Consider the following 106444-nt stretch of genomic DNA (forward strand, 5'->3'; position numbering starts at 1 on the left):
GTTTTCCTGTCTGCAAAACAATCCAAATAATATATTTGGAGTTGAATAAGCGAATGTGAAAAAACAGAAGTGATGTCGACTCAAGCGCCACTATTGTTAAGCCTCAATGCAATCTGCGTCTTACAGGAATTAATGATTAGTGCAGTAGAAGAAGAAAATAATTTAGAAATTCTAATAGAGAGAATTTCAATTAACTCTTCTTTTTATCCTAGAGGAAACACTGTTACTGAAATGGTAAAAAGAGGATTTTAGTCGAAGCCGCTAGATTAATAATTCATTAAGGATTATTACTTAAATCATAAGGTGGAGCTGTTATAACTGCTACGTCAATTCTATATCCAAAAGGATCTATTGGTACCAGAAAGGCAAAATTTGATTTAAACATTTAAGATAAAACAGCGGAATAGTAATAATGATGCATTATCTAAATTGTTTACATTATTGAACTCCTGTACTACGTTTTAACTATCGAGCGTTTCAGAAACAAGCATATTTCGAAATCATTTTCATAACATATTTTAAAAATGCCGTGTTAGCACAAATAGTGACAAATTTTATATCTTGGCTCAGTGGCGTAGCAAAGGTAAATTAAATTGACTTTTCGGCCCCTCTTCCCCCCCCTCGTCGAAGCAAAGTTGAAAGAAGAAATTGCAAATGCTTCAAGAACATGGATTTTTTTTTTGGTACTTACGTATTAACGCCACCGCAGGTAAAAATTAATGATCATTGACCGTACATGCCCTTATCAGGGCTATTAAGGAAAGTCGTGATCATTAACCCTTTGATAACCCTTTGACTACCTAACCGGACCGGACAGAATCGACGAAGGCGTGCCTACAGCAGGTAATGGATACCTAATTAAAATTAATCAGTTTTATATAATAATTAGTAATGTAATATTTTTATGCATGTTTTCTTTTTCAATTTTTTTTTTATTCTTAATAATCATATTCCCTTACAGAGTCCAATAGATATCCAGGCAATCAATATTCATGTTTAAATCATAATTACTAGTATTAAATTATTAAAATTATTATAAGGTTTCGGAGATTAAGGACCTACGAGTCCAGGTGCTCCGTCGAAATACCCATCACGTCGTCGTCGTCCGCAGCTACAGATTTGGTGGTTTTTGCGCGACGACGACGGCGACGTGATGAGTGTTTCGGCGGAGCACCTGGACTCGATGGTCCTTTATCTCCAAAACCTTATAACTTTTTTTTTTAAAATTTGACCTGGGATTTATGATCTGAGCCTAAATATTTAACTGCCTGGATAACTATTGATCTGTAAAGGAATTTGTTCTTTAGAAGAAAAAAAAGATGGATAATATTCATAATAATATTAAATACAATATAAAAATAATTAATTATAATTATGCCAATGAGTCGATAAAGAGCAATGTTTTGATTTTAAATAAAGTGTTTTATTTTATGATTTGGCGCAAAAATTTTAGGTGTAGATTAGCGGCATTTAAAAACCGCCAAATCTGTAGCTGCGGTGGCGTTAATACGTAAGTACCTAAGTTTATTACAGCAAAGAAATACAGAATAACTTTAACATATTATATAAAAATAGGCTGTTCTAAAAAATATATATTGACTTTCAGAATATTGAGTATTTAAATTCAAATTTTGGATCCATTGTTTTGAATTGTCTTGAAAATTCTATCAGGCTTTCTTTAAATAATCAACGTGATACATTCCCCCCCCCCATAGATCGTACTTTGTTAGGATAAAAACATATCTTCCAAAGTCGCCCTTAAATGCCGTTGTAAGTTTTCTCTCGGGATATCTCTTCAGTACTTAAAACACATCCTGCACAGCGTTTTATAAGTACTTTTAAAGCCTTTGCAAAGATAGGCTGATTTTTTTTTAAAGTACTCTATATATGTACTCCGTATGTGATACTACAATTGATTTGTGCAAGATTAATTATTTTTCTCACCTCTTAAATATATACACTCTCGATTCTCAATCACGCTGGGTATTCACATTTTACAAGCTTCTGAAAATCTCATAGTTAATTTCATTTATCTGAAAAAAAGATTTCCGTTAGAATAGAAACTCCTTCTGATTTAAGAAGAGTTTTGATCCTATGCTTATTATTCTTCCAAATTAGAATTTTCATCGATGAAGTTTACAGCCGGCCATATGCATTTTTGTATTCTAACATCATCCTGAGAACATAGTGCTTCGTCATGATTTCTTAGTTTAATTTCAAAAGAGTCAGCAAAATGAAAATTTCGGCTTAAACATTAAGAAAAATTTTTAAAAAATTATTTAATTGACAACTTTTATTGTTATTTATGTTGCACGGTTTGATCATGAAATGGGTTAACGATATATGCTCAGGAGATCTTTGTGTAGTGTGGATCACAGAGAAGGAACTCTTTCTCTGCTCTCTACGCTGATAGATATTACGCTGAATCATAGACGCTTAGTGCTCCATCTACAAGTTGTTTCTGTAACTTCGAGTGGTGATATGTTGTTGCCTCTCCTAATAAGTTTTATATTTAATGTACGGATCATTTGATCAATTTCAGTCTACTTCATCTGCAAATACTCTGATAAGCTTTTATCATCATTATGTGAATAGCCTCGTGAAATTCTTTGTCTTGTGTTGTCCAAAAATAAGTATACGATATGCTGTTAACGATGTTCAAAGTGATTTAAGTTTGTGCGGGTTGAGGTTCGAACTCGCAACATTCGGGTTCATAGCCGAGTAACATAACCACTAGACAAAAGTGTACACTCTTCTCCGGAAGTTGTTAACTGGCTTATATAATGTTACCACCACAAGTTTAAGAAAATATGATCACTTTTAATTTCTTCAGTTAAGAATTTATTAAGAATCATTTTATGTAATTATTTTAAGTTCGCATATAAATTTAGATGCTCTGCTTACAAAAACGAAAAAAAAAAAAGTCTTATAACTGAGCATTTAATGCGTATAGCTTATCGCCATCCATTGGCGCCAACTTCCGTCACCAAATTTTTCTTCACTTTATTCGCCGAAGCCGTAAATGAAGTTCTTTTTCTTCAGAGCATCCATATTTATATGTGAACTTAAAAAAATTATATAAAATGATTCTAAATAAATTCTTAATTTCTTTTTATACTGAAGAAATTAAAGTAATTATACTTTTTTAAACTTAAATCACTTTGAACATTGTAAACAGCATATCGTATACTTATAAGCAGTAATTCAAATCATTCATACCTCTAAATTCAGTGCAGAATGCAAATTCTGTCCTGTCACGGTCGCTTGTTTTGGCACGGAACTCTACTTTTGTTTTGGAATCAGTTTATTTTTGCACAACAAAAGACAGAGAATTTCATGAGGTTATTTACATAATGATGATAGAAACTTATCAAAGTATTTACAGATGCTACAGCTCATGGGTATGAGTGCAATACCCATGCGCAATGTACCCATGGGTACATTGTGCAAATGTGAAAAAAAAAAAAAAATGTGATTTAACCAAAAACTAACATTTTTATTATATATGTTGGACGGTATGACCATGAAATGGGTTAACAATATATGGTCAGGAGATTTTTTGTGTGGATATTATGATGAATCATAGGCGTTTAGTGCAGGCATCCACAGGTCGTTTCTGTAAATTCGAGTACTATATGTATTGATCGAGTGTCGCTAAATTATCTGCTTTTCTACACTCTGCGAAGAAATTTTTGACTGTATATTGTTTCTCGATATTATAACATTTATAATTTGTCATATGTCTGTATATCAAATGTTTCTTACTTTATGGAAAAAAATTTATAATTTGCCGATAATTTTCTGCAAATTATTTTTGAAAATAAACATATAAATGACTGTCTCAATGTCTTGCAAACGGTTCTCAGTAACTGTCAAGAAAAAAAAATATTATTTGATTATCCTATTTCATAGAATGAAGAAAATGGTTTCGTCTCTTGTTTAGTTTCTATTCAATAATGGACTAGTCAATTCGCCACGAATACATAATAATACTAAATTTTATTTAAATCACATAGACTTCAAGTTCACGATACCGCTAAATTATCAAACATCATTTAAATTTTCTTACATACACAGTGTTTATTATGTACGTTAACCTTTCTACTGTAAAGCAGTCTCATGACCTCATAGCATTATTAAAAATGTAAATGTATAACTGATTTAAATTTCACGGTACTGTACATTCATTTTTTAAATCCTCTCATGAACTACAGAGATATTAAACAAAATCCTACCTTTTTTTCACTTCACGTAAAGCGCATCATCAGATAGCTGATGAAACAATGGAAACGGTTTGCATTTCAAGGCAACAACGTAATCTACTGTTGGAAATTAGGCACTAATTAAAAAACAGGAAATTGCCAAAATTGAATAAAAATTCGCATTGATTCTTTTTAACGATACGAAATCAATAACTGGCAACATTAAACAATTTTTTTTTTTTAAATTTAGAAATGGAGCAAAATTTATTTTTGGACAATAATATTTTTGAAAGTTAGAGTGGGAAAAGCCAAAAAGCAATTTAATTTTTAAATAATTAAAGTTTTAATCAGAATTTCCAAAGTAAAAAAAAATCTTTAAGTGCAGATTCTGACCATTCAAGGTGAAAATTTAATACTTACAGCCTGGTGATCTTGCCTTTGCAGCCGGAACCCACATTCACGTTTATTATTAGTAGAAATGGAGATATTTTTTGAGCAAATTTTTATTTCAAAATCAGTGGAATAGTAGATTAAGTATTTATACATACACATTTAAAAGCATAAAACATTTCAATAGTTAATAATTACTACTGTATTTAAAAAATGTAATGTTTAATATAATTATTCATTATAGTAACTCTAAAAATTTACACTTTAAGTTTAATTTTTTTCTTAATATCTTAAGAAAGCAGGATGCAAATAAATTATTTAATAATTACAATAAATAGTTTTGTGTCTGTTTTTGAAATAGAATTTCTTTTTGTCTTTAAAATAGTAACTGTTGATTAAAGTTTGAGGTTTTCATCATCACTAATGCTGCATCAGGAAGTGGAAGAAATGAAACAAACGAAAAAAATTAAGAAAGAAAATTTTTTAGAGTCGTAATAGAGATGTAAAAGAAAAGGCAAATCTAAAACAATGCTAGATCAGGGTGAGATTACAGAACATTGAGAAATTTTCAAGAAATCTCATTATTTTCATGTTTTCTAAATAATAAAAAACTTTGAATGTCACAAAACATTTATTAAAAAAATTTTTATGCATTAGTTTGCTAGTGCAAAGTTAGAAGTATTTATAATAAATATTTGTAACTAATATTAAAATTATTATCATTCATAGCGATAAATATTTTTCACCATAATATGCAGGATCATAGCACCGACGTTTTATTTTTGATTACAATTGAAAAAATATATTAAGGAATTACAGACTATCTCAAGAAATATTTGACGTCTAAACCAAGCCATTTTTTTCTCATTTTATCAAATAGTACAGAAATGCAATTAAACATTCCGAGTTCAAGAAATTTTTGCCCTCTTATTATCTATATACTTATAACAAAACTCAATGTCTGTGTGTGTGTATGTTGGCGCTCTACAGGCCAGGTCATTTGACATACAGCTATCAAATTTGGTACATGTATACCTTAGAGGTCGGGAATGTGCACCTGGGGTCCCTTTTTTGAAATTTTAATTAGAATTTTAGTTATTAATTAAAAACTAACTTTCTAGCCAAAAAAATCTTCCATTTTCCCCACCGCCAACTTTTCCGCCAAAAAAATCTTCCATTTTCCCCACCGCCAAATGAGTAAGGCTTCAGTTATTTTTTTCTCCCAACAGTAATGAAACTAGGGTTAACATTTTTCGGCTGATTATTTTAAGCGATTCTGTTTATTTTCTTAATGTTTGATGCATTTAAAATTAAACATTGTTAATGAATCCCTGTTTCAGATTCAGAATTTAATACTCGGGATCTATACCGATGGATCAAAGACCTCAGCAGGAGTTGGGGCTGCATTTTGTGTTGTGCAGGATGCAGTGGTTATACACCAGTGGTCAACCAGCCTATTGAAAGAAAATACGGTCTTCCAAGCTGAATTACTAGCACTCAATAGAGCAGTCAAATACGCAACCTCTCTTCCTACATCAGATCCCATCACAATTTACGTCGACAATAAAGCAAGTATACAAGCCTCAAGTTCACCAAAATCTAATAGCCAATTAGCAAGAGATACATTCACCCTTCTTCTTGCAAATCCTCACATTAAAATTTCATGGATCAAGGCACATGTAGGCTATGAAGGGAATGAAGCGGCGGACAAACTAGCCAAAACAGCGGCTAATGCTTATCAAGATCGGAATGTAATGAAGCTTCCAAGATGTCATCTGAAGAACATCCTCCAAACCGATATGATGACAAGATGGCAAAAGGAATGGGAAGAAGGCGAAACAGGCCGCTCCACATTCAACATAATACCGAAAGTTTCTCTCTACGCGACCAACTGGAACAGAGCGGATGTCCTTTTCTTCACTGGACACGGCCCATTCACGACATACCTACACAGATTCCACCTGGCCAACTCTCCTTATTGTAGCTGTGGGGAGATAGGATCCCCAATTCACTATGCCACCGAATGCCTACTAACTCTCTCATGGCACATGAGGAAGCCAGAAACAAGTCTCGAGGAAGAATGGTACAGGAGAGTTGCATCGAATACCCTTTCACGCGGCAAGATCCACTCCATAGTAAACCATATTCATAAATACCAAGACCTCTTCAAGACAACACAATAGCTGAGACCAAAATGCCACTTATCAAAATCAGCCGAAATTATAACTTCAAAAGTCCCTCAAAAGTGCAGTTCTGACGCACGAGGGAAATCAAAACCACAGGACTCAGAAGGACGTTACAGATTTCTGACCTTTCAGTGATAATTTATATGCTTATACATATGATATAGATGTTCTCAATGTAATTTATCAGTTTTTTCAGTTAGTAATCTCGTTTCCCTGTAAGTTGAGCCCATAGTGACCATTTGTTTAAGTATCCTTGTCCCCTCTATTCGGTTATTACGTCACCAAAAAATTAAATACAGTCGTGTAGGATTTGACACCGTTGGGATTCTCTCTGGAGAACCCTGGATGGTCTGTCGTCTCTTTCTTTCTACCAACATTTTCTTTCTTTCTTTTTTTTTTTTTTCCTTCCATCTTGTGCTCATCCAACTGGTTAGATAACTTAGTGTTATAGGTACCGGGGACACAGGATGGCGTTATGTTATGTTTCAGATTCATTCTGAAGTACTTTTGAATTAAAATAACACAGAATAAAGGAAATTAAAAATGTATAATCTGCATAGCGTTACTCCAACTGGCGTAGAAAAATTCACGCATTTGCGTTACCTAACTGGCGAAGAAAATTCACGCATGCGCATTGTGTTCTGACTGTTGACATGGCAACCAACGGATGATTTAAATTATCTTTAAGTTAGTTGCATGCTTTTGTAAGTAAATTGTATTTATGTTAGTTATATATTTTTTGTATATGCTTATAGTTTTAAGTACATCGTTTTTTAAGTAGTTTTTTTTAACCTGTTTTCAATGATTTAAATTATTTTTAGGTTAATTGCATGCTTTTGTAATTAAATTGTATTTATGTTAGTTATATACTTTTTTGTATATGCTTATAGTTTTAAGTATATCGTTTTTTAAGTAGTTTTTTTAAACCTGTTTTCGACCGATTATTTTAAACGATTCATTTTATTTTCTTAGTGTTTGATGCATTTAAAATGAAACATTGTTAATGAATCGATCTGTTCATGATGAATCTGAGAAATTTTTGTTGACAAATTCTTTAGATATTACATAAATTAAGAAAGATATTCTTTAGTGCCCATAAAGTTTAAACGCTCAGTGACACTGTTATCAGTAATCATATTATAAAAAATGCTTTGTTTCAGTAAAAAATATTATTATATTAATTGCAGATTAATCATTTACACTTTAATTTAAAGCATAATTTCTACGAGGGGTAACAGAAAATTAGAGAGATACATATCACGCTATGACTGAAGGCCTTTATAATATTATGAGTGAATTATATGACTATCAAAATTTGAAGTTTTAAAATATTTTGATGAAGAATCTATTAAATTTGGAATTGCGTAAAATATTTAATGGTACGACCGGAGTTTAACCCCCTGCTCGCGCAATTTTTAAAAACCGCCAACAACGGCCTTGCGAAATGTTCAAAAGCAAAGGAGCAGATGTTCAATTATAGTGCATAATAAAGATTGCCAGCTTTGGCGCGTTATCGCAACTTGGCGAAAAAGGGGGTTAAACTCCGGTTCAACCTATTTAATTATTAAAATTTAAACGAACATTAAGATTGGCGAGCCGGCTGGTTGCCAAAGGCGACTAGTTTAAGATAAAAGGAAGAATACTGTATACTTTTCAAAATTTAAAAGATAATTAAAACTAAATTAATTGGAAATTAATCAAATTTTTTTTTTCTTTTTCTACTTGTTGGAACTTCATAGCTAATTATCCTACAAGAAATGTTTATGCTATCTTAAAATTCAAAATCTTATGTTTTCAAACTTTTTCATTTTAATTTCCTTGCTATCTTTCCTTCATTTTGAATAAATTTGCAAAACTTGATTATATATTGAATAATTGCAGACGATATTGAGATGAAGATATTAAAAGAAATTCTGTTGTTTAACAATTGTGAGAACTGCCACAACGTCATTATTTTTTGATATTTCTGTTGAATTTATTACAGCATGTTTAACATTATTATTATTATTATTATTATTATTATTATTATTTTTGTTTCAGATGTTTATATAACAAAAATAAAATTGCAAACGGTAGAAGTATGTGGTGAATAATAACATTTTATACAAGTTTTTGAAAGCAATTTCTATTTATAAATTATTTCTTTACGGACGTGTTAAAATTTCTATGAGTGTTCACAATACAGAAACAAATGATGGTTTTAAGGAAATTTTTTGTGATAATTAATTAAATTACAAGTTTTTCAATAATGCAAAACACGAAAATTTCTTTCTTGATAACATATGGCATGTGTGTGTGCGCGCGCGCGCGTGTGAAAGACGAAAATTTTTTTATTAAAAACATATGGCGTTGTGTCTGTCTACTAAAGTTTCTTGCTATATTTTTAAAAACGGTGTCTAGGTATAATAAGTAGTCATGCACTACTGAATGAAACCAACTTGCGGCGCCATATGGTGGAAAACTGCTGAGTTAGCATTCCTATCTCAACAATAGAAAGACACACACACACACACACACACACACACACACACACACACACACACACACACACACACACACACACACACACACACACACACACACACACTCACACACACACACACACACACACACACACACGCACACACACACACACACACGCACACACACACACACACACACATATATATATATATATATATATATATATATATATATATATATATATATATATATATATATATATATATATATATATATATATATATATATATATATATATATAATCTGTTTGGAGGAAGTATATCTGTTCGGTTGTTTAAATACAAAATTGATTCAACAATTTTAAAATGCAAGGAGCTATGTAAATAAAATTTGTTACACAGTTTTAGCATCTGAAATAGGGATTCATATCAAATTTTGAATCAAATCTGTCAAGCGGTTGAGCATCTGCCGATTCGTACTTCCTCATTCATGTAAAATGGATCAATGTAATGACTTGAATCAATGAAATTGGTTATATTGTCTTATGACTACAATTGTACTTCCGTGTTAAATTTTGGTGTGAATGTATCTGCAAAAATTCGCCCAAAATAAGTATTCTCAAAATAGAAATAGTAAAAATAATAGATTTCTGCCGAAGATCTATATTTTGTAATTATAATCAGACCTGTAATTTGTAAGTACTTTGCGTGGCGTTGGTGAACGCACTGCAGGGAATTCCAGGCCTTATCCAAGGTCTACAAATTTATGCGGGGAGACAGGGGAAATTAATTGGAAGGTATGCGAGAAGGTTTAAGGAAAACCATTCCCTTTGTTTCTTATATAATGATTAAAAGATATTTGAAAACAGTAACTTAGATGAAAAGGAATCTACCTTTGCCTTCCAGCTTGCCAAGACGAATTTTTTAGTTTAAATCCTTATAAGAATTTGACAATGAATATGAAATTGGATCCTAATATTTCTTGCTGATCTAAATTTATTATCAAAATATTCTTCAACTTCAATTTTAACATTATCGGAGCACCGGTCCTAAGAGTAAAGGACTATCTCCTTCATGAAAGTGACTGATAAAAGGGCTTTTAGTATAATGACATTAGTTAGGTAGACGACGACGTGATGGGTATTTCGACGGAGCACCTGGACTCGTAGGTCCTTAATCTCCGAAACCTTATAATAATTTTAAGAATTTTGCACTAGTATTTATGATTTAAACCTGAATATTTAATTGCCTGAAAACTATTGAACTCTGTAAGGGAGTTGGTTATTAATAAAAAAAAAAGGATAACATACATAAAAATATTATATTATTAATTACGATATAGAACTGATTAATTTTAATTAGGTATCAATCACCTGCTGTTGGCTTCGTCGAATCTGTCCGGTCCGGTTAGGTAGTCAAAGGGTTATCAAAGGGTTAATGATCATGACTTTCCTTATTATCCCTGATAAGGGCATGTACGGTCAATGATCATTAATTATTACTCTTCCAGGAGGAGTGTTCTTGGTCTTCTCTTCTTCTTAGGGTTTCTTGGGTTGTAGGTAGGTATATTTGCTATTGCAGGGTTGTTATGATTATCTATTGTATGGAAGAAATTTATTGCTAATTTTTTAAAGTAATCGGCTATTGTTTGTAAATGGAGTTCCTTGTGGATTTGTAGTTAGGTAGAGGCTTCATGATGTGTGTGGATGGACTTTAGCAAAATTCTACGCGAATCAAGGATTTTGGTTGGTTAAAAAAGTGAGAGATTACGAATGGAGTATTTCTATTGGTTGTCACTGGTGTTAAGAGTGAAGTAGTATGCTGCGTAAAACAACAGTCCAGGTTAATCTTAGAAGCCAGGCTTCATTATTTCAAGAAGGAGATAGCCTCGGAATTGAGGTGGGTGTTCCTGTAATCGTCATATCTCGAGTACTTGCAATTTTCTTTCTGTGTAGGGAAAAGTTTATAATGATTTTTATAGTAATAGTGGCGATTTTTATAGTAATAGATGGATAGATTATAGTAATAGATGATTTTATAGTAATATTGACTTTTGATTATACGGGTAAAGTGAGTGGGTTAGAATGGTTAGGTGGAAGGCTTAGGAAGTATCGAGGATAATATTTTGAAACAAAGCGTATTACTTTATTGATAAATATTCATTATATCGCCTTCAAATAAATATTTTTTTGACTGCTTTGCACTTCAACCTGCATTTTTTTTAATCCTTTAAATATGCTTTATGGTCTTTATCTTGAAGTGTGGCGCTTGAGCCGTTCAGAGCTTGTAATGAATTTGCATTTTTGGACTGATTGACATCAAGTTATTTGAATTCATTTCATAAATAATTTTTTATAACACACAAAAACGTGTTTATTTATTCTCATTTCAAATGAAAAATATTTTATTGGGGGAAATTTTTCAAATAATTTATAAGTGACACATTTAATAAATATGAGACATACAGACATTATATACAATAAAAAGTTTGATTTTGATCAAAATGACTTCTGTTTTCGTGCATATTTCAGTCCCGATTGCATCTTCAGATACTCTTACTCTTTCGAAAATCTTCGTTACGATGTTAATTCTTTAGAACAGCATCTGGCATAATTTATTTCCGTCTTCCCAAGAGATTATTTCGATTTCACGAAACTTTCTGTCAACATTTATACTCAGGACCTGAAAAAAATTATTTTAAGAAATTAGTATTTCCATAACGTTATTCTCTAAACCTTAAAATAATAATTTTATAGAAAAAAATATTTTCGAAAAACTGCTGTGATTAAAGATAATTGGAGCATTATATACTTGGAAAAAGTTACTACTGGTATCAATCTGCACAGAGATACTGACTTCTTGTATATTGTATTCCTATCAGCGACAGATGGCGCTGTTCAAATGTAAATTCTCCCTTCATTGAAATCGTTATAATAAATCACAATCCAATATGCTCTCGTGCATGTATAATTCTATGGAATATATGGGAAGCTTTTGATATAGTATCAGTTGTGTTAGTGTTAACCAGATACAAAATGAAGAACGTGGTTAATAAGACGATTATCTTTTGTTTAATTTCTGTAGAGTAAAACTATTCTTTTGTTTTTCTTTTATTTGCATCAATGCATTATGGTATTTGTGTGGAAAATTTCAAGAACATCAATTTTATAGTTTGGATTTCTATATTGTAGAAAAATTGACATTTCAGGTTTGTCTGTAAAGATTTTATTTATGAAATTTTCATTTTGTTCTTTTGATTTCGAATGGTAAAACTGAAATGAAATTTCCAATTCGGGCATCAGTTTGCGGTGGGTAAATATATATGTTGTCAAGACATTTTTCTTCAAAATTTCTACAGATAAAAAAAAATACAATAAATTATAGTTTTCTGTATAATTGAATTAATTTCACTTCTTGGTTATTATCAGTTTTAAAGGGCAGATAAGATTATCATAAAATATCCATTCTCTCAACTTAATTGATCAAATAAATTTTAAAAAATCTCCTATTATTAAAAAATAGTGTTTAAGAAGTGATAAGGTTTAGTATGAGATCGGAAAAATATTCCTTTGAAAATATGCTCTTAGGTACATTCAGATATATTTTTATTATTTCAATCTCTGTTGCTAAGTTCATAACAATAATGCTAACAATTCAACTTTTAAATTGATTTCAAATTAGTATTCATTTTAATAAGTGGTTGAAATTCCGTTGAAACTTCATTTCTTGTTTCAATTTCACTACGTTGAATTTTAGATAAAACATCTTTTTTTAAATGAAAAAAAAAAATCTATAAATAAAAGGAAATACTTTGAAAGGAAGGAAATAAGATTGAAAGGAATAAAATTAAATAATTTTATGAATATGATTTAATACTACTCTTTCATTATTATCAGTTGTAATTGTCCTTTTATGTTTACTATTTGTTATAATCAAACGCAAATTGTCCTTTTCATGAAGTTGTCAAATGTGGTAACTGTATGTCTAGTTGTCTGCGCTGGAAAGTACCAACTCATCTAAACATATACATGGTAATTTACAAGCCTTCTGTTATTTGTAGAAACTATAAAGCTGAGATAGTGATGAAACCATAGAGCTGAGATATGTATTTATATATCATATAATATTTTTATATCAGCTCTATGGTAGAAACAGAATGTGTTACTTACATTTGAGGTGGTATTGAATGCATAGGATGTCTCATTTCCTTTGGAGGAAATATTACCAACGAAAACTTTTTGAGCTGCTTTTACTTTAAAGACATGAATTTTGGTTAAAGTCCATCCAAATGTTATTTCCTTTTGTGGTTTCGCTTTCGGCAGTATCAGAATAGTACACTGAAAATGGAAAAGAATGCGTTCATCAATGTACTATTACATGGTAAACTATACATCATGGTAAAATTATATTTATCATAAAATTAACCTGTATTTTTTCGTCGTCATTTTGAAAATAATTTCGAAAAAGTCAAATAAAAAAAATACTAACAATAATTAAATTTATTTATACTAGCTTACATTCATTAGTTATTACTTGAGTGGTACAGTTTGAATATTCCATATTTTCAGAATTAATTATGCGAAATGATAAATAATATGAAAATGAAAAGTGTTTTAATATTTCATTATGACCACTCAATGGCGATCATGTGTTAATATGCAACTCTTATTATAGTGTAAATGGTGCATAGTAAAAAAAAGTGCTTCTTATTTGCGATTACAGTAATGTAAAGTTATTTTAATGACATGGTACCTAACCATTTCCCCATTCTGAAATATGTGAAATGTATTTATGTTGCCGAAATCAATAAGAACTTCAGCAAGTCGGCATAGAATATTCATTCTATACTGACTTAACATTATGCATGTAATTATTGAATGTCATATTAAACATTTGTAAAAAACAATTCTTTATATTCAAAAACTGCTTTTCATTCAGTGTCTTTGATTTTCAAAAATGCAAAGTTTTGAAATTAGTTAATTTATTCTGAATTCTCTATCTATATATATTAAATGTGTCACGACTTTTCTGTTCATTCTGCAGTGACTATTGTGAATTTATTAAAATATACTTCATTTTGAATTCACTGAACTGTTCACTGTATATACCTGAATAAATCTTTAGTCACATTAATTTCAATTCAACTCAGATAAGATTAACCATTGCCGTTGATTTGGTGGGAACGAACAAAACGTTTTTGTGAACAACGGGGAAAATTTAAAGAATAAACTCAAAAATGAAGACTTAAAATTGTAGAGTAATATATTATTTATGTAGTAACAGCTATAATGTATTTGAAAATATGCTTCTCAATTCAAAATTAATATCTTTCTTATTCCAAAATATTCGTCCTAATTTACAAGCTACTGATGTTTTTTTTTTTTTTTTTTTTTTTTTACCTTTCGCTTATTGATTTTTGAAAGCTTAGTACAGTGGAATCGAGTTTACATAGAGGGCGCTGCGAAAGCGAAAGAAAGTGCAGATTCTCCATGCGGAGAAAACCGGAACTGATGATTCTTGTGCGTAGGTTAAAAGAAGAAGGAAAAATAAATAAATCATAAAAAAAGAGGTGGAACGAAAAAAAAAGTTATTAAATAAATTCATTTCTTTTATTTACTTATTCTGGAATAGTGTTTTTGAATGATTTCGAATTAGAAAAAAGTTGACAATGCACACTTTGTAATATGAAGATATTTATAGCTGGATATAGTCATATCAGCAACTACTGGTATTTCGTCTATGGACTGAAACGATATACATTAAATAACAGTATCGACTTTTTAACAAATATAACAATAGCATTTGAAGAAACTGATTCCAAATTATTGTTTTAAATTCTAATTTTTAAATTAGATATGTGAAGAGCTTATAGTCTGTGTATTTTCTGCAGGCGGTTTAAGGTCACATTTTCTATTGCTTTACTGGTACCAGACAACCAATGACGAGGAAGAAAATGTAATCTTGAACTGTTTACAGAAAATATACAGACTATAGGGACTTCTATTCAGTTTGAGATAGTTAATAGCAGAGGAAAAATAGATGTAATGTACCTGTGGTGCGTCAGTTGAGTAAAAAAAAAAGACTTTATTTGAGCTTTAGCTATAAATTGAAGTAGTTCTTTACGTGCAATTTAAATTTCGGAAGAAATCATGGAGATTCAAGTGGCAAAATCCATTTATTGTACAGTAAGGAAAGACATTTTCTATTACAGTGGTATGGTTCGGTTGATTTCGAGGTTTCAAAAATTTTGAGTTAACATTTTTTTTTTTCCTTGAAGGTTCTCTGATTAAATTATCAAGTTTTGGAATTTTAAGATCTTTATGTAGAATACCATTCAACATAAAGCAAGGAATATTTTATTTTGTAAAACTGGGATTTTGTGTCGATTGGTTTTAGCAGTTAGTCCCCAAATTTCAGCAGCGTAAGTGCGGATAGGTCTTAAAACTTGTGTAGTGACCGTAGCGCCATCTTTCATTCATGTCATTCTAAAGCGCTACCTATTTGCTTTCCCTAATACAATCTATGTTTATACTTCGCCCGGAGAAATCCCCGTTCTATGTATGCGTGCACTAAGTAGTGATGTTCCGATGGTCGTTAGTGAAATAAAGAGTTTATTTTTCTAATAGCGATGAAATGCTTTATACAACACTCTACATGAACATCACCACACTTGTCGACATAATAACTTTTTTGTTCTTTAGTGAAAGGTGGAACGTGTGCCAGAGTGGGATAATAAAGTGAATTTTAGCCTATAACTTTTTTTTTTTTTTGCTATTTTTTATATGGCGTTTTTGAAAGCTTACTACAGTGGAATCAAATGAGGAAAGAGGGCGCTTCGAAAGTGAAAGAAAAGTGAGTTTATTGTTTGGCATCACTCAGAGCTAGCTATTCAACTTCTTTTTCAGAAGTCAGATTATCTTCGAAAGTTTGGGAGTGAGGTAGCCGTTTCTTCAGCTGTCCTTTCCTGAGCATGGCAAAACTCTAATGTTGAATTAATGTGTTTACCACACCTAATATTATTTACTGCTATGGTAGGAATGGTCATATTGACTGTTTGTATTTGAAATAAGCAAGATTAAGTAAGTAATAGTACTAAGTTAAGAAAGATATTGTAATGTGTCTGTAAGCCAAACAGTGGAATTATTTCCCTAATTGCATTCCACCAATTGAAAGCAAACAAATTTTTCATAAAGTAACAACAATTAAGAATTTTATAAGGGAAAATAAAAGCAATTTAACAGCCTGGGAGTGTAAAAGGTGTCATGTTACACAGTTAATTGGAGATAAAAAAATACTCAGATTACTCAGGACGAGTTTGAGATGGGGGATCTCCCAATTGATTCCGAAAGCAAAAAGTCAGTGGAAAGTAAAATAAGTGGCAACGCTCTTATTTCTAACAAGAGAAATTTTACTTACGTTTGAATAAACAAAGTTGAATTTTTCATAATTTTCGTTCTCTATTGGTTCTAAAGAAAGAAAAAACAAATTCAATTTTTAGACATTTTTAACACACCTACAAATTTATGAGTAAGAACAATTAAATTTGAGTAGGAAACAGCTGCGAACTTTTGCTCTATTCAATAATTTTTCACTGATAGCAGAGATTATTGAAATTAATAAATCACCTGATTTATCTAAAAAATTCTAAAAATTATGAGGAAACTGATCGTTATGTCTTCAACTATCCCACTAATGTTTCTGTTTTAAAGGGGTGTATTTTTATACAATAATTTAAAAGACTTCTCAATTTTTTATTTATTTTTTACCTATTTAATGTATTTTATAATTCATTAGTATAAATGGAAACAACCTCTCAGTTCAAATTTATCGATAAATTTCTAATTAAATTCAGAAAACATGAAAATATTTTATTCTCACCAAGAATATTCAACTATACAGGAATAATAAATGTTCATTAAGAATAATTTTCGATTTTTTTTTTCACAATGTGTATATGATTGTTTCAAGATTCAAATTGACTAATACAAAGTTAAACGTTAATGTATTACAATGGTTATGAAACTCGCATAAATCTTTTTGAACTAACATTGCTCGTTTGAAATTCTAATATAAGCTCCGGTAAATGAATAAATTTTTCAGGTAATATTCATCAAATTCGAGTTCATTTAATACTTTTCATATATTAAAATAACCTAATATTTTATTGAATTCAAATATCACGTGACATTAGAATATCCACTCGATGCAGAAGCTTATGTGTTCAGTCCTCAAATTCTGCTGTTAACAAGTATGTTTCAGAGGCGCGTGGACTAACCCCAATCTTAGTAATGAATTGCTCAATGTAGACCAGCAATCCAACTGGCTGCTGGAGCCTCCTTCTAAGCGATGCAGTAATGTGGTAGAGTTCTTCCTGAAAATCGTTTGGAAGGTCAATCTACATTCTTAAACTGTAGGAATGACATTGGCTCCACTTCTATTAGTATTCCGGTGATCCATCGATCCTCAATCATCGGGTAAAGTCATATCCTCTCATCTGGGGTCATCTCATGAATTTCAGTTGATTACGACAGGCAAAGTAGGATTAGTCACGATAACAATGCAATTCACTTTGTAAGAATTCAAATTTAGTGTCCAGATTATGACATGGTTGATTTAGATAATATGACAGCTGCGTTTTTTCATTGAACTGGGATAGCTTTTGGTTAGCTTTTTTTTTTTTTAAGGCGTAGTTAGTTTTGAATTCATTTCGTTTTATTGATATCTCTTACATGTGGAGCTATTTTTGCAAATGAAATTATTCCAGAAAACTTTTTTTTTACTGTTGATTTTAATTTAACTCCTCCTCTCGCAATTTGTTAAAATTCCCAAAGTAGGAATGATAAAATTAACTCATTTTATATTAATTAGTTCTATAACTTCCATAGTTGAAAAAAGGTGTAAAAATTGATTGATCATTTACTTACTACGACTATTCAATGAATCCACATACAGATCACCTGAAGATTCGTCTTTGTAAGGGAAAACATACAAAGTTATGTTTTTCGTTTGATATCTGAAAGAAAAGATGCTATTAGCATGTTTCTTTTTTTTAATCCCTTCAAACCTCAAATAGTATCAAGAAAATTAAAATCTGATTTTGTTCATTGAAGAAATAACACGCAGGATTATTTAAATTCAGAGTATAAATGTTTTAGATTTATTCAAAAGCCATACTGATACACCTGCCCGTAAATTTAATGCTTGAAAAAGAACAAAATGAAACGAAGCACAAAATAAAAAAACAAGAATTAACAGTACAAATCTTTTTTTAAATGTAGAATAAATAGTACAAAATAAAATTACGTTAAATTAAAAACAAAAATGAAATGAAAATTCCCTATAAATTTCCGGGGAAAAAAATGAAATCCAAGGATTTAAAATAATGGAGCGATTAGCACCATAATGAGAATCGATCTCACAGAAGTAATCAATTTCACTAATATTAAGCAAAAAATATTAATAAACCAAACGGGGTAAATTTAAAATACAATGAAATAAATGTGCATAAAACCATTCATAAAAACATTTTAAAAGGGAGGCAGACTCAATAACGTTATTTATTGCAAATTTCATCGCTTTAGCGTATATGTTTAACTAATTTAGGAGATAGTTTATTTTTTAATTTACTCATTTTGATTATTTTTTCCGATCTATTTAAGCAGTGGTTTTGATATGTGAATTCATCGGCGTTCGAGGAAGCAAGAAATTCAAAAACAAGCCCAAACCATTGCAGCAAAATCAGATGGATAAACTAGATGGCACTGTGTTTTGATTTTTTTAGTGCAAGGTTTATTTAATCCGGGCGAATGCAACCGGATTGTTCAAGGCTCCACTTTTTCTTCTTATATTCCATAGATCAGAAATGGATTGAATCCATTATAATAATCACTTTCAAGGTTAATAATTTTCTATCAGATGTGGATTAAAGAGGTCAGCTTGTTCGAAGGCAATTTAGTTTAGTTTAGTTATATTAACGTCCCGTTGTAAAGCAACACTAGGGCTATTTTGGGATGGACCTCGTAATTTTGAACCGTGGTCAGATGACGAGGACGACACCTGAGCTGGCACCCCCTCTCCCCGCCACACCACACCATATGTCCTTGTCTACGAGTAAGTGTTTTGGTAATGTGCCTTTGCGCCCTCATGTTCTATTTAAAAAAAAAAAAAAACTTTTTGTAATGAAGAAAAGATTTTTTTATACTTATTTCCCATTTTGTAATCTTCTGTAGGAATGATACATCCGCCTCTAACATGAAGAGGTATGTCTTCCATAATTTCATGTTCATCAAGATAATCTTTACGAACTTTTTCTAAATGACTCTGAAAAGCAGAAAAAAAAAAAAAAAAAGCAGATTATTGCTTTGTGCTTCTAATAATTTTACCCATATTGTTTAGCTTCGAAAAGATATTTAGTAGGTACTCTTCTAGGTATTTACTTATAACTAATTTTAAATAAAAACACAAGTTGTTAACAGCAAAACACCATCTTTATTTTTGTATCTTATTTCCTGTTGCTACATCTCACATTGAAAACAAACTTTATTAAAAAAATAAAAAAAGATGGCACTTGTTTACATGATAGTTATTTTTGAAAGCCCTTCCTTCATATATATTTTAAAAATAAATTGTTATTAATTGTAAACATAAGAATAAATCAACTTTAGAATTTTAAATTTAACCCATAAACAGGTTACAGCGTCATTTTTTTATATGATTTGAAAGAGTTGAAAGTAATTTCGTTGTAAATTCTTCAGTCGTAATTCTAGCCAAAAAAGCAAATTATACGCTTGAAATTATTATTAATCTCAGAGTTCCATTATTTTTCAACTATCTTATAAGAATTTCATTTTTATTAAATGGTGTTTTTGTGGTTCGCATGCGTCTGATAATTAATAAAGATAAACTAATAATAATGTAACGAAATTTGGTCGAACTTAGCGCAAACTCAGTGGTAGAATGCTATGATTTGAAAGCGACAGTCCGCAAGTTCGTATCTGACTGTAGGCAAGTTGTGCAGGTATTGTTTTGTCATTGAATTACTTTCTGTTATTTCTCGTTTGTTCTAGAATGTCCTTTTAATTTCTGTATCTTTTTAAATCTGAAAGATTTGAGTCATTTCATCTTGTGGATAAAAACAGATGCAAGATTTAGTTCCTTGAATAAAATCTCGAGTTGAGTTAGTGAGTGTTATCTTTGACTTTAGTTAACATACGGTTTATCTACGCTACAAAAATAATAATAAACAGAAATAACTTTTCTTTTACTACAAATATTAAAGAAAAAAAGTTTTCAGAGAGGTTTTGCCTACTTAAGTAGCTAATTGTATTGCCGCATAAAACAGAATATCTAACAATCGCCTTGGCTCAATCAACAGATTAATTCTGTGGTGGTAACATTATAAGCCAGATAACAACTTCCGGAGAAGAGAGTACTCTTTTGTCTAGTGGTTATGTTACTCGGCTATGAACCCTAACGTTGCGAGTTCGAATCTCAACCCGCACATTGGTGACCCTGGTTCTGAACAACCGCATCCTTCATTCTGCTGTCGTGGCTGCATCTACCGGCAGCAACCACTCACACACACTCGCCGTCGCCAGCCATAACACTTGGCGCGATAACAACGTTCGTCGCTCGCCATAACGCTTGGCGCGATAATCACGTTCGTCGCTCGCGATAAACTCTACCGACTCACTGGTGGGGGACTATTGTGGTGGTAACATTATAAGCCAGATAACAACTTCCGGAGAAGAGAGTACTCTTTTGTCTAGTGGTCATGTTACTCGGCTATGAACCCTAACGTTGCGAGTTCGAATCTCAACCCGCCCAATTCGTTCAAGATTGGTGGTCCCTGGTTCGAATACCAGCCACTATGCTTTATCCAAAGGCTTGGATTCTTTTATATAAATTGTTATGAATTAAGAAATGGAAGATTCTATATCTGTCTAAAATATTCACATTGGATTGTTCTCGAACATTCTGTATGTGTATAAAAATAGAATCCCAACAGATGGGCAAGTTCTCTGTTTCATGCTGTTGTGAGTTGCTTCGTTCTAATAAATCTAATTATTTCTTTAAACTAACGGCTTAGTTCTTTGCATCTTCGTGACAGTATTAATAAATCCGAAATAATTATTTATTTTTATATAAATAAACTATAATTCAAAATAATTATTTGTTTATAAATAAATGCTTAAAAATTAATATTATCCTTGAGACTGGACAACTTCAAGAAATTGATACAAATGAAATATTTTATTAATTTTCTCTTAGTGTATTTTTGAAACGAGTAAACATCGTTTTCTCTTTTTTTTTTTTCTCAGAAAATCTTTTGTTTATATATTAACAAATTTGAATTTTTTTTAATTAGATCTTCTTTGAACAATCTTTTTAAAAATTATATTAAAAACTATACTATTATATTAAAAAATTGTTATATTAACAATTTTTTTTTCTATTATATTAACAAATTCGAAAATGCATCTAAATCTCAACATGCGTTTCCGATCAATTACTTCACCTCAGTTCCTTTGAAATGCCACCATTCTGTATCTGGTAAATACATCTTTACTGATTTAGCCCCCTGTTAAAGGAAACAAACAAAAAAAAAAGTATATTTTAGTGTTAAATATCATCACTGAAAATTTCATTCGATTGACAATAATTAAAAATTAGAATCAATTTTGAGACTCACTGGCGTTAAGACTGGCGAAATAAGAAGACATTTCCCCCACATGAACTGTTCTCCATTATTCCATGTGTTTTGATCTTCCGGAAATCTATATAATATGAAGATAATTTTATAAATGAAACATAAAGGACTCGTTATGCCAATAGAAAAAAAATCATATCATAAATAAGATAATCTTTTGAGCATACTGTGATGTTTTTATAATTTGCTACTTCCTTAATCCTGTCCCTCTAACGGTTTCAGTCGAATATATCATTATATGCGGATATCTTTAAGATTATTTTTTGTATATTTTAAACAATTAACATAGGCTTCGCTAATTTTATTTTTTAAACGAACTTCGACTGATCTGGTAGTCTGTTGATCTGCTATTTACCGGATTACAGAGATGTAAGAGTGTTTTGTTTTTAAATATATTCATGCAGCAGAACAAATTACATGAATATATTTTGAATAGCAATAACAAGTAATTTGTAAAATATGCTGTCAGTCTCAGAGGCAGTAAATTTGCTGAATAATCTTAATGCCATGAGAATACCCATAACGTCTATTATAACCGCAAGTTAAGAATTTCAAATACAAGAATTCCATGGCCCATCTCTCAACTAGACAGTGAAATCAAAGTTGTAAATTTTTGAGAAAAATCATTTATTTCATCATTTGCTTAAATTTCGAAATAAGAATTCAAGTGTAACTTTAATTTCAGAATTTGTGAAAGGTAACAATTCTTGAATTTGAGGAAATGGGAGGGGGGGATCTATTTCCGGAAAAATGCATGTCATAAAATTGTTTATAATTGTATTTCATGTTTAATACGACCTGCAGTGAAATCGAAATTTTACTTCAAAATAAGACATAGCGTTTGTAATTAATCTGGCACTAGTTAAAGTCGTTTGCATTAATTAAAGATTGCTCGATCGATTAAAGAAATTGCACCAAATTTGAAATTCGCAGAATAATAAATTGGGGGGGGAGGGGAAATAAACGAAAAAGTGAATAGTTTTTAGCGTCACCGATCATGGTGCTACAATCAAACTGCAAATTTATTTCAAAAACGAAAATTCAATGAAATGACGCCTTTTTCAGATAATTCAAGTTATTTTGACATACATTCAACACATTGGCTTACTATGGTATAACAAACATAGTTAGGAAGGGTTTGACAATTGAGGCTCACTGACTTTCTGCGCCCCAAACATAAAAAATGTCTTGAAGAGTAAAGGCCTGTGCATAAATGTTAATATTTAAACTAAATATAAAATTTTTTCAAAAAATAGAATATTCTACTGGATTATTTCAGGTTCCTATGTCACAGATGATAAATGGTTGGGGGCGAAAATGTCATATCCCTAGGCGCCTTTTATTCCTCGTTACGCCATTACCCACCCTTATCGTCATAATTTTTCTTCAGCCCATGGTAGATAACTTCCTATTAAGATGTGTTGAACAATTGGCTGAACGGTATTTTTTAACCTAATTTTCCCCTACCTCTAATAGTTTTGAAAGTCAAGTTCTATATTTCGCCACTAGGGGTGCTGCCGCTCTCTAAATATCTAATGTATGCTTATAATTTTTTTTATTCGTAGAGGCTATTTTTAACACTTTGATATAAAAGTTAAAAGGTTGCATGGTTTAAACACTCTACTCTCTGCGCTAAAATAAATTGAAAAGGAATTCAAATATCAATTGCATGTTTAGAATTATATCGATATTAACAAAAATAAATTATTGTTTAGGGACAAAGAATGTTTTTAACATACATGCAATGATTTTTCTGTGAACGAGTTTAGTTGTTTCCAACTATTCGGTTTCAAGAGCGTTCCATTTACAAAAATTAAAATATTTTCAGAAATCTATTGAATAACTGACTTACTGATGGAAAAGTGGTCTTACAACAGTAGAACCATCAACATGTGCGTGAAAGAACAAGGTATACAAATATGGATTCAAGATGTATCGTCGTTCAACAGCCCTTTTGGATGCTGCTACCACATCAGCACCAAGTGCAACGGGATCTTGAGCCTATGATAAAAGCGCCATGTTTAATATCTTCGAATATCATCATTTATATATTTTAATCTATACTTATATAAAGCTCAATGTGTGTGTGTTAGCGCTCTACAGGCCAAACAGTTTGACCTACAACTACCAAATTTGGTACATGTATACCTTGGAGGTCGGGATTGTGCACCTGGAGTCCCTTTTTTTAAATTTTTTTATTAGAATTTTAATTATTAATTAAAAACCAACTTTGCCGCCAAAAAAATCTTTTCATTTTCCCCACCTCCAAATAAGTAAGGCTTCAGTTTTTTTCCCCATCAGTAATGAGGCTAGGCTTAAGATTTTTCGACTGATTATTTCAAACGATTCTGTTTATTTTCTTAATGTTTGATGCATTTAAAATTAAACATTGTTAATTAATTGATCTTTCAGATTCATTCTGAAGTACTTTTGAATTAAAATAGAACAGAATAAAGGAAATTAAAAATGTCTAATCTGCATAGTGTTACCCCAACTGGCATAGAAAAACTCACGCATTTGCGTTACCGTAACTGGCGTTGAAAATTCACGCATGCGCAATGTGTTCTGATTGTTGCCATGACAACCATTATCAACGGATGATTTAAATTATTTTTAGGTGAGTTGCATGCTTTTGTAATTAAATTGTATTTATGTTAGTTGTATATTTTTTGCATATGTTTATAGTTTTAAGTACATCATTTTTTAAATAGTTTTTTTAACCTGTTTTCAACGGATTATTTTTAACGTTTCGTTTTATTTTCTTAGTGTTTGATGCATTTAAAATGAAACATTGTTAATGAATCGATCTGGTCATGATGAATCTGAGAAAATTTTGTTGACAAATTTTTGAAATGTTACATAAATTAAGAAAGATATTCTTTAGTGCCCATAAAGTTTAAACGCTCAGTGACTGTTTTCATTAATCATATTACAAAAAAATACTTTGTTTTAGTAAAAAATATTATTATATTAATTGCAGATTCATCCTTTCCACTTTAATTTAAAGTATAAATTCTACGGGAGCTAACAGAAAATTACTGAGATACGTATTACGTTTGACTGAAGGCGTTTATAATATTATGAGTGAATTTTATGACTATCAAAATGTGAAGTTTGAAAATATTTTAATGAAGAAGCTATTAAAATAGGAATTGCATAAAATATTTAATTATTGAAATTTTAACGAACATTAAGATTGGCGAACCGGCTGATCGCCAAAGGCGGCTAGTATGAAATAAATTTAATAATGCTATTTTTTAAAATAAAATTTTATTAGAAACTAATTGGTTAATCTTTTTTAAAATCATTCTCTCATTTCAAATTTTCATTTTTTTTACTATAAATGTTGTAGAATCTTCAATACAATTTATCTCAAATTCATTTTCAGAATACATAAAATCAAAACTCAACCAGTCATCTGTTAATTCTAAAAATATGAAAGTAGAATATTGTCATGAAAAGTGTCTAGATTTGCAAACTCTTGATTTACCACTAACTTCCTGAATGAGTAAAAATTCTACGAAATTCTGTCTTCACATACTGGAAACAATTACAACACAAACGAAAGCATGCGTAGAGTATTTGCAACAATGCGAAATTTAACTAAAACTGAAAAAAAAAAAAAACTTTCCGGGGTTTTTTTTTTTTTTTTTTAAATGCCAGTTATTGTTTATTCTCTATAATAGTGTTTAAAATGTTGGATATTTCAAATCAATGGCTATTTTTCAGATACTGTGTATTTATAATTATTGTAATAATAAAATGTATGGGTTATTACTTTTTCATTCATTCCGTTGTGATTTCTGAAGAACGGGTAGAATGCTCCCAACTGCATCCAACGTATACACAATTCAGGTGTAGTTTCACCATTAAAACCGCACACATCAGCCCCTATCTGAATACAAAATGAAAAGTGTAGTGTCAATATTGATATATGAAATGTTTATACAGTTTCAAATATAATTTTTAAATAAGTATTTTATTCTCACTCCTTTATAGAGAGATATGATATATTTAGGAGCGGGTGAGACATGCAGATTTTTTTTTTTTTTTTTTACAACAAAACGTTGAGTCACTAACGCAAAAGACGACCACTGCAGGGTGTTGCCCCTTAGCAAATTAAGTAAAAAGATAAGTAGCAACTAAAGTGCATGGCGGTGGGAAAATGCATACTGTGGTGGCGGGAAAATTTTCTTGTGATCGTTGGGACGACTTCATTTTCATTTCATCAGAAATTCTTTTACGTTGGGCGCCAATGTGGTGGCGAGAAAATTTTCTTGTGATCGTCGGGACGACTTCACTTTCGTTTCATAATTTCCATCAGAAATTCTTTTTCGTTGGGCGAAAATGTGGTGGCGGGAAAATTTTCTTGTAATCGTTGGGACGACGTTACTTTCGTTTCATCAGAAATTCTTTTACGTTGGGCGCCAATGTGGTGGTGAGAAACTTTTCTTGTGATGGTCGGGATGACGTCACTTTTGTTTCCTCACAAATTCTTTTCCGTCGGGCCCCACGTTGGGCGTCTCTCGTCCAATGGGAGGCTTGCATCTGTCGGCGAGGTCGTCTTGGATCGGCTGGAGGGTTTGGCTATGTCAGAGGTGCATCCTGGGAAGCTAGTGAGCGAAAACACAGATTGCCGGTAGAGTGGTTGTGAGGGGGATGGGGTGAGAATCTATTTGTGTCTGCCAATAGGAGGGGCGAGATGGAACATGGATTGTGGTTTTATTAATATTTGATAGGAATTTGAATTATGGGATTAAAGGGTTAGAAAGGGTTGAGAATGTTGTTTTAATTGTTTAGCTGTTGATCTGTTTAAAGTAGAATGAGTCTGGACGCTCCAAGCCAGGACTATTTAAGACGCTGCTCCCTGCCACCAACCTCTTTCAAGACCATTTCCCACTTCTGAGTAGACTATTATCGCAATGCTCCAAGTCATAGTCGATCGGAGATGGCGCTCCTAATTGATTCCTTGTGTCCCACGTTGTGCGCCAATGTGGTGATATGTAGATTATTATGATCCGTGCAGGAAGCAACAGGACGAATGTTTTTAGGAACATTTCTTTTAATAATCACATTTACACACTGAGCAAACACAAAGACAAGACATTCACGTGGGAGGCTTCACAGTTCAGCATCACATCTCATTCTAATTACAATCGCAATGCACTATGGGATGACCTAAACAGGCATTGCCATCTAGTATCCAAAAGAGAAGATAAGAGTAATGCAACTGCTACAATACTACTTAATATAAAGACAATGGAATTGCATGAATAAAATATTTATAAGACATTAAAATGTATTTGTTTATAAATGGAATGTTTTGCCACTTTATTTTAACACTTATGAAAGGGTAATATGTGTAAATAGGTGTTTTTGTATAGTGTATAGAATGTAGTAACCCCAAGTGTAAGGGTTTCAAGAGTTCGGCATAATATTGGTTATTTTAAATTTCCCGATGTTGTATATTTATCTTCACCTCACCACCAGGAACCCCATTGGCTGACCAACATCTCAATGTTTTTCAAGTTTCTTGCACTTAACCAGACGAGATGGTCCTTTCTTCAATCATTCCCCTCTCTACTTTCTTCCATAAAGAATGCCATTATCGACCTGCATTCCATTATTCTTATCACTATTGCCTTCTTTTTTCAACATCATGTTCCTCTTTCTTAACCCGGTCTGATGGCCAAACCTAAAGTGCTTGTTCGCTAATCTTTGTCACGGTTCCCAGTTCAGGTTCCACAGTCTCTCATTCTGAATAGAAGTTCATTGCACTGGCACCCAACAAATGATCTAAATTCAATCAGTCACAGGACAACTACTCGCCAGGCTTTGAAGCTTACCAAAATTTTGACGACAGCCTTGATACGCAAGGCGATTGCTGCGTATCAACAATCGTATTAACTATATCGTAAATTTACAAGTTGCAGACATTTGATAGATACTTTTAAGGAATACACCCAGTTACAATAACAAACATTTGAATTTAAAGTTAAGGTATAAAATCAGAGAAGTAATCTATAATTATGCATGTTTTTCATATTATTTCTATAACAATCTACTCTGCTCGAAAACGCGAAGACGAAAAGTTTCCAGGTAATTCGCGACTTCTCTCTATCTGAAATACGAAACTGTAGAACCATGAAAAGAATTAATCTGTGGAGAACTGAAAAGATACCTTTGAGCTGTGAGTTATTGTGGCTGATTGTAGCCTACTATGTTATTTCAAATTCATACCCCTTTAATACTTTGTTTATATTCCATTCAGTGGATACATTTCTTTAATGTACTTTACTGACAGAGAGCGGTTCGCCTTTGCGATCATAGGCTCTGCTATAAAAATAACTTTTTTGTGTGTGCCATACTTTAATTTTAGAAAACTGTCTTGTTAAAGTAAAGGAATCAGGCAGTGTACAGATTATTTAATACAAGTTAATTGCCAAGTTTGGCTGATCCATACTAGAAATTTCTAGTTCAGTTCTGCCAAGTAATTTCAGACCATATTTCGATTTTTATTATTATAATTCTGGAGTACGAAATACAACAAACACTCAATCATCCACGATTTTTTTTGGTCAAAATCTTGTTAACAAAACATGACATGGATAATGAAACTGAATTTTAACAAAAAAAATTACCAGTTTTTTTTCTTTTGGTTTGTAAAAAGTGAAGTCAGCAAAAAAATTTCTTTGTCATCTACAGTGTATTAAACCATAATTGTTCATGCAGGTTCTTCTCAATAAAAAAAATCATAATGATTCATATCCTTTTATGCCTGCTCATAATCCACAATTGTCACGTTATTCAGTCCCGCTGATGATTAAGAATTAATAGTACAACAGAAAAAGTACACGGTGGTTATAATTAAAGTGTCCATAACCCTCTGGAACATGTTCTGCCTATTGGATTTTGATGAAATTTAGTATACACCATGGAAAAAAGAATTCTACAGTAAAAATAATTCAAATTTTCATCGCAAAGAGGAAATAGTAGTGCCTAAAGAAGAACAAAAAATCTATCACTCATTTGTATGAGAATTTTTAAAAGTGCCATCTAGTGATGAAAATTTGAATTACTTCTTTATTGCAGAAATCTTTTCCACATGGCCCATATAAATTATATACGAAGTTTCATCAAAATTCTAGTGGTACAATGGATTCTAAAAGGGTCGGAATAGGGTTACTTTAATTATAATCAACCAATATTATAATCGGCAATGTAATCTACTGATTCTGCTCAGTTTCGAGGAATTTTTAGGTTCTGGTTATATTAACTTTGGAAACTTTGTAGTTGTATCGGTTTGCTTATCTGCTTGTCCGTGAATATGTGAGCCCAATAACTCAGAAATAAGATGAGGGATGAATCTTAGCATCTGTTCTGTTTAGTTCCAAACACGATAAAAAAAGATCTTCTCTGAAACTAGACGAAAAATGGAGATTACACAGCACTGTGTAGCATCGTCGACCTCCAGAAGACTGATCTTTACATAGAATGTTTTTGGAGATTTCAATTCTTAAAAGCACTTCTCCTTAATAATCCAACCGCTTTAACTAATGCAGGTGAAATAGAAAAAAAATATAATCTAAATTAAATAATCCAATGCATCAACTATTTCATATGTTAAAAATTAGAGAAACCCAAGATTTAACTAATGTTGATGAAATGGAAACAGCGATACAATATGTTTATCAACTTTAAATTAATTAAGCCAATTCATCAGATATTCAAACTGTTAAAAATTGGAGAAACTCAAACTTAAGATTTATTAAAAAAAAAAAAGATCGTGTTATCATAAGCAATTATTACGTTTTTTAAAAAAAAGCTATTACCTCTTAAGTAAGCTGAAGCAATCGACTTTTTTCAATTATTTAAAGCCATTGCATTTTTAATTTGTAAAAAATTGTTTTTAGAAGAATTGTTAATATTTTTTTATTTATCTAAAATAATATTGATTAAAATAAATAGAAAATCAGAAAAATAAAATCTTACATATGGTATGCCAAAGATGTTAAATTCCATCATTCCTGAAAGAAAAAAAAGACATAAATCAGAAAAACTAAATAATCTTGGAAAGTAACATAATAAAAAAAATACTGGTTAAAAATAATTGGTTCATATAAAAAATTTTTAAATTATATTAATACATTATAAAATATATAAATATATATAATATATTAATATGTTATAAGTTATTAATATAATAATAAGTTATAAGTTATTAATATGTTAAATTATTAAAAAATAATTAATATTGGTTAAAAATATACTATCTATTCCTTGATGAAATTATCATTTAGACAAGAAATCTGTTTATAATTCCCTTTTTACAACCTAATGATGTTAATAATCGATAAAGCATCACTTAATGAAGTAATTCTAATACATTATATACTGGATATACATAAACTAAAGTTTTTAGCATGTCATATATGATGTTATTTAGGTTTATAATATATTATCATCATTGTTGGCTTCTGTAAAAATAGAATTACAAGTAATAAATACAAATTGCCAATTCTTCTGAGTGTATGAAAAGCGCAAATTTTTATTTCTAACTGATTTACTTTGACAATTTATTATTTTCGACTTAGTTATTTATAATATATAAAATTGTTTTGGTAGTGTCTAAAGAAATATAACTTGCAGAGACGATCAGTTTCATTTTCTTGATAAGAATGGGCGCAGCTTGATCGGAGATAAAAATTATCCAACGGATCCACACACAATATGGAAATAAATTTCTGAGAAAAGTTCATCGTTGTCCAAAATCTCTGCGACTACATTTTAGATTTTTCTAAATGATTTTGATTTTATTTTAAATTAAAGCACTGAAAGCACACAAACTCGCAGTGAAACTTATGCCTATGCAAGCGCCATCTAGTTATGTATACTGTCACTAATCAGTAGCATGTAGTTAAACTAAAGATGTTAGTAATATGAAAATACAACTAAACACACTTTCCTATTTATATAGTTTATTTGTATGCACTGTTAATTTTATAAATTAAATTTTTTGAAACTCATTCTACATGAAAAACATTCTTCCAATTCAGTTATGATTTTCTGAAAAGAATTCTACAACATTTATTATTTTGACAGTGTGTTTAAATAAAAATATGGAACATGTAAAACATGCAGTAATTCACATGCCTGCTTTAGAGGGCGTTGTCGATATTATGTAATAGAATATACGCTTGTTCACATGTTCCAAGCATAATTTGTCGGCAAGATAATGTTTTTCATAATTGCGAGTAAATTATGGCAAGACTGATGGAATACAAAAGAAATCAAATAATCAGAACTTGTAGAGAAATCTCTAACACCTTAAAAAGCGCAACATCAAAGATTTTGAGTGTATGCAGGATTATTCAAGTGTCCTGGGTGACTTTACATGTTGAAAAGAAAGGCGTTTTGAGTGGCAAATGTAGAAGAATATTGGACAAAGGGAGAAAATGAGAATTCTGCGGTTGCAAAAGCAATATTGATAATTGAATCCAATCTCACAAATACTTTTACCGTCAAAACTTATGGAACTGTACAGAAAGTAGGTTGTTCGGGGAGAGTTACAATTCTGAAACTGGCCGGTGTCCTGGCATAGGGGTAGCACCTCTTCCCCGTGATCTGGGCGTCCTGGGTTCGAGTCCCGGTTCGGGCATGGTTGTTCTTCATCTGTTCTATTTGTGAGATGTGTGAATGTGCTCCCCTGTAAAAAGGGGTTGTGCAAGCGAATGTGGCGCGTGAGTAGCTAAGACGTACCCTTGGCCCTAGTTGGCGCTACTAAAAACAAGAGATGCTCCCTTGGCTTAAAATCGTTAACTTCGTCAGTGAGCTTGTCCATGGCAAGTGCCATTAGAAACAACAACAACAATACTGAAACTGCTTTTAAGAAAAAACAACGGTGAATAAGAAGCAAACAACAGCATAAAAACTAGTCTTTGGAGCATTGCAAAGAGTCATTTTTCATTTAAATTCAACTTTTCTCCGTATTTGAAATCTAAACAAATTTGTGTTTCAGAAACGACATTCTGTGATTTGAATATTTGCTCTGAAGGCTGAAATAGGGGAGATTCTGTCATGATAATTCAACTATAGTGTGATATTCTGTAAGATCCACTATTATCCTGAAACAAAACATCATTGACAAGGCTGCGTGACAATTTCAAGTCATCAGCTTCATCTTTTGAAGAAAAGTTATACTGTTATGTTCGATAAATATCATAATCTACACTTTTTAATAGATATTTAGCAGACGATTCCTTTTCAGACATTTTATAACTGCTACTATTTTTATTTTGTTCAAATATTATTAAAAAATGAAAGCAAACGATTTTTTCTTTGATAAACATATTTTGTTAATATTATTTCGTTTATTTTTTGTATAATAGCTGATAATCAATTGTAAACCTTCTGGAATCTGGCAATGTTTGTAAGATACACTGTTATGTTGAAAAATAAACAAGCCGATGGAATTCTAAATTGCTTGAAGTATTTATTATTTTAGTTGTAAGAATTTAAGATGCTCTGCAAGCTATAATTCGAAGCTTAAGAAAACAGGTAGTTTTCTAGAAAGCATGCTAAACTGTTACATAAAATATATGCTATTAAACATGACGATGAACTCCTTATTCGCACAACTAATAGAATTGTGGTGAATAGTTTATAAGCCAGTTAACAGCTGCGCTACCCGAGCAATTGCTTTTGTATCGTGGTCATGTTACTGGACTGCGAACCACAAGATGCCAGGTTCTATCCTCGCTCACAACAATCCGTCACTTTGGTGACCTCGGACGATGAACCTTCAACCTTCGTAAACCAAAGTCGTCAGACTCACTTGACGTAGCAACAGTAACCACTCACCCACACACGTTCGTCATAACGCTTGGCGCTGCTCAAATGGGTACAGGCGCATTAGAATCAACAGCTAATACATCACCACTCTGCAGCCATATCGTTCGACTCACTGGCGGGAGAGTCTGTAGTGAATAGCTTATAAGCCAGTTAACAGCTCCACTACCCGCGCACTTGCGTTTGTATTATGGTCATGTTATAGGATTGCGAACCAGAAGGTCCCAGGTTCTATCCTCGCTCACAACAATCCGTCACAGAATGCACGATTACTTTTCTGAATGCCAAGAAAGATTCTCCTAGTCTACATAATGACCTGATCATTGATTTCTTGTGGTCCTATATTGAAACAGAATCTAGACCACGTAATAATTCTATCATCATAAAAAATACTACCACTGGTTTGTCGGAAGAATACCTCTATTTAAAATTTTTCGAGCACATTATTCATATATTATTATTATATTAGAAAATATTTTATAGATCATGATGATAAACTCTCCATTCACACAATTAACAGAATCCAATTGGTTTTCAGAATATTAAGATGTTACATCTCATCTACAATGGCCTGTGTTATGACCTGATCATTGATTTCTTGTGGTCAGCGTTGAAACAAACTCTAGAACAAACAACAATTCCATCATCATTACAAATACTATCACTGTTTCGTAAGAAGTAGAGCCAAAATGTTCCGAGCAAATTGCACATATCTTCTATTTATCAAGTCTCAGAAGATTGCAAAAAAATTGAAGGTAAAAGGCGATCCTGTGGTATATAAGCTGGAGTTAAGTTTCTGAATTATAATATTCAGTACAAATAAAATTAAAATTTTCTTTTTGTTTATTTATTTTTTTATGCTATATGAGAAATGATAATCCTTTTCCTCGGCTGTAGTTGCCTGATTTGGATTCAGCAGCCCATCAGCCATACTTGTGCTGAAAGATTTAATTTCCCAAAATGCTTAGATAGAATAGGCGACCATTACTACTGACCAATAATCGATCGTCGCAGATCATCCCAGGAACTCCTGTTATCTCCTAACCAGTGACCAGCATAACGTCCGCTGGACGGATAAGTTGAACGTGTGATGACCAGCGACCGGTATCCAGTTGCTAATTCAGCAGCTCTGAAAAGAAAGTGTTTGTTGTTAAAATTTGATCTGCTTATGACTTGCAGCGTTATCTCAAAGAAATTTCGAACGGGGTTATTTTAATTTTGACTGTCTGAACAATAAACATAAACATATACAATAATATATGCGAATATATGTTTATGTTAATGAACATATACGAATTCAATAAACATATCAGCCTTTTATTTTGAAAGTGGGGCAAGTCCATTTTTGAAAAAAAAATGGAGATAATGGTAGTTCCGATACAACTTGCTATGATCTTTTTTTACGCGTAAACAATTTAAAGTAAAAATAAAATAAAATCAGATTCTAGTATTTTGGAGATGGCAGTTTTAGCTCTTAACAGTATTGAAAATATTATGTTGATTTTGAAAGTAGTGCAAGTCCATCTTAGATTGGAATTATTTTTATTACTGCAAAATTTAGCTCCGGTTGCTGTATGGTAAAGCAAATGTGGCCGTTTGATATCATGTCGGAAATCTAGGGTGTTTCTATCTATCTATCTTTGATAGTGAAAATCGGTGGTTGTACAGTGTTTCAAAAATAATAAAAAGTATATCTTAATTTTGTGTTTCAATAATAATAATATTATTATCGATAATGTTATATTTGATAATAATAATATTATAACTATATTATAGTTAAACAATTCAGGTTTCTCCATCGGTAATTTTTATTTCTTTTTAAAACCGCTTTCTCCAGTGGTTGGGTTGATAATAAATATCCGCGTTTCATTTCATGTATTAAACATTTATTATATTTTCGACAATTTCGTATCTTGGGGAATATACAATAAACTGGTTTTCCGGATTTCCAGTTCTAACATTCCAAAATCACGATTGTTCGGTAAATTGAATGTCCTGAGAACAAAAATTTATGATCAAAATAATTTATTTCATTGTCACAGGACTGAACAACAGTATTGGAAGTAAATATATTATTATCAAAACACAAAATTAAGATATACTTTTTATTATTTACTAGCCGCCTTTGGCGACCAGCCGGTTCGCCAATCTTAATGTTCGTTAAAATTTTAATAATTAAATATTTTATGCAATTTCTACTTTAATAGCTTCTTCATCAAAATATTTTAAAACTTCAAATTTTGATTATCATATAATTCATTCATAATATTATAAAGGCCTTCAGTCATAACGTAATATGTATCTCTCTCATTTTCTGTTAGCACCCGTAGAATTTATGCTTTAAATTAAAGTGGAAAGAATTTATCTTCAATTAATATAATAATATTTTTTACTGAAACAAAGCATTTTTTTATAATCTGATTACTGAAAATAGAGTCACTCAGCGTTTAAACTTTATGGGCACTAAAGAATATCTTTTTAAATTTATGTAATATCTCAAGAGTTGGTCAACAAAATTTTCTTAGATTCATTATGAGCAGATCGATTCATTAACAATGTTTAAATTTAAATGCATCAAACACTAAGAAAATAAAACGAATCGTTTAAAATAAACGGTTGAAAACAGGTTTTAAAAAAACTACTTAAAAAACGTTGTACTTAAAACTATAAGCATATACATGTTGTCATGGCAACAATCAGAACAGAATGCGCATGCGTGAATTTTCTTCGCCTGTTACGTAACGCAAATACGTGATTTTTTCTACGCCAGTTGGGGTAACGCTATGCGGATTAGAAATTTTTAATTTCCTTTATTCTGTTTTATTTTAATTCAAAAGTACTTCAGAATGAATCTGAAAGATTGATTCATTAACAATGTTTAATTTTAAATGCATCAAACATTAAGAAAATAAGCAGAACCGATTGAAATAATCCGCCGAAAAGTTTTAACCCTAGCCTCATTACTGTTGGGAGAAAAAAACAACGGAAGCCTTTCTCGTTTGGCGCTGGGGATAATGGAAGATTTTTTTGGCGGAAAAGTTGGCGGTGGGGAAAATGGAAGATTCTTTTGGCGGGAAAGTTAGTTTTTAATTAATAATTAAAATTCTAATTAAAATTTCAAAAAAAGGGACCCCAGGTGCACATTCCCGACCTCTAAGGTATACATGTACCAAATTTGATAGCTGTATGTCAAATGACCTGGCCTGTAGAGCGCCAACACACACACACACACACACACACACACATTGAGCTTTATTATAAGTATAGATAAAATATTGTACAACCACCGATTTTCATTATCAAAGATAGATAGACAGAAACATCCTAGATTTCCGACATGATATCAAACGGCCACATTTGCTTCCCCCTACAGCAACCGGAATTAAATTTTGCAGTAATGAAAATAATTCCAATCTAAGATGGACTTGCACCACTTTCAAAATTAACATATTTTCAGTACTGTTAAGAGCTAAAACTGCTATCCTCAAAATACTAGAATCTGATTTTTTTTTTACTTTAAATTGTTTACGCATAAAAAAGATCTTAACAAGCTTTATCTATACTACCATTATCTCCATTTTTTTTAAAAAATGGACTTGTCCCACTTTCAAAAATGAACAGCTCATATGCTGAATCAGATTTACAAGAGATGCACCATACAAATTGTTCTACAAAACTTCGATAGGACGAGATGCTGAATTGAAAATTATCGATTTGCCAGCACAACGAGGAAGACTAAGTGATTTCAGAAATATAAAATTATCTTTTATATATGAAAAAAAGGAGATCTATTACATCTGAAAAATGCAAGGAAAGGATGGATTTATTACCATATATAACTCCTATTCATCATGGACATTTTAAAATGTTAAATCCTGAATAAAATTCAATTTAATTATACCTACATATAAAGTGAAAATGTATAATTTCATTGAAATTCTTACTAAAACTGGATTGTTTTTTGTTATGTTATATTTTCCGCAAGAATATTCTTTGTTTTGTTTCACTTTTTATCCAATGAATAAATAATTGTAAATTTTTGAATAGTATTTTGTTTTTATTATTAAAAAAACAGACTGATGTAACTGATATATTTCCCAATTAAATGAACGTTTACAATAATTCATTCATTTTGAAAGTGAGGCAAGCCCATTTAGTAATAATAAAACTCTCATTTTTTTAGTCAGCACTGTAAACACTATTGGATTACAAACTTACATTATCTGGTGCCACAAAATACAAAAAATATATCTATTAATACTTACCAATATTTTTAAATTTATTGAAATGCAAACCTTTAAATATAACAAAAAAATAGACTTGCCCCATTTTCAAAATAAACGGCTCATATACAATATCATTTTTCTTATGCAGAACAAAGTAGAGTAATAATTAAAAAAAAAAAGGACACTTACGCCAAAGTGGGTTGTGTCTGACTCCATCCATACAAGCTGTGCACGTCATAATGCCGATAGTTGAGGGTTCCGTTGTCATGGACACTCTCCATGCATAATGTCATTTTGGACAGTCTCTCACTTCCACTTTCTTTTACTAATATAATTACGAAATTATATTTAAAAATATAAAATATATTTTTATGATAATAATTTTAAAAACTTATTTCTATAATCTACACTAGAATCTTTTAACTGAAGTTTAATCTGTGGTGAATAGCATATAATCCATTTAACAACTCTTTTACCCGAACGATCAATTTGGTATAATGGTTTAGTTATTGGACTGCTAACCACAAGGTCCCAGGTTCTATCCTCGCAATCCGCTAAAAATCTTTTTTTGTCACTTATAAGAAATATTTCCTTCTATCAAAGAGCCACAAACGGTTTTGAACACAATTAATCAGCGGCAATTTCTACCCAAGATTTCATGTATACTTAAACAAAATAGCATTATTCAAATCAATTAGGTTAATAATGAAGCTGATAGTTAGGTTAATAATGAATTGATAATTAGGATATAATTAATTATAGCTGGAATTTATTGTAAATAATGACTGAATTGAATATAACTCAGAAAGAAGCTAAATAATTATTTTTGAGGAAGTAATAATCGCGCTATGTAAATTATCTAGATCACAAATATTACATTTGTGTGTTATACCGCATCACGACCATATCCTAATCTATGTGCATACATTTAGTTCTTTAACTGTTGCATGCCAAGGAAACGATAAACATATTTAAATAATGCGAAGTTACAAGAAATAATTTCCAGAAGATTTAGATCGCTACATGCAAAAAGTGCTTATTGTTGTTGAATACACATAAATAGCTGCAGGCAGTCAATATTTCACAATAAAAGATAAACTATCTCAAGCATACTGCACGTGAAATGTCGCATAGAGTAATTAATGTGAACGCAAACAGATCTTCAATCGTTTTTCTATATTGCACATTTAGCAGACGATTCCTTTTCAGACATTTTATAACTGCCACTATTTTTATTTTGTTAAAATATTATTAAAAAGTAAAAGCAAACGATTTTTTTTCTTTGATAAACATATTTGTTTATTTTTTGTATAATAGCTGATGATCAATTGTAAACCTTCTGGAATCTGGCAATGTTTGTAAGATACGCTGTTATGTTGAAAGAATAAACAAGCCGATGGAATTCTAAATTGCTTGGAGTATTATTTTAGTTGCAAGAATTTAAGATGCTCTGCAAGCTATAGCCAGAAGCTTAAGAAAACGGTTAGTTTTCTAGAAAGCAAGCAAAATTGTGGTGACCCGGATGTGAATTTCATTTATCCAAATCATTACATTTTCGAATTATCACATTATATTCCTGATTTTATAAATCGATAGACAAGAAATCATTGGACAGAGCGGGTCCAAAATTTGATAAATATCTATAAATCTAAAGATAAAAACCACATAATTAATTTCATCTATATGGCTATTTGTGTTTATGAGTTATCTAGTTTGCATAGACATAGACAAATGAATAAACATATTCCTAGCTGTTGAATTTCGTCCGACATTTGAGAGAAATTTATAATTTCAAAGCATAAGGTCCCAGACCAAAATTGATGCTCCTAATTTGTAGAGTATTGATTTATTACGTTCACTGTGGGATTGACAGACGAATATAATCACAAAAATATATTTTTCATACTTAGAAAAATCAAATATGTGGAAATTCATCAAAATCTCGCGGTAGAATTTCTTACGATAGCAATGTTTCATTGTACAAGACAAAAAAAAAAAAAAAGAATATTAACCTAAAGAAGATGTTACAGCATTTGGCAAGAATAGAAATTTCATTTAATGGAATCTCTAAGAGTTCAAACTAATTCCTAAGCCATGTAATTATTTAAAATATTTAAACTCTGTTGTTGAAAGCTTTGGTCTTTTACGGGTTTTCTCACAATAATCTGCATTTTAATAATTTCACAAAATCATCAAATTCCCAAGCATTTATTTTATCATTAAATTTTAGCAAATTTAATCACTACTTTGAAGATTATTAATTTATGCAAATTCTTAAGTTGGCTTTCAGCTTAAGTTGCTGCGTATCGCTAAAAAAGTGTTCTATTTTTTATTATAGAATCAACAAGAAACTAGTAGAAATTTTGTTATCTAGCAAAAATAGTATAATAACAAATTTATATTTGCAAAAATCGCCGTACCATTCTGTATTTTTTATTGCTTACCTCTACTACAATTTGAAGCAAGCTTTTTTTGGCAATTTGCCAGAAGACATTCCAGCATTAACTCCTACTAAATTTTATATTTTCTGTTTGTTTCATTTTAAAGATTGTGTTGCATCTTATTCAAACTTGGAATCCGTCAATGAAGTTTTGATTTAAGTAGAATGACATGTTTATTTTAAGAAAAGGAATTTTTACAGGAAACCTCTTGCTGATGTATGAATCATTAGATCCATTTCAGCCTATTTCATTTGTAAATACTCTGATCAATTTCTATCAGCCAAATGTAAATTGCCTCATGAAAGCCTTGTGTTATGCAAAAATAAACTGATTATAAAACGAAAGTAGAGGCCCGAATCGTAACAGGGACCATGTAACAATTTTTAGAAGAAATATTGAAATATGAAAAAAAAAAAAAATGATCTTACAGGGATTGTAAGGAGGGTCATCATAAGGACTATTTGGACATTTAAGACTCCAGCAATCTCCAGTCTTTGGACAATAAAAAGGTCTGTCTTCATTTGTTCCGAAATTTGAAGGCTCGTTCATGTCCTAGTAAAATAAATGAATAAATAAAATAAAAATAAAAGATGAGTTAATTTACACAAAGGAATTAAGGCTGCAGTGATTCAAAATGAAGAGACTGCTTTTAAGTTCAGTTTATTTACAAAATTTCTTCTCAACCTCTCGACAATACAAATTTTATATATACAGTACACTCCCGATTATCCGCGGAATTGGGTGGCGCGGCCGCCGCGGATAACAAAAATCGCGGATAAACCGAAAAAAGCTAAAAACGGGTATAGCAAAGGAGAAATCAGTCATTCCAACTTTGAAAAATCATTTTATGTACAATAAAACGTAAAATAAACAGCAGGAAATGTTTAACTAACGCTTAATATTTTAGTATATCACTCAAAACGAACCTAGAATGCATTTTGTAATGAAAACAGAAAAGTGCTTTGTACTTACGAGAGGCGTCAAAGATACACAGAAAAATTAATACATATATACTGTTTTAATACTGTAATGTATTATGTAATTACGAAAGCATAACTGTAAAACGACACCTTTTTGAAGAAATCAGTCATTTGTGTTTGCTTCTTGCTTTGGAAGCATTTTCTCTTTGATTGGAAAAAAAAAAAAAACTTAGTGCGGCAGGCGCGGATAATCGGGAGTCTACTGTAAATATTTAATTTTACTTTGCGCTTTATTATGTTTTATTACTTTTATATCAATAGAAATTCAATAATCAATAACTTTTCTGAAAAGCCCTTCATCAAATCAAATCAAAATGACTCGCATTATTAAAATTTGAAGAATAATTTAATCAATCATGAATCTTGTCAGTCAATATTAAATTGCATTATAATAAAATCAGCAAAAAATTTAAATATTTAATCGACATCGGTTCAAAAATAATTAAAAACAATTAATCAAAGAACGTGTTCCAAAAATTTCACTATTGTTTTCACAATGGACGAGTTTCAAAACAAGCGAAATGAGATGAAATGTAAATAAACTAAAGCCATTTTGGAATATATTAAATAGCATAAGCGCCGAAGGGGTACCATATATGAAATGGTATAATATGATAGCAAAAAAACGATTATGTGTTATGAAGCAACTTAAAGTATTTTTCTAATATTTTTTTAATCTAAATATTTTTATTTCACATTTCCTTTAAATGCTGTTCCACATTAATTTAATTAAAATAGGTCTCAGTAATATGTTGATTGATTATATATTTTCTCGTTTTTTTCTTGAAATAGACCATGAAAGATATTTTAATACACGAAGATTTTATTCAAAATTGAATAAAAAATCTGGTTCAAAAACACCCCTTTCTTGTTGTAAGAAATAAGCAGTTCATTTTCTAAATTTTAATTTTTGTATAGTTTTGAATCTTCGGATCGTTTGTTCCTCAAACTCACTACCATATGGAGCCACTGAGACAGAACCAAAATTTAATTTTATTAAGGATTTACTCATAATTAAATGAAATGGATGTGAAAAACGATGTAATAATGCTTCCTCATTGATAAAATTCTAACTTTACAAACATTATAAAAAGTCGAATTAATATATTAGAAAGAATTTCTATTAGCAAACGTTTTCATATATATGATATTTTTAAACCTAACTTATATAGGATAATTTTAACTATTGAACAATAAATTACACACAAAACACCCTTTTCTTATTGTAAGAAATAAGCAGCTCATTTCTTTAAAACTTCAATTTTTATTTATTTTTTAATTTTTGAATTGATAGTTCTGAAACTAACTACCATGTGGAGCCACTGATACATAATCAGAATTTAATTTTATTAAAGATTGACTCATAATTAAATACTGAAAACGATATAATAATGACTCCTCCTTAATGAAATTCTAACTTTACAAACCTAAAGAAAAATTAAATCAAAGTATTAGAAGGAATTTCTACAAGCAAATATTTTCATTCATTCATTTCATTCAAACCTTGCTAATGTTGGATAATTCTAACTGTTAAGCAATAAATTACATACGATCCACAATCCTTCGAAAGGCAATTCTTTGTGATATTCCACTATATTCATAATCCACCAGGATTTTGCTGTTTCGTCGAAAAAGTTTGGAAAGGCCACATACGAGTTTGGCCAAACCTGCAACAAATAAATTGAATCTAAGCAGACATTTAATAAATAAATAAAATTGAAATCTGCTATCGCAAATTTCAAGTTACAATGTGAGAACATAACTATTTATTTATGTCACTGCTTATCTCAATTAATTTAAGTCATTAATCAGTTTAAACAGGTTTGAAACAATCATGTAATTATCAGAATACTCAAAAGTCGATATTTAGAAAAACTAATGCTTTTTTTCCCCCCATCTCAAAATCGGTTAAGCTTCAAAACTTTTTCCTAAGGCCCAGAAAGATTTTTTTTTATCGAAAATTTTGCTTAAATTGGTTTGAAATGATCACGTGGCTATTGTATTGGGCAATAGTCACTTTAAGAAAACAGCTTACAATAGGATGTTTTGTTGGCAAAAAAAGTTTTTCATCTCAAAATCAAGCTCCAAAACTTTTTTGCCAGCTAAAAAAAATTGAAAATTAAAAAAAAAAATAATTATATAACTTTTAATATCACCCCTCGATGCTTTGCTTTATCTTCTCTGTGCTTATTCAGGCGATACTTCTTAGGAGCCTACCCTTTATTAGCCAGACAGGAGAATCGAGTACATGCCGGGCATTCACACGAAGTTGTAACTTTTTGTTGACGATAAGTTGCCAAATGTGACAACCTACTTTATCCTTTTCTAATAACCCTAAAAGCGAAAAAATTGAGGTCTCAAGTGCGATACAAAAACAAAATTAATGAGGTCATGTTCAGTTAATGACTTCAAAACTAATGAAGTTATTAATGTTGCATCACAATCACAAGATGTAAATAAATGAACGTGTCTTCCAATATATGGTTAGACAGTTAAGGTTTATTTAAAACATAATATACCCTAACAATTTCATTTTGAAAGGCAGTAAAAAAGGAAATGAAGAAAAAAGCTCGAAACAATGCTTAATGAAATAATAGATATCTCCCGTAATAGCATTCATTTGTGTTGTGATTGTGAAATGACAGATTGTGTTTGACTTCACGTCCTTTCACTTTTTGCAAGATACAGATTGGATCCTAAAATAAAACACACGTTATTAACTCCATCTTTGCTGTTCTGTTTCCTGAAAATTTGTCATTTTTTTTTTTTTAACGAATTTCACTTTGCATCATGTTTTTGAAATATGATTATACTTTTGTCTTCTGAGTTAAAGAATTTTATTAAATATTATGTCTTTTTTTAAAATTTATATGCATTGGAGTAGCAAAACGACTCTATAGCTTAGGACAGAATTATTTCAACTCACCTTGCCAAAAGTGATGTTGTAGTTCCTAACTTGCTCTGGGAACATTTCTGGTTTCCATAAATGGGATCTTTTGATAAAAACGTTGCTTTTAATTCCCGATTCAAATGCGCTGTAATTCTGTGCAGCTTCAATGGCAGGATCCTGTAGCATAATTCATTTAATGCTTCATTTGAAAATAATATTCAAAAATATAGAAAAGCAAACGATATATCTTTTGACAATGCAATCATTATGAACAAAAAAGATTTAATCGAACTCTTTCAAATAAAATTGCTGACGAAATCTTTCGATTAATCATAAAAGTTCATAGTGAATTTATAACGAGTAGACAGCATGAAATGGTGATGTACTTTTTAATAGAACAGAGAATCAATATGTTCCATGTTATCATCATATTCCAGATTCATCTGAATCGCCGAGTTGAGGAATGGCTCCATTACCCATGCAGCCCAGATTTGGCTGTCAATGACATGGTGGATGCACCATAAGTGAAGGAGTATTTGTCAGGAGCAAGGACATCATTCAAGGAGTGGCTAAATGAGGAACAAGCAAGGACATGATGTGTAACATGCAGGGATGAATAAGTTGGTTCTGCCTGTCTCACTCGATACGGCAATTACATCGATATGTAATATTTTGGTATACTTCTAGATTGGTTCATAGGTTTAGTGGGTTTTTATGGTGCAGGAGCCAAAATTCTTGGCCACATTGCAAAAGGTAAGGTAAGGTGAAAAGCAAAATGTAAAAAGAAAATTTAAAAAACACAAGCAAGAAAATCGAGATAAAAATTTTCTTAAAAACAGGACGAAACAGCAATGACTGCATAAAATTTTCAAATGTTAAGAACAAATAATAAATCATTGACTTCAAGTATAAATAAAATGTGAAAAAATGATTTCAAATGATGATAGACATAAAAGAACTGGGAAAAACTTTTTTAAAACCCAATGGTTTTTAAAAAAATTTAAAATATTTGGGTAGTATCTTTCTTTTATAATATCGTTCGTGGCCGGGATAGCCTGGTTGGTAGAGCGTCGGATTCGCGTCCCTTAGGTTGCGAGTTCGAACCCTGCCGGCCGAAGGTTCCCCGCGTGCTTGGTGGCTAATGCGCGTTAAATCTGTCATGGTCACAAAGTCCTCCATGTCGAGAGTAATACCACTGGGGGTACTTGGATCAGGGGTGATCGTTCTCGGATTCAGGTCTAAATGACGATCTGTGGTTGAGTGAATGAAACGCGTAAATGAAGTCCACCCCGTAAAAACGGTTGTGACGTGTGTGTAGCTAAGTCGTACTCTTGCCCTAGATGGCGCTATTATTGAAACAAGAAGCGCTCCCCTTGAGGCTTAAATCGGCTGTCTTCGACAGCATGCTTGTCCATGGCAAGTGCCATTAGAAACAACAATAATATCTTTCAGTTCTTTCAGTTATTACGATGAATTAAAGAAGTGGAAATGATGAGGATTAAAATTAGAGCATTTGTGTTTAATTGTGAAAATATGTTTAATACTAAAATTAACTTGATACGCTGGACACGTTGATTCCTTTTGGCCAAAAATAAGCGTGTGATTCAAGGCATCCTTCTAAGATCTCATTTACATTTTCTCTGTTAGATGTTATTTAATGGTCTTTTTTACTTTTATCGTAATTTTTTTTTGTGACTAACTTATGTATTATAAAGCATATAGCCAGAAAAGGAGAAAAATGTTTAATGCGCTCGTTAAGGACATTAGTTTCTCTCATGATGTTGCCTGCTGTTTCTCCGAAGTTTGTGGGATATCTTGAGGTCCGTGCGAAATCAGAATCTCTGAATATCTCTTGTGCGCTCTTTTATTTTTAAATGCAAAACCTTAACTAGCATCGAATTTTGTAAAAGAAATCATTTTCTTTTAAGGAAAAATTACAAATAGACAAAATGGATTGAAACGGTGTCATTAATTTTCTATTGGCAGGTAAGTTGGAAATATTTAGTATGTTGTATGTAGTAGTCAATGAAAACAATACCGGTAAACCATTTGTGAACTTCTTCAAAGAACTTAGAAAGCATTCTAAACAAATCGGTGTCTCATAATAAGAGAACTGCATGAAAGAATACTGGGAGTGCCTAAGACAAACTCTTTATCAAGTGAATTTAACATGCGGATTTGGAGACAGAATTCTGTGACTCCGATTTACAGGTATTCTTACTTCTTATAGCAAATGCTTGTACAATGAAGCCATCAAATTGTGAAACGAAGCATATATAAGCAAATAATATGTAGCATACATTTATCAATAAAAATGTTGTGAATGAATGTGAACGATTCATTGTTTGTTTGCTTTTAATTTTCGAACAACCCTCGTGGACTCTCAGGTGCTTCGCCATCTCACCAAGGTCTAAAATTATAAGGTCCTTGGGGAAAAGGTCCTGTACAATTTCAAAGAAAAACGTTTAACCAACAATACAAATCAAAGTCCATTCTTACCAAAATAATTATCCATTTCAGTCCATACTCTTCTCTCGTTTTATGCATGTACTCCTGTAAACCAGCAAATTCGTTTTTATTCCAGGTGAAATCTCTGTTATTCTCCATATGGTCGATATCCAGAAACTGAACATCCTGCATATGAAAAATATGACATTTTCATTACTCTAAATAAGTGTATGGATAGTATAAAAACAATGAGCTAAAACGATATTTAAATATCAAAATAGCAGCATGTGTAGAATTCTTTCTAGTTTTCATACCTCTCTAAATTCTTTCCGAAAATGTTGCAATTTCGAATTTCTTAAAATTCGTAACACAGTACACTTTTAACGTATAACGTATACTATTGTGCAAGTTGAGATTGTTATCTGGCTTATGAAGTTACCATCAGAATACTCCCTCACCAGTGAGTCGGTGGAGTTTATCGCGCCAGTTATGGCGAGCGACGAACGTGATTATCGCGCCAGGCGTTATGGCGAGCGTGTGTGAGCGGTTGCTGCCGGTAGATGGAGCCACGACAGCTGAACGGAGAATGCGATTGTTCAGAACCAGGGTCACCAATGGGCAAGTTTGAGATCTGAACTCGCTACGTTAGGGTTCATAGCCGAGTAATAAACCCACTGGACGGAAGTGTACACTCCTTTCCGGAGGTTGTTATCTGGCTTATGAAGTTACCACCATACTATATATTCATAATAATCTTTAATGAACAATATACATATATTCGAAAAATTGTACATTGTAATACTATTTCGGTTTAATCCTCTATTATGTCGATGTGGTTGATATTCAGAAAATGAGCATCCTGTTTAAGCAGAAGTAGTGGTTACCCTAAAACTTTCTCGCGTACACTCTAATAAACTTGTCATGCTAGAAAACGTCTTCCATAAAAGTGGAGTGCAATAGTTAACCTATGGCGATGATTTAGCATTTTTACTGGATTTATCATGTTATATTTGGCAAAGTTTTTTGGCGATTAATTAATGACACGCAGTTAATAGTCTCCGAAAATCGAATTTGTTCTGTTGACACGTTTTTCGAAAAACACAAAATTTTGACGCAAAACTGCACATATAGTCATATATTCTCACACCAAATTTGAAATATTTAAGTCATTTTGTTTTTGAATTATCGCGTTTACTTACTTTTGAATCTATAGACCGACAGACGGTCAATCTCTCATTGAATTTGGTTCAAAATTTGATATGTCGAAATTTGATTGATTTGAATATCACTATAGATATGAATTGTATGTGCGAATTTTATCCATTTAGCCCTCTTCGTTTCGTATTTATGATGTTAACTTATATTCGAACAGTCATACAAACAGATCTCTAAACGGATTTCGCTCAAAATTTGATAGAAACCAACACATTTGGTGTTAAGACTATATATAAAATTTAATCCTTCTAATTCAAAGCATTTTTGAGTTATCTTTATCACAGACAAACAGACAGATAGACGAAAATGTGTTTTTTTAACTCAGGAAGATCTGAAACATTCGTTAAAATCTCTAGTTCGAATTTTTTAACTATTACTATACTTTCTCTATACTACTTATACGAGAAAGTAAGTGAAACTTTTATTGTTGGAAATAAATGAATGGAGAAACTTATCTTTGCCTTCATTTCTGTCCTTAAAACTAATCAAAAGTCGAAAACATTTTCCCATGATTGGAGCGCCTCAGACCATCCGGGGCAAAAATATATAAGGCAATAATATTCATTAGTATAATACTGTTGTGTTTCATTTGCACTATAAAATAGCACTTTGAATTTCAGAATAAAAGCGCTTGACGATAGAAAATGTTATACGTAGAATGTAAAATCAAAGAAAATTCCATTAAGATTTCACTTTACCTGAGGTATTCCAGCCTTTCTTGTTTCTTCTACTACCGATTTAACATTATTGAGTGAATTGTAACCATACCGGGATAGTTGGAATCCGAGAGACCAATATGGAGGTAACATGGGTTTTCCAATCAGCTGAAAGGTAGAAAAAAATCGTGAATCACACTTTTTAAAAATATTCTTTTATAACTACCGAAGTAGAAAACATTACTATAATTATATTGGACTATTGAAATGTGTTCTTTCATATGCATTAATAGATGGCGCCACATATTTGATTCGAGATTTAACTAAATAAGTTTACTACTGATAATTAGATTTTAAAAATATTGACTTCACTGAGAAACTTTTTAAAAAAATCAAGAATTAATTAGAATTTTTATTGTGAAATTCCATCTTTCTGCACATGAAAGAAGTCAATTTAAATAGAATTGTGTTGGCTATTCTTTTTCTATATAAAAATAATTGAAATTTGTAATAAGAAAATTTGCGAATTGTGTTGGCTATTCTTTTTATATAATATTTTATGATAATAACTAAAATTTGTAATAAGCAATTTGAATTTGGTTCGTGATTGCATAATAGTATCCATTCCATTTGCATTTCAATTTAATTCTGAAAGTTTAGCTATAAACCATTATTTAATTTGAGTCGGTTACTGCATAATATAAATTGTTAGGACTGAAATAACCTTGATAAGTTTTTCGAAATTTGTCTATTTTATGCATATTTAAACATACTACAGATAATTTTAATCGAATGGCGAGTATAGCTCGTCACTGCACAATTAATCCTTTAAAGCTCGTGACGGCCTGACTTGTCAAACTCACGGAAAGAGTAAGATGATGAAAGAGACCGTCGCATAAAGTTGTCACAATCTTCACTTGTTTATGGAAATGGAAATACTGATTACATACTGTAAAATATTTTAGAAGAAGAATTGTTTTAAGGATGTATTTTTTAATCATGTGAAATATTTTAGCCATAAGAGAAACGTAAAAGTAATTAATCTGATTACTTAACCTGATTCGTCTAGAGAGAATAAGTCAGATGTTACAAATTTTAAATAACAATTTCAATTTCTTTTCTAACGCTTTTCACGCAGAAATAAGATCTGCTAAAAACTACAACTTCAGAAAGAGATTTTGTAGACAAACAAATTTGTTGACAATTATTTAATATCTAGACAAGTCCTCGAAGGTTAATGGCTTCTGGTACTCAGTAATAAGCAATCTTCTAACAATTAGTTAGACTGCATCTGAAGTACAAGTTTGAATTAGCTTTTGTATATCGGATTTTGTTTCTTTCCCAAAGGATGTTCAGTTGAAACTGGTTCACTTTTTCATTTAAATGGGAAGATAACTTCCAGTAGCTACAGTGGTTATTTGTTATAGCGCATAACGATCTACCAGTTTTTGAATTATAATTGTTGAGAGCCTAATTATAATATAGAACTCGTCATCATTTTTGTTTTTTTCATTTGCCGTCCTTAGCCATTAGAGATGCATAATCCACGATTTTTGAATAACAAATAATATTGCTATTGTTATTTTTAAATATGCGTTCCAAATATCTGTTATTTCAATCATATTATTAATTAAAAATTATTACTTAATATTAAATATAAAATTTATTAATTGCAATTAATAATTAATTTACTAATTTAAGTAACGTGTGATTGAATTAATTTATCTGTTTCAGCTTACTTCTTAAACTTTATTTTTTTCTCAAAACTATTTATTTAATTTATTTATTAGAGTGAACCATTTTCTGGAAAAGATGAGTTAAAAATATGTCATTTCTTTAAAATGTTTACTTTAGTTCTATATTCTACCAATAGATGGCGCCAGCAGTAAGCAGAATACATGTAATCAAAGTCAATCATGTCACGAGTAATTAAAAATGATCTGTATGGAATAGTGCATCATCAAATACGAATATCGGTCACTCCCGTAAAGTGGAGCGGTGGCTTCGCACTTTCCGGTGAAATCACCGCTCCGATAAATTTCAGTGATATGCAATTCAATGATACAATACGATAATTCCAATAACGGGTCCGTTCACTTTTCAATCCAATCACAGATTTCTTTCGAGAGCTTCCATTGGACAGAGCGTATCGATTGTTATTTTCCAGTGAAGTCACCTCTCCGGCAAATTTCAGTGATATCGTATCGATTGTTACTCTCTATCGTGATCCAAAACCTGTAATCGAAATATCATCAGTAAGATCGTATCAAGAATTTGAATCACACCCCTCTTTGAAAAGTATTGATCACTTGTATTTGTGACTTTTTGATATTCGTTACGTAATAACCGCTCTGAAAATATTCGTCATCCCTATTAGCCATGCCATGCCTTCACTCCCCAGTTCTTAAATGCTAACGTGAGAACTATCTTCATTCTATAATTTTTATTCTGTTAAGGTTGACATAAATGCCATATTATAATACATATCATCATACTCTTTTTTCATTTCAAGATTTTACTAATTCCTAAAATAAATAAAGAAATACGAACTTATTAACAATTTAAAAGAAAAAGAAATCAGTTTGGAATATATGTTAAATCAATATAAAAAGATATTTACTGAAGTGTAGAGATTCACAACAGTTTCCGGTTGAGTTCCAACAAAGAAAAACATGTCAATTATTCCACCAGTTGTTCGGAAAGTAATACCAGGCTCAGGCAATAACACCACATCTGTAAATGTATTTACCGTGCATCATATGCCATAAATAATTACATACTTCACATGTGAGAAATTAAAATTGATAATAAATCGGATTACCCATAGCATTGCTGTTCAGAAAAAGAACTCCATGGCTGTTCGAACTGTTCTCCAAACATGTGTAGAAAGGATGAACGCCATACAAATTGGTGTATCCCTACAAAGAAACAGAGTTCAATTTATAATTGCATTTTCTTTTCATTCATCGTCACTCAAAATGTAAAATAAGTGCATTATTCAGTTCACATAAGTTTTAAATATATAAGAAATTCAACAGTTTGAATTTGAGTCATTTGAGCATAGCTCTTAGAATGTATTATGAATAGAGAAGTAAAGTATGGAAAATTCATTATAAAATTAATAAGAATATTAAAGCAAAAATGCTATATTTTTCTTAATACCTTGTATAATTTATATATATATATATATATATATATATATATATATATATATATATATATATATATATATATATATATATATATATATATATATATATAAAGTAACCAATCTAAAAATCATGAAAAATCATGAAATCTAAATCATGAAAAATTAATAAAGGTCTGCACTTTTATATATGACGAATATTTAAATGAAAATATCATTCCTAAAAATAACTGGCTTGAGTTATGTAATTTTAATATTACTGAAAATTACGTGTTTAATGGTATTAATTTTTATAAACAAGTCAAGGGCATTCCAATGGGGACAGCTTTCTCAAGTGCTTTAGCTAATATTTTCCTGCATTACTATGAGAAAAAAATAATTAAATATAATTTAATAAACGGGTGGAGATATATTGATGACCTACTTTTGATTAACTTCGACAATACTAATATTATTACTAATTGCTATCCAAAAGATTTAATTCTAAAAGATACAAATATAAATCAACTTGAGGCTACCTTTCTGGATTTAAAAATCGAAATTGCTAATGATAAAACAATAGTTGGTATATACGATAAAAGGGATGATTTCAACTTTAAAATAACAAAACTATGTAACTACCATTCCAATCTAAACTCTAAAATTTTCAAAAATCTAATTTTCTCACAAGTTAACAGGATCAAAAGGGTTTGCAATAATAAAAATTCTTATATTGAAGCATCAAATATCCTCCTTAAAAATTTAATTAAAAATGATTTTCCTAGAAATTACTGTAATGTCAATTTTTTAATTAAACAAGGTATGGTTTGGGATTAATCTTTTGGCTTAAATAAAAATAGAAATTTACTTGCATATTGGATCACTCAATAGATGGCGCTGGGTGCCTACCTCTGTTTACATAATTTACCGTTAACTTTCAAAAACAGGAAATCACAATCGATTGTTTAAAGTTTCATTCACTGTTGGATGGTATGTTCTGGCCTTTTCGTTTTTAATTTTAATTTTAATTTTAATGCTGTTTTTGTTTTTATTGTTATTGTTTTTATTGTATTTTTACTTTGTGGTTTTTTCTAATTTGTTATTTTGTATTTCCTTTCTGTTAAAATGGTATATCTCTTGAGCATAATTTCGGGGGATTTTCGGGTCACGAGGAATCATTATTAGACTTAATGTCTGTATGTCCTCACAGAAAAAATCCCTTTATTTGAATCCCTGCCTGAGGGTGACCCTTGAAAAAGTCTTCAGGCCGGATTCTTTTTTAATATTTTTTAATAATTTTTTTGGTTTAATTTTTATTTGATTTTTGTTTTTCCTATTAACTTGATTCTAATACTTTTGTATATATATATATATATATAAATTAATATTATATGTTATATATTTACTAAAGTATAATCAAAAGTCAAGCAATTCCTATTTGAAAAATTGCGAAAAATGTAAAAGTGAAAGTTAATGACAAAAAATGTCACTAGACAATAACACTATTTAGCTTACAAGTGATGAAAAATAAATTGTCTTCAGAATTTTCCTGCATTTTTACTTACTTTTTTTGCCATTTATTTCTTTAATGTATATTTTAAAGAATAATATAGTATTATAATTATATTATTTTTCTTGATATGAAATTCATAACTTTATTTCAACATTAGAACGTAAAAATTTTATTTAGTCATAATTTTGAAACCAGATAGCTTCAAATAATAAAATTTGATGTTGAGGAGTAACTTTTGAAATAGTAGTGAAATTGTGAGGTGAAAGTGAGCATTCCACTTAAAAAAGTTATTCTTATTTCACCACGTAAATGGACATTTTTGAAACTTTTCCTTTGAAAAATTTCAGAGGACTATACTTATTTTCAAGTTACGCATTTTATATCATTGTATAATGGCTATCCCAAAATAAAGCTCGATTTCTGCTTTATATTTCCAAGAATATTTGCTTATTTGCTGATAATCTAATGTTACTAGAAAGCCTTAATTGTCCTAGTATAGTCAAGGATCTGTCGTGGTTGAGTTGTTGTGGACCGAACTCGCAACGTTGGGGTTCCTAGCCGCGTAACATGACCACTAGACAAAAACAATCCCTATGTCCGGACGTTGTTAACTGGCTTATGAAGTTACCACCACAGATCAATTATAGATCAGGGTCCTTGTGATACAAATAAACTTTTAATCTCTATTTACTACAAAAATTATTGTGAAAACGAACAAAAACAGATTAATCGCAATTTACATTCAAAATTATACAAACTTACCTTAAGGCCGATACGATTTTATCTGACAAACAAAGTTTATTTTTGAAGAATATTTATTATACCATTTAAAATAGAATGAAATTGCTAATTTTATTTCATTTTCTACAATTTTTTCAACTATCAAAGCATCAACCATGTTTAATGACTCATTTACGTTTCAATGGACACAAGTTATACAAAAAAAAAGTTACCAATTCTTCAAAAGAAAAATCAGTAATGATTAGTAATGAATTTCGTTATAAAATTTCCAGTATTAGAGTCTAAAATAAAAAAAAACTAAATGAAATTATATTTGTCGATCTTTGCATACAAGTCTGTGGTGAATAGCATATAAGCCAGTTAACAACTACGCTACACGAGCGTACGCTTTTGTATCCTGGTTTAGTTACTGGACTGCGAACCACAAGGTCTCAGGTTCTATCCTCGCGCATCTCATACTGCTAAAAGTCGAAGTCAGAATGAACTTGATAGATTAAATGGAATATTGGTTTTTAAATGAAATTATAGATCGCAATTAGTTATTTTGGGCAAAATCCGTTTAAATTCCAACTGATATCAATAAAGCAAAAATCATTGATATCATTCCATATCAATAAAGCAAATAAAAAGCTGTGAGGCCTTATTAAGCATGACTATAAGAAATACGCACCCCTTCCGGAAATCGATCACGCGCAAACATGGGCCATGTCCTATATTCCATATCATGCCTAAGACTTGGATGGACATGTTCACCGAGGCCATAAATGTTCTTCGACGGCAGGTAACTCGATATTTGGAGGTACTTGTCGCTCAAGATCAACCCTCCAATTTTCGTATCCCAGCTATAAAAGAAATTTCAGGTTTAAAAATCTAGAGCATAAACTTTGTAAATCACAACTTATGGAGCTCAATAAATTGTGGGGGATAATATTTCTGTTTTATTTATTTTTATTGATTTATTCAATTTTTGAAATTTCATGAAAAGTACAGTTAAGTGAGAAAGCAAGTCATTTACAAAGTTCTATTCATCAACCAAAACATAATATGTGGTATTTTTTAAATGTGCTTCCTCAAAATTTTAAATCTCTGCAATGATGGCCTTTAATAGAAATCTTAATAATCCTTTCAGTCAGAATGGTTTCAAAAAAGACTTGTTTATAACCATTAAAAAAATCATGAATAAAAATTACAGTCTGCCAATTTTAAAAATTTCTACAGGGAATTATTTTTCTCTAGAAATTTACAATGCATTAATGAGAAATATAAGCGAAAAAAAACCTTTTAATACAAATTTTTATTTGTGCATTATAAAACAGTGAATAATTTTTAAAAAAACCAAAATACTCAAAATTTCAAAAGCATGATTCACAGATAGAAAATACTGTAGATAAATGAGAACTCTAACTAAATTTACTATTTATTTTAAATTTTAAAAATATTCAAAAACTAACCGCTTTTGGTGACCAGCTTGTTCGCCTAGATTGTTGATCTTTTAGGCAATGAAACGATTAATAAGGAATGTATTTATAAAAATATCAATGTGCTATTTATATGATTGACGAGACATGAATTTAATTTAATGTATCGACTATAAATTATTGGGGTAAAAGTTAAAAATTATATAATTTACGAATAAAAGTGGAATTGAAAATCCTACTTCAGAAGTCATGTCTAAAAGAGGCAATTTTTAAATCTTACTTTTAAACTGGCAAAGTGATTCGACAGTTTGAATTTCATCATATCATAATATCAGAATAAAAGCAATGTAATTTAAAAGAAAATATTAAAAACAAAAATAAAACTTGTACGGAAATCAAACTGATATCACGAGAAAAGTAATTTTTTGAATTTTAAACTGATGAAGAAACCATTTCTGTGAGATAATACTTTTGGAATATGTGAAAACCAGTACATATTTCCTCTGACTAAAGCGAATGACACGGTAGTAAACCAACAAATGAGGATTTATAATAATATTTTGCAGGTCCAACTGTTAAGCGAAGTATCGAATTAAATGCAGGTGCAAAAACGTTCAATGAAGCAATCAACAAATTGTATAATGCTTTGTTTACATTTGATTGTTGCCATTCAACAATAAGTAATAAGATCAATTTCTGTTTCACACAAATTAGAGTTTTATAAGTATATATATCTTATTTCATGGGAAATTTAGAATGCCTTCTTTCTTTATATTATTGTTAGCGTCTCAAATTTTGATGCTCTTTTGTTATGAACATTTGTTTTTTTCTTCTTTTTCTAGTATGCTGATTAAAATATGTTTATAAACTTTCATTTTCATCATTTTTGATATTTTGCTTCTTAATAATGTCTTAATTCATTTGTGGTAATACGGAATGTTAAAGGCAAACCCACTAGAAGATGGCGTGTATCTTTGGAATAAAAATTTAATTAAAATCAATGAAATAATAATTATCCTCTGAAAAATACTAAAATATTGTTTTGTCAACTGTAATACAAATCAATTCAAAATTTCAGAGGACTAGCATATCTGCAAATTAGTGAAAAACGATAGAGAAATTCCATCTCCAAAAACATGAAACAAGTCATGAAATGCCTGTAATAAGTGAGAAGTAAATATTTGTAAATACAAAAACTATATTTAATTGGATTTGTATTTGTAAATGCAAAAACTATATTTAATTGGATTTGGATTTTTAAATACAAAAATTATATTTAATTGGATTTGTATTTGTAAATGCAAAAACTATATTTAATTGGATTTGGATTTTTAAATACAAAAACTATATTTAATTGGATTTGTATTTGTAAATGCAAAAACTATATTTAATTGGATTTGGATTTTTAAATACAAAAACTATATTTAATTGGATTTGTATTTGTAAATGCAAAAACTATATTTAATTGGATTTGGATTTTTAAATACAAAAACTATATTTAATTGGATTTGTATTTGTAAATGCAAAAACTATATTTAATTGGATTTGGATTTTTAAATACAAAAACTATATTTAATTGGATTTGTATTTGTAAATGCAAAAACTATATTTAATTGGATTTGGATTTTTAAATACAAAAACTATATTTAATTGGATTTGTATTTGTAAATGCAAAAACTATATTTAATTGGATTTGGATTTTTAAATACAAAAACTATATTTAATTGGATTTGTATTTGTAAATATAAAAACTATATTTAATGGATATAAATAAAGAAAAAGAATAAGTTTACTCCAAAAAAGAATTTGAGAATTCCTTTGCAGTAAATACTTTTTGTCAATTGCAATTTTAGAAACGGTTATAGAATTACAATAATATTTTTTTCTGATAATTTTTACCGAGAAATTTTAATGAAAATTTCTCACAAGTCGGTCTGAAACCTTTGAAGATATATTTATAACAGCTGCGAAAAATCTAACGAGTTGGAACTGGAAAAAAAAATGCATTTATTTTATTATTATCTCTAACAATGAATGCTGATAATTAAGATTAAACAATTGGATTACGAATTCCAATTTAGAAAAGAAGAAAAGACGGTTAAAAAAAATCATATCTAAAAAGTCTATTTTATAAAAAAGAAAAGAAAGAGAAATCCGAAAATGGATGATAATCAATATATGTATCTTGTATAACTTAATATTATTGATTAAATAAAATGCAAGATTCTAAAATGCGCTGGAATGATCAGCAAATGTAGCTGAAAATTAGAATTATTAAGGTTGTAATACTGACTACAAGCTCGAAATATTAAATATTATGTAATGCGATTGATTAAATGTAGATGGCGCTTCAATAGTGAAAAAATTCTGTTCGCGTGACATAGAATATTAGAAAAGAGGTTGTTGGAAAAGCGAATGCCTTGTATTGAGCTTTTTCTTTTTGAAGAAAAATAGGTGAAACTCTGGATGAAGCGTATTTTTTTTAACACCAAACTTCATAGATTAAGGATATTAGTATTCAAAATTAAAGCATTAGATGGCATTGGAATAAAAGTGTCTAGAGCAAGAGTAGTTTTAACCTTGAAGAATTTGGAAACATCTGTAGACAATATCATGTCACATAGAATGCCCAATCCAGTTGTAATCCAATAGCTGACATAAATAGTTCTGCACTTCTGCGACTAAAACCGACCAAATTACAGAGCTCTGAATATCACTATTTTAGATTATTTTAAGGTATCCGACTACGTTAAAAACACTGGTTTTCGCCCACGTTGGCGAATTCTTCTTTTATTATTATTTCTTATAGTTCAGGCTTTCCTCTTTCCAAAATAGTATTTTCTAGGAAAAGGAAGGTCTGATCTATCATCCGGGATAATTTTAAACAATTTTTTAGCTAAAATATTTCTTTAATTTCAATTTTCTTAAAATTTAATTTTTATAAAAATTATTCACCGTTAACATAATATCTCAAAAACTAATAGAGGTATTTACATAAAAATTTCAGCGTGTGTTTTAAATATTGTGGGCAATGAAATAGACCAAAAGTTTTATTGTTGGTGAAATACTTTTTCATTTATAGGTGTTTTTAGAAAAATTAAGTTGTAAATTTATGGAAAAAACGTATATATACGTACATTTTTACCCATAATTTCTTTGGATCTCAAAATGTTTCTTAGATTGGTTCATTTCATTCATCATTATATTCTATAACTTGTGTACAAAGAAAAATAGGATAGCTGCATTACAATTCTGTGTAGAGTGTTAACCGTTTAGGTTAAATTTCATTAAAATTTACTACAAATTTTCCTATTTCTCAAAATATATTATATTTCCAAATAATGTTTTTGTATATATAGTGTTTATAATTGACAATACATCTAAAAACCATAAATAGTTTTTAAAAAATCCAATTTTTCAAAAATATTGCTTCGAACGTAGTCAGCTACCTTAATGGCTACCTCAAATTAGTTCCAATACACAGTGCTTCTATAAGTTGAAAAAAATTGGTGAAATGAAAGTTGAAAAGAGGGAAGTTTACATTTAGCAGATTATTCGCGAAATTAGAAGGAGTAACAAGCGCTCATCTTTCTGCGTTTCACCCTTCACTAAAGTACAATAATCGAAAAGTGCTTATCTGAAATGAATGAAACGAACAATAAATATTTAGAAATTTACCAATAAAATACACAGTGGAATGATATATTGTTATATCTGTCCTGATAATTATTAAGCAGTTCAGTTTAAGAGACACTCATTTACAGCTAATATTTTGCAACGATACTTACATGATCGCGTTATCTGCCTTACGTCTGATTAAGAAAGAAAAATTAGCGTGATCGGAGGAGGATTTTTCATACTCCACTTCGTATGCCAGTTTTTCTTTGTTTATAGGTATCTTCTCCTTTAGCAGAGGGAATTCATGCTGCACGGGAACTTCATATCGTTGATTGTTACTGTCTGAAATCTAGATGGAATTGAAAAAATTAACTAAAAAATGCATAATATTCTCATAATACATGTATATAACTCTTTTAGCGTAATATATGTATAATTAAAACAACTATACTTATTATAATGATTGTATATTTTTATATTGTTTCTTTTTACAAATTATTTTTTTATGTTGTAAAGTTAGAGAGGGTTTGGTACCTCAGTTGTAATCCTCATCCTATGATCATACAGAGTTCGATCTAAAACAGCCCTCGTGTGATTTAGAAATGAGGTATTAATATTACTATAGTGGGCTCACACCCTGCAGCTGGCTTGCACGTCATGTTATTCCTTGTTAAGAAAAAACTACACATGTTTATTGCTCGAGATATTTACAAAAGTGAGCAATGTACAGTCGACCACAAAATATCTTGAGCACCGGTACTGTTCCAGAATTTTCCATGATTGGAGAAATGGCGATACGATAATACGGATTGATTTTTTATCGATACGAAAAGATTCGTCTATCGTCATTGAATCGATTCTTCTGTTGTCATCGCTTCTATTTCCCCCAAACGATTGACGATTGCAACGAAACAATTTCAATTTTTGCCATTTCCGTGCATCTCGAAAAAAGTTTTTGCCTTTAAAAAATTTGTTACCAAGTTTGAATTTGAAAAAATGTTTCCATACATGGTATAAAAAAGGGGTATATTTAAATTTTGTCAATCTTGGAGAAATTTTAAATTTATTATAATCTTGAAGCATTTTTACATTTTTTCAAATTCAAATTTGGATAAAAAAAATTTAAAAAAAGGTTCCAAAGCAAATGGAAACAACTTTTTTCACCATGTATAGAAATGACAAAAACTATTCATTTTTCAGTTGGAAATTGTTTCGTTGCAATCGTCAATCGTTTGGAGAAAATGAAATCGATGACGACAAAAGAATCGATATAATGGTGATAGACAAATCGATTCGTATCAATAAAAAATCGATACGTTTTATCGTTATCGTCATTTCTTGAATCATGTAAACCTCTGGAACTATACCGGTGATCAAGTTATTTTGTGGCTGACTGTATAAGAAAGATTATGTGTTATATACAAATGAAAGTGAATACACGCAGCGCCACCTATTCCCAAGACGCTATAATTCGTAACAATAACAAACAAACAAAACAGAACAAAAATGAAAAACACATTTCATTATAAAAATAAGCTTACCTTTATTCTTACAATATTTTCAGTGATGTATATGACTTCAAACTTGACCAAAGGCATACTAGGTCCATAAGGAGTTGTAGCAGATTTGCTGCTCAAGAATGCGTTCTCTGAATTATTGGCAAGTACAGTATTAACTTTAATAACTTTGTAGCCAAATTTATCTTTCTTCATGAAGCATGCTGGACCGCTTTTGACATTGGCATATTCACAGCCATGAGCTTTGCAATCTGCTTCGTCTATAAATACATCCGAAAACACCATTTTCATCAGCTTTTAAACGTACTCATGGAAAAATAATAAAGAAACATTTTAATTAATATAAGTTAAATTGATGAAAATAAACTATTACAAACTATCTTCAAAGTTCTAATGCACGTTAACTTCAATAATAGGATTGATTTAGCCTAATGAACCTTATTCGAAGACAGCATCTTATCACAATTAATGGAAGAACTATTTTAAACAATATCTGCACAGAACATTCTAATAGCCATATTTGCAAAGTGATGAAATCGGTCCATTTATTGATAACGGGGATATAAGGTTTTACTTTCAGATATTTCTAGTAACTGGAGGATGATGATTACAATGTTAATTGATGAGAAAGTAACCATTTAAATGAAAAAAAATTTTCGGACTAGTAAATGACGTTGAGATGTTAATTTTTAAGTTGTACTAATTATTTTAAATGTTAAATTTTAGTTCACTTTACCTTTTATGCTGAATCAAACCTATACATTATTTTGAATATTTGTTTAGAATCACTAGAAAGGTCAGTATCTATTCACTTTTTGAAACTTGCACGATATACTGTTACGAATTTGTAATGTTACTTTTCAACGTAGTGGGTCTTCTGTTAAGGAAGACAATTTTACAGATAGCTCTAACGGACTCAGATTAATGAACCCGAAGTCGGCGATCATTTGGCGATAAATTTGAAGAGAAAACAAAGATTTCAGAATCGAGAGGAATTTTGACGACAGGTTCATTGGGATGTGATTAATGCTGGTCCTTGTAGAACTTTCTCTTTTCTGTCTCGAAAATTAAAAATAATGGGAGTTTGAGCTGCCTTCAGTCGTGTGTTGAGTAATCAGTCAATATTGAGTCAATCATAGTGTCAACAATGAGTTGTCAATCGAGTCAGCTCAAGCGAGTAATCAATGGAAAGTAGCAAACGTTCAAGAGACCTGAATATTTGAGTGAAATCTCTCTCCTAGAAGCTCTCCCTCTCCCTCAGAGCATTTTGTGCTGTTACGATTGTTTACTACTTATTTGCCCATTATATGCTGCTATTTACTGTAAATTCCAGCTCAGCTCAGGTGCCGTCCTCGTCATTTGACCATGGTTCTAGATCCCTCCCAAAATAGTCCTAGTGTTGCTTTAAAATGGGACGTTGATTTAACTGAACTAAAACCTCAAAATATGACAATCTAATTCCTCACAATAGGACTTATGGAAGGTGTGATGAGCCGAAATAACTCTACAATCAGTTGGAATAATTTATTTTTAACATATTAGAAGATTATAGTTAATTTACATAAAAGGATTCGATGATAAACTCTGAAGAATTAAGGTTAGGTGATAACAGTACACACCTGATACTTTGTATCGGTTAGGCAAAAATATCAAGTACACGAAACTGATACATATTAAGAACATGGGGTATTAAGTATCAGTTTTTGGATTCAATTGATACCAGTTGGTTATCTCTTCGACCTCGCTTGTTTTCGATCAGGCAATATTGTGTCAATCTGTTAAAAAATATGGTTTATATAGCCTAATTTACAGTTAAATCTCGGTGACGTTGTTAGCATGCGTGATGGTCTTTCTTTTTATTTGACGTATTTAAACTTCATCATTTGCAGATCTCTACCCTATATAATGGTGCACATAACATTGAAACACATCCACCTTCTCCCTATACTAACTACATCGACAAAGCTTTTCTTTCCTCTTGCCAACCATACCACTAGGGGCACCTCATAAATGAGAATGAGAAACTTCCGGTTTGTTGATTGGTTCTCGCCATCCTGATGGGTACAGAAAAGGAGGGGGGGGGGGGGTTGATTGCCTCCCATCGATGACGGGGCGCACTTCTCAAGGGAAGTGTTGTACCGTGGCCGGGGATGGCCCTTAGGACTCAACGACAGCTCCCACCAGTGTTGCTGTTGTGGCGGTCAGGTCATTCAGATTTTTCCGTGTGTCTTCTGGTTGGTCAGAGTAGCCGGTTATAAGTTCCTCTTTCCATCCACCCGTCCTTCACTGTTAAAACTATGTCCACCGGTAATCACCTCTTTCGAGGAAGCGAAATCACATTCTTATCAATATCAGCTACCAGTTTCTGTTCAAGCACAAAACCGAGTATCCGATTTCATTCCGACAAGAAAAGAATCTGTTACTTGATATTATCTGATACATTCGGGTCATCAATATCAACTTGTACCTGGTACAGCAAATCTGGATTTCAGCTCAGCTCTAAGAATTGTTATATAAATTGTTGTTCTTGTTGCTAATCTCCATGGTCTGACTTAGTCAGACCAAATCCAAAAATCTGTTGACAAGAAGAAAGTCAAAAACGAGAAAGGGAGAAGAATAAGTTTCTCCCCAAAGTAGTCCTAAGCAGTCTAGAATATGTTCAGCAGAGGCCTGATGTTGGCAGCATTTCGGGCAAAGAGGGTAAACTTTTTCACCCTGAGAAAAGAAAAGACATTTAAGGTGGCCCTCCCAAGTCCTACAGATTGCCTCATCGTGGCGGGAGGGTGTCCCTGGGCGGAATGGGTGAAGTACGTCGGGAGCTTGCTCCTGGTAGGGTCACCCAAGGCGTGAAGGCCATTCCACTATGCCCAGCTAAAATCTGCAGGCGAAGGAGCTAAGACAGTCTTCTACCTCCTGGTGCTCCAGTCTTTTGACTCACAGAAGCTGCACTTCCCTCCCCATGAATCGGTTGTTATAGAAATGAATTATGTTAGTCATATCCAGCATTTCGAGAATTAGCATGCCGGCTGTGCCGATTTGCATGTGAATTTTACTCTACTCAGAAATTCACCAGCAGGTATCGTTCATGAAAGTTCTTCTTTTTTGAGGTTTCCAGTCTAAGTACTCTGTATCCGGCTACTAGGGAGATTGTATCAAAATGTGGATAGAGATATTTCGTGAGGAATTAATTCTTTCATTAATTCAAGAAATACTTATTGGCCCCTCTTGATATGCAATAATATGGAGATACTTCAAATATGGGGATAGAGGCTGACGATTTGATAGTAGCTTTTGCTGCTTTGGTGGGTACATTAAGGATGTGGGGCTGAGTACCCCATTATCATGACAGAACCCACCCCTACGGGAGGAGTTGTACGTTTTCAAGTTTTATCGAGACATTCCTTTCCAAAATACATTATTAAGAATGATGAAGTCAGGAAATACATTTTTGATATAGAAACAGCTTAGAAATCAAATGAGTGGTGATTGAAAAAAACCATGTGAACCTACTCCGGCTACTCCGACCTGCCCAAAGACACACGGAAAAGGTATGAATAACCGGACTGCCGCAACAGCAACACTGTGGTTCAATCCTAAGGGCCATCACCGGCTACGGTACAATCCTTCCCTTAGTAAGTACGTCCGTCATCGATGGCAGGAGCCGACCGCCACCTTTTTCCAAAAACCAACCAACATGCCGGAAACTTCTCATCTTCAATGACGAGGTATCCCTCAGTGGGAGAGAAACCATCTCAAGTTGAACAAAAATCAAAATAATTGCTTTCTTTGATTGTCGTGGTATCCTGCATTATGAATTCCAACCAACTGGCCAGGCAATCAATAAAGATTATTATTTGAGTATTTTGCTCCTTCTTCCAGAAGCAATTTGTCAAAACCGAAGCGAAATATAACAAAAAATGTTTGGGGGTTTTCTCCAGGATAATGAATGCCCTTTGTAATCCTGCGATTATTGTGCGTGGACTTATAAACATGCAGCAAATATAGTTCCAAAAGCTTCAAATAAATTTTATATGGCATCATGTGACTTTTTCTTATTTCCACGGCTTAAACTGCTGCTGCTGCTTGGCCATCGTTTTGAGTCCATTAACCCGTTCGCTGCCATGAATCATGCCTGTGATTCGGATCGCTACCTAATAAGATGCTTCTTTCTTTACGATCTCTCAATTGTTAAATAGAAGAGAATATCTATTTGATAATAGGATGTGAATCACGGATGATACACATGGTGAATAACAATATAAATAAAGGAGATATTATCTAAACATTAGCGTGATGTATTCGCACCAAAATCTATGCTGAAATGATAACTTCTGCTGTCACCCGAATATGTGTGTCACGGCACTCAACATCTTAATTTGATAAAAAGATATTCGCTCCCGAATCTGAAGGGGATTTACAAAAACGATTTTAGGAATTGTTTTGATGATTGGGATAAAAAAAATGGCAGAAATGTATTGCATTCCAATTGCTTTGAGGAAGATGAGTACAATACATACACATTTCTAAACCGTTTCCATATACAAATTTAAAACTTTTGTTTTACACTACCATTTGAAGTACTTTATAATCACAATATTAATACATTTTCTATTTTTTGAGTCAGATTTATTCATTTTTCATACAAATCTATGAGAAATGAGATATGTACTATGACAAATGGGATATGGGGTATTCACTTCTTATACAAATCTATGGTAAAGGGGAAAACATCTATGATAAATCTACTGATGAGAATAGATTTTGTACGAATTCTATTCATCTACAATATTGTTTGAATTGCAATTCATTTAGCCTCTCACCTTTAAATCCCGGGCATTCTATCCTGTCCTTTGTATTCAGAACAGGTCCTACTTCAGGCGCATTCTTTTTAGCACGCACAAAGACAGCCAACAACACTATTAGAAGCAAAACAGCAAATGCAGCAAGCGAGCCAATTAAGATCAGTCGTGTCTTTCTCGATGGCGGCTCCTGTGAAGGAAATATAATTTTTCTAAAACTTGCAAAATTAGTTCTTATTTATTTATTAAGCCTAATATTATTCTAAAATTATTATGAAATTTAATTTTTCAAAATCGATTCATACATCATATTTTACTTAAGTAAAAAGTAATTGCATTTTGATTAAGGAGTCGAAATTATGCCGTTTCGAAGTAAAGTCTGAAATGACAGATTAAAGACATTTTACTTAATTTTGACAGTAAGTATTAATATTATACAAAGTGTCTTCTCTTATAGCGGCTTGATAGTTCAATTCTAAACTGTTAGAGAGAGATGTTTAGTTCAAATTAGAAAAATGCTTTAAACATCATGTTCCGTCTTAGAGATGTGTTTTCCCCTTTCCAGCTATGGTTGCCATGGAAACTAGCGCATGTGCAGTTTTTCTAAAACTTTCATTTGGTTTTTTATTATTATTATTATTATTATTATTATTATTATGTTCAATTATAGATGTAATGATAAATATTTTTGGGTTCTTGAATGTTTTCGTGTCCGTCAATAAATGTCACTCTGTGTTTAGTGATATATTTGATTCTTGAGACTTCGAATATAGATTTTAGATGTTAGATCATAGATAATTAAAACCACTGAGCCACATAATAGATTTATAATGGCGCGATTGCATTTGGAATTATTTGTTGAAAACTCTAGCGCCATAGAAATCATCTTGTCGAGAAGTATTGTCTGTGCAAATAAATATATTACTTAAAAAATAACAAAATCTGATTTTTATATTGTTCTTTGGAGCTATCAATCGCATTTTGTAACTTTTTGAAAAATATGTGTTTTGATTCAAACAACATAAAAAAATTTTCCCCCTGGTATCCGAAAAATCTGACGAAAAATAAAACAGCCCTTGATAGTAAAAATGTACTTCAGACACTGAAACATGGTGGTGGAAATGTGATGGTTTGAGGCTGTGTATGCTCATGGCGGTGTTGGAAAATTACACTTTATTGACACAAAAATGACAGCTTTAGGTTACATTGATGTGTTGCAACATAACTTATTAGACAGTGCTAGAAAATTGGGTATCGGTGGCACTTTCTTATTCTAACAAGATAACGATCCAAAACACACTGCGATACTAAACATGGTTGCTTTATAATGCGCCAAGAAGCCTTGAAACTCCACCACAATCCCCGGATATAAACCCAATTGAAAATGTGTGGATGCTATTGGATGCTCAAGTCCGAAAAAAAATATTACAAGTAAAAATAGTTTGAAAGAAGCACTCATGGAAGCTTGGGAAGAAATAGATCAAGAGACCACCAAAAAGTTAATAGAATCAATGTCAAGACGTCTTGAAGCAAATGTAAAAGTCAATGGAATGCATACAAAGTATTAAATTTCTACAAAATAATTATAATTATGCTTAAAATTTGTCCCTAAGTCAGTGTACAAATACTCTTTTTGTATAGTTTTTATAAAGTTTTATTCATTAATCAACTAAAGTTTATGTGATTGTTTTTTTTGTTGATATTTTATTATTATTTTACCTCACTAGAATATATTTCTGCAATTTTAACTTAGTTACCTTATTTTATTTTGCTATAATATTCCAAAATTGAAGTGTACAAATAAACATTTTGTCAATTGTACTATCCCACTAAAAGTTTAGAAATAAGTTACTGGGTGGCAATAAGAGTGCACATCCTGTATATCTATTAAAATAAGTAAAATCATATAAAAACTATTCTGATTGATTTGAAGTAGTGCGAGTGACAAATTACAAATCTTTTAATGATTATACAATGAATGATGGTAGAAAAAAATTGGATGGTTCCTTTTTCTTCTCCACGATTGTGCATTTAATGCAAACAATACCCCGACCTAACCAGAGGCCTTGCGGGAAACTTAATAGGGCCGCCAATGGGCAACCTCATCCAGCACGAAGGAAAAAAATGACATTTGATGACATCGGACATGTGCAAACAACAAAGAATCCTCTTGAGAAAACGCATATTGGTACAGAAAAAAAGCATAGAAAAAAATATTACATTTTACATTACTTATTAAATTTTGACACATTAAAAATGCATAAAATACATTAAATGCATGTGTACTTTTTACCTTAGGTGAGAACTAAAGTAAAGAGCTTTGACAAAATGTCCCGAATAGAAGATTTAATGGCTGGAATTTTTATGAGTTCTTCGACGTCAAGAGACATCCAATTTCATGGCCATTTGAGTCTGTGTTCTCTCCATAGTGTAAAGGCTTTGATAACGTGATTTATAGATCCTTTTTTGGTGCCACACTGACAAGTGGAACTTTTGTCAAAGAAACGACTTTGAAGCACTGAAAATATACCATGGCCAGTGTATGATTGATTAATATAAAAATCACTCTCAACTCGGTTAACAAAAACGTTTTAAAAATGTTGATAGGCTGTTCTCTCCTTGCCAATCTTAAATTATTATTTTTTTAGCTTCATTTCTGAGTTTGAGTTTGGACTCATGGAAAGGTATTTCTTGGATTTCTAAGTTTAAAGCTTCTATCGGCGTATGACTCTGCGTTTTAATGTGCAGATTGTAAACGCTCGATACATAAAATAAACATTTCTTATTTTAGGATATTACGACCAACGATTTAAAGTATTTTAAAGAAATTAAAATAAAAACACAAACTACGTCAAATCCAAGCAACGGCGAGCATCTCACTCGTTCTATTTATTTTTACAATATAATTCTCGTTGCCAGATGCAACAGCAGAAAAATAGTTTCATTTAACACAAAAATAATATATAAAATATTTTTGATGCAATTACTTCAGAAACAAACATGAACAATTATAACAATTAAACAAATACAAAACATTAATAATTATTTATAATATTTAGTTACGTGTGAACCACAATAACTTGCGATGATGAGTTGCGTTATTCACAATCTGTTCCTACATCACTCCCTTGCCAGTAACGAAGTTACGTTAATTAGAAAAAAAAATGAAAATGACATTTAAATTTAATATGAATATAATGCACTAGAACAACATTTTATGCATCGTCTGTAAAACGCGCAGGTCGTTTTATTTTCCTTCCACAACGTGTTTGTGTGGTTAAAGCAGGCAGTTTCTCGTCCTTTATTGAATCACTTAATGCATTCTTATGTTGCATCCTTTCAGTTGAGTCACTTCTTTTGGGTTCACAAGATGCAGGACTGTTAACAGTTGATGGCAATGGAGCATCAGAAGTGCCAAAATGTGTTAACTTATAGGCTGGTTTAATTCGATCAATAGAAATATTTACATGTTCACCTTTGATTAACAACGTGAAAAATTTTTGCGTTCGTTGTAATACTAAAAATGGTCCTTCATATGGCGGTTCTAAGGGTTTTTTTACGCGATCAATCCTAAGAAATACGTGAGTAGCTGTATTTAAATCTTGTGGAACAAAAATGTGTTGTTTGCATTTTTGCTTGGGTATTCTTGGTTTTACTATCTGCATCTGTTTTCGCAGATTATCAACAAAAGAATCTGTAATGGACACAGTTTTCGAATCTTCAAAAAATTCACAAGGTAATTTGATAGATTTACCAAATACCATTTCTGCTATTGTAAAACTACAATCGTCTCGAAGAGAAGCTCGTAAACCCATGAGAACCGTAGGCAACGACTCAGTCCATCGAATACAGTTGTGGCATCTAATGGTTGCTTTTAGCGTGCGATGTAGGCGTTCTATCTTTCCATTACTTTGGGGATGATAAGACGTCGTATGCCGTAATTTTACACCACAAATGATTGCTAATTTTCTGAATAATTCTGAAGTAAACTGAGTTCCTCGATCCGTAACCACGAGAGAAGGTACTCCAAATTGTGTTATCCAGCATTCGTAAAAAGCTTGTGCAACAACTTCAGCAGTGATCTGCCGTAAAGGAACCACTTCCATCCAAGATGTGTGTCTATCGATGCATGTCAAATAATAGATGTATCCATCCGATGGAGAATACGGCCCAATCAAATCAATATGAATTACACTAAAACGATCATCAGGCGGTTTAAAAGTTCCAAATTCGGATTTTGTATGCCACGAAATTTTATTTTTTTGGCAATGTAGACATGCCCGTGTCCAGTTGCGAACTTCCTGTTTCAGTGAAGACCAAATGAATCGTGATGATATTTCTTTAACTGTTGTACGAATTCCGGGATGAGCTAAACAATGGATTTGTTGAAACATCCGCATACGAAAAGGCTTTGGAATAAAAGGTCTAACCTTTGATGTAGATGTGTCGCACCATAAAGATTTTCCGGATGGAAGTTGACACTGCTTAAATTTCAAGGATTTACTGTAAAGTCGCAGTTGTTTCAGTTCGTCATCATCAATTCGGGCATCAGCAATTTGATCATAGTCTATAGATGGCAGGTTAACATTAGCAATTCTCGATAATGTATCTGCGACAATATTTTCCTGACCATTTACATGACATATATTTGGGGTAAATTGAGAAATATACTGTAAATGTCTCAACTGTCTTGGCGACGCTTTGCCGTTCTTTTGCTTAAAAGCAAAAACCAAAGGTTTATGATCAGTGAAGATTTGGAAATCTCTACCTTCCAAATAATGCTTAAAATGTTTTACGAACAAATAAATAGCCAAAAGTTCACGATCGTACGTCGAATAATTGGTTTGTGGCTCATTTAACTTTTTTGAAAAAAATGCGATAGGTTTCAACCCATCAGGTTCGTGTTGTTGCAAAACTGCTTCTATAGCCAAATCCGATGCGTCTGTGTGGAATTTGGAATTCGGAATTTGGATATGTCAACATTGGAACTTCTGCTATATCCATTTTGCATTTTTCAAATAATTTTACAATTGCCTCACTCCAAGGCACTTTTCTCTGATCTTTCTTTTTGGCACCTTTTAAAAATTCATGAAGAGGGGCTTGAGTTTCCGCAGCATTTTTTATGTATGGACGATAGAAGTTTAGAATACCCAAAAATGTACGCAATTTTTAGAGGGTATTTGGCAATGGATACTCTAATATGACCTTTACTTTTTCATGCAGGGGCCTTGATCCTTTAGCCGAAATTTTATAGCCCAAAAATTCTAGTGAATCAACTCCGAAAACTGATTTGCTGACATTTATGCGAAGCCCGTAATCGTTTAAGCGTTGAAAAACTATATTGAGATGTGAGCGATGTTCTTCTCTTCTGCACTAGAAGAGGCAATCAATACATCATCTAAATAAGGAAACACAAAGTCTAAATTTCGAAATACTTCGTGAATAAATCTTTGGAATGTTGCCGGAGCATTCCGCAAACCAAAACTCATTCTGTTAAATTCGTAAAGTCCAAATGGTGTAATAATAGCTGTTTTTTTCTTGTCCTCCTCTGCAACGGGAATATGAAAATAGGCCTTAAAAAGGTCAATTTTAGAAAATATGACTTTGTTTGGCAAAATGTGCTGAAAATCTTCGAGTCTAGGAATTGGATATCTATCTGGGAGTGTTTGGTCATTCAACCTTCTGTAGTCCCCGCATGGTCGGATAGATCCATCTTTCTTCGAGACCATATGCAGTGGACTGGCCCACTCTGATTTAGATGGACGAATAATATTATTGTCCAGCATAAACTTAAATTCCTGTTTAGCAGTTTCTAATTTCTTCGGATCTAATCGCCTTGCTTTAGAGTACACTGGTGGTCCCCTAGTTTCTATGTGGTGTTTTATAGTATGCTTTACATCAGAAACAAAAAAAATTGGGTTTTGTAATAGATGGGTACAAATACAATAAATCTGAATATTTACAGGCACTGTACATTGTATTTACACTGACGTTTAAGGCAGGTGCAACTTTACCTTGAGTAGAGAGGTTAGTTATTCCATCAATTAATGTTTTATTCTTAACGTCAACTAACAAATGGAAACGATTTAGGAAATCTGCTCCTAAAATTGGCTGTTTGATATTTGCTATGACAAAAGGCCATTGGAATTCACGACGTAATCCCAAATCAAGGGTTAATACTTTCGTTCCATATGTTTCAATTTCAGTTCCATTTGCAGCATATAATTTATAGTCACTAGTTGAAATTTTTTTTGCGGTATTGGGAATAATACTAACATCAGCTCCACTGTCCACAAGAAAACGCAAACCCGTTGTTTTGTCAAAGACAAATAGACGGTATTTACGGAAATCCTGATTTACTTCCGCAGCAGAACTCACCGTTAAGTCTGCTGCTGATGCTAGCTTTCCGAATTTGCATTTTTCCACTCGCAAGGTTTCTTGCATTTATCAGGATAACATTTTGCTCCAAATTTATAATGATAAAAACAGTACTTACCAGCAGGATTAAATCGTTTACGAGACGCGCTGCGCCCCCGATTGTTTTTATTAGCAGCTCTGCTCTTTGAACGACTGCGTTCAAGTTGTAAGCGGTTGATTTTACGCTCTAAAGAAACTATCTGCGAACGTAAACTATTTATTTCACTATCCTGCTGTATATCACCTCTAGATGTAGCATATATTTCCCGATTCGGATGCATTTCTACAATACGGTCAGCCATTTCGGCAAGTTTCCGGATATCTTCATTGCTGACGATTAGGATATTTCGGATGGAATCCGGCATTTTTTGAAGAAATAGAGTTTTCAACACATTATTCGAAATCCCATCTGTCGCCAAACTACGCATTTTTTGAAGTAGTTGAGTTGGCCGTAAATCGCCTAACTCCATTTCTGACACGAGCCGCTGAATACGTCTATTTTCGCTTTCTTTAAAGGTATTCAGCAATCTCTCCTTCGCAGCGGTATATTTATTTTCATTAGCATCAGTGACTATATCCCATAAATTTTCAACAAATTTTGGTTCCATCTGCGCAATTAAATAATGAAATTTTGTTTCCTCTGATTTAATACCACTAATGGAAAATTGCGCCTCCACTTGGTAAAACCAAATTTCTGGCTTTTCTGTCCAAAATAGAGGAATTTTTACACTAACCTTGGCTACTTCACCATTAGATGCTGTATCCGCTGCACTTAGTTTCGGTTCGTCTTTTTCGCTGGTCGCCATTGCAGTCCTGTTTCCGGGTCACCACTTTATCGGCGTATGACTCTGCGTTTTAATGTGCAGATTGTAAACGCTCGATACATAAAATAAACATTTCTTATTTTAGGATATTACGACCAACGATTTAAAGTATTTTAAAGAAATTAAAATGAAAACACAAACTACGTCAAATCCAAGCAACGGCGAGCATCTCACTCGTTCTATTTATTTTTACAATATAATTCTCGTTGCCAGATGCAACAGCAGAAAAATAGTTTCATTTAACACAAAAATAATATATAAAATATTTTTGATGCAATTATTTCAAAAACAAACATGAACAATTATAACAATTAAACAAATACAAAACATTAATAATTATTTATAATATTTAGTTACGTGTGAACCACAATAACTTGCGATGATGAGTTGCGTTACTCACAATCTGTTCCTACACTTCCTTGGCTAGTGTATCTACTTTTTCATTTCCAATATACCCCTGATGAGCTCTGATCCAAATCATTTCACACCCAATTTCAGCAGCTTTTTCTTTTGGTTAACCAATATTATTATTTATTTTTTTGTTTCACTAAAGGAATCAAGGTCCATTAAAGCCGATCTGGAGTCATAAATTATCTTCACCCCTTTTATATTGCGTTGAGCGACAAACTCTAGAGCATTTCTGATTGCTACCACTTCTGCCGTAAAAACAATTGCATTGTCATTCAATCTAAATTTTCTAGATTCTTTTTCTTGTTCATTTTTGTACCATACAAAAGCCTCCCGCCCCCAAAATTTTAACCATCTGTATAGATACTATTACCTTTAGCCATAACAATCCACATAGCAGCTCCATGTAATTCTTTTGATTTCCCATGGTAGGATAGATGCTTCAAAATCAAAGTTGCACTTATTATCTGTATATTCTGCATTCTTTGCTTTCCTAATTAACTTAGTCGCCTCGTTTTGTCTTTTAATAATTTTATCGATTGGGGGACAATCACTGAGAATTCGAATTGTGTCTGTGGATGTCGTGCTATGGGCTTTAGTTATATCCAGTGTGGCCCGGGATAGGCTGGTTTGTAGAGCGTTGGATTCGCGTCCCTTGGTTAAGAGTTCGAACCCCGCCGACCAAAGACTCTCCGTATGTGGTGGTTGGTGCACGTATAAATCTATTGTGGTCACAAAGTCCTCCATGTCGGGAGTAATACCACTGGGGATACTGGATCAGGGGTGATCGTTCTCTGATTCAGGTCTAAATTACGATCTGTGGATGAGTGAGTGAAGTTCGCCCCGTAAAAAAGGCTGTGACGTGTGTGTAGCTAAGCCGTTCTCTTGGCCCTAGATGGCGCTACTATAAAAATAAGAGACGCTCCCCCACCGGCTTAAAATCGGTGTCTGCGTAACAGCGGTCTTGTCCATGGCAAGTACCATAAGAAACAACAGTTATATCAAATAACGGAATATTTTGAAGCTGTTGAAGTTTATTTATTTGCCTGACTTTTCTCTAAAAAATGAAAATATTCCGTCAACAATATCAAAGACTGACCTTAGACCATGATGAAAATTAAATATAACATAGGGGCTGCAATAATTTACACTTGAATTCCAGTGCAAGAGCCAAAAAACGAAACTATTAAATATTCGTAGTAAGTTCTTCCCCAAGAATGGAAAGTTTTGAAGCATTGTCTTCCGTTTATTGCATTTTTTAGGGACTTTCTTGATGTTAGGAATTTTTGTAAGAATTTTCTTAATTTCCTTCATGATATTGAAGAAATATGGCAGTTTAGCTTTACTGTATAATTTCAGAGGGTAGATTGACTGTTGGAGCTGGTTTCGGACAAAGTTTCGGATAATGATAATATTCATTCATTATTCGAAATCATTTGGGATTATCATAAGGATAATATTTATTGGCTGCCATACTATTTGTAAATTGCGAAATTTCTCATCAAAAATGGTTCTTATACTCTGCTATTTTTGGACAAACAACTACCAAATTTGTCAACTAATTTGTTTTTAGATGAAAGATGGTCACTTGGAAAATTTTTTTCAAAATTTCAATGATACTTTTTATTAAAAATTAATCAAAATTTTCACCTTTTCTCATATAAGTTTTGAACATGTTTAGAATTTAAAAAGAATAACATAATTTAAAATTTTAACATACTTTTGCGTTATTTTTGCGTAATATTTTTCACTAATTTAAAAAAAGGTTTGCATTTTTTAAGCGTATTTTGCAGCAATACTTTTTACTGTTTTAATTATTGAATTTGCCGGCGTCCTAGTCTAGGGGTATCGCGTCTTCCCCGTGATCTAGGCGTCCCGGGTTCCAGTCCTGGTTCGGGCATGGTTGTTCTCTAATCAGTGAGGTGCGTGAATGCCCCCCCCCCCTGTGAAAAGGGGTTGTGAAAACGAGTGTGTGCGTGTTTCTTCTTCATATGAGCTGGAAGTCAGACTTCTGACCTCGGACGCTCAGGGGTCTTTACCCTCAGAAGCTCCCGTGCAAAAACTTGGCTTAAAATAGTCACGCGAAAAAAAAATACTGGATTTATATCATTACACAAAGGGATGATATTAAATCGATTCTTTGTGTGTCTGTGTGCTTCATTGCTCCTACATAAATACAAACATATATGCATACGTACTACGAATTTTAAAAATGAAATAAAAAGAGAGAAATTAAATCTAAAGCACGGTCACGTAACGATGTTATGGACTAAAAATTCAAATCTCTTCATTTTATTTACTTATTAATTCCCAGGGTTTAGCTGATGGAATATCGTGACCAAATCTCGGATTTCCGTCTCTAAATGAGATTTGTATGGACTTCACCCAGGGGGAAAAATTCTTATTTATACCTGCAAAAATTCGAATAACGATAAATTCTTATCAAATCACGGAATTCCAGGTAACCTCAAATATTATTTTTTATTGTAAGATCTGAAATTATGAAAGCAAATCTTCTTTCTTTCAAACACTACAGACTGCGACAATTCCCCCGAAAGATAAAATTTAAGATAATCTCAAAATGAGAGGCGTTGATCTAACAACAAATCGCACTTAACCCAATACTGATAAGGCTTGTTCATCGGCAAATTACCCCAAATGGGACAATATCGAATGAAAAAAATATATAAATAACTGAAAGAGAAATACTACATTTTTCATTATGATAAGATAATAATATTTCGGAAATGGAAAAATCTCGTCATAAAATGCAATTTTAAAGTTATAATTTTATTATGTTTTATTTCAGCTCTCTATGAAATAATTATTTCGTATTCTGTACCAGCGGTAGTGTTTTTCTATGGGATTTCCAGTATACGCGAACAATGAACTATGCTTTATATTTATTTTGTCGAATAATGCACAGAACTGAAAAAGAATTCGAATGTTTGTCCGGTGATGAATTATATCCTAAATTTGTTATTCAAAACTGTAGTTGTTGTGTTGTGATTTAAGGCACTTTACAAGCCCGCTGACAGTTATTCAAATAATGGCCAAATAACTTATTTCTAAAGCTTTGTAGACATATATTTCGAATAGGAAAATGCTTTAAATAACGTAAATGAATATAATCTTTGTTGTTTGAATCAATAAATGTCTACTTGATAATACTGGTGTCATATAGTTACAAAAACATTTTAGAAGCTGTAATATTTTAAACAAAAAAGAAAGCTACACTCTTCTTCTACTCAAACTGAATGATTTAAAAAGCTTCGAAAATCATTATTTTTGACGATTTTAGACCATTTCAATCAAGGCTGAAAGATTCGCGAATCCGATGTTAATTATTCTGTGAGGTGATCATTGATTGGTTTAAGGGAAACTGATAACTGAACTGATTGGTAATTAAAGCCGAACTCGCCCTATCCATTTCCCCATGCCTTTCCTTTTTGATGGATTATATTCACATGCAAATGAGCTAAAAGCGTAATTTTGGGATATTTTTTAAGAAAAGATATAAACATGGAGATTTGTCAAAATCTGGAGGTTTCTTATTTGACTATCGTAGCATTTTCTTGTGGAGAGTTCGTTATGGTCCCACCAAAACTTTATTGCACACTCTCTAATACATTTGTCCTGCCAGAGAACGCCTTAGATGACAATGGTATACAATAGCTACGAAATTTGAACTTTTGGTGTAAATTTAGCATTTTTACACTCTATTAAACAAATTTTTTGGTGTAAATTTAGCACTTTTACACTCTATTAAACAAATTTTTGGTGTACATTTAGCACTTTTACACTCTATTAAACAAATTTTTGGTGTACATTTAGCACTTTTACACTCAATTAAACAAATTTTTGGTGTACATTTAGCACTTTTACACTCTATTAAACAAATTTTTGGTGTACATTTAGCACTTTTACACTCTATTAAACAAATTTTTGGTGTACATTTAGCACTTTTACACTCTATTAAACAAATTTTTGGTGTACATTTAGCACTTTTACACTCTATTAAACAAATTTTTGGTGTACATTTAGCACTTTTACACTCTATTAAACAAATTTTTGGTGTACATTTAGCACTTTTACACTCTATTAAACAAATTTTTGGTGTAAATTTAGCACTTTTACACTCTATTAAACAAATTTTTGGTGTAAATTTGGCACTTTTACACTCTATTAAACAAATTTTTGGTGTAAATTTAGCACTTTTACACTCTATTAAACAAATTTTTGGTGTAAATTTAGCACTTTTACACTCTATTAAACAAATTTTTGGTGTCATTCTTAATCCCTGGCATGAGTTAATAGTATCCAAAAATCGGATTTGTGTTTAGACACATTTTTCCTCAATCGACGGAAGCAAAAATTTGACTCAAAACTACTCTTGTAGTCACAAAATTCCATACCTAATTTGATATATTTATGTCATTGCGTTTTTCAATTATCACATGCACAGGGTAATTATAATTAAACTTCCCGTATAAACAGCATCCTGCAACGCAAACGTGAACGGATTGCAACGACATTTGGTATATAGACTATACACGAGATGGGCTCACGGAATTTCGAAAAGAAAAAAAAATTAGTTCCAAATGTCCACCAGAGGACGTCTTTTCCAGAAAAAAATTAATTTTAACACAATAAACAACCAAAACGAAATATCAAATTTTACATAAAATTTGATAGAAATCTGCAAGTTTGATGTAAAGATAATATACCAAACTTCAACCGTCTAGCTCAAGCCGTTTTTGAGTTATCTTTGTCACAAACAGACGGATGGACATTTTCCAAAAATGTGATTTTATATTTCAGGGAGGTCTAAAACTTGAAGATTTAGACGTGGGTTTCGAGTTTGAATTTTTCGACAATTATTGTACTTGCCCTATACTACGCATGCAAGAAAGTTAAAAAAAAACACAGAGTTCAGCAGCACGATTAACATTTATATTAAAGATATGCAAAATACAAATATGATTCAAAATTTTAGCAAATAAATAGAAAAAAACTCCAACTCCCACCCGTCCCTCCTTTTTTAACCTGATAAATGGTAAGGCATGTTCCTTCTCATTATTTACGCGTTCTTTTATTCTTGCAATAGCAATAAATTTCTCTCTCCCGTCTTTCCTGATACTCAAGGACAAAATCCTGATACTATGGGCAAATTCAATATGTATAGTGAGTACAGTAAAATACTATAAGGATTGTGGTAAAACACATGCATTAGATCGTATACATAGATATATATTCACAATTACCCGATTAACAAATTTTGGTTAATGGACGATGATTAAATTTTCTTTATACTTATATATGACTTTGATTGGTCTTTTCCATTTATAGATATACATGATTTTGATATTCTTTGGATGTTAGTGAAAATATTTTCTTGACACACGAAATAAAAATCATCTGTAAAATTTCATTTTACATGTCATTATTGATTTTGAAGCATAATAAAATATTCTCAGAGAAAATTTATAACAGAAGATTATATATATATATATATATATATATATATATATATATATATATATATATATATATATATATATATATATATATATATATATATATATATCAAGTAGACAAATGTTACTTTATGCCAAAATATTTTTTTTTATTTTATGAACCAAATTCCATTTTTTAAAAATTATTTTCAACATGTCCCCTAAAAAATTGATGATTTTTTGCTTCCCACGCTCCAAACGAGGGATAAAGATCCTTAATACCACGCATTCGCTTCAAAGATACTTAAGATTTCCTTTCCTTAGTACACATGTATCAAAGAAAAACTTATCAGAGTCTCTTTGTAAAATCTCTCAGGAAAAAAATGCTATTGTGTTGCGATGTAAACTGACGCGTCGTCATATGGCTTCTCCCCGTGTATAAAATATGTATATCGGGTTAAAAAAAAAAGTTTTTTTTAATGATATTTTTTTATCTTCTTCCACGCATTTGTAAAATTATGTTTATATTTAGGTGAGCGTTTCTATGTATACAAGAGCATCTAAAATTGCTTGGAGTGCACCAGAACCTATATCGCCGTTATGCTCAAAGCGTCAAAATGAGTTTTTTTTTGTTTGATTGAAAGAAATAAAATCCCTCCTTTTTTTATTTGTTTGAAAAAATATTCATTTTTGTAATAAAATTATTATTTTGTACCAATAGAGATTAAGAGAAAAAAAAGATCGATTTTTATTCTTTTTCCTTTTATTCTTGCATTTCTCTATCAATATAGTCTATTCCTATTACATTTACCATGAAATTCTATACCACTTTATCTTTCGGACATATAAAGAAAGTGGTGCATATCATTTTCCTATAAATGTAAATCAGTTCTCTTTCATGCTACATGAAAAGTTTTATCATAGTTCATGTTCTAAACGAATAATTTTTGATTGCGACAATTAGGGATTGCAATACCGGACCAAAATTTCAATACCGGTATTCGGTATTTTTTAAATCTTAATACCGGGATACCGGTTTTAATACCGGTATTACAAATTTTAGAAAAAGAAAGAAAACACAGGTGTTTCTTTGTTTTATTTGCCAGTTTTGTTTGAGAGTGTAAATATCACAAAAAATAATTTGTAACCTATAAATTATAACAGTATATAATCACAAAAAAGTAAAGAAACATCTTATTTATTTAAATCTCAAAAAAGGGTAAATATCACTATTCAGTCTGTGGTAGTATTACAAATTTTTGAAATGTGATCTTAAAAAACATATTGCATGAATTGTACTGTCATTAAGCCTGAAAAGTAATTTTGTGCAAAAATTACCAGCTGTCGAAAACGGTCTTTCGGCATCTACGCTAGTTGGTGTTACTGTTAGCAATGCGCGATATACTTTTTCCAAGTATTTACCTCTAAATCCCTCATCTTCAAATAAATCAATTTCCCGTCGGATGGTTTTGGATGTAGTTGATTTCTGTATTGTATTTTGGTTCGTTGAAATTTTATTTATCACTAATTCTAATTTTTATTCAAGAGACAATTCCTTTTCACTATCGATAGTAGTGACATCATAATTTTCGATAACTGAACCGAATTCTTCCGAATGTGGATAAGTTTGTGGGTAAAAAATTTTAAGAAAATTTATTATAAACTTAATCAGATTTGAATTGGTTATTTTCTTTTCTTCATTTTCATTTTTTAAATCATTATAATTATATAAATACCATAAGACATTTTCTATTTCAGTATGTCTTTCTTCTGTGCGATTTTTCAATGTAATATATAATTCTTCAGATAGTGATGTGTGCTGTTCTTTCAGTGACTGCAACACGAAATTTATTGTTGCATTAGCTGTTAATAAATTATCATTTCTCCGACATAATACCTCAGTAGTCAGTTTTATTGGAAGTAGAGCTGATACAGTTCTGGATATTAAGTCGAATTCACTATCTGAAAAATTAATTTACAAGTCGATTATTGCTTTTTTGATTGGATTTCCCAGTTTCAAAAATCGTTCCATCATTAGGAGTAAACTGTTCCAACGTGTTTTAAAATCTAATATTAACATATATTCTGTTTTATTTTCAGTTAGTATATATTTTAGTAATATATCCTTTTTATAGGGGAACGTTTAAATATCTTAACAATTTTTCGAATTTTATAAATTATAGGAAGCAATTCTTGATAGGTTAATATTTCATCCTCATTAGCAATATCTTCTTCAACAATTACATTGTGATTATCTTCATTGTCAATATCACTCTTACTCTTACTCTTTTCAAAGTTGGAATCCGAAATTTTTATATCCACAATATTTGGATTCTTCTGTTCTTTATTTTTTCGGTATAACACATCTATTACTCCTAATTGAATTCCATGTGCATAGCACAACTGCTGATTTGCACCAATCAACTTTCCAACTTTTTTCAAAACTGTTGCTCCATCAGTGGTTATGGATGCAATATTTTCTTCCAGGGATAATCCATGTTTCGCTAATTTAGATTTAAGCAATTAATTAAGCCATTAATTAGCTAATTAATTTCCCCCGTTAGGGAGACATAAAAACAAAAGCAGATACTATTTTGCTATGTTCGCGTTACCTGAACATATAGTGGAGACAATTTAAAAAATTTCTAGTTAATACCGAAAAACCGGTATTTAAACTTTTGAATACCGGTATTACAAAATTGTACAAATGGCTCAAAATACCGGTATTCGGTATCCCGGTATACCGGTATTGCAATCCCTAGCGACAATGTATAAATGTTCGAAATTCAAGAAATATGCATATTACAAACGTTGAAAGTGTGGCGGATTGCGATGGGCGAGGATAGTACATGAGACCTTGTGGTTCGCAGCCCAGTAACATGACCAGGATACAAAAGCAATTGCTCGGGTAGCGTAGCTGTTAACTGGCTTATAAGCTATTCACCACAAAAGCAAATCGCAACTTATCATATTTAATAGGTTTATTTATTCTACATGTCATTAAATTCCGTTAATGTAATATTTTTGATAGTAATTAAGATATGGATTTATCTCATACTGTACTGTCTGTATCTCAGATATAAACAGATATTTAAAAATTGAATGATTTTAATATATAAAATTATAGGAATTATTATTATATTTATAACTAGCCGTCTTTGGCGACCAGCCGGTTCGCCAATCTTAATGCTCGTTAAAATTTTAATAATTAACTATTTTATGTAATTCCTACTTTAACAGTTTCTTCATTAAAATATTTTAAAACCAAATTTCAATTCACTCAGAATATTATAAAGGCCTTCAGTCATAACGTAATCTGTATCTCTCCAATTTTCTGTTAGCACCCGTAGAATTTATGCTTTAAATTAAAGTGGAAAGGATTAATCTGCAATTAATATAATAATATTTTTTACTGAAACAAAGCATTTTTTTTTGTAATATGATTACTGAAAACAGAGTCACTGAGCATTTAAACCTTATGGGCACTAAAGAATATCTTTCTTAATTTATGTAATATCTCAAAAATTTGCCAAAAAAATTTTTTCAGATTCATCATGAGCAGGTCTATTAATTAACAAAGTTTAATTTTAAATGCATCAAACACTAAGAAAATAAATAGAATCGTTTAAAATAATCGGTCGAAAACATGGTAAAAAATTACTTAAAAAACGATGAACTTAAACTAACATAAATACAATTTAATTACAAAAGCATACAACTAACCTAAAAGTAATTTAAATTAAGTCCACTTCCGTTGAAACGTAAACAATCAGAATATAATACGCATGCGTGAATTTTCAACGCCAGTTACGGTAACGCAAATGCTTGAATTTTTCTACGCCAGTTGGGGTAACGCTATGTAGATTAGAAATTTTTAATTTCCTTTAATCATTTTTATTTTAATTCAAAAGTACTTCAGAATGAATCTGAAAGATCGATTCATTAACAATGTTTAATTTTAAATGCATAAAACATTAAAAAAAATAAACAGAATCGTTTGAAATAATCGGCTGAAAAATGTTAGCCCTTGCCTCATTGCTGTTGGAAAAAAAAACTGAAGCCTTACTCATTTGGCGGTGGGGAAAATGAAAGGATTTTTTTTGGCAGGAAAGTTAGTTTTTAATTAATAATTAAAATTTCAAAAAAAGGACCCCAGGTGCACATTCCCGACCTCCAAGGTATACACGTACCAAATTTGGTAGCTGTAGGCCAAATGGTCTTTTCTGTAGAGCGCCAACACACACACACATTGAGCTTTATATATAAGTATAGATTATGGGACTAATTATTCCAAGGATGTTTTTAAGAATTAACTAGATTAATAATCGAACATTTATATTAGAACCCTTTTTTAATATACCGAACAAAATATATTCAGCTAAATTTTCGCAGAAAAACTATATCATTTGACAACCAAATTATTAAATGAAATAATGAAGTCAATAAATAAATTTTAAAAAATCCCCAGATTACATGTGATTTACCAAAAAACAGTATAATTATATTTGAAAGATACAGGTTACAGATACAAGAAAGAAAACAGGCTTAATTTTTGCATTAATTCTTTTAAATACTGAATTTTTTTCAAAAGTGTATAAAAATAGCGTTTTAATTCGCTTAAATATAATTATCTGACAAATCATATTTGTCCATTTATTTAATGTTAAATAAAAAAATGAATAACCGCAATATTTTAAAAGTAATTTGCAATATCCGCCTTCTTTTAAAAAACATAACTAAAAGAGAAATATTATTCGAAATTCCGTGTATAATTTTGCAATAAAACATTTTTCTTGAAAACCTGTATTTCCTAACATTATACATTTCAGCATTCAAGCTAAATGATATTCGTCATTTCTAAATTTACTTCGCCGAAAAATCTCGCACCTACTTGGAAAAAAATATGATCAAATATGAATTTTTGTGATTTCTGCTTTAATAAAAATAGTGGTAATTTAAAATATGAATCACTATTTCTTGAAGAATTACACTTATTTGAAATTGTCTGTTTTCACACATGCAAGTAATAAATGTAAAATATATTTTATATTCAAAGAATAAATGTTAAATGCGATATCTAATAACGTTTCGATGCTTGATTTTTCGATAGTTTCGAATTTCGAGAGATTTGTAAGAAATATTGTACATCAATAAATTTAAATAAGCCCAAATGGGCCTTTACTTGCTACGTGGAGTTTATTTTGCATTATTTATAAACAGAAATAATTTGTTCAGGTTCTTTGTAAAATTAAATAATTGCAATTCTACAAAGTAATTAATAGAAAATAAAAATTCAATTTATGGTTCACTTCTTATATTCTGTAAGTGTCATTATATGAACAATCAAATAAAACTATTTCGTTGATTTCATATCTTTTGTCATTGGTGAAACTTTTTATGTATTCATACATCACAAAAACTTATAAAACGGTATTTTATTTAAGAAATGCGTGATAAAAAAAAAACATTTGAATGGCAAATAAAAAGCTGTCAACATGATGAAATTTGTGAATTCGCCCTTAAATACATCATTCTAGGAGCAATATAGAAAACTAAATGTAACGGAAAAGGTACTGGTAGGAGTAAGCTGAAATTTTGTATGTCTTGATAAAATGGCATTGTCTATTGATAAGGAAAGCTGAAAATAGCATTTACAAGTTAAAAGAATACTAAATTGAGGCCTTTAAACATTAAAAAAAAGATATTAAACTAAGAATAAAAATTAAAATAAAAAAAGTTATAGACATAAAAATAATCCATAAGCCGAACCGTCGAATTTTAGATGGTCAGGTCTAAATTTTGAAAAATATTCTTCTAGTTTTTTTTTTTTTTTAATTTGAGAAAATATTTTACAGTTACATTTAAACTATCTTATACAAGAAAATTTTATATAAAATTCTTATACAAGTTTGATGTCATTACTATAGCTAAGAAAATTCTACAATGCGCAAATTAAAAATAAATAAATAAAATAAAAGCTGCAAAAGTGATAATGTGGCTTGGCTTCACCTCATCTTACCGTCATTGATTTTTGACACTTAAAGGGCTGAGTTTATAAAGATATTGTTCTGAATTAGCTGTCTTAAAAGACAGAATTTCAGAGCAAGTATTCAACCTCTGAGCGAACAACTTATCTACTTATGTGGAAAACACAGCCTGGGATTACTGCCATATTCTCTTTTAACTCTATGTAACCTTGAGATTGGATTAATGTTCAATTTAAAATGCAATTAAAATTTTAAAAACCAGTTTTAATGACTATCTTTTATAAAAAAAAATAGCAAAGTCAAATTTGATTGCTCTCTGTCTATTTACTTGCCCAGAGGGGTTTTTTTTATGTTTACATATATGTGATAACTTAAAACATTACGACATAGATAAATGAAATTTGGAATGTGATCTTTTAACTAAAATTGTATTTCTACATTAAATTTTCGTTCAAGTCTGCCAGGAAAGAGGATGCATTCTTGCTTTTGCATATTAGGCTTTCTCTATACTGTAAAGATTAAAACACTCATGTATGGTACTCTGAAAATAAAAATCTGGGTACTAGGGGGTCTTCAAGATCTTGTCCAAGATCTTCAATTTTATGCCAGAGGGAGGAGGAATAACACATTTATAAGAGAGTATGCGAGAAAGTTTCAGTAAGACCCTTCCTGATGATTTTATCATGTCTGTAGCAATTTAAGGTATTGTGCCAGCCTCTAAACATGTTAAAAACAAACGAGCAGTTGGGTAGGAGGAAAAGAAATCAACATCTAGATGTATAGGCTTAATTAATTATGTTAATCAAAATATGAAATCTTAAAGAGTAACATTTAATTACTATAATTAGCATTCTTTTGACTGTACTTATAAATTAATGAAATTAAGTTTAATTAATGCGAAATAGTAAATGAGATAATAAATTAATGAGAAAAACTGAATATTAATTTTAATCAGTTTTATATATATTCTACGATCTTCTAAAATGTCATTGAGTTAAGGTAGGTGACTACGTTAAAAAATGGATTTTTTACGAAATTATGAAAAAAAAAATGTTTAATATTTTTAAGGTTTAAACAATTTCTTTATAAAAAAATTCGAATTTTGTTCTTAACTCTATTTTTTGGAAAATTACACTGACTTTTCTATTAGCATTTACACATGTTTTAATGCTATTTAACATCTTTAAATGCTATTTTCTCAAATTCTTATCTTGATTGAATTTTCTTACGAAAAACCTCATAAATAAAATTTAATGCATATATTTTTATTCAAACTTGGTACAATAATTTGTCAAAATGTTCTGCAATTTCTGAACTAAAGAATAAGTAATCCATTCATTTAGAAATATTTGATAGTTGTTTCAGTACTACACAATGTGAGAAAAAAAATTGAAAATTTCAGTTATTTATCAGTCGAAAACCAATATTTAAAGAATGGAAGAAATACAGCTAATTTTTAGTTCAAGAACTAGATAATATATTTTAATATATTTCTTAAGCCATCTGCAAACTGTTAAGCAAATCATTTGATTAACCTCTAAACTAGAAGATTTATTTATTTATTTATTTATTTGCTTTATACCTTTTTTTAGCCTAAAAAAGCTCGATTTCCATTTTTTTTTAAATTGCCCCTTTAATTGATATATTTTGGTTTCGTGGATGTTTTTTTCGATCATTTAATTAATTAAATCATTTAACCATTTCTGTCAAAAAAGCACTTTTTTTCCATTTTCAAAAAAGTTTTTACCACTTAATTGGTATGTTTTGTTTCTGTAGATGTTTTTTCGATCTTTTTTTATGCAAATATTCATAAATATCGCTATTTTTGAAAGTTTAAAAAAAAAATCAGTTCAAACTTAGTAAATTACCATGGCCGTTCAATTTAAAAATTAATTTTAGCAACAGACATGCTATTAAAGGAACATGTCTATTACTAAAAGTACATGTTTGTATTAAAAGTAACCTAACTAATTCAGAAACACTAACACAAACAAAAAAATTACCTTAACTGACTCTAAGAACATCATTTTCTAAATAATCCAAAACCACCACAATGTCGAGTGTTGCCTACACCACCTGCGCAACTTTACAAAACCATCTGCAAAGGATAAACAAACTTTTCGATCACATGTGAATCTTTTTAAATGACTAAGGATTTTTCTTTTGATGGCATCAGTGCTGGTGAAAAATTTATTTCTTCATTAGCTACATAATGGCAGGAAATCTTGCTTCATTTTGAAAAGGGAAAAACCATCTAGGAAGTATGCAAAATTCTCTGAATATTATATTTCGCTGATGAAACCGGTTCTTTCTTGCATTTTATTTAAATAATTTTTAAATGAAATATTTTGAAAAAAGTGAATTTGTTATTTGTCTGCATAAAATTTTTCATTTTGTGAATTAAAATGATAAAATAAGTTTGACAGATCATATCAACCTGAGTAAGAAAAGTATTTCAGTTATCATATTGATACTCATTTTAAATGTGCAAGTACATTGTTTATAATATGATTCATATTAAAAAATGTATTTGTAATTATTTTAACAGAGACGAGAAGCGCAATTGCACGTTTTATTACAGATTTTCAATTTGATTTTATATCTATAAAGATATGTGATAAGATAGATATAAATTAAAGATTAAAGAATATCTATAAAGATAAAGATAATAAAGATGTAAGTGTTATTCTATTCTTGATGTGCTAAAGAATTTAATACAGTTGTATATTTCCTGCAATCTTTTAATATTTTCCGAGTTTCAATATTATTTTATTGATTGATTTAAAGTGCATTTTGATTCAAAAAGAGAAACGTCATTTGATATTACAATCGAGAAAAATATATTTTAAGATATTATGATATTTATTATAAGGAAATGAGAGATACATAAATGATAAAAACTCGGAGAAAAAAAGAAAGTTAAAAAAAGAGCGAAACACTAAAAAAAGAGCAGAACATAGAAAAGTAGAAAAATTTATTTCGATCACAAAAATGTAAGACAACATGCAATCGGTTGTTACGTTAATTGCATAATTACATTACATGTCACCCGAATTGCGTTACATATTAGATATTAGTCAAGATATCTCATGAGCTATCAGGTCGTATCACATATTAATCACAAGGCAATGACATTATATGAATTACCGTTACGTATTAAACTTTTATCATACAATAGTGATATCTTAATAATTACTGTGACGTGTTAAACATTTATCACATGACAATGGCATGTGAATGACCATTTCATATTAGACATTAGTCATATAAAAGTGACGTCTCGAGAATTACCATGACGTATTAGATATTTGTCACAAAAAAATGACGTAATATGAATTACCATTACATGTTAGACATTAGTTATGCGATAGTGACATCTCAGGAATTACTGTGATGCATAAAATATTGATCACATGACAGTGGCATATGAATTACCTTTACATATTAGATATTAATAATATGAAAGTGACGTTTATTCAGTTACCATGACGTATGAAAAATTTGTCACAAGACAATAGCAACATATGAATTACCGTAACGTATTAAACATTAGACATACAATAGTGACGTCTCGTGAATTACCATGATATATTAAATATTTATCACATGACAAAAGCATAGGAATGACCGTTACATATTAGACGCTATTCAAATGATAATGACGTCTCGAGAATTACCATGACGTATTAGATATTTGTCGCAAAGAAATTACATGAATTACCGTTACGCGTTAGGCATTGTCATAAGATAGTGACATCTTGTGAATTACCGTCACGTATTAAATATTTATCATAAGACAATGACACATAAAGGGCCGTTACATATTATACATTAGTTATATGAAAATGACGTCTCGTGAATTTCCGTGATGTATTAGATACTCATCGTAAGACAATATTATATGAATTATCGTTACATATTAAACATTAGTCATACAATAGTGATATCTCGTGAATTACTATAAAATATTAAATCTTTATTATAAGACAATGACATATAATGAACCATTACATATTAAACATTAATCATATGAAAATGACAAGAATCACCATGTCGTATTAGATATTTGCCACAAAGAAATGACGTTATATGAATTACCGTTACATATTAGACATTAGTCATGCAATAGTGACATCTCGTGAATTACCGTGACGTATTACATTTATTTATCACAAGATAATGGCATATAAATTACCTTTAAGTATTAGGCATTAGTCATATGACAAAGACGTGAATCGGCATGTCATATTTAATGTTTGTCATAAGAAATGACTTTCCATGAGTTACCGTTATGTATTAGACATTTGTCATACGATAATGTCTTCTCGTGAATTGTTGTAACATATTAGAGTCTGAGTTTCAGAATTGGAAAATAATAGATAAGTCCTTCGTATCAATTAATTTGACGTTGATTCTGCAGTCGGGGAATATAAGTTGTCTTATCGTAAAGAATGGAATACAGGTATCATCTGGCAATGACTCAGAATTATAAAACAGCTCTTGTGTAGCTTCATAATGAAGGTTTATTGAACAAATCAAACTTTACTAATCGAAACATTTTTAACAAATCAAACCGTTTTAACAAATGATTTTATAGAAATTCTGGTAATACCTTTTACAAACAATGTCATCATTTTCTGTCGTGTTTTGACAAATGAAAATTAATGGCTTAATATTTTAAAAAAATTAATTAAAAACTGTTGTCTGTCATAAATGCAACTTAGTCTCACAAAGCAGAATATAAATTTTTATTTTGTTTCATTCAATATTTTAAAAAAAAAATCTTGAAATCTGCCTTTTTTTTAAATTTATCGGCAAGTGGCACAACTGGAACGAAACCAAATTTTGTTTGATTTATAAGTAACAGATAAATGACCTCATAATTCTTAATCATCACTTAAGACATCAACGGATACTTCAGCCGAGAATCCCTTATCCAAACTTTCATGCCACATCAACTCGAAATTATATGAAAATAATATCAAACAATGAAAATATAACGAGTTAATGGCAGTCTCCAGTCTTTATCACTTACTTATTATTGTACATTATTTATTTATTAAAATTTATCTTTTATTGCCTTATTTATAAATATATTATTTTATAAATTAAGATATTGATGACTGAATATATGTAATTTTTATGAAAACGCGAGGAAAGAATGTATTTCGTTCATATTTCATACTGTACTCAACACAGAAATAACGATTTTTTATTTTTACTAATAAAGCAATTTTGACGAAGAAAGTTATAAACAAAGTATTATGACAAAATAATTGTCATATCAATTTTTTGTGATGAAACATCCTTTACGTTTCTAATCAAAATAATTTAATAAGATGCATTTGAATTAATTAAAAAGTATTGCATTATTTCACAGGATACTTTTCATCGGTAGTAAAATAACAGATCAAATATTAAACTACTTCTTTAAATGGAAAGAAATAATAGTTGAAAACTTACTAAATTTCGAAACATTTTAATCCTGGAATTACTTATCAGCTTCGTTGCAAATTACATCTTCTTTTCCTCCCATTCAATATCAAAATAAACTCAGAAATGACTCTAACGCGTTGTCATAAGGTTATCTTAAAGAGAAAATTTATCTTGAGATTAAAGATAAAACTTGCTTTCTTTTTTCAATTGCAGCCTGTATTTACATTATAAAGATTAACAACAAAAACATAAAATGTGTTTTAGATTACAGACTGATTTTCACCAATCTTTTCTTGGAAATGTTCTAAGTTGTAAAAAAAAAAAAATTAAAGATAATTGTACAAACGCAATTTAGATTAAGAATATGTCAATTGTAAAATTGTTAAAGTGAAAAAAAAAAAAAAAAAGAAATCGTTTGGCAATTCTCACTTTGAGATTAAACAAATAAAAATAAAAAGAAGTATACGGAAATTGTTACGGAACAAAGTGTACAAATATTTTATCGGTTGGAAAGTTCAATGAAATTGTAATTTAAGACAGATGAATTAGAGAAACTAATAATCCAAATTAATTTGTGTTGTTAAGAGGCTTAATTCTTCTGTAAATATGACATCTGTGAGCTCATAAATGAGATTAAAAAATGCGCAAGTTAAAATAATGGACCTAAAAATTGTGATAAAAGATGAACCATTTATGAATAAAATATTTTATTTGGAAATACAAATGTAGCATTTTATTTGTAAATATAATAACTATGAGAAATATAAATTTTTTTACTTCCCTGTATTTAATTAAAATGCAAATAGTTTGCTTTTTTATAATGTTGTAGAATAAAACTACACATTGTATATGTTTTGGTCAATGTAATTAATAAGTTCTTATTTAGTTAATAGACGTTATTGTGATAAAGAGATTAATTGTATCCATCGATTATTATTTATTATAATCGATTAATCACATTATCCCTAACATATGTGTGTGTGTGAGTGTTATAATTTTTTTTGTAAAAAAAGCTGGCTCGAGTTCTATTTAAATGCTAATTCCATTTTTCTTAATGATGATTAATTAAGTAACAGGTCTGAGTCTTACAATTTTTTAAATAATTCTTTATTAATTTATAATCAGTACAGAGCGACTCACATAAGGCTAAAAGCTGAGAATGTATTCAAAACTTATTGTTACGAAATGTCCGGGGTTCGTTTGGATAGTGGGAGTTATATGGTGTGGAGAACGCTCCATCAGCAGGCGGCAGTAGAAAATGAAACAACGACTTTTATTTACACGAAGACACACAGGACAGCACAAAGACGACAACTATATACAGCACAGAAGACGATTATCTTCAGCCGAGACGTGCAGCAACAACAGCATACACAGCAGCATATAACAAGACAGACAGACAGTAGCGCACAGCTTAGTTCAGCACTAGCTTCACTTCGTCGCTGCTCCGCTTATCTCTGGAAGACCAGTTTTTTAACTGTCCATTCCGACTACTCTGCCCTAGCAGCTGCGGCCGCTTCCTTTTATAGGTCTCAGGAGGTGGGGCTAGACGCCTCTCAACCAATCAGGAAAGTTCGAGGCGTATCTCCGTTCCTACTGGACGGATCGGGAAAATTCTTGATGTTTCGGGTATAATCTATTTTGGCGCCAAAGTCGCCACATTCATCGCCATGTTTGTCGCCAAGCTCCGGGACCCTCCGACGCGACACCGGACTCCGCCCAATACCGATGACTGTAAAACATTCTTTCCGATGGTGGAACCAACTATGCTGGGAAGCAGCATTACATATTCGTAACATTATATAACTTCAAACAGGAATTGCATGAAATCCAAGATAGCAAACAATTTGTTTAGGCGCGTGATTGTGTGATAATCACGATATATTTGCAGCTTCAGTTTGGACAGTCAAAGTTACAGAAACTGGATTGCGAGTCAAGTGCCCGTGAAAATCAGAAATCAAAGTCAAAGTTTATGTTTAAAACCGGATGATTTGAAGCAGATAATTTTGAGAAGGATTATAAATTCAATTTATTATATCTCTGTCTGTACGAATAAACAGAAAATGTGCGCGTGTTCCAACTCAGCAGAAGACATCATTTCACACAGGTTTACGAAATTTGGCACAAATATACCTTGGATAGTATAAATGTGGATCTAAAAGAGGATTTTTTTTAAATTTTAATAAAAATTCTGTGTAATTAAAAAAATTAAATAAAATTTTAGTGTTTTTCTGCAATTTTTAAAAAAAATTAGAGACAATTAAATATTGTGTTTGTAATTATTCTAGTTGTAATTATATTCAAATGTTTTTTTTTAATTATCGTTTCAGTTGTGCCTTGTTTTTTTTACTGTATAAGTTGCTTTAGTGCTTAAAAAGTTACATATATTTTACAACAATATTTTTAAAATGAAACATCTATCCCATTATGATTACCACCATGACTTTTTTCTCTATTGTTAATTATCGTAAAAGAACGAAAATTCGCAGTATTTTTCGGGGCTTAGTAGGTCTGAGTATAACGCATGCTTTAAATTTTATTTTAAAAGAAAAATTTTTAATGTGCAACCATTTTTAAACACTGCTGCTCTTTGCTGTGACACAATTAAATGTATATAGACAAAAATAAATAAATGAGGAAATGCAAAACACAATGAACAAAATGGCGTTAGACTTTTAAAATATTATGAAATGTATGTCTATCAAAATTTGAAGTTTAAAAATATTTTACAGTGGTAACCAATAAAGCCAAGGGACGCAAGATACTTAATTGAAATTTTTATCAGTTACTAAATAAAGAGAATCAACTGGTCGTCAACGGCAGCTAATATATTTATATATAATTAAATACATTATTTAAGTATTAAATTGTGAAATTCCTTCTTTAATTCTAAGTAATTATTTAAATTATTGTTTTAACTCCAGCAAATTTTTAATCGACTTTTTTTGCTAATATAACTTTTTTTCTGATTCTATTCGGCACATCGTGAGCACAATCATCACGTTTAAACTGCTTTTGCGGGAAAAAATCAATACGTTTATTTTCTTTCTTTTTATTCTGGTCTTGCTTTGCTCAATTTCGGCCGTTTGAAATATTTTTTCTATAGTAATTCTATTAAATTCTGATGAGTGATTTAATTTTTTTTTAAAAACCTATGATAATTTAGGTTCAATCTTCTGAGATTCATTCTAGTGACATCAAAGAGACCTAAATTTAAATTCCACGTTCTTTTTTTTTCGCAGTAACCAAAATAACACCAAATCGACCTATTTGGAACGCATTACTTAGGCTCGATTTGACTCCATTTATATAAACAGTTTTGAATTATGGCGTGAATTTAGTACTTTTACTGAATCTATAGTATAATCCTTGGCGACTTCTTTGGCAATTAATCCCTGACATGACATTAATAATAATCAAAAACCGAAATTGTGCTTTAAACACATTTTTCTCAACCGAACAAAACAAAAATTTGACACAAAATTGCACTTCAAAAATCCCATACCAAATTCAATATTTTTAAGTTTTTGCCGTTTAATAATAGCGTTATTATGTTTCTGAAAGTACAGACTGACAACAATCAACCCTTTGATCATTTTGGCTCAAAACTTGGTAAGTGTCTACATTATAGATGTTAAACCAGTGTACCGAATCTTATCTATATAGCAGATATATTATATCCAGAATATAATGAGAATAATTTACTTTTTAAAAGCATAAATTCTTTCAAAAATACAAATGCCAGTTTGATTTTTATATCAGGGTCTAACTTTTCTAATTACTATAATCATTGGTCAATGAGCAGTAAACAAAGTTCAAATATTTTTTGAAGACTTAAGTGTTCGTTTTGGGTTGATCTGTATATTTGAAATAATTAGAAAAACCAAAGAGCAAATTCCCTAGTTTTATTTATTAGTCAAATTTTGTCAATTTCTGTTTCGTATGAAGGCCCATGACCTTAATATGACATCCAAAGTCTTCTATCTCCCACCAAATCTCTCATTTTAGACTTACTTTACCAGAAAATAGGCTTGAAATACAAAATCTACTTCTGCCATAGTAATTAGATCGATTTCGCCAATTTTTATTTCATATGAAAATTTACGCTTCCTAATTATTTCATCATTCGTTACTGACACCCTTTCCTCTTCAATGTCGTAAAATATCTCAAAATAAAATTTTTGTCAGAGCCTCAAGCCTTAATAATTTAAACGATTTTGCCATTTTACATTTCAATTAATTTTGCAGCTGAGAATATATAGTTAACCAAACAGAAGGCTCTATATTTATTGTGTAAGTATAATTTAAAATAAAACTGTCTTTTCTTCTGATAATATACATTTTATCAAAGTTGATTGAGATGACTACATTAAATCTATTAAGATGGTTAGAAGTGCAATTGGTTGTTGATGGCAACTAATGTTATATTTAATACTATCCGCCTTTGACGACCAGCCGGTTCGCCAGTATTAATGCTCGTTAAAATGTTCAAATAATATTTAATGTAATTTGTTTTCATAATAGGTTTTCAACAAAATGTTTTTGAGCTTAATTTTGATAGTCATATTATTTACTTATACTATTATCTTGACCTTAAGCCGTTCTGTCCATTGTCACTCTCTAATTTTCTTAATGACCATAAAATTCAATTTTAAATTAAAGTGAAAATAATGAAATTACAATTAATATAAAGACGTATTTTAGTGAATACGTCTAGCATGTCTTTCAAAGAAATATGAGAACTGATAGCAGAGCCATTCGGCATTGAAGTTTTATGTGCACTATAGAATAATTTTTATAATTTATATTATATCAAAGAATTATTCAACAAAAAAATCACGGATTTAATGGAAAATTCTATTTTCAGTTTTATTTTTTTAAAAATCTAAACGCTGTCAATAATAATATATTTTTTTTTTCGGTTTATAAATATATTTCAAAAAATTATGAAGTTTAAATTTTGGTTCAATTTGGTTAAATCCTTTGGTCTTAATCAAATTCTGCAAAATATTCTTGACTCTCCAACTTTTAAATAAATAAATAAACATTTCTTCTTTCTGCTTCAAATCTGGCCGATTTATTAAGTTTTGAATATTATAATATTAGAGCAATCAACATTTTCATAATCTAGGCCGATCACTCTTGAGAAACACTGTGAGATATTTCGCTTCCTTGAGACGGTCGATGAAGTGATCTAAAATCACCCCTTTTTATAGAATAGTCATATCGAAATTTTCATTAATCGGTCAGCTTTTGTGAATAATTTTGTTGATTGGAGTGCAACACTTTTTATTCAAAATATTAGCGTCTTAAGAATATTTTGTTAAATATGACTCACAGGGCACAGGATACATGTAAAAATTTAAAATTCGTAATTCATCAGTATTTATTGACTCAAATTATATAAAATGCAGTTATTTATTTCATTTAGACCATTTGTAAAAAGATGTATGTCTGTTACTAAAGGTTTGCAAATTAGCTGTTAGGCTCCAATTTTAATAGATATCTTGAACATATTAAACCGTCTTTGCTTTAAATGAAACTGCTTAGTTGAATTAGTAATATTGATATTGTGAAAAATCATAGAAAGCGTTTTATTGCATTTACTTTTCAAAAAATATAATGTTTCATATTTATTTAATTTCATACAGACATGTGCTGAAAATTACATTTTTATATATTTAATTTTGAATTATAGTTAACTTATTTTCTTTTAATTTGAGCTTATGTCAATATGATGGCAACGCGTTAATAAAAGTTAATTTTTTCCCCATTAACGTGCAACGTGCTCGTACAGCTTAAATTTTATTTTTATTTTCCACGAACTAAATTGTTGAAAAATATGATCAAATTTCATTTAATTTTTTCATCAAATCTCATTTTTTAAAAATTTAGTTAAACAAAAATTTAATTTGTTCGCTAAAACATTGGTATCATTGAAAAGACTATTTTTTGAACTTCAATATCATGTAAAAATCAATTTTGTGCTGTAATATTTTTGAAGTTATAGCGCAAAAACGTCAACACTTCTCTCAATTTTTAATTAATTAAAAGTCTAATTAAAAATTCACAAACAATCTGGCCTGTAGAGCGCCAAAACACACATTGCGCTTTATTATAAGTACTAGCCTCCTTTGGCGACCAGCTGGTACGTCAGAGGTAATGCTTTCTAAAATTTTCATTTAAATACTTATACACCTTGATCTCTTAATAACTTCTTCAGCAAAATATATTTGAACTTCAGAATTTCGATTGTTACATAACGTAACTTATACTCGTATTATTACGATAATTTATTCATTGTATTACATGTTTCTAATTTTCAATCAGCTGCCGTGGAATTATGTAAAAAATATCACATTTTATATTTGCACTATAACATTAATCTTCCATTTAAAAATATGCTTAACATCACACTTTCCTGAATTTAGTTTGCAATAAGAGTTAATTTAATAATTCAGTTTGAGTTTTTGTCAAGGTGACGGCAACGCACTGATATACTCTTAACGTGCTCTTGCAGGTTAAATTTTACTTTTTATTTGTGCGAAATAAAGTGTTGAAAAATATGATAATGTAATTTTTTTAAAAAAATTCATTGAAAATAGAAATTTAATTTATAAATTAAAACATTAGTATCATTTGAAAAAAAAATCATTAAAAAAAATTTTTTTTATATGATTTAAAACACAATTTTGTGTGCTGTAATATTTTCGGAAAATATCGTGAAAAAAAATGCCAAAATTCAGCTTAATTTTTAATTAATTGAAATTTTAAAACATTTCTCTAGGTATACTTTTTTTTTATTCCCAAAAGTATATATATGCCAAGTGTGGTAGCTCTAGATCATATGGTCTGTTATGTAGTCAAACACACACAAGCAAACACACATTTATCTGATTATCAGCCTTGGAGAAATTCCGATCACTGATTGGCCCGGAATTGATATTTTCTTTATGATGGTGGGTGAAAAGGTCTTAAAGCGTACATTTTTATAGAATAGTAATATTCATATTTCCTTAAATCAGTCAATTTTAATGATTGTTTTAGTTGATTGGTGTAACTCTTTTTATTTAAAATATTAGTGTTTCAAGAATATTTTGTTAAATATGAACTCAGAGCAGAGTATGAAAAAATTTAAAACTCGTAATTCATCCGTGCATTTATTGATTCAAGTGATATAAAATATAATTATTTATTTCCTTTAGACCATTTTAACAGTACTAATTAGTATGCATGTTTATTACTAAAAATTTACAAATTAGCCATTGGTTTCGAATTTGAATGGATATTCTGTATATATTAAACCATGTTTACCTTAAATAAAGCTGATTTATTGAATAATAATATAGATACTGCAAACAACTATAAAAAATTTTGCCATCCATTTATTTTTTAGAAAATATCACATTTCCGATTTATTTCATTTCACACAAGTGCTGACAATTACATTTTTCTAGATTTAATTTGCAGTAATAATTAACTTATTTTTTATTCTGAGCTTCTGTAAATGTAATGGCAACACGTTAATAAAAGCTAATTTTCTGCCATGCTCGTGCAGATTAAACTTTATTTTGTGCGGAATAAATTTATTGAAAAATATAATTAAATTTTATTTTTAAAAATTTATTAAAAATAGAAACTTAATTTACAGGCCGAAACTTTAGAATCATTGAAAAGATTATTTTTTGAACTTCAATATGTCAATTAATTTTGTGCTGTAATATTTTCGGAAGTTATAGGAGGAAAACGTCGAAATTTCGTTTAATTTTTAATTAATTAAAATTCTAATAAAAAATTTAAAAGAAAATCTTTCCGATGTTTACATTTCCGACCTCCACGCTATACACGTGCCAACTTTGGTACCTGTAGGTTGAACGGTTCTGGCCTGTATAGGCGCCAACACACACATTGAGCTTTATTATAAGTATAGATAGATGGATTAGCTCCCTTTGACACCCATCCATTTCATCAGCATTAATGTTCGCTAAAATCTTCAATTAAATATTTTATATAAGTTAGCCTTTTAATAGCTTCTGAAGCAAAATATTTTAAGCTTCAAACTTTGATAGTAAATTAAATGATAGTGAACTATAATTCCCTTATTATATGGTTATATACTTATATTAATTCACTTATTTTATGGTTATATACTTATATTAATTCATTTATTATATGGAGTTATATACTTATTATATGGTTATATACTTATATTAATTCACTTATTATATGGAGTTAATATTATGGAGGCCTTAAACCATTCCATTCATTATACAATGTATATCACTTTCATTTTCCCCTTAAAATTGGAGCTTTAAATTAAAATGGAAATGATTAAATTGCAATTAATATAAAAACGTTTTTTGCTTAAACCAAGTATGTGTTGTTTTAAAAAATATATACGAATTCCGAAAACAGAGTGATTCGACATTGAAATCTTATGTGAACTACAGAATAATTTTCATAATTTATGTAATAACTCAAAGAATTATTCAACAAACAAATTTTTTTTTTAATTCAACATAAAATACAATTTTTAGTTTGAATTTCAAAAGAATTGAAATGACATTAATAATAATATTTTATTTTGTTTCTGTCTATAAACATATTTCAAAAAATAATGAATTCTAAATTTTATATAGTCTTTTAGACCTAAGGAATCATATTCTGCGAAATATTCTTGTGACTTCAATTTTGAAATAAGTAAATAAATATTTTTTTCTTATGCGATCAAATCTGACCGCTTTATGAGGCATTGAATATTAAAATTTTAGAACAATCAATCTTGAGAAAACCTAAGCACTGATGCCACATCTTTGTTGAGACGATAGAAGAATTAGTTTAAAATTTATCGAATGGTAGTATTCTTATTTTCATAAATCAATTAGTTTTAGTGGTTAATTTTGTTGATTGATGTGCAACGTTTTTATTTAAAATAATCGTGTCTCAAGAATATTTTGTTAAAAATAATTCACTTGGCAGAGGATTTATGTAAAAATTTAAAATTCGTAATTCATTGTAGCATTTATTTACTCAAGCTATATAAAATATAATTATTTACTTCCTTTAGATAATTTTGTGAGCGGATGTTACTATTACTAAAGATTTACAAATTAGTGGATACTCTGTATATATTAAAAAAATTATATATTTAAAAATTTATTGCCTTAAATAAAACTGGTTTATTGAATTAATAACATGAATATTGTAAAAGATCATAGAAAGTTCTTTCTTCCATTTATTTTTTAGAAAATGTCCTATTTCATATCTTAGCCATGCGCTGAAAATTACACTTTTCTAGGTTTAATTTCCATAACAATAAACTTATTGTTTAACTTGAGCTTTTGTCAATGGGATTGCAACACGTTGATAAAAGCTAATTTTTTTCCCATTGAAGCATAGTGTGCGCGTACAAGTTAAATTTTAGTTTCTTTTTTACGAAATAAATTGTTATGATAAAAATATTTTTGAAAGCTCACTGAAAATAAAAACGTAATTTAAAGGTTAAAACATTGTTATAGTTTATTGAATAATTTTTATGTAAAAACCACTTTTGTGCTGTAATATTTTTGGAAATATTGTGGAAAAATGCCAGAATTTTGCTTAATTTTCAATTAATGAAAATTCTAATAAAAGTTTTAAAAAATGCCAGAAGCCGCCAAAAAATATGATTAAGAGTGGATTTTGACTTGGAGAACGCTGCAGAACATCGTATTAATTTTATTTTTATTGTACTTAATGACTTGCAAAAGTTGTATTTAGTAGTAAATCAAAAATTGTATTAAATGTATATAGTACAAAGATATTAATATAATATTTCGGTCTATGGTTTTATTTACTTAACTTATAGCCTCATTAAATATGGTAACTATTACTTTAAAAAGAAGTTTTTTTTCCTCCTGATGTATATATATTATACTTACAACATCCATGCAGCTTATCTAATTTCGTGTCAGCATGTATATAAAAGCAATTAAATGTCATACTTCATTTGCTTTGTTGTATGTGATAAAATAATATAGCCTTTTGTATTTTGAAATTAATTTCTCGGAGGGTCTTTGCATTTTATTTACAGAATCATAACGTTCAGATAGATAAATGTTGTACATCACTTACTGCCAGCGGAAAAAAAAAATGATGTTTTGAATGAATTACCAGTTTTGGCGCGAGTAGTCACATTTCGAGTGGCAATGTTTTCTTTTCGAACCATATTAGTCATTCGAAAAAAAAAAAAAAAATGTTTATTGAAGATAGTCTTAATTTCATGATAGCTATCACACGTGCTGCCATCTATAATCATTTTATTACGACACAAAATGTAATTGTATGAAGTGTAACTATTACACGTGCTTCCATCTATAATCATTTTATTACAACACAAAATGTAATTGTATGAAATAACATCATCATAATTGTAGTTCTTTGAGATATCTTTCCGAATTTGACTTCAATATATTCTTTTTTTTTTTAGTTCTTTTACAATGAATGAAATTAATACAATGCTTTAATGAAATAACACTCTAAGAGGATTATCAAGACTTTATTTAGCATATGGAAAACTCTGCATTTAAAATTTCATGCTTTGAAAATAAAATATATATTGGCCTAATGGAAAATTATGGTATAAGTTTCGTACAGATGAATTTTTTAGAAAAAGCAAATGCAGGATAACCGCTGTACATTGAACTCTATGGCTGTTAGAAGAAATTAGATATGTATAAATATTTTGATTTATAGAAATATATAACATGAATTGTTCGCCATTTTCTAATTAGAATTAATAATGCATAATTATTTTTAATTAAATTATACATTTAAAAACCTGAATCATCAGAGAAATTTGCTTTTAAAAATATACAAATTGAAGCAGTATTTCCGCATAACTATCGTTCTTGTTTTCCCTTTAGGAACCGTACTCAGTAAAAGAAATCTAAAATTAAACTGAGTTATTTAGTATGTTAGACTAATAAAGCTAGATAAACTTCCCGTTTAAACTGAATTGTAAAGTTAAATGTACAATAAAAATTTCGTTCCAAATCAAAAAATGAATTTGTAAAACAGAAGCTAAAAATAATATAAGATTCAAAAACAATAGTTTATTGCTTTTTTTTTTCTTTTTTTTGTGAACACTTTTTTATCTTCCGAAAATTGCTCTTGCAGAGAGAATTGATTAATTTTTTCCCTCTTTTCTTTTTTATTTCGTATATATTATCTGAAGATCGAAATCAATAATCGTTTTTTGAGTGCAGTAGGCAAAAAGAATTTTTAAGCTGAAATTTTGTTCTAAATATAGAAATTTACTCGATATGCAAAAATTTTATTTCTATTGAAAATCCAATATTCCTGAAAAAAGGTTAGAAAAATAAATATTTTCTGTGCAAGAAAATTCAATACATAGTATTCCATTGCCATTAAATTTATTTATGTTAATTGAATTCAATGAAATCTATTTTCTTTATCTTTATTTTTTTAAAATATTTAATCATTCGTAAAATAGGAATAATTTCATAATATGTCTAACTAGAGAAAAGAAAAAGTACTTCTTGATCCAAATATTTTTAGAAATGATTTTTAACATTTACCCTATATAAAAAAAATTATATAGTACAGTATCAAATACTTTATCAGCAAATCAGTTTTAATTACTGGCAAAGTTCTAAAATTTAGATGAAACTTTCATTTTCCATCTTTAATAATGCACTCCCGAATTATCAATTTTAAATTTTTAAAAAGGTGCAATAATTACAATAATGAAGACATATTAATGTGTTTAATCTTTTCTAGGATCATTTCATTGTATGTTTGTTGAACAGATAACTAATCATGAGTTGAAATATTATTCGTGCTTAAAATAATCATAACAGATGGCAGCACAATAGAAAAAAAAAGATATTGAGGCAATTCATCTGCAAACTGAATAAAAATTAAAATCGTAGCAAAATATTTATTATTATTTAAATATCAATGCATTAAAAATCAAAACTCGGAAAAAATTCTTCAGAAATTTATTCATTATTATTAATCCGAAACCTTTAGAACTCATATTTTAAAGTTATATTTTTATTAGTTTGTTTTCAAATTATACGTTAATTTCAGCCTGTTTGAAAAGAAAAAGAGAATTTGAAAAAAAAAAAAATCTTTATAGATCTTTAAAAATATCTAATCTTATTAGATATTCTTAATTATGCAAAATTCGAAATTCCCTTAGCATTGGAATTTTTTATAACACTTTCCAAAATGAAAAATATATAAAGAAAATAGATATTAATTTAAAAATTCTATCTTCATTAGGTATTCAACAAAGTTGATTTTAAAGAAGAATTCCAAGATTGATTTTAAAGAGGTGTCAATCCAAAAATTTCGAACATAATTTTTGAAAAATTTCACGATTTAGTGAGAAAAAATTACAACTGGATTATAAAACTTTAAACTGGCATCAAGATAAATAAACTTTCCATCGTTTAAAAAGTATCGGGGATCTTAATAAAAAATAAAAAAAACAGAAGGAGAAATATCGTTTGCTCTTTATTAAAGATGTCTTCCCTATCTCAATCCGCATCAAATTAGAAGTCTTCGAGCACTTCTAGATGCCGAAGTAATGAAGCAAATTTAGTCATAGAATTTACATGAAGTATTGCATAATATATGCATACGACAGTGCATGGTGATAAACTCTTACTCTACTTGGTTCAAAATTTGACAAAAATCTACTCTATAGATGTCAAAACTATGACTAAATTTCATTTACATTTGTTATTTGCATTACCGCTCTTACATACATGCAAATGTACAGCCCGACAGACGGTCAACCCTTTAATGAACACAGTTTCAAATCTCTGCTACAGATTTTATTCATCTAGCATCTTTCGTTTTATAGTTGTCTACATCATAGTATAGTAATAAAAACCGTTACTTTTGCATTAACCTCATGCCACTGGCAAACAAAACTTTTCTTTTTTGGTGATTAATGGCTGAAATTCGATTTATACACAAGTATCAGAAAATCAAATACGTATTTTGAACGCTTTTGTTTCAATCGATTGAAAATTATACTACAACGCAGCTATAATTTTATGTAGACATGACAAATTTCATTTATTTAACTCGTTGCATTTTTGAATGGTCATATTTACATGTGTACAAAAGTACAAATTGACAGATGGTCAACCCCTAAACATATTTGATCCCAAATCTGATACAGATCGACATTTTAGATGATAAATCAGTGTAATTTTATTCATCTAGTCCCTTTCATTTTGTAGTTGTATATTTCGTAATGTAGCAAAGGAAATCGTTACTTTTGCATTCACCTCATGTTATTGGTAAACAACAGTTATTAAAGAGATGATGAATGTGCAACTGTTAGCATTTTTTTTTCTTTTTGGCTATTAATGGCTAGAATTCGCTTTATACACATGTGTCAGGAAATCTAATATGTATTTTGGGCACTTTTTTTAACCAATGGAAAAAAAACCCAGGGGGGGGGTACCTCGAAATGAGGATGAGATGCTTCCGGCATGGTGGTTGGATCTCGACACCCTAGAGAGTACACAAATAGGGGAGTCATCTGGCTCCTACCATCGATGACAAGAAGTACTTCCTTCGGGGAGGGTTGTACCGTGGCCGGTGATGACCCTTAGGACTCAACCACAGTTCCCGGCAGTGTTGCTGTTGCGGCGGTCCGGTCATTCAGTAATTTTTCCGTGTGCCTTCGTGGCGGTCGCAGATCATATGTATGACTTAACCGATGGAAACTTTATTTCGACATTCAACTAGAAGTTTTCTAAGATGGCGCATTGCCTTTTAAAATCATTCTGTTAACATGCATATAAAAATACAGACTAACGGACACTCATTCACTTAATATGTTTAGACCCAAACCTAAAACATGCCTACATTTTAGTTGCTAAATTGGTGGACCAAATTTTATGTATCTAGTTCTATGTGTTTTGAAGTTATCACGCTCATTTGTCTCGGACAGACAGACAAATATCCTCTGATACGATTTCGTACAAAATTTGTCAGAAATCTACAAAATTGGTGTTAAATCTATGTACTAAATTTTATCTCCTAACTCATAGTGTATCGTGTTTACTGACAGACAGACGGATTTAATGCTAAAAATGTGTTTTTTGAACTTGGGGAAGTCTGAAAAGTGGAGATTCGTCAAAATTTCGAGTTAACCCTTTCTAGGGCCGTGGGAGTATGTTTAACACCAAATTTATAAATATTTGTATGAAATTATGTAGGTTGGCATCAGTTCTGAGAATTTTTTTTAGTAAGACAGAAACTTAGAGGCTTCAGTTCTTTATCTTACACAAAGTGATGTGTCTTGATTTGTCAATTAATTATTAATTAACCAAATTAATTAATTAATCAAATTAAATTTATCTAATAAGCTAAATGAATCCTTTTTCTTATACTAATTTCAAGCCTAAAAATATTTTAACATAATATGACTAGAAAAAAATGGCCCTTTAAAGGGTTAAAAATTTTTTCTAATTATAATATTTTCTCTTCCATATACTAGAAAGTGTAAATGGAGATAATCGTGAGAGAACAATCAGCAGAAATTGTCCTTTTCTCAATTATCTTATCTATTTTGAAGGAATCACATGTAGTTGGAAATGACAATAAAAGATTTACAGTAACAAATTATTGTTTATTTATTTTTCTGTATTTTTTTTTAAAACCACAATGTGTTTTTACCATGTGGGGATCTTGTTAAAAAGGCGATACTAACTTAGTAAATGTAGGCTACATTCAAATAGAAATATTTTTTCCACAACCAGATTGTCCTGATTCCAGTAAGGATACGAAAGCCATCTATCCTATTGTTTCGTGTCTTATTGAATTTTTTTCAATCATGTCATTGAAAAAAACTTTAGTAACTTAAATTATGCTATGTAAGAGTATCATTACAACTGAGAACAAATATATTTATGCAAATTTATAACGAATTTTTTTTTTTTTTTTTGAAATTTATTAAAACTTCAATGTACATGAATCACTTCAGAATCAACAGATAGTTGCGCTTGGTTCGATCTATTCAATAAGTAAAGGGGGGAGGATATTTTTAGTTATTAGATTTTTTTTCAATCATGTCATTGAAATAAACTTTAGTAACTTAAATTATGCTATGTAAGAGTATCATTACAACTGAGAACAAATATATTTCTGCAAATTTATAACGATTTTTTTTTTGAAATTTATTAAAAACTTCAATGTACATGAATCACTTCAGAAAAAACAGATAGTTGCGCTTGGTTCGATCTATTCAATAAGTAAAGGGGGGAGGATATTTTTAGTTATTAGATTTTTTTTCAATCATGTCATTAAAATAAACTTTAGTAACTTAAATCATGCTATGTAAGAGTATCATTACAACTGAGAACAAATATATTTCTGCAAATTCATAAAGATTTTTTTTTTTTTTTGAAATTCATTAAAAACTTCAATGTACATTAATCACTTCAGAATCAACAGATAGTTGCGCTTGGTTCGATCTATTCAATAAGTAAAGGGGGGAGGATATTTTTAGTTATTAGATTTTTTTTCAATCATGTCATTTAAATAAACTTTAGTAACTTAAATCATGCTATGTAAGAGTATCATTACAACTGAGAACAAATATATTTCTGCAAATTTATAACGATTTTTTTTTTTTGAAATTCATTAAAAACTTTAATGTACATGAATCACTTCAGAATCAACAGATAGTTGCGCTTGGTTCGATCTATTCAATAAGTAAAGGGGGGGGGGGATATTTTTAGTTATTACATTTTTTTTCAATCATGTCATTGAAATAAACTTTAGTAACTTAAATCATGCTATGTAAGAGTATCATTACAACTGAGAACAAATATATTTCTGCAAAATTATAACGATTTTTTTTTTTTAAATTCATTAAAAACTTCAATGTACATGAATCACTTCAGAATCAACAGATAGTTGCGCTTGGTTCGATCTATTCAATAAGTAAAGGGGGGGGGGGGATATTTTTAGTTATAAGATTTTTTTTCAATCATGTCATTAAAATAAACTTTAGTAACTTAAATCATGCTATGTAAGAGTATCATTACAACTGAGAACAAATATATTTCTGCAAATTTATAACGATTTTTTTTGAAAGCCATTAAAAATTTCAAAGTGCATGAATCACTTCAGAATCAACAGATAGTTGCGCTTGGTTCGATCTATTCAATAAGTAAAGGGGGGGGGATATTTTTAGTTATTAGATTTTTTTTCAATCATGTCATTGAAATAAACTTTAGTAACTTAAATCATGCTATGTAAGAGTATCATTACAACTGAGAACAAATATATTTCTGCAAATTTATAACGATTTTTTTTTTTGAAATTCATTAAAAACTTTAATGTACATGAATCACTTCAGAATCAACAGATAGTTGCGCTTGGTTCGATCTATTCAATAAGTAAAGGGGGGGGGATATTTTTAGTTATTACATTTTTTTTCAATCATGTCATTGAAATAAACTTTAGTAACTTAAATCATGCTATGTAAGAGTATCATTACAACTGAGAACAAATATATTTCTGCAAATTTATAACGATTTTTTTTTTTTTGAAATTCATTAAAAACTTCAATGTACATGAATCACTTCAGAATCAACAGATAGTTGCGCTTGGTTCGATCTATTCAATAAGTAAAGGGGGGGGATATTTTTAGTTATTAGATTTTTTTTCAATCATGTCATTGAAATAAACTTTAGTAACTTAAATCATGCTATGTAAGAGTATCATTACAACTGAGAACAAATATATTTCTGCAAATTTATAACGATTTTTTTTTTGATATTCATTAAAAACTTCAATGTACATGAATCACTTCAGAATCAACAGATAGTTGCTCTTGGTTCGATCTATTCAATAAGTAAAGGGGGAGGGGGATATTTTTAGTTATTAGATTTTTTTCCAATTATGTCATCTAAATAAATGTTGGTAAACGATATCATGATATGTAAGGCTATCATCATAATTTAAATCAGATATATCTGAGGAAATTTATATCGAAAATTTTTTGAAACATTGAAAACTTTAACGAATGTGAATCAATTCAGAGTCAACAGATCGTTGATCTTTTTTCTATCTATTCAATAGGTAAGAAAATGAAAGGGGGATAATTTTTAATTATTAAATGTCATCTAAATAGACGTTGGTAAACGATATCATGATATTCAAGGGCATCACTATAACTAAAGTCAGATATATTTGAGGAAATTTATATCGAAAATTTTTTTAAAACATGGAAAATTTCAATGAATGGGAATCAATTCAGAATCAACGGATCGTTGAGCTTAATTTGATCTATTCAAAAGTTAAGGGGGACATATTTTTCATCATTTGTTGCATTTATAAAAAATTACTGACCATCTTCAGCGACCAATTATTCGCCCATTATATTAAAAAATATTAATTTCGTCATACAAAGCAATTTCGTTTGTTTCTAATTATACTTAGATGAAAAGCACAGTTCATTTAGACTGATTAGCTTCTTTTGCAAAATTATGAA

General features: G+C 30.4%; 1 protein-coding gene across 2 annotated transcripts; it reads right to left on the reverse strand.

The window, feature by feature from the left end:
- Positions 1-11615: 11615 nt before the first annotated feature.
- On the reverse strand, positions 11616-89049 carry LOC129957073 (maltase-glucoamylase-like). 2 transcript variants are annotated; one of them, XM_056069209.1, is made up of 25 exons: positions 88942-89037; positions 85482-85576; positions 64408-64576; positions 59612-59847; positions 58241-58419; positions 53705-53876; positions 50475-50571; positions 50274-50386; positions 47696-47821; positions 45834-45968; positions 43371-43511; positions 41995-42111; positions 39893-40016; positions 37213-37348; positions 33793-33926; positions 29942-29976; positions 25728-25844; positions 23802-23950; positions 21932-22016; positions 21758-21820; positions 19442-19560; positions 18165-18253; positions 16657-16706; positions 13410-13577; positions 11616-11922 (listed from the first exon to the last, which is right to left on the reverse strand). In XM_056069209.1, the coding sequence occupies exons 2-25, from the start codon at positions 85503-85505 to the stop codon at positions 11833-11835; spliced, it is 2868 nt and encodes a 955-aa protein (XP_055925184.1). In that variant the 5' UTR covers positions 85506-85576; positions 88942-89037; the 3' UTR covers positions 11616-11832. The 2 variants fall into 2 exon arrangements, with proteins under 2 accessions (XP_055925184.1, XP_055925185.1); XM_056069210.1 differs by lacking the exon at positions 85482-85576 and having other exon boundaries at positions 88942-89049.
- Positions 89050-106444: the final 17395 nt, after the last annotated feature.

Source organism: Argiope bruennichi, chromosome 11 (genome assembly GCF_947563725.1).
Source record: "Argiope bruennichi chromosome 11, qqArgBrue1.1, whole genome shotgun sequence".
Classification (NCBI taxonomy): domain Eukaryota; kingdom Metazoa; phylum Arthropoda; class Arachnida; order Araneae; family Araneidae; genus Argiope; species Argiope bruennichi.

Coding starts and splice junctions, on each gene's coding strand:
- LOC129957073 (XM_056069209.1), bottom strand. CDS start 85,505: ATGATGTTCTTAGAGTCAGTTAAG. Junction 64,577..85,481: donor TGTTCTTAGAGTCAGTTAAG/GTAATTTTTTTG, acceptor TTTCCTTCACAG/GAGCCGCCATCGAGAAAGAC. Junction 18,254..19,441: donor GATTACAAAATGGGAAATAA/GTATAAAAAAAT, acceptor CTTTTCTTTCAG/ATATCAAACGAAAAACATAA.